This window comes from Symphalangus syndactylus, chromosome 5, assembly GCF_028878055.3.
Source record: "Symphalangus syndactylus isolate Jambi chromosome 5, NHGRI_mSymSyn1-v2.1_pri, whole genome shotgun sequence".
NCBI lineage: Eukaryota > Metazoa > Chordata > Mammalia > Primates > Hylobatidae > Symphalangus > Symphalangus syndactylus.
The window spans coordinates 8,220,107-8,364,285 of NC_072427.2; the positions used below are offsets into that span (position 1 = coordinate 8,220,107).

Consider the following 144,179-nt stretch of genomic DNA (forward strand, 5'->3'; position numbering starts at 1 on the left):
CTGCAGCCTAGGTGGAAGGTCTGCCCCAGGAAGGAGGAAGGCCAACAGCCCATAGGCAGGAATCACCTGAAGCTGTGAAACAGAACAGACTTCTGGGCAGAAGCAGGAAAATTCCCTGAAAAAAAATGTTTACCTGAACTGCACCTTCCTTATTCTTTTTGAAAGAACCAGAGTTGTGGCTCAAAGCAGGGAAAAACATCATTCTGGAGACATTTTAAAAGTTTTCTGGGGGGTAGACTCCACTGAGAGAGGTGACAGAGGTGAGAGAGTGTGCCTTGGGAGGGGACAGTGGAGCGGGGCTCAGGGAGGTGAGCAGGCTTCCAGGACTGCTGGATTCTCCAGGACACTCCTCCCTGTGCAGAGTGGCCCGGGGCAAAGTGGATGCAAGGGAATCCGTCAAGGAGGGCGGGAGTGTGCAGAGATTCGGGTACTAGGGAAGGGCCATCAGCAAAGGGGTGGGAACCGGGGAATAAGCAGGACTCAGGGCCACCTTGGAGCCAGCAAAGTGAAAGAAGAGGAAGGAGAGGGATCTGGACAAGGGGCAGGATCTCATACCCACCAGAGCCTGGTGACTTCAGAACGAGAGGGCTCCTTGGTGGGAGCAATGCCATCAGGACTGTATCCAGTGCATGGAGATAGGACACCATGCAAGTGAAAGTGAGCAGGGCCCGGCCCAAGTGGAGAAGCTGGTGGTGGTGGAGCCTCAGCACTCTCTGGCCTTTTCTTTCTCCCTCCCTCCGCTTCAGTTGGAATCCCCTGCGATGCCATTCGGACCATAGGGTGACTCTATGCCCTGTGGTAGACCACAGTGTTCTCTCTCGGATTTAGTGAGGACTGTGGGATGGGGTGGAGGTGGGTGCAGGGGTTGGGGGTGCTCTGAAGGCTTGCCAGCAGACAGGGGGCACCTGAGTGAGGGACAGGGGGATTCAGGCTGGGGCAATAAATGCTGTCCTGGAGAGGTACTCAGCCGGGGTAGCAAATATGAACATCCACAGGAGCCGCCCACAGATTCGGTGGGCACAGGAGGAGAAGGGAAGCCAAATGGGCACACTCTGTTTGAGGGACGTGCCTCCCCACAGCCCCGGATGGAGCCCTGTGGGTGGGAATCTAGGCTGCTGTCACCAGACGGGCTGATTTTCTAGGAGATTCTGCAGTGGCGTGTTGGTGCGACACCTTTCATTTAAAAAATGCTGTTGATTAACTTAAAAACAGAACAATACTGTCTCAGCCAAACATAGCACATGCTTTGGGTCATGGGCTTCTGACTCCTCCTGCAGTGGTGAAGCTGACAGCGCCAGGTCCACACTGGCATGGGGTGGGGCACGTTGTCCCTTCTACAACAGAGCCCCTAACTAGGTTGGAAGCCAGTGTAGTCATGTGGGTGTAGCAAAACAGATGGAATGCAGGCTCTCAGTTAATCGGCACGCGCTCCTTTCGGGATAGAACAGTCCTATTTTGTAAATGAGAGAAAAGGGGAGCTCAGAGAGGTACATAGTTGGCAGGGAGTGGCAGGTTTTACTCAAGCTCTTTCTGATATTCAAGACTGATTTCTCATTACTTATAGCTTCTGTGTAACAGAGAATGGCTCAGATAGAATGAATGTTACTGTATTAGGGTTCTCCAGGAAACACCAATAGAATATATCTATATGTATACCTATAGATATAGAAATGTAGGAAGAGATTTACTGTGAGGGATTGATGGATTACATGATTTTGGAGGCTGGGAAGTCCCACGATCTGCTGTCTGCAAGCTGGAGGCCCAGGAAAGCTGGTGGTGTGGTTCCAGTCCAAACTCAGACGCCTGAGGACTAGGGGACCGATGGGGTAAGCCCGAGTCCGAGTCTGAAAGTCTGAGAGCCAACGTCCAAAGTCATGAAAAGACGGAAGGCCCGGCTCAAGGAGAGAGAGGAAATGTGCCTTTTGTCTGCTTTTCTCTTCTATTTGAGTCCTCAAAGGACTGGCTGATGCCCTTCCACCCTGGGAAGGTGATCGTCTTCACTCAGTCTACTGATTCAAATGCCAATCTCTTCCAGAAACACCCACACAGGCACACCCTGAAATAAGGTTTTATCGACTATCTGGGCATCCCTCAGCCCAGTCAAGTTGACACATAAAATTAACCATCACTGCTACCATATCCACTGCTAGTAGGAATCTGGTGAAGCAAACTCTCCAGAAGGAATGGCTGCCACCCCCAGGGCCAAACTCCTGCCTTTTCCATTCTAGTTGGGAACATTCTGACAGACCAAAAAACAGTATCAGGGGCTAGGACGGAGAGTTATAAGATGGCACAGACAGTAATTTGTCATGTGCGTTTCATTAATTCACTCATTAATTCAACACACACCCAGTGAGGGCCTGCTCAGCGCTGGGCTCTCTGTTCTAGGCACTTGGGATCCAGGAGTGAACTTATTAGACAAATGGCTCTGCCCTTGTGGTGCCTACATTCTAGCTGGAGGAGGCAAACAATACACAATGCATGTAATAAGCAAATCATATGGTAGGTTAGGAGGTGACAAGTGTTATTCCAGAAATACAGAAAAGGAGGCAGATAGGTGTGTGTGGGGGGTGGGTGGGAAAACTGCAATTGTGATTGGTTTGATGAGGGTGTGCCTCATTGAAAGGATAGCATCGGAACAAGGCTGTGGCAGGAGCATGACTCCTGTGAGAAAAGCAAGGAGGCCAGAGCAGCCAAGTGCAACAAGGGAGCAGTGTTGAAGTTGGAGATCCCAGAGCTCCACTCACCCAGGGCTGGGTGCCGTTACGCCACTCATTGCCCCATCTCTCCAAGTCTCTAATTCCTCAAGTGTAAATGCGGTGGATTACCTTTCCCCCGCTTCACAAGTGTTGGAGGATCCACTATGAAAACTTTGAAGATTGATTTTTATTTTTACGTGTGGGGCTGCCCTAGGGAAAACAGTCTCAGTCACATTCTCATTCCTCCTAGACAGGATGGCCACCATGAAGCCTCCCCAGCCACTCTGTCTGCAGGGATGTCCTACTCTTTGCTTCTATGGCACCCATGTGCATCAGTTTCCCCTGCAGGGATGGCTGCCAGGAGGCCAGCTTCCCCAGCCCCTGCTGGCTTCACGGGCATTTGACCTCTGCAGTCACACAGGGACTCATGCTCAGAAGAGCCCTGTGCATGGTTGAATCCTCTGCCATTGCCATCTTTAAATACTCCATGATTTTGTCTTTACAGTTGTGCTGAAGTCCAATGGGACAATACAGCACGCACCTGAACAGAGGAGATATGCGTGGTATGTGTGTTTGCTGCCATTCCTTGCCTCATGAGCACAGGATTCTGGAGCTCCCATGATGGTGGGAGTTCAGAAAGACTCAAAGCGAGGACAAGATTACTCAAAGTGAGTACAAGTGTTACATCTTTGATTAAGTATGGGCCTGATGGGCCATGCTTTCCATTCAAACTAGAATTTGACTCAAAATGGAAAGAAGGAAATGACGTTCTAAGGACATCATCGGCCAAGGAAGCCTAGCATAGTCTTTCTCATTCCTGTTGTTTCTCTGAGTTAGTCAACCACTTATGCCAGTAGTTATGACACAGGAGGAAAGGGAACTAGCTTTTCTTTTCGTTCTTTTCTTTTTTTTTCTTTTTGAGATAGGGTCTTGGTCTGTCACCAAGGCTGGTGTGCAGTGGCACGATCTCGGCTCACTGCAACCTCTGCTCCCTGGGCTCAAGCAATCCTGCCACCTCAGTTGCCCAAGTAGCTGGGACTACAGGTGTGTGCCAGCACACCCAGAAAATTTTTTTTGTATTATTTGTAAAGATGGGATTTCACCATATTGCCCATGCTGGTCTCCAACTCCTGGGCTCAAGTGATCCATCTGCCTTGGCTTCCCAAAGTGCTAGGATTACATGCGTGAGCCACTGCACCTGGCCTTCAGTCCTTTCTTAATCCTCAGTAAGTCAAAGGCAGAGGGTGCTGGTAGAATGTATGCATATCCAGAAATGAAATAAAAACAGCAAAGCTAGTTTTTGTGCAGCATTTCCAGTAAGGGATTGATTGAAATGTCAGGGTGATTGTGTCGTTGTGTGCCTCTGAATGCAATCATCTGTACTGGTTAAACCCCACCCTCCCCCAAACCTATTTATGTGTAAGTTATGAAATACAAATTCTATAATTTCTGTGATTCTGCATGTGAACTATATGCTTTGAGCTAAATGCTTCCATTAGTGTTGTAAGATGGCATTGCACAGGAGTGGTAAGATTCATGCTATCAATTTACTTTTAATTTTTCCAATCCTAGCAGGTATTAAATAGCAAATAACACTGCAGGTCAAAAGAGAGACAGCAGGAGAAAGGAAAAGTCCTTATAGTTTAGTAGCTTTCCTGGCACCTTCTTTCCTGCTTTTTGGAAAAGGGGCCCAGCATTTTCACATTGCACTGGGCCCTGTGCATTCTGTAACCAGCTCTGGCCAGCTCAGCTAGTGCCCAGCAAACACTGTCTCCTGCTCACTCCACTCCAAGTCCCAACTAGGGCCAACAGTGCCAAGAATGAGCTGTCATTGTGAACTCAGCCCTGGTCCCAAAGAGTTTCTGCTGTGATTCCCATCACTTTTATTTTCAAGGAATTAAGACAAAAACTTCAGGCTCTGTTTGGGGTCAATGTTGTGCCCATTCTGCTTAAGAAGGAATAATAAGTTATTTAATTGTCTATAGGCCAGAGAGCATCAAAAGGCACATACATTTCAAAAAATAAAATTTCACATAACCCCAATATATAACAAAAAGAGAAAAAAAAAACATAGATATTCTCTGAACTGTGTAAACCCTTTGGAAATTTCCATGACAGAAGGTTTAGAACATTCTCTAATGGCGATTTGAATACAACAAAAAGGTCACATCTGTATCTTATTAACTTATGGAGATTTCCCAGGGACTTTTCCCCAAAGGCGTGTTACAGCCCGTGCTTTCAATAGTAAGGATAGATAAAAGATGTTAACTTTGGATGCTATCCTTAAAAAAAAAAAAAAAAAACCTTCCCTTTTAACACTAGAGGTCACTCTGTAACCGCAAATGCGAACTAAGCACCCCGGGGCTCCAGAAGGTCAGCACAGCTAATCTGTATAAATTGCTGAACCATGAGCCAAATTTGTACCTAATTACGGGTTGCTTTGATGCAGCCCCGCTCCTATTAAAAGTTTCTCTCTTTCCTGCAGAATTGTGGATGTTGTGACTTCTATGTTTCTACTGAGCCCTAATATTTCTCAGCTAAGCAGGGGCATTGCAGGCAATGTAACCAAGAACACACATTTCTCTACATTCCAGATTTTTGATGTTCATTATCCAGATGGAAAAGAGCATCTGCCACTTGGGTATCAAATGGTGATAACTTGGTCTTTATTTCTTTATGAGACTGAGGTAGAGACAGATTTAACACAACCCTGCATGTGGGCGTGCAAAGACCACAGGCACAGCACGTTGTGCAGAAACAATTGACAAATATTTTCAGAGTTTCTCTTTCCTGTTTTTGGAGATACATAAAACTGACTCTGCATCCAGTGTATGGAAATAGGGTTATTTGCATCTATTGGGGATTGGAACCCACAAATGCCTTATCAATTGAGAATTAAAATCCTTGTGCAGCCTCCCTAGAATACTTCAATTTCCTTTGGCTAGTTACCCTTTCGGAGTAATGAATGTTATTTCTGATTTGGATTCCTGAGAGTTTGGATATCTGTCTATGCAGTAATTGCACATATAATTGCATGCAAAAATGTGTGTTTTATTTCTTTACTGGTTCCTAATCTTTGGTATTTTTGTCTGTGATAGATGGGAGTTATGAGGGGTCTTCATGGTCTCTTCGTTTAGGGAGAGTGGAATTCCTGAGCTGGGCAGGCACAAAAGACCTGAATATCAAACAATGAAAAATAACGGGAATAGTAGGAGGTTGTCACTCTCTGCAATATCTTCCTGAGGCATGGATGGGAATTTTGCAGCAGAGGCAGGTGATACACAGGAAATGCAAAGCTCTCTTCTTTGGAGGGCGGGCTCAGCCCACGTGGTAGAAGTGCCTTGACACTGGCAGCGTCAGTTTGGGTGGAGGGCAGTCTCCTTGCCGTTCTGCTTAGCCCCCAGCACTTGCAGCAGATGGAGAGCTGGTGTGGATAAAGTGGAGCTGCTGTGCTGCTCCTAGGTCCAATCCCTCACATGCCGGTGTGGCCACATTTAGGAAGATTTTAGCCCTAGACCAGCCAGACCCCTCCTTCTCTGGATTACAGCACAATCGCACAATCACTCTGACCTCCTCTGTGTTGGATTTTCTGGTGTATTTTGCGTAGATTTAGAGCACTCAAGGTGGTTGAGATCATTACTCTCTGTAAGGAGATAACAAAAATACGCTATGGTCACTTATCTCCCACCTAGCCCGTCCAACCATCGATTTCCCATCTCGGTTCACAAGGTGCTGAATGGAGCCGATCAATTTAACAGCACCGATGGGAATCAAATATTCTCATAATCCATATTATCAGTGGCCTTCCTTCCTGATGTCCTCATCTGACCTGGTCACCGTGGCTTCTTGATTGGAGAAATTAAAGCAGGGATTGGGAGGTCTTTATAATGGGAGTATGTCAGCTTTAGTGTGGCCACTCTGGGAGACTGAGGGTTCATCATGCCCACACCCCTGCTGCTAATGCTTTTAGTAATGTGCACGCTTGGATTTAAATTAGGAGCCCCAATTAGTCTTTTGTGTTCTAGCAGCCTGCAAAAACACCATTTAGGGAGGAACTGTTCAGAAAGCAGGTTTTTACTTAATAAACAGTGATCAATCGAATTGATTAACCATGAACACATTCCCACAGAGTCTGTGGGTGGCGCTTGTTGTGGATAATTGCGGTTCATGAGTACAAGACTATTAAGTGGCTGCTCATAGACGATTTCCCAGCTCTTTCACCTAAGAGAACCGGGGGCACGCTCTGGGGGTGCCAGCAACTGTTGACAGCGCTTTTTGGGTTGGGGCTGTGCCTGAGCCAGCCTCTGCCCCCAGCAGGCCTTTGGAGCATCTCTATCAATTGTGGCCATTTACTAGACACTGGCAGACACTTTTGTAAACCTCGCATCTGTTTTTTTTACTAATTCACGCGGTAATTAGGTGTTCTCACGCTGGCTTTGTGGCTTCACATAAACGGTAAGTGGAACTGCCTGTGCATTAGAATTAGTGCTGTGTTCTGTGCGAGGCTTATTACCACCGAGGCTCTCTCTCTGCTCGCTAGAACGGCAGCTAGAAAACTGGGAGGAGAGATTCCTGGCAGCATTAGCAAACTAGCAGCCCCTGAAGGGCGATGAGAAAGATGTAAGTGAAGGCGGGTTCCACGGGGGAGCCCCCGGTTGCCCCGCACGGTTGCGGCGCGCGCGCCTGGAGTTGCGCTTGATGAACGCAGCCCGGGGGCGTAGCGAGCACGGCCGGGCGGGCTGCCCGGGGCTCCGGGCCCAGCTCCCAGCCCAGGGGACGGACTGTTCTTTGTGGGACAGAGGGGAGAAGACGCCTGCCATTTGGAACCCCTGCTGATGCTCCAGTTCATTTTGGGCGGGTTTCTGGGCCTCTCTTGGCGTAGTTTACTTAATTACCAAAAGTACAGAATAGCGACGCAATGTGTTCTATTATGTAGGTTAGAACGCCCTTTATGCCCTCGGTGCTGGCCCTGGGTAAACGGGAAGCCGCCAGAGGGCTGGGTGACTTTGCAGGTGCCTCGACCAAGGACTCCTCGGGGCCGAATGATCTCTTGCGCCCTCTAGCGGTGTGGATACCAACTCTCCGTGGACACCAACCTAGTGGTCCCGGATCTTCACTCTGAGTCAATGGCCCTGCCCCAACCCTAGAGGTTTTCCTTGCGCTGAGGAAGGGACCTGGGCCTTGGTGTTTTTTACAAGCGCCCCAGGAGATTCTAATGTGCATCCAAGCTGGAGAACTTCTGCTAGAAACCAAGGCAAGACAGAGCCACACGTGATAGGTGGTAAACCATATGTGCTTCAAAATATGTTTCTTACTTATGTGTTTATTATTATTATTATTTTAAACATAACATTTACCCATGGGTAGTTTTGTTTGTTTGTTTGTTTTTTGTTTTTGAGATGGAGTCTCGCTCTGTTGCCTAGGCTGGAGTCCAGTGGCTCAATCTCAGCTCACTGCAACCTCTGCCTCCCGGGTTCAAGCAATTCACCTGTCTCAGCTTCCCAAATAGCTGAGACTACAGGCACATGCCACCACGCCTGGCTAATTTTTGCATTTTTAGTAGAGACAGGGTTTCACGATATTGGTCAGGCTGGTCTCGAACTCCTGACGTCAGGTGATCCACCCACCTCAGCCTCCCAAAGTGCTGGGTTTACAGGTGTCAGCCACCTGCCTAGCACTTACCTATGGGTAGTTCTAATTTGGAAATTTCCAGTCCTCTGGGAAGACTCTGCAGATTGCCTGGGCTAACAGCAATTCCAAGCCCTCCTCTCTCTTTCCACCTTCTGCTAGAGACTGAAGAAACGAAATCAGTACACGATGTCTTAGTCTCTCTTAATGCAGGGGTGGCCATGTGACACAGTGCTAGTCAATATGATGTAAGTATAAGGAAAAGTCCACTCGGGTGTTTCTGGAAAAGCTTTTTTCATCCTTTATTTTCCTGTTAAAAATAGATGTAGAAGATCACCACCCACTTTTCTCTTCCTCTTGCTTTGGATGTAGATGTGATGCCTGGAACTCATGCAGCTATCTTGCAACGACGAGGATGAGGCTGAGAGAATAGGAGAGATCCTTGCTCAAACAGGGTAAGCCAACCCCAGAAGCAACTTGCCTCCAGACTTTTTATTATGAGGAAAAATAAATCCCTAAACGTTTAAGCCACTGGTAGGTTATATGTTATTTGCAGTCAAATAATTCATAACAAATAAACTTTCAGATGAAACATCATGATGAAATGCTGCCTAGAAGAGAGATCAAAAGAAAAATAAAGCTTTTTGAAGTGCACACAATGGGCCAGGCCCTGGGCTTTCACATGCATTATTTCATGCGTACCAAAGACATTGGTGCCATTATTACTATTTCCATTTGTTGAGAAAACTGAGGTTGAATAATTTTCCTTTTATCAAACAACCTGTTTAGTATGAAGGACCAATTATGAAATGCAAGAGTCAAATTTCCAGAGAGTTTTATCTGTCTCCAGAGCCCATGCCTTTTCTTAGAATTTTTTCCCCCTACTGCCTCTTGCTTTCCAAGAAGAGATGCTGCAGTCAAGCCTTGCTGGGGAGGCTAGGGAGGGCAGCCAGGCTGCCTCAGCTGGAAGCAGGGACACAGGGGTGGCTGCAGTGCCATCAAGCAGAATATGGCATGTCTAACTCTCAGAATCTTGAACTGCCTCCCCATCCCCACAGCACACAGAACAATGATGGTGGCCCTGGGAGGAATTAGCTGACCAGGATCTGGAGCCAGCCTCTTACATCAGGAGAGATGGACAGAGCGGTGCAGCATGGTGGAACCACATGCTGGAGTAGAGAACCTGGGAAGGGAGGGGAACAAAGCTCCTGGCAACTTCTTGAGGTAATGTTTACTTTATTTTGTTTTTTGAGACAGAGTTTCGCTCTTGCTACCAGGACTGGAGTGCAGTGGCACAATCTTGGCTTATTGCAACCTCCACCTCCCAGGTCAATAGATTCTCCTGCCTCAGCCTCCTGAGTAGCTGGGATTACACGTGTCTGCCACCACGCCAGGCTATTTTTTTTGTATTTTTAGAAGAGACAGGGTTTTACTATGTTGGCCAGGCTAGTCTCGAACTCCTGACCTCAGGTGATCCACCTGCCTCGGCTTCCTGAGGTGCTGGGATTGCAGGCGTGAACCACAGCATCTGGCTGGGATTGTTGACTTTGGGTGATATGAAGACTGAAAATCTGGCAACGTGGGCTCAAAATGACAAGTGACGCCCCATCCAGGTCTGCAACAAAGGCAGAGAACTGTGTATTTAATGGAGGGGATGGAGACTTGATACCAGAAACCCACTGGAGATTGCACATTTGAATACCTGTGTTGTGAAAATACATGTGTTATAAAAGGGTCAACGCTCTTCATAGTTTGTGGGGTCAACCATTCTCCATCAGTCTCTTATCTTCACACGGGATTGTGTTAAAGACCCTCCCCCTCCTCCAGCCACTGTTATATATGGCCAGGTGGACATGGGCCCTGGATGACCCTGACATAGAAGATTGAGGTGCCGAGAGAGGGCCCACATTAGACCTCAGCCCCACAGTTAGCCATCCCTCCAACTGTGCCAACAGGTGTGGCAGCATCCCCTCTCTGAGGTAGAGCTGCTGGCTTCTCCTCTAAGCTCCCATATCACTGATTTGCACCTTCCCCAACTGGATAGATCATTAGGAGAATTGGTTTACAAGGCTCTTGCTGAGCTGCTGGCTGTGGGAGAGGAAGTAAACAGACGCAAGATAGAGCTGTAACATATGATGTTATATCCAATGCTTAATGAGGCCCGTAAAAACAGGAATGCAGGAGCAGCCGCAGATAAATGAACGTGCTTCATGCAGAATTGAGAGTTGACTGTATTTTATTTGATTTAGTTCTAGAAATAGCAGCTGTTGTGTCAATTATGGCAAAGTAGTTCTAACTAATCTCTTCATTGAATTCATCTCATTGACCAAAATGGATTAAAAATTATTTTGTTTCCATGATTATAAGTCAATTTTCTATAGAAAATATACAGAAGAATAAACTGGAGAATTGAAATGACCCGTAATCCCACCACTAATAATAACTCATAACAATGGATTACGTTTGCAAGTGCTAACTGCTTCCCAGCCACTATCTAGAACCACTCTTCTGTTAGCACGCTAATTAAACCCTCTAGGAAGTAGGAAGAGCTGGCAGCTGCATGCTTAATATGGGGAAACTGAGGCACTGGGAAGTGGGAAGTTAAATAACTTCTCCAGTGTCAACACACTTGGAGGTGGTGGAGTCAGGGTTCGACCTTGGCAGTTTAGTTCTAAAACCTGCATTTTTTTTTTTTTTTGAGATGGAGTGTTGTTCTGTTGCCCAGGCTGGAATGCAGTGGCATGATCTCTGCTGACTGCAAACTCCACCTCCTGGGCTCAAATGATTCTCATGCCGCAGCCTCCTGAGTAGCTGGGACTACAGTTGCCTGCCACCACGCCCGGCAAATTTTTGTATTTTTGTAGAGCTGGGGTTTTACCATGTTGGCTAAGCTGGTCTGAAACTCCTGACCTCGGTTGATCCTCCTGCCTTGGCCTCCCACACTGCTAGGATTACAGGCGTGAGCCACTGTGCCTAGCCTAAAACCTGTATATTTATCCAGGAAACTCTATTTCCTTTGGGGGAAACCACTATTAATGTGTTTTATTTCTCTGAAAATGCATGCAAATATCACATATTTTTATATGTATTTACACAAATTGGAGATCATATTCTATATGCTGATTTGCAATCTGCTTTGTCATGTAACTTTATATAATGTTATTACAAATAAGTGTTTGATGACTGCATGGTGTTCTTTCATACAGAGGTACACTGGGATATTTTTAAAATCCATCTCCTAACCTCAGGCATCTATGCTGTTTCCATGTGTTGCTGGTTCATTTTATAAATAATGCTGAGATGAAGGCCAGTTTTATGTACCTACCTCTCAGTGAATCCCTGATTATTTTGTCTAAGTAAATTCCCATAAGTAACATTACTGGGCAAAAAATATGGTCAGTTTTAATGACCTCAATACTTATATAGATTCTTACACAGATTTAGTTTGGCAAGGAGCTTTGACCAAGATGATGAAATGAGTGGACTGGTTTCAAATTTGTAGTTGTGATTACAGCTCTACCCTGAGCTGTATGACAGAGATGCATTTACTGGGCTGGAAAACAAGTCACTTGGTGGCTCTAAGGAACCCCAGGAAGCACCGGGGTGGCTTGTCCTCCTTCACTCCCTCATGGCGTCCTGTTAGATACCCTCACTTGTCTGTCTTCCCTGCTGGACTGTGAGCGGGAGGAGGATCACGCAATGACCACGTGTCTACCAAGTGTCTTCCCTGAGCCAGGTCCCTGGAGGGAGGGCCCCTCTGCTCACCTGCATCCCAGAACTGGTGTGGAACCGGCTGCTCTGGAAGCCTTGGCAGGGCTGCTGAAGCAAATCTCTCCCTTTGGTCTGCCTTCCTCATACTCAACCTTTAAAATTCGCCCCAGCTACCTTCTCCAGGGATGGAAGTGGACATTATGCCAGGCAATAGTGACAGTATATTCAATCCTTGGGAACATCTTAAAAGGTAGGCCCTGTATTATTACCCCATTCTACAGATGAGGAAGCTGAGGCACCAAGAAGTTAGTAACTCGTCCGGGACCACACTTCCAGTAAGTGGTTGACTTAGAATTTGAACCTGCATCTGCTTCACTCCCAAGATCTTATTTTTTCCACTGAACCTTGAGGCTTTTAGGAGACAGGTTTAGCAGTTCAGGCTAGGGTTAGGTGTAGGTTTTGGTACTTGGGTCCTGATTCCTACTGAGTCTGTGTGGCCCAACATTTAGACAGCAGGAACTGGAGCTTCCGCTTGTGCCTTTGCATTCAGGTGATGGACTCAGAGGGCCCCCTGGAAAGGAGGAAACCCTCTGGTTGCAGCAACTTCCAGGTTGAAACAAGTGTTTAGAATTATTCCCACTGGGCAGCCCCTCACCCTATTGCATCTGGTGGCAAGAATCTCACTTTGCTTCTTTTAATTAAGGAAGAGACTTTTGTTGATATTGCTATTTTTAGCAAAATGTCTTCCACTGCATTGTCAATTATTTGAAATAAGAAATTCAAGGGCTCCCTTGTTTGATCATGTATTAGTCGGTTTTCATGCTGCTGATAAAGACCTACTCAAGACTGGATAATTTACAAAGAAAAAGAGGTTTAATGGACTCACAGTTCCATGTGGCTGGGGAGGCCTCACAATCATGGTGGAAGGTAAAAGCACGTCTTACATGGCAGCAGGCAAGAGAGAATGAGAGCCAAGCAAAAGGGGAAGCCCCTTAAAGAATCATCAGATCTGGCGAGACTTATTCACTACCATGAGACCAATATGGGAGAAACCACCACATGATTCAATCGTCTCCCACCTGTTCCCTCCCACAATTCGTGGAACTTATGGGAGCTACAATTCAAGATGAGATTTGGGTGGGGACACAGCCAAACCATATCAGATCAGTTGTTCGTTTGGCTGCTTTTGAGCCCTTTCTGCATATCAGGCCTTGCCCTGTGCACTGAGAATCCAGAGGGAACTGGGAGACCCTCAAAGGTCTCCCAGTTTGGTGGGGAGACAGACCGGGACATGACTCGCTGGTATGTGAGGCAGAACAGCCTGTGGCTCCAGGAGGGAAATGCTTTGGGCAGGACTCAGAGGGACAGTTGATCTCTGCCAGATGCAGATGACTGAGAAAGCTCCTGGGCGAATCTTCTTTGAAAAACAAAAAGTAAGCTAGAAGTCGTAAGCAGAAATGTATTACTATAGATCAAGCTAAAGGAATGACCAAATCAGGCAAAAAAATTTTTAAAAAGCAACGAATGGCGAGAAATTTTCATCACAACTGAGCAACCTTAAAAAGTGGGCTCATTTTAGTTTCTTTTTGGCCACAAGTTAAAAACAGGGTGGGAAAAGGGTAAATGGGAAGCAATAACAAAAAGAATTGAGCTTTCTTTCTCTCTGCCAGCAACATTTGCAAAGCTTGACATAATTTGTACCGATATTTTCCTGTGAAGTACATCGGGATAACATTTCTTAAAATAATTGTGCTCTTAACAGTCCCACGCAGACTAGAAGCTGGGAAGCTGTACAGGCATCAGAGAATGAGATTCTGAGCCTCTGAATTCCGATGGCCCCAAAGGACCCATAGGTTCCCACTCAGGTCCAGAGGAGCAGTGGCTTTGGCAGAGGCTGGGGGTGGAGGAGAAGAGTTGGGAGGTTGCCGACACGTGGCTCTGTGAGCTTAACAGTGTTCTTGGAGGCTGTGTTTGGTGTGGGGAGGAGTAGAAAGCCCCTGACCACCACCAGCCTAGATGTCCCTGGACCTGCCACCACTTACGTTTGATATCAGGAGCCCCACAGTCCCAGGGCATAGCCACAATGCCTTGGTCTTGCACAGAAAAGCAGGAGAAGTTAAATGTTGCAGATGTTTCAGATGTTTTGTTCTCCTTCTTCTGCCTTCTTCTTTTTTTTTTTTTTTTTTGGAGCTGGAGTCTCGCTCTGTCGCCCAGGCTGGAGTGCAGTGGCACGATCTCCACTCACTGCAAGCTCCACCTCCTGGGTTCACGCCATTCTCCTGTCTCAGCCTCCCGAGTAGCTGGGACTACAGTCTCCCGCCACCACGCCCGGCTAATTTTTTTGTATTTTTTAGTAGAGACGGGGTTTCACCGTGTTAGCCAGGATGCTCTCGATCTCCTGACCTCGTGATCCACCTGCCTCAGCCTCCCAAAATGCTGGGATTACAGGCGTGAGCCACTGCCCCCGACCTCTTCTGCCTTCTGTATTGCAGAGTGCATTTTTGGCCATTAGACTCTGTTGTGAAAGAGGATGCTACCCTGCAGTTGAGTGGAAGGACATTAAGTGACAATTGTTCTGAGTGCAATGGCTACTGTTCGCATGGAGCCACACTATTTCATAAGAAAAACAATAAGATTGCTCTCAGTTTAGAGATGTTAAGGTAGGCCTTTTCCCTGTTGGGATCCTGGACCAAGGAGAGCTGATATGTGGGCCTGTCTCCTTTGGAAGGTCCTGCAGCCGTGTACCTGCACAATGGACTGTCTGTGAGAGCCGTTTGGCTCTAGGGTCATTCATTTTCAAATTAAGCATTTACACCATAAGTTGTAATTGTATTTGTTTCAAAAGGAGAAGGTAGAGTCTTTCAGATAAAAAAAGATTTTTTAAAGTGCCAGCCATTTCACACTACCTGCTCCATGGGATTGGACGCAATAACTCAGGCTTTAAAAATTCCATGCCTATGTTGTATGCTTGAATATTACAGATCTCTGTCTGAAGTCACCTCCCTCCTGGGACAACCTTCTCCATCAGTGAGAAACCCTGATTATTAAATCAAGATCAAACTGGGCATGGTGGTACCCCTACTTCAAGGAAAGTTTATGAGACTTTTTGATTATAAGAAATAATGCTCCTTGTAGACATTTTAGTAATAAAGTTATAGTACATTTGTTCTATAGCTCAAAAGCAGCCCAACCGTTAATTCCCCTTCTTTAAAACAAAACTGGCTGGGCGAGGTGGCTCACGCCTGTAATCCCAGCACTTGGGAGGCCACGGTGGGCAGATCACAATGTCAGGAGATCGAGACTATCCTGGCTAACCCGGTGAAACCCCATCTTTACTAAAAATACAAAAAATTAGCCGGGCATGGTGGTGGGCACCTGTAGTCCCAGCTACTCGGGAGGCTGAGGCAGGAGAATGGTGTGAACCCAGGAGGCGGAGCTTGCAGTGAGCTGAGATCACGCCACTGCACTCCAGCCTGGGCAACAGAGCAAGACTCTGTCTCAAACAAACAAACCAAAAAAAAAAAAAACCACAAAACAGCAAAAGAAAACAAAACAAAACAGCATTGCTATGACTAATGACGTTCTTTATAGTAAATGAACTAGGACAGGTCAATGTTCATGGACTCTAGTGTTTTTTAAGTTATTTTTTCTAAGACATTTGACATCTTGGTGCCACTAACATGTTTCAGGGTGGGGACGGGAGCAATGAAGACTTTTATTGCTATGCAGGGCCTTCCTGGCTGTGTCTCAGATGACATTACTGGTTGTGAGTAGGGGGGTCTTCTGTCATTAGCAAAATGCATCCATCTCTAGGGGTGCACATCTCTGCCACTGTCCTGACTTACAGCAGGGAGAAGTCAGGTGTGGTCCTATAGAAATGACCATCTCTCACCATCTAAAGTCTCCCTACCCCTTCTTTAGTGGTCTTCATATCACTTCCCTCTTCTTGAAATTTTCTATCCATTGGGTATTGTTTGTGGCCTCCACTAGAGAATACGCTCTATGTAGGCAGGTATTTACTCACTGTTGTGCCCCCCAGCGCCTAGCACAGAGGCCTGGTACTTAGTAGATGCTCAGTTAAAAGTTGACCAAATGGTCATGTGCTGGGAATGTTGATTGCTATAAGATGCAGTGATCCGGTCTTCAACGTGAAAGAACCAGGCTGCCATTGACAGCTGTGGCTAAGAATGCATCCTCTCTTTTCCTGAAGGTCAGCCTCCTGATGGGCCTGGACTCTGTCACATGGGGCTTCAGCACCATTCAGAACATGTCCTTCAGGAAAAGCAAGCAACTTTCCTTACTAGGTGACATTCCAGTTATAGAACCCTAGGCCACTGATTCTCTACTGGGTGCAATTTTATCTCCAAGGGCAATTGACAATGTCTGGTGACATTTTTGGGATTGTCGTCACTGGGGGCGGGGGTGCTGGTGACTTCTTGTGCGTAGAGGCCAGGGATGCTGCTAAACATCCTAAAATCTGCAGAACAGCCCCCCACAACAAGGAATGATCAGGCTCAAAATGTCAACAGTGCTGGGGCTGGAAAACCCTGCTCTAGGCATTCTCTCTTTTCAGGAAGAAAAACAAGGACAACATAGGAAGGGAAGCGAAAAGAATTGACTTTTGCTGATCACTCAGGCTTCTGACTCTGTGTTGGATACTTCATAGATTAGAGCATGTAGTATTCAGTCTTCACAATGAAACTTTGATGTGGGTATTATCATTCCCATTGTACAGGTGACAAACTGAGGCTCAGAGAGGTTAAGCGACTTGCCCGAAGTCATCTGGGTAGGACCTTTAAACACAAATCTGCCTTGTTTCAAATCCCACACTCTTTCTACTAGACTTCTTGAGTCCTGCAAGTAATGAGATGTTGGTAACTTCCTCAGGAAGTATATTGGATGAGAAAGAGTGTCTTCAGGAAGGACGTAATGGATCTTTTGCATTTTAACACTTTCTTAATTTGGAATCTAAAAATTCCACCAGGCTGAGGTTGAAGTGTTCCTTTGTATCACCCACAAAGAAAAGATCTGCAGTATGTAAAGGAAACCATAGGTCGGGCACAGAGAACCCTTTAAGAGGAGTGAGGTTTCTAAGGCAATGATTGTTTGTTTAAACATTGCAGGATTCCAGATGGTAACCACATCACCACGTCACCGTTCCTTATTCATGAGATGTGGAAAATAATAATGTCCCTAGCACTCTGCATTCAGGAAGAGATAACTTCCTAGTCTTTGTCATCCATTAACACCTTCCACAAACATTTACAGAGCACTTGCATTGTGGCTGCTGCTGTCTCGGGGGACACCAGATAAGACACACTGGCCTGACAAAAGGTTTATCGTCTATTTAAGGATAGACCTAAAATGGAAAGTTTCCATACCCTGTTTGAAGGGTTACAAGTCAGATGTAGATAAAGCGATAGGAGACTGTGGAGGGGACAGTAAGATTCCTGCTTGAACGGAGTGTCCCTGGGGAGTAAAGCTTGATCTGGGTTTTGAAGGATGAATAGAAGTCTCTTGAGTGGGCATGGGAAACAACAGCAGGCCAGACAGAGAAAGCCACAGGGGCAGAGGCCTTATGGCTAGAGACCATGTAATTTTCAGAAGACAGTGATAGATAAACATGTGAGCCCCTACTGTGTGCTAAGCATTGGAAATAGTGAGGAATAACAGAGACAAATAACTAAGATAATATCAGAGCAAAATCAGTGCCATACAGAACAGGACAGGGTCATGTGACAGGAAAGTGAGGATTGGAAGAGGGTGACATTTGAATGAAGACCTAAGTGGCTAGGATGAGCCAGTTCTATGACCTGAGCATTCCAGGCCTGGGTGATTCTCCTCTCCCACCCCAGACTGCAGTCCCAGCACTGCAGGCAGTGAAGCCCACCTTCATGGCTGAGGCACCCGGGCCAAGGTACCCAGGGCACAGGGAGGGTTATAGAGGAGGGCTATGCCTCCTGCTTCTTCATTTTCTGTGCTGGTCATCTGGGGGAATGGGGGGTCTCCCCTGGCATTGAGCAGCCCCTTGGTAACTCCTTGGAGTGCCTCCCTGAAGGTGGGACCTGCTGAGCACTCCCGGACTCAGGCTGCCTTTCTCACTAAGCCAACTGTAGGAGTCCATTTTTTTTTGGCTGCTGTTAAAGACATACCCGAGACTGAGTAATTTATAAAGAAAAAGAGGTTTAGTGGATGCACAGTTCCATGTGGCTGGGGAGGCCTCACAATCATGGTGGAAGGTGAAAGGCACGTCTTACATGGTGGCAGACGAGAGAGAGAGCTTGTTCAGGGGAACTCCCCTTTATAAACCCATCATATCTTATGAGACTTACTCACTATCCCAAGAGCAGCATGGGAAAGACTTGCCTTTGTGATTCAGTTACCTCCCACTGGGTCCTTCCCACAAAATGTGAGAATTGTGGGAGCTACAATTCAATATGAGATTTGGGTGGAGACACAGACAAACTATACCAGCAACAGTCAGAAGGTTCCACTAGTGGGGAATGTGATGCATCTCCAGGGTCACAGAAATTGCATCATCATTGAGAAAACACAGATCCACTCTGCACTGAACCTCTGCTTCCTGGGTTCTAGTGATTCTCCTGCCTCAGCCTCCCAAGTAGCTGGGATTACCAGGCATGTGCCACCACGCTTGGATAATTTTTTTTGTATTTTTAGTAGAGACGGGGTTTCACCATATTGGTCAGTCTGGTCTCGAACTCCTGACTCAACAGTTGAATTCTAATGGAGCTCTCCTGTCCTCTGCCCAGTGGCATGGGGAGAGTGGGAACTGGCTAGCCATATCCCTGGCTCCCATGCTTGTGTCTGGGATAGAAGGGACACATACTTATTGCCGGCCAGCGTGGGGTTAAAGGCCACTTCCCTGTGTGCACGTTCTTAGTTATTTGGCCCCCAAAAGGTCCTTAGAAAGATACTAGTCAAATAAGAGAGTTAAGGTGATGGGAAGGAAGTGTGGGCTGATTTGCATTAGACAGGATGTGATAGATCTGAAGACTGAAGGGCCAAGGAGAAAAGGGGAAGGTGATTTTCCTGGTCCTTATACCTTCCTTGATAGACCAAAGCTGATGTTGGTGGTTGGAAAGTGCTTTTTAAAGTCCGACTTGCCTTCTGTGTGTTTCTAAATTCTGAGAGTTTCAGGTAAGGACTCTGGATTCCCAGGGGAGCAAAGGAATAAACACCACACAATTGCAGCTTTCCAGAGAAGCCTTAAGACAACAAAGCACTCATTAATGAAAAAATATTCGGTGGCAGACACCTTTATTTTTGTTTAGTCTTTTGACAGGGGTGGAATGAAAAGAGTTATGTGATAGGGAGAAAAAGCCCTACCTTCATTTGACTTGCTGTAGTCTATGGGTATAATTACCTATAAGTGTAATTATAGAGAAGACAAATGGCATTTTTAGCTGTGGTCTTAAAGAGGCGAGTTAATTTCCGACTTTGACCAGAACTATGTTAATTAGCCGTGTTGCAGTCTCTCTCTGTCTCTCTCTCTCTCTCTCTCTCTCTGAATGGAAGTTCCTCACCCAGAACTGAACGTGGCCTGCTTCCTCTGTACCTTTGAGTAATGAAAGGACGCAGCATGCCAACTACATCAGGGCTGCTGTATTCATAAGGCTACTTTCCTGTCCATTTATCATCAATTAAAGGTGCGCTAGTTTGTAAAGTAACCCCACCTTCGGCCCGGCTGCCCAGAACGGCTCCTCATTTATTTTCTGCGTGGTTTCAGTTGGAGTTAGACCCACCTTGCAGCTCAGAGGTGACAGGCGGCATGAAAAAGTACACTAATTGAGACATCTCGAGGGAGAAATATAAGAAAACTGGAACGGTAATTAGAATGAGAGGATTTCAAGCTGGGTAAGGAAAATCGAATGGAGGTGCATATTAGGGGCTATTACAAATGGGGAGGAAAGTACTTGGTGGGGGGAGAGAGAAATGGATCTTAGAGTAGAGTGTACCCTTTTAACACTTCAGCGAGAGAGGAGACAGCAAGAAAATATCCAGGGTCAGGTGTGTGGACTTTTAGGAAGGGTGGCCTCGCATGCAGGCTTTAAGGCAAAGCTAATAGGGAGTCTGGCCAGCAAATTGCCAGGCTTTCAATGCAGGCTGATGTTTCAGGGAGAGAAATAGCCTGGATTTCTGGTAGGGAACGCGATTCTAAAATTCAAATGTGATTTTTAGCACTCCCAACCTTTTATGCAAAAGTGGCGAGAGAAGCCGCAGAGAGATTTCAGGGGATTTGAAAACGGGAGTGTTCTTTAGCTTCTGCCTTCAGTCCTCTGACTTCTAAGCCCTGGAAGCTGTGCCTGAACAGGGTCCTGAGGATAATGCCATGAGTCCAAACCCTCATAGGCCGAAAGGTAACAGAGACAGGGCCATTTTCCTGCAACACAATGCCATATACATGGATGCATTTTTTCATTAGTAATTTGAATTTCAATTGTTCATTTTCTCTCAAAGGTATCAGTTCCCAGAAACCAGATACAAATGGGCCATTTTAAGAAATGTTCCTTTAAGTGTGAGAATGATTTTGAGTGGCCAGTTGCTTTTTTAGCTTAGTAGATTATAAGCGCCCACTCATTGCCTACCAGGTGCATAAGCTCAGAGAATGTTGCAGAGAAACTGGGTCCCATATTCTCCTCCAGCCAAGGAGGCCGAGAGCAAGTGTGGAGATGCGTAGGCCCTCCTAGAGGGAAGAGAAAGAAAAGGTCTTACAGTCCAGCCAGCACTGGGACCCTTGTCAAATGGCTGGAAAAAGTCAGGTTGAACATTTTCAGTGACAGGGGACCTGAGCAGGTGTCATGCTACCACCTTCTCTCTGCAGATCAGACATGTCCCTTGTCACAGAAGAGCTCTGCAGATACTTGCATCCACAGTCATACTTTCCCTGTCTTGTTTCCAGCCTAAATGTGCTCAGTTCCATTAACTGGGTTCCTGGGAATTGGGGGCATGGTTTTAGTTCTTTCCTACCTTAGCCATCATCTTGACGTAGCACTCAACATGAGCCCTGCTATGTGATCTGACTGGCACACAAAGGAAATGTCTGTCACTTCTTTTGTCATAGAATATATGCCTCTATATTTTTTTTCTTCTTTTTTTATTATACTTTGTTTTAGGGTACATGTGCACAATGTGCAGGTTAGTTACATATGTTTACATGTACCATGTTGGTGTGCTGCACCCATTAACTCGTCATTTAACATAGGTATATCTCCTAATGCTCTCCCTCCCCCCTCCTCCCTCCCCCCCCACCCCAAAACAGGCCTTGGTGTGTGATGTTCTCCTTCCTGTGTCCAGGTGTTCTCATTGTTCAATTCTCACCTACGAATTAGAACATGCGGTGTTTGGTTTTTTGTCTTTGCGATAGTTTGCTGAGGATGATGGTTTCCAGTTTCATCCATGTCCCTACAAAGGACATGAACTCATCCTTTTTTATGGCTGCATAGTATTCCATGGTGTATATGTGCCACATTTTCTTAATCCAGTCTGTCATTGTTGAACATTTGGCTTGGTTCCAAGTCTTTGCTATTGTGAATAGTGCTGCAATAAACATACGTGTGCATGTGTCTTTATAGCAGCATGATTTATAATCCTTTGGGTATATACCCAGTGATGGGATGGCTGGGTCAAATGGTATTTCTAGTTCTAGATCCCTGAGGAATCGCCACACTGACTTCCACAATGGTTGAACTAGTTTACAGTCCCACCGACAGTTTAAAAGTGTTCTTATTTCTCCATATCCTCTCCAGCAGCTGTTGTTTCCTGACTTTTTAATGATCGCCATTCTAACTGGTGTGAGATGGTATCTCATTGTGGTTTTGATTTGTATTTCTCTGATGGCCAGTGATGATGAGTGTTTTTTCATGTGTCTTTTGGCTGCATAAATGTCTTCTTTTGAGAAGTGTCTGTTCATATCCTTTGCCCACTTTTTGATGGGGTTGTTTGTTTTTTTTCCTGTAAATTTGTTTGAGTTCATTGTAGATTCTGGATATTAGCCCTTTGTCAGATGAGTGGATTGCAAAAATTTTCTCCCATTCTGTAGGTTGCCTATTCACTCTGATGGTAGTTTCTTTTGCTGTGCAGAAGCTCTTTAGTTTAATTAGCTCTATTAATGCATCTCAAGACCATTTTGACTTCTTTGGCAGCTACATCACACTAACCATCGGTGTTGATTTCTATTCACTATTAATTGGGTCCTATGATGTACTGGGCACTAGGGATAGCACGGTGGGCAAGATAGATGTGGCCCTTACCTGCACAGAGTTCATGGTGTGACGAGGAAGATCCACTTGGATGGAGGAATCACTGTGTTAGGAAAGGTGAGGCCAGGCAGTGATGGGATTCTATTAATACATAGGCTATGGGCTCATATCTAGTTCTGTTGTGGGGAGAAGCCCCTGAGGAAGAAGCATTGAAGTCGAGCCCTACAGGCTGCACAGGTGCTCACCAGGTAGAGCAGGAGTGGGAAGGGGGTGTGGCAATTGCACCTAGAGAGGAACAGCACATCCAAAACCCGAGGGTGAGGAAGGGTGTGGTGTGCCAGTGAATGACTGAATGTCCTGGATAGGAGGGACTGGATGAGAGAGCAAGGGCAGAGGAGGTTAGGAGGAGGCCACATGCTGCAGCCGGCCTGGTCTTGAGAGGGCCTGTGAGTTGAGGCCAGGGTTCTGCCTTTCACTGTTGCCAAGCCCTTTTAAGTAGGAAATGGCATGATGAAGTTTTCAGTTCACTTCAGAACCCGAGTCTTTTGCATGCATCCTCTTTGTAAGAAATCACATTCCTCCTCCAATTCCCTTCCTGGGATTGAGCCCTGACTTTTACATGCAAGTGAGGAGCTGTATGTTCATCCACATTTTAGACTTCATTGTGTGCGATTATGACAATCTGTATGGACACTCACATTTGGATTCTGATTCTATCCCCTGATATATTTATCTCTCTCCCAGCTCCGCTCGGTTTTGCTAAGTCTCTTCAGGCTCATTCCAGGTTGATGGGGATTTACAGCTGGATAGAACCCGATGGCTCTTCCCTACAAACTGTCCTCCTGGCTGCCGTAGAGCCATTCATGGGCTCACATGGTTCCTGTTTCCACCTCTCTTGCCTCCACCTAATCATAGCGACCTCAGCCTGCCTATCTTCTTCTTGCCACCATCTGGGAGGCTGCAGAGGCAGCCATATCAATTGGCCGTGGGGCCATTCCAGAGCTTGGCTCGGCAGTGTGCTGTGCTGCTCCTGGAGGTGGTGCCTTGTCTCCACTCTAGAACTGCCTACGTCTCATCTGAGTCAGGCTGACAAAAACAGAGTGCCATAGACTGGGTGGCTTACAAACAACAAACATTTATTTCTCCCAGTTCTGGAGGCTGGAAGTCTGAGATCAGGGTGCTACGGGCATGGTCAGGTTCTGGGGAGGGCTCCCTGTCTTCCAGGATGCAGATTGCTGTCTTCTTATTGTATTCTCACACGATGGCAAAATGAGAGAGCTCTCTGGTGTCCCATTTGTAAGGGCACTAACCCATCATGATGGCTCTACTGTTGTGATCTAATCCCCACTCAATGGCCCCACCTTCTAGTACCATCGCCTTGGGAGTTAGGATTTCAGCATATGAATTTGGGGGTGGGCGCAAACATTCAGCCCATTGCAGGTCCCCTGCACAGTCGTTTTTTGAGGCACTTAAGAGAAAGATGATTTCCCATGATTTCCTATCTGACTCTTGGCTGAGGGTGAAATAGGCCCAGATGATGCCACGGTTGCTACCGTCAGGAACGTGGAGGAAACTTTTAGTGTGGATGCCTGGGAAACTTACGAAACCTACCAAGAGGACCCGGCCTGAGTTTGGAAACCCTTCTAAAGGGCGTTTTGCTTTGTAAAACGCTGACTCAGTTGACAGATGGCCCAAATGCTTATTTTGGTCAACACCTGAAAGCAATTTGGGGCTTTCTAATTATTACTCCAGAAAATAGACTAAATCCCACTCAACAAATGTGGAGCTGGCCAGTGTGGGGCCCCCACGTGCTAATGCACTGGAGGCTGCTTCTGTTATCAACCGTGAGGCCCTCTTGAGCTCCAGTACCCGCTGGGGCTCCAGGTCTGTCCTGGTTCCATTCAGAACTCCAGCTTTCATCAGCCTATCTGATGTGTCCACTGAACCTCTTTCAGTCTCCTGTGTTGTCACCTCTAGTGCAAGTCTGGGCTTGCTTCTGGGGCTCCACCATGGCGGTAGGAGGGCTTTTGGACAGATTGAACCTGGCTCCCTCCCAGGCAGGACACAGCTCCCTTGGTAAGTACAGCAGAAGTATCTGTTCCTGTTAAGACAAAAGCTCCACTCACCTCCCTTTACTGCCTCATCACACTTTGTCCTGGTTGCATCAGGACTGTGGCTCTTCCATCCTTTCGTGCCTGGTTTAAGCCAGCTACGAATTTCTGGATTGCAACCGCCAATTAGCATGCTTTATTGTTAACAACCATAGTAATGGCACAACTAATTTCATGGATTACACAGAAATAATTATCAAGGCAGCCTATTTGAGTGAAAATGGGTAATTGTATAAAGCCATGAAGACATGGCCTTATGAAGGTTGAAAATTCAAAGCAAGCACCACTTGGATGGTGTGGTGTTGAATCAGCTAATTATAGTGGTTTTATATCCGTGTTTGATCGTTTAAAAAAAGTTTCTCTCTCCACGCACACATACACACACACGCGCACGTGCGTATGCGCGAGCGCACACAAAACCCTATCAAACAAGTTTCTCTTTGAATTTACAATTACTCTTGGGGGCAGGGAGGTTTCTGAATCACAAATGAAAATTTGAACATCAAAGAGATTTTCTCCCCTTCTTCTAAGAGAAGAAGAGCTTTTTCTTTCCAACTATATAAGAAGGGAAAAAATACATAGATTGGAAATTAAAATTTCACCAGGGCAGTAAGAGAGTAGAAAACACCAAATTCCCATGTGTGGGAAAGTTTGAATGTTGCTCTGATGAGATAAAATGCAACCTTAAGAAAGAGACACAGAGAGAGAGAGAGAGAGAGAGAGAGAGCACTCCTGGTTTTAAAGTCCAAGTCCAGAACTACGGCACCATTTCTTTCTGAGCAGACCACACTCAGGGGCTAATGTATCATCAACTGTCTGATAAAGAGAAAGGGTAATGGATGTCCCAAAACTAATGAACTCTGAGCTTGCCTGAAAGTTTATCCTGTAGAGAAGGATTGATAAACAGTGACTTTTAAGAATGACAACAGTCTTTGATAAACAAAAATATATTTAGTTTATGTAAAAGCATTTGGCTTTGAATGGATCATCAATTTTGAAAAGGACAGTATCACAAATGGGGGAAATGTGTCCACTTTATTAATCAGTGAAAATAATAATTGTGTTCTCAATGTGTATCTTTGAAATGTGTCATTTTGGCAATCCTTTTTCACAGACTGTGCTGTGCTTTTTTGTTTTGTTTCTTAGTTTTTTTGTGATTCAATGAATGCCAATAGCTGACATAGAATAATCTGTAGCTTATAAAGTTCTCTCACACATTGTTTTGTTTGGATCTTACAACAATTTTATAAGATAGTGAGATGTTAGCTCCCACGTTGTTAAAGAAGAATCTAGCTAACTAAGAAAACTCTGCAACTGACATCATGGTTAAGACTGGGGCAAAGCAAGGTGTTCGTTCTCATCCCTCCTATTTAAGACAAGGAGGAGTCATTAATAACTATGTATGGAGTTTCTGCAGAATGCCAGGAACTGTGCTGCCTGCTTTCTATTGTGGTGTTTTGTTTAATCCTCCCTGTAATGCCCCGTGTAGAGACTCTTTCCCCTGTTTTACAGTTTAGGAAACAACAGCTCAGAGATGTTGTGACTTTGTCCAGAGTTGCACTGTGACTTTGGATGATGGCTGGAGCATCCAAAAGAGAAATGCTGTTCACTGACTTGCACAAAGTGATCTGTGCTTATGTTAGAAATTCAGATACCAACACAACACTAATCACAATAGCAAATACATGGAACCAACCTGGGTGTCCATCAGTGGTGGATTGGATAAAGAAAAGATGGTACATATACACGATGGAATACTCTGCAGCCATAAAAAAGAATGGTATCATGTCCTTTGCAGCAACATGGATGCAACTGGAGGCCATTATCCTAAGTGAATTAACATGGACACAGAGAACGAAACATTGCATGTTCTCACTTGTAAGTGGGGGCTAACCATTGGGTACACAGGGACATAAAGATGGGAACAATAGACACTGGAGTCTTCAAAAGGGGGAAGAAAGGGAGGTAGGGATTGAAAAACCACCTATTGGGGACTATGTTCACAATTTGGGCAATGAGTTTAATAGAAGCCCAAACCTCAGCATCACGCAATATATCCATGTAACAAACCTACCTGTGTATCCCTTGAATCTAAAATAAAACGAATAAATACATTAAAAAAAAGAAAACAAATTCAGATATGGAGAGAACCATAACCGCCTGTATCTGAAGGTGGTGGGCCAGATTGTGACTCCAAGCACGCTGGGTCTCCTTGTTCCTTTCCACTTATCAGCAGTAGACCAGACTGTTGGTTGGTCTTTTAAGTTTTCATAAAGTTTGAGTCCTGCATCCTAAAAAGCTATTCGTTTTATAGAAACAAATAATAAAAATACAAGAAAAATAAAAAAAGAAAGAAAGAAGAAATAAAAGAAAAGAGAATTTCTTCCCTTTCCAGTGAAAAACAAATTCCAATTGGAAAGTTAAAAAAAATCAGATGCAGGCCAGGCGCAGTGGCTCACACCTGTGATCCCAGCACTTTGGGAGGCCGAGGCGGGCAGATCACGATGTCAGGAGATCAAGACCATCCTGGCTAACACGGTGAAACCCTGTCTCAACTAAAAAACAAAAAATTAGCCGGGCATGGTGGCTGTAGTCCCAGATACTCAGGAGGCTGAGGCAGGAGAACGGCGTGAACTCGGGAGGCGGAGCTTGCAGTGAGCCGAGATCACGCCACTGCACTGCAGCCTGGGCGACAGAGCGAGACTCCGTCTCAAAAAAAAAAAAAAAAATCAGATGCAGCATTGCTATTTTAATGCCCTTTAATGCCCTTTAAATCTCCAAGGTCACTTTAATAGATTGTCTGCTCTTTCTCATGAAAATATGTTGCCCATTAAGTTAAATAGACTAGGATAGTTTAGTCAAGTGAGGTTTCACATTTAATGATTGATTTTCATTTTCTGAGGTTGTAAATTAGATTTACAACACTGGCATAAAGTTGAGAGCAGAAGACTCCATCCAAAGTTGGACTAAAACAAAGTTACTGCAATATATTTGCAGGGCTGGGTGCATTCCTGTGTGTGCCACTGTTTTTTCATGAGTCAGGAAATCCCACGGGGATACCCCCCCCCCAGCCAGCCTACCTTCACTCTCCATCCACCTGGGTTGCTCTTTCTCCACCCACCCCAAGATGGCTGGAGTAGCGGGGGAAGAAGAGAGAAGATAGGGTATGTGGGGAAAGTTTTTACCTGCTGCCAGCACCATTTCCATACGTACCTCCCTGCGGCCACAAGGGGCTCAGGTGTGGAGAAAAGAAGAGTATCTTACCCAGAGTGTTCAGGTAGAAATGTCCCTGCATAAATAAGCTCAATGGTTAAAGATTTTCAACTAGGTCAGGCCAAGGGAGCAGAAATGTATTATTCACATATTATATGTGAGTAATATTCACGTATGTAATTCCAGCCGACTGGAAAGGTTTGTACTTGGAGAAAGTGAGTCTGTTTGATGTACATGAAATTTTGCAACTCCCAACACCTTCTAGGAATTAATATTTCTGAGGTTTTTTTTTGGTAAATTAACTGGCTACTTATTCTTTCATTTTATTATCTGCCCTTGTTAGCAAAAAAATGCATTAGCATCTGTCAAATGCTTAACATTTTTAGAGACAAGCATTACGTCTAAAAAATTATTAATGTTTTGGAGACGGCAAAAAGAAGCAACAAAGCTGTTCACAGTCTCATACATGTACGTGTGTATTTCCCTCTTTCCTTTCAATTTCTGGTTATATTATTATTATTATTGTATAATAAACTATAACAGTCTAGCATGATAACAATTATAAAATAGTCATGAAAAATGCAGACATCATTCTATGGGAAAGAGTCTGTCCTTCTACAACGACGAACATCTGGTTATTATTATTATGACAATCCCTAGAGATGATTGAACTGTTCCTTGTCCCTCTGATCCAGCCCATTAGCGATTGCTCACTTCAAAATGAAAGTGTTCAGAAACATTTCAGTCTGTGAAATTAAGTGATCGAAAGGTTTAGGGGATTGCTCTTTTCACTTTTTCTTTGGATGTGTAAGAATATGTTAAGGGGTGTACTTGGATATTTCATCAAACTTCAAAAATGAGTATTTTGATTTTAATAAGAAAACCAAAAGTTGCTATTTATCTATGAAATGTATTCCGTTCACCTTCCCAGACCGGCTCACTTTATCTCATCTAGTCTTGCTCTGATAAACGTCCTGAAGAAAAGGTCTTCTCTTCTCTGGTGGAGGTGCAGTGAGGGTCATCTCACTCACACGTGCTAAGCCAGAGATGAGTCAGGGAACTGTGAGGGAAACAAAGTGTGTCGTTTTACACATGGCGCTGACCACAGAGCAGTATTTTTCAACTGAATATATGATATTAATATTCTTCCTAACAACAGCACTTATTCCATCCAGTCAATGCCAATTCTGCTTTTTTAAATGAATTCACGCTACTATAATTGCTAATGATAACAGCATAACAAATGCCGTTTACTGGGTATTTTCTTCTGAGCATTTAATATGTGCTAAAGACTTTACACACATCATGGCATCTTATCCTCACAAAGATTCTCCAAACTATGTACAGTTCACAAATCAGGAAAAGAGGTAAAAGGTAAAAATAACTTGCTCAATTTAACACAGTTAGTGGCAGACCCAAATTCAAGCCTCTCTGTCCCTAATGCTTTACGCTTAACCGTACTTTAGTACCCATGGCAAAGCGTCTCTCCCTTTTCTATAATGAAAAAGGTTAGTCAATTCATCTTTTTAAAATTTATTTTTATATTTGATTTTTTAAAAATATCAAGGGTTGGGTACTTACTTTCCTAACACAGCTGCTGAAATGGAAGGACGTGGCTGAAGCCCAGGGTCCCTTTACGCTTTTCTTTTTCTTTTTCTTTATTTATTTATTATTTATTTATTTATTTTTTATTATTATACTTTAGGTTTTAGGGTACATGTGCACAATGGGCAGGTTTGTTACATATGTATCCATGTGCCGTGTTGGTGTGCTGCACCCATTAACTCGTCATTTAGCATTAGGTATATCTCCTAATGCTGTCCCTCCCCGCTCCCCCACCCCACAACAGTCCCCGGAGTGTGATGTTCCCCTTCCTGTGTCCATGAGTTCTCATTGTTCAATTCCCACCTATGAGTGAGAACATGTGGTGTTTGGTTTTTTGTCCTTGAGATAGTTTACTGAGAATGATGTTTTCCAGTTTCATCCATGTCCCTACAAAGGACATGAACTCATCATTTTGTATGGCTGCATAGTATTCCATGGTGTATATGTGCCACATTTTCTTAATCCAGTCTATCGTTGTTGGACATTTGGGTTGGTTCCAACTCTTTGCTATTGTGAATAGTGCCGCAGGGATGAGGAGATGTCAACCTTCACTCAGTTTTACGTCTCTAAGGCCCAAGGGCGGGGCCTCCTCGCTCAGAGTCCTGGGTGCTGTCCCAGAGTGCTCCTGCCTCCCTCCTGCTCTTCTGTCTCTCCACAAGAGTTTCTAGTAGACACCATTCCGGAAGGCCTGGCGGGTGTGTGTTGCCTGCACATTCCTCCTGTTTGCTCATCACCCATTGCAGTACCACATGGAATCTCTCCCAGCCAACTGGTATACACCTAATTTCTGTAAACTTTTTATTGAGAAAAACTTCAAACATACAGAACAGTACAATAAATCTCTATGTATCCATCATTCAGCTTTCAACAATGATTACTCATAGTCAATTTTCCTTTGCCTGCACTTGTTAATTCTCTTCACCCCTCCCAGTGATTATTTTGAAGCCAATCTCAGACAGTATATCATTTCAGGTAAATTTTGGCATATATCTCTAAAGTATAAGGACTCTCGGTAAAATATATTTATAATACCATTATCACACTTAACAGCTTAACAAAAGTTCTTTAACGTCATCAAATAGCTAGTGTTCTCATTTCCTTGATTGTCTCATAATTTTATTTTAGTATTTTTGGTTTAAATCAGGTTCCAGATAAGCACCATGTATTTCAATTTGTTATGTTTTAAGTCCTTTTCCATTTGTAGGCTTTCTCTACTAAAACAAAATCTCTTTTTGTTTTTCTTTGCTTTTTTTTTTTTTTGGAGAAACTGAGTTATTTGTTTTATGGAACTACTTCTCATATGTATAGTCAAGGACTAGTTTTATTTTTTTTAATTTAATCAATCACAGACCAATACTGGGGTAATACTTAAGAATTAATCACTTGAAAAATTAAATAAAAAGTTGTAGGCAATACCACTCCTGATTTCTTAATGTTAAATTCAACAGACATAAAATTATATTTCAAATAAATGTAACATAGGCAAAAAAGAAAATAATTACATAAATTGTATGCATCGCTCATTAAAAGTGTGTATATAGATGTTAATATAGAAAATTCAAATTACACTCACAACTTTTGTCCTTACACATTTGTAACCAAACAAAATTAATGAATAAAATAGCAACTTCTTATGTTAAACACATATACATACTTTGGGTATATAGAAACATGATATATATTATTATTAAATGTTTTTATGTAGCAAAGAACTTGCTTCTTGTTTGTAAATGTGGCTAATCTAGGTTGAATTGATGAAAATATTACCAGTATAGAAAAATGTGCATGTGAACTCCTTCCTACTTTGTTTGAATGATGCATAGAGAAAGCAGAAGTATGTTGATGGGAATGGAAGAGGAGATTCTAAAGCAATTTCAGCAAACCTGGGACACTTATTCTGAGCTTTTATCCAAAATGTAACAAGTCAAGCTGTATTTTCAAAATTCATCTTCAATCCATTATCAGTAGCCAGTTCCAACACTTTATCCTTAAAGTTATAGCTTGATTTACATGATCTTTTATCCAATCTGAAAATCTCTGCCTTTTAATTGAGATATTTAAGCATTTACGTTTAATATAGTTATTGATATGGTTGGCTTTAAATCTACTATATCATACCAAATCTATCTTTCCTGCCTTCACTGGGGATAATTGAGCACATTCTATGATTTCTTTTTGTCTACACTATTGGTGGAGACAGTATTATCAAACATCTTTTAAATTCTTGTAAAACTGGTTTTCAATTTTACAAAATTGAAAATTAAAAGCCTAGGTTTTCCTAGACTTTATAATACACACCTTTAAATTATTATAAGCCAGCTCAAATTATATTACACTACTTTTTGTATAACGTAAGAACTTTTCAACAGTATATTTTCAGTTTCTCCCTTCCATACTTTGAGCTATTTTTGCCATGCAATTTCTTTTATGTATAGGCCTCACAATAAATTGTTACTATTTTTGCTTTAGCCAGTTAATTGGCTTTTATAGAAATTAAAAATAGGGAAAAATAGCTTTTTTTTTTTTTTTGAGACAGAGAAGTGGATGGCTTGGCGATGGCTCCAGGATGGTCCTGCTGCTCTGTGGGCCAGGGCCACCAGGAAGAGCTTGAGCTCCTCGTCCTGACACTCGGGGTCCTGAGCAGACCATAGCATGGGGCGGTCCCCCTTCTGATTCCCCTACCCCCATCCCCACCCTCCCTGCCACCCACCTCCAGTCACTGCTCTGCCCGGTCCAGCTTGGGGAGGGACAAGAGCAGAAATATCTTTCTTAAATGTACACAATATAAAGCTGATGATTAATTTACAGGAGATATGCACTGCACAAAATGTTAAAGAAAGTTCTTCAAGCAAAAGAAATATGATATCACATAAAAACTTGTATTTACATACAGAAATAAATAGCACTGGAAATGATAAAACTTAAGTTACTTATAAAAGCTATTTTTCTGACTGAGTGCGGTGGCTCACGCCTGTAATCCCAGCACTTTGGAAGGCCAAGGCGGGTGGATCACCTGAGGTCAGGAGTTCAAGACCAGCCTGGCCAACATGGTGAAACCCCGACTCTACTAAAAATACAAAAAAAATTAGCTGGGTGTGGTGGCACGCACCTGTAATCCCAGCTACTCGGGAGGCTAGGGTAGGAGAATTGCTTGAACCTGGGAGGTGGGGCTTGCAGTGAGCTGAGATCATGTCATTGCACTCCAGCAATGTCGAGGATGACTGCGGCCAGGGTGGACTTGGGGATGTCGTGGAAGAGTGAGGTCAGGCAGTCCAGCGATAGCAGCACCAGCACTCCTTCAGGGACGTGGGCACATGGGGTGACCTCGTGGGTCATAGGGCCCCCCTAGCAAGCAGCGTAGCCTCCTGCTCAGAGGAGCCCCATCTGGGACAGTGGTGGGGTAGGGTAATGAGAGCCAAGGCCCCCAGCACCTGCTCGGTCTCCTGTGGCCATCCCAGCTTCTGTGCAACCCCCCGGGGGACATGGCCTGTGAGCCAAAGCAGACTTGGCGTCCTGCTAAGTAGGAACATCTCTGTGGGCCCCCCCTCCCTTTTTCCCACTCTTGGCAGTGGGCACAAGGGGAAGACCAGGGGGCTTACCCATCACCAGCCCCCCTCCTGGGGTACACACCCCCAACTGAGCATCCACAGCTGTCCTGGAAGGCAACACAGAGACGGTTAGTCACCAGGGATTAGGAAAGGTGAGACATCAGTCCATGCTGCTATGGCTGATCTTCTGAGGGGAGGTCAGCTCCCAGCATGCCTTAGGAAGCAGGGGGAAGGGGACAAGGGGACTGAGGCCTGGGGGTTGAGGCAAAGAGATTTAGGGTGCAGTCAGTGAGCTGCGCTCAGGCCACCCTGATTATAAGAAAAGTCAGGAAGCACAAGTCCTTTCAGATTCTAGCCAGCTTTGTTTCCTTCCCCCATCCAGGTGGGGGCCCCATAACCAGCAGGGTGGTGGTCAGCAGCTGGGGGACCAGGCACTGCCAGGTGACATCCCCTTCTCTCTCTTAAGCCACAGATCACCCCCATCCTGTTGTCCTGACTTAGGAAGGGACACGGGGTAGTGGGATTGGGGGTCTGGGCTAAACCTCATACTGGACTTCTTCAGGGAAGAGCCACAGTCCTTCCTGTCCCCACGTCCTTTTAGGAATTAACTCTGGTACCAAGAGCTAGGAAGGCTTCCATGTGCTGGGAACTTTCTAGCATTTTTTTTTTTTTTTCAGACAGGGTCTTGCTCTGTTGCCCAGGCTGGAGTGCAGTGGTGCAATCACAACTCACTGCAGCCTCAAACTCCTGGGCTCAAGTGATCCTCCTGCCTCTGCCTCCTAGGTAAATGGGATAACAGGTGTATACCACCATGCTCAGTGGAACTTTTTTTTTTTTTAGATGGAGTCTTGCTCTGTCACCCAGATCTCTGTGCAATCTTGGCTCACTGCAACCTCTGCCTCCTGGGTTCAAACAATTCTCCTGCCTCAGCCTCCCGAGTAGCTGGGATTATAGGCTCGTGCCACCATGTCCGGCTGATTTTTGTGTGTGTTTTTAGTAGAGACAGGGTTTCACCATGTTGGTCAGGTTGGTCTTGAACTCCTGACCTCAAGTGATCCTCCTGCCTCGGCCTCCCAAAGTGCTGGGATTACAGGTGTGAGCCACTATGCCCGGTGAACTTTCGAGTATTAAACTGCAGTACTGTCTATGAGTGCAAAGAAACCAGAGGACACCCTGGAGGACAGCAGTGTGACATCAGTCCCTGCTGCTGTGGCTGATCTTCTGAGGGAAGGTCAGCCCTCAGACAATTCACATGGACAGTTCACAGCTGAGGACGGGATGTGGGGTCAGGTCAGGCAGACTTCTAGTCAGGACAAAAACGGAAAGGACACATCTTCCTCACGAATAACAGAGGGGAGCATCTCACTTTCCAGGAGCAGGTGATGGCTGAGAAGGAAGTGCCTGTGAGACAAACCCAGCGTGCTCGGGAGGTCAGTGGCCACTCACGGTTCTCCACCCAGTTCTTTTCAAACCCACCGCTCCCTCTCACAAGATGACAGCCAAGGTGAGGCCAGAGGTCATGACTGGTAAGCTGTCTTCCCAGGTGACGCTGGCTGCCTACACCCATAGCACTGTTGGGGCCCAAGAACTGATATTACTGCTCAAGTTGACCATAAGATCCTGCCAGCATCCATCTCACCCAGCCCGTCACAAAAAGCAGAGTTTCACCTGTTATCTAAGACGGGCAGTGGGGTCTTAAGACCCATGGGTGCAGGGCCTGCTCTCAAGACGGCTTGGGATGGGGCCAACCCAGTACCAGGCCATCCTGGGTCATGCAGCCCAGCTCACAGCCTTGAGAAAGAGGGGCTGGGGCGAGGAAATGCAGATGTGGGAGGGCTCAGCAGAGGCCTGCGGTGACCGCACGCTGCACGTGATCACCCTCACTCTGCAACAGCTTGGATCTGGGACTCAACTCTGTGAGCTGCTGCTGACTGGGACGACCCCTCCAAGCTTGGCCTTCATGGGCTCATGTCAGCCCCTTGCTGTGCAGCTGCTGAAGACTGCCTGGCCTATCTGAGATCACGGAATTCTGTAGCTGCCTTAGTAAAATTGATCTTCGCTCTGTCTGGGTTGTATCCCTGGAACTCACCGTGCCATCAGAACAGTTCTGTGCTATTTTTGAAGTAATGGGAATGGGATGCTCTGGGAAATCACACTTGGAAGATTTACTGGTGAAGGCTGGGGGAGGCCGTGGATTTTCTCGGCCTGAGGGTGAGTGAGTCCTAGGAAGCCCAAGCTCCACTACTCAACTGGGAAATGTCCAGTTCTCCACTGCTCAGAGAGGAGCCCTGGCAACGTACCTTTGTGACCCGACCTGGGTCACATGCCTTGCTGTCTAGAAGCCAAGTGACTCTCGTGAAATTGTCCAGGTGGACACCGCTTGGGAAGAAACCCACAGTGCTGCCAGGGTTAGCCTGTACCCATCTCACAAGGGGCAAGAAGGAAAGGCAGGCAGGCCTGGGACCTATGATATGCCAAAAACAGTCACGATAACTGAATTTAAGATTCATGCTGTGGTCTCAAAATACATCACTAGAGAAGTCAGCTCACAGAGACATAACAAGAGGAAACTGAACTGTGAAAACTGGCATGGACCCCCATCCACAGTCAGGCAACTTGGGGCCCCTGAGTCTTCACGAATCCACCTGTCCCTGCCTGGATGGGGCGCAGGGTAGGGCATAAGCACAATCAGTAAACTCCCCCTGAGATTGCCCGGGCCACAGCCTTTAGCTCTCTGGCCCTGGGAGCTCCTTCCCCGAGGTGGGACCTTCCATGTATTCCTTGGTATAGACCAAGGCTACAGACCTCAGGGTCAGGAAGACAGCAGATGCTCAATAAGTGGTAGGCAGAACAGACAACAGATGTCAGCTCCCTATTCCTAGGAACTAAACTGAGCTGTGTGAAGATCTGGGAATGAGTCCTTGCTAATATTTCAAAAGATCCCAGCTGGGGCCACCTCTGCCCCTCCCAGTTCATCACGACCATCAGGGTCCTCCTTCCATGCAGGAGACACGGAGGGGCAGGCCCAGTCCCCAGGAAGCCCATGGCCAGGGTCTCACCAATGGCCAGCAGCTCCTGTTTGGTGTCAACGCAGTGATTATTCTGAGAAGCTAACGGGAACAAACAGTAAAGACATCATCACTGATGTTCGACATCACTCAGAAAACATTGAAAAACAGGTTATGAGTTTCTATGTAAGGAATTGTCTAGGTTTTGTAAACATAAGTATATAAATACACATCTAAAATATTCACATAAAAAGTAAGATATTTCCATTTATTATTGACCTCTGGGATGATATTTTCAGTACTTTAAAAATATCACTCATGATTTCTGTTGAGAATTCTGCCACAATTCATATCTCTGATTTCTCTCTTACTCTGTACTTAATGTTTATTTTTTTCCTCTAGCCTCTGACCGCCTTTAAAATTTTGTATTAATTTTTGCTTTTTGGCAGTTTGATCATGATGTATCTAGGGGTGTGTATTTGTGTGTGTGAGAGAGGGAGTTTTATTTTTATCCTGCTTGTGGTTCTCTGAGATTCTTAGATCTGTAGTTGATCTCTTACGTTATTATTCAAAAACACTTAGCTATTATCACTTTGAATATTTCTTCTAGTACGTTTCCTCTATCTTCTCTTTTTGGAACTCTAATTCCATGAATGTTAGATATCTTAATATTGTCCCACAGCTCTTAGGAGTAATGAGTTTTTTAGTCTTTTTTTTTTCTCTTTATGTTTCAGTTTGGATAATTTTTATTGATCTATTTTCAAGACTACATCCTCAGTTGTGTCCAGCCTATTGACAAGCCCACTGAAGGAATTCTTTATCTCTGCTATCATGTGATTTTATTTCTGGCATTGTCTTTTGACTTTCCTATAGTTTAAAAATCTCCATCTATTTATGTATGTTGTCTTCCTTTTCTAACAAATCTATTAAAATATTAGTCATAGTTACTTTAAACTCCTTGTTCAGTAGTTCTAACATCTGGCCTATTGATTGCTTTGCCTTTTGAAAATTATTAGATTTTCCTTACTTATTTGTCTTGAAATTTTTGATTGAATGCTGGACATTTTGCATAGAACATTAGACTCGAGGCAAAAGTATTTATGCCTGGAAATGGTTATACTTTTTCTGCCAGGCTGTTAGTGTGAGGGGTTGAGCTAATCTAATTAGAAGTTGATCCGGGTTTGGGTTTTGTTGTTATTGTTGGTACCGTCAGTGCATCTAAGGGTTCAAATTTTTGTAGCAGTAGGCTGCTTTTACCTTGTATTTAGAGTTGGGGCTCAAATGTTGAAGAGTTTTTGTTAGTTTTCCTTCTACATTTTCTATCAGCTATCTCTGCATGCCAGAAGCATGGTGGGAGGGTAGAAGGAGGTCTGTCAAACTCTGTTTTGTATTCAATTATGTGCTAGAGCTGTCTCATATAGGCTCATGAGAGCCAGTTATAAGCCTCTCTTTCCAACTTCATATTCGGTGAGGCCATGTGGTACCTTCAAACAGGCCATAGTAGGAATATTTACACCATGGAAATTGGCCAACATTGCAAATCTGGGCTTTTTCTCCTGGCGAACTTCTAGTTAAATATTTAGCAGCATACCACCTCTTGTATTTGCAATTGGTTTTGAAATGGAAATGATAATCCTCTTACAGTGCTAAAAACAAAATAAAACAGAAAACCTCACAAACCTATGCTTCGTATTAGTGTAAGATCCCTTGCCCAAGACTGCTTATTGCCCCTCTCAGAGGTAGAGAGTTTTGATTCTGTCTCTTTCACTGCAGCAAGAGATCTTTGCCTGTGCCCTGGAAAAGTGTTTTTGGCCCCTTCCTCAAAGGAAGTCACCTTTTTCTTTCACTTCCCTCTGAGAAACTATAGATCTTTGTTCGTGCCCTTGTGGATGAAAAGACATACTGTCCTTCCTGTGGCTTAAGGTTTTTGATTCATATGAGGAAAGGGTATGGGAATGAAAGCAAAGTTTTGTGTATGACTTTTTGCTTCATAGATCACCTCCTGATGCTTGCATGCCTGTGTCACCACAGGGGCCTTTTCTCAAACTACTGCCCAATCCCCAGTCTTTCTCATGAGAGGCTAGTGGAGGCCTTTGGAGAAGAGCTTGTGAGCAACTGCAGACTTCCCTTATGTCTGGAGTCCCCAGTTACTCCACACCGACATGCTAGCTCACACTTGGGCTTTAAGAATTCATTAAAATTTATCTGATTTTTTCTTACAGGCTTTTATGGTGACCACCTCATCCTCCCAGGCTCTGCCAAATGTGAACAGTCCATATGTCTAATATCTCCTTGGAAGGACTCTCATTCATGGAAAATGGTTCACTTAGTTGCCTAGTGACCAAAGCTTTATGATGGGTTCATGAAAATCTATACTTTTAATAGATTATTCAGTTTTTTCTGTTAATGTGGGAGTGACATTCTTTGCTGATTTCTATATCCTAAGCAGAAGCACATAAAAACTTCCCCATTTTGTTTTTGCCTTAAGTTTCTTGACTATATTTTACGTACAATAAACTGCACATATTGAAAGAATATAATTTGATAAGTTTGTCATATGTTCACACTTGTGAGATTATCCCCACAATCAACATAATGGCCATAGCTACCACACACAAAAGTTTCCTCATAGCACTCATAAGTTATCATTCCTTATTGCCACCCTCATCCCTATACCCTGGCAATAATTGTTATGTTTTATGACTTTAAATTATCTTTTGATGAAAAAATAGATTCCAGATTTTATATAATTTTGGGATACAGTTGACAAATTGCACTTAAACTAGTACACATTGTAACATGGTCCTATTACTTTAAATTAATAAATATTTCACAGCACATCTGACTCATCTCAGGAGTTAGATATGAGTTGGGGTGGCCTAAACAGGCTCATACTCTGTTCAGTGAGATAAGTGCACTGACCAAAGGCTTGAATATCAGGTTACAATGTTACATGGCTATCCATGTTTGCAAATGTTTGTAATTTGTGTGCTTATTAATCTCAATTTCTACACTTACCTCATTGTGGGCCAGTAATAAGCAGTTTGTGGACTGCATTGGTCAATGGATCACACTATGAGTAGCATTGCCATATAATTTCCTAATGTAGATTTGTGGATTACATTCTTATAGTGTCAGTTGGTATGTTCTGTTTTTATTTTTAGATTAAAAACTTTTTTTTATTTTTTTGAGACGGCATCTTGCTCTGTCGCCCAGGCTGGAGTGCAGTGGCGTGATCTTGGCTCACTGCAACCTCTGCCTCCTAGGTTCAAGCTATTCTCTTGCCTCAGCAGCCTGAGTGGCTGGGATTACAGGCATGCACCACTATATCCAGCTAATTTTTGTATTTTTAGTAGAGATGGGGTTTCACCATGTTGGTCAGGCTGGTCTCGAACTCCTGACCTCGTGATCTGCCTGCTTTGGCCTCCCAAAGTGCTGGGATTACAGGTGTGAGCCACTGCATAAAAACTTTTTTTTAAGAGAAGGGGTCTTCCTACATTGCCCGGGCTGGTCTCGAACTCCCAGCCTCAAGTGATTCTCCTTCCTCAGGCTTCTGAGTAGCTATGATTATCGGTATAAGCCACCATGCTGGGATAACATATTCTAATGAATCCAATTTTTTGTAAATTGATGGTTCTAGAAGCTTGGTCTGATTTGTAATTTTTTTCAAAGTTATTTAGTCAGTGGTATTGTATATTTCCATTAGGGGGCATATTATGTCTGATTGCCTCTCGTTGTGATTTTAACAGCCTGTTGATAATCGTCGTCTAGACCCATTAGTTCATCAGGAGTTGCAAAATGATGTTATTCTAATTTTATCATTAAATTTTTTTAGCAGCTCAAATGCTTCTGTAAAAAGATACTTCCATTCAACAACTATTGGATTGTCTTGAGGTAGAGCTTAGAAGGAAAGGCTGGATAAATGCTTGACTCTTCTCTTTTATTTCACATTTTTGAAAACAAGGAGTTAGTGACCCAGCATCCTCTGAAGATGACCAATGAGTTTTTTAAAGAAATCATGAAACTATCAACTCATAGAAATATATTTGATAGGTTTAAATCCATTGCAGTCATTCTTATGATAAAATTGTACCTTCTCTGGCCAGTGGGAGATCCTTCAAGCTAGCTTCTGTGTCTTTTCAATCCTATTGGTGTTTGAGTACTTTTTAATTTTCTCATACAAAATGTTACAGGTTTATCTTGTCCATTTCCTGCTCCAGACTTGGAATTAGAAACCCTGATTTGTCTTTTTAATGGGAAATGGTATTTAGAGACCATAATCTGGGTGCTGGAGATCTAAATAATTTTAATGACTGCATGATACTCAAATTTATATCAAATTTAGTCATCACTTTCCAACTGATGGACAATGACTATTTTCACATTTTCATCACAAGTCTTCACACATAACCCCTAGCTACTGAGTGTCTGCTTTCAGGCCTGGTGTTAGCCATTCAGCAGAAGGGAGAGGTTGGCAAAATAACAGGTTATGCTTGTTTCAGCACAGAGATACTCACAAGCCTTCAGATAATGTTAATTGTTTAATTTGTAGGGGTAGATATGTGGTGGGAACTCAAGTCAGGATAATTTTCATTCAATCTCCAAAACATAAATCTGAAAAGGGAGGACAAGAATAGATTCTTCACTATGAATTAATCATTGGAGGACTTTCCAGCTGTAAGATGAAGTGTCATCTGCAGAAGACCTTAGTCTTCTGCAGCCAAATCCTAAGGCCTTTCCAGACTCCATGAATTTTCCTGATCTTAGGAAGCAAGCTGGAATCTGTTACTGACTTAAGTGAACATTGCTGCTGAGCAGACATTATTTATCAATCATGGAGTCTATGAAATCTCTATGTACAAGAAGAAAACTGAAAAAAATTTCTTTGATAATGTTTTTCTGATCACAGTGAAGTGCACAAACAGGTCATAATACCAAACTATAAAAAGGAGGTGGTATAATTAAAATTCCACAGAAGGCTATTTTATGTTGTTTTTTGGGAATAGGAGAGGGAATACAGTTGTAGGCAAAGTAGTGGTTTGATAATGAATATTCACAGGTGGCGCTAGAAAATCATACAGCTGCCTATTCCTGTCTATAAATTTAGCATATTTGCATAAAGAAAGATGCTTTTGTGGCTAAAATGTAGCAATAATTTAGAAAAATGATGTTTACTTACTGGAATGAAAGCATTTTTCCTTTTCTCTGCAAAACATGTTGCAAAAACCACTGTTAATTGTAATTCAGGAAGGAAGCGTTAAAAAAAAATAAGAATAAAAATGAATAAAGAAATTTAAAGAATAAAAAATATATCTCCAGACCAGAGAAATTTGATATATTTTGTTTACTGAATGCTTCACCTGTCTGAATATGTCGCTCATATTGATATCTTCTTTCTTTAATCAGGTAGGAATTTCCCAGGAGCAGTTCTTGGTTCTCATCTTTTTCTACTGCACAGTTTCTCTATTGGTGATTTTATGCAGTCTCTGGTTTAAATACTTTCTACATGCAGTGACTTTTAAATTCATATTTTCAAACTTGGCCTTACTAGTGTGGAGTACAGACTCCCTTGCTAGAATAGCCAACAGTCTACTCAAATTCTCCATTTGAGAGTTTATGGATATTTCAGTCTTAATCTGTTTCAAATTAAGCTCTTGATCTTGTCCTTTAAATTTGCTCCCCTTCTAGTATTCCCCATAGCAAGAACTAGTACCACCATTAATCCATTTGTTAGGGGAGGAGTCTTGGAGGCATAATTGACTATTACTTTTTCTTCACATCACACAGGACCTGCTATTTCTCCAGCCTCCATGACCATGGTAGTGGTATGTGACTAAGGAATATTTGCACTGTGTCCCCAAAGACGAGTACAAATTTTCTAAGTAGATAAGTGGTGCAAACCTAGTCTAGAGAGATTGAATGGCAAATACAAAAACTCTAAAGACACTTGATGTCTATAAATGTGTACGTACATACCCCTGGTAGATGTGGTTGTCTAGGAAGTTTACATATATGGAGAGTTTTAAGAATCCATTTCGAAATCTTCAACTTCCAGCTTTCCTAAAATGATTCTGCCTGTGAAGGAGTCAATATCCTTAATAGCCCTTTACTTTCCAAGGCATATGTCTCAGCCCTTCCAAATCTCACTCGCATGCGTTACTTGGATGCAATTCTCCTGCTCAGCCTCCCGAGTAGTGTATAAACCCCCATAGTGTTAAATAAAAGGATAAATTAAAATAATCAGGTTATTGTAACCCACAGTGCTCTCAAGTTTCTCCTGTTTTATACACAGTTCTGTTGAGGGTATTAGAAAGAGGGTATTTTTGCCTTTGTTGGGATGTTTTAAATTCAGAAGGGCAGACTTTGGATAAAATAGTGAAGGTCTTCTAAATGTAACAGAAATGTTATGTGAATTACCAACATTTTCAAGATGCACTGGACAAAACCAATGGGTATAAAATTTTCATGATTACATTTAAATTTAATGACCTTTTTTCAATAAGGTAATTAAAGCTTTTATTTAGTCATGTAATGAAATAGGTGTTCCAAATCCAGTCAATTCTTTCCCAATGAGCCATGTATGAGATGTCTACATGCAGAAATTAAGACTTGGCTAGAAAATGAGGGGCTGGAATTGGAATCAAGACCCATTGCATCACAAAGGCCCTATTCCTTTTTTTTTTTTTTTTTTTTTTGAGATGAAGTCTTACTCTGTTGCCCAGGCTGAAGTGCAGTGGCAGGATCTCATATCTCAGTTCACTGCAACCTCTGCCTCCCAGATTCAAGCGATTCTCCTGCCTCAGCCTCCCGAGTAGCTGGAATTACAGGCACCCGCCACCACACCCAGCTATTTTTTGTGTTTTTAGTAGAGATGGGGTTTCACCATGTTGCCAAAGGCTGGTCTCGAACCCCTGACCTCAAGTGATCCACCTGCCTCAGCCTCTCAAAGTGCTGGGATTACAGGCATGAGCCACCACTCCCGGCCTAAAGGCCCCATTCTTGACTATGTGAATGTGACTTCTGACAGGTTTGTGAGTTATTTTATCATCTGTGGAATGTGCCTCTGACCAACAGCCATCCAGGGTACTAAGCTGAGAAAGTGCTTGGCTCATATTAATTGATTCTGCCTCTGCTCAGGGAGGCTGGTGAATCCATTGTCTCTAGTCTGTAATTTTGGGAGTTGACAAGATTTTGTCTAGAAGTAAATAGCTCTCAGATAGTAATGATGATTTCATTGCTTGAAAATGATAGTTTGTCCAAACTTTTCCCAATGGACTCTCCTGCTTGGTCAATCTTTCCTCATTTCAAGGAACATTTGAAGCATGACTGTTAAATGCTAAGTCATTTGGAAATGGAAGTCTACACTCCTGATTTCTTTTTCGTTCTATTTTGACAGCTGAACTCGAGTATTTCGGGCCCTAAGAAGGAAGGACGAAGATCCCTGGAGAACTCTCCTGTAGTGTCCTTGTTTTGAGTAGCAATGGAGGTAAGTGCTTGTTTTGTTATGAGCTGGTTTCGTGGTGCTGTACTTACTCCTCCTCAAATTCAGAAGGGAAATGGAAGGCAAACAGGCAAGCCTTGGGGTGAAGAATAAGTTCCAATTGATGCACCCCACTCCACTCCCAGTTAGTGGCACAGAAGCCTGGTGGTGGCTGCTAGCCTTTCCTTTTACCTACCTTTTGTCTTGTCCTGCTGAGGATGAAGCTTATTCTGCTTGCTGCATAAAGTTTCCTCTAAGGAAAGTGTTCTGACTCCAGCTGTGAAAGTGATTGATGTCCTTCTAGACTCCAGGGGCTTTTACAAACATCCACTGTCATTTTGAAGCAGAAAAAAGTGCAAGTGTGTGTCGGGGATTGTGTGAAGAAACCATTATTCTTTATTTTATCGAAATGGGGGAGGGAAAGGCAAAAAATGTAAGCATGAGTACTGGGCTTCTGTGATAAATAGGCTGCTTAGGTTTTAACAGTGAAGGCACTCTTTCTCAGGAGTGAATTTTTGGCCATTCATTCATTCATCTGGCAGATATTGAGACCCTATTATGCGCCGTACCTCATGTTGGCTTTGGGATAAGCAAAGATGAATAAAAGTGAGTGTCTATCCATGTGGTTCATAATCTTGTGGCAAATACATATGTTTAAATAAATTATATTATAATGCCATTTGAGATGTAACAAAGAGGAGGTGAGAATACTGCAGGAATAAATGATTCCTCCCTCGGCTGTCAAAAGAAGAAAGCCTGGGCTTTATAAAGGCAGTGACGTTTGAGTCTTCAAAGAGGCATTTAGCATCAGGACAAAGAGCCCAGTCTGGACTCTTGCTCTGCCATCTCCTAGCTCTAGGGCCTGGAGCCATGCCCACACCTATAAAGGAGCATAATAGTGCCGTATGGTCATTGTGAGCTTTAAATGTCCACAAACAAAGTGCTGAATGCAGAGCTGTGCACAATGAATTATCTACCAGAGTGTGATCTAGCATCATGGTCCTGGCTATTGTTTACTGTTGTCGTTAAAAGACAAGTAGGAATTTTTCAATCAGAGAGAAGGCGGAGTACAGATGAGAAACAGCATCTAATAAGCTGAATTGAAAAACTGTAGATAAGGGCTAGGGGGGAATAACTCCCTCTGTGAATAAAAGGGGCTCAAGTCTCTTTGATTTTGGTTTGTATTTTGTGGGGTAGTGGTGTAGGGAGGTGTTGAAAACCTTTGAGGACACTTTAAAGAATAAAGAAGTGACTTGGTTCAAGTCATTTTAGTACCCATTCTCAGGAGGGGTGTGCTGAAGTGCACATTAATTGTGGGTGTTCAGAATGGATTTGATTTCACAAATGCACTTTGTTTCTCTGATGAAAAACAGGAGGGCTGGATGACAGTTGAGTCAAAAGGTTTCAGGCATGTGTCAGGCTGGCACTGGGGTGGCAGCAAGGCTGGTGTGCTAATTGTGATCTTAATGAAAATGACTTGGAATCTCTTTTGCTTCTTTTTCCTTTAAATCAAGATTCGATTGGACCAGTGGTTCTCAGCCTTGGTTGTACATTAGAATCTCCTGGAAGACTTAAAAAATGCCAGTGCTTGCACCAGAGCCCCCGAGACTCTGCTTCACTCGGCCTGAGATGGGGTCCTTGGCCCTAGTGCTTTTCAAAAGTCCCCCAGGTCCTCTTAATGAACAGCCAGGATTTATGGTTACTGTCTTGGGGAAGCTAAAGCTCACCTGTGTTGTGGTTTAGAAGGCCGTTGGCCATCCTTAGTGACACTGTGCCTTCTTTGTAGAGGTAAGGTTGTCTTTGTGATAATGTATTAAGTCCCTTTCTTTCTGGAGAGCACCTTTGGTAGTGATAAAGGATGCTTTTAGTAGATACGTGATCTAGTGAAGATAATTCTGGTTTCTCTGGGCTGATTCTCTGCTTTCATCCAATCTACTCCTTTGCACTCAAATTTGGCTATCAATAAGAAGAATTTCTATGCCTTTGAGTCTTTCCTTTTTGGAGGTGACGTAGGACCCTCTCTTTTGCTCTTGGTCTTCCTCTCTTCTCTCTGCCTGCTTTGCCTGGATTTTGAACATTTTGAGCCTTGAGGATGAATAGCCTTGGGCTGTCCAGGATTCACTTTCCTCTGTTCTCACATTCTGGGCTCTCTGAGCGGGATCCCTGGACTTTACAGCACTGTCCACAGAAATCCATTCTATCTATGGGCTCAGCCCACAGCCCACTCCCAGGTGTGGTCATTGCTGTCCAAAGGGCATTGTTTCTTTAGAAAATGCCTAAGGCAAGTCAGTCATTGAATTTGCTGTAACAAGTTCCTTTGAGAAGTATTAAATAATGTCTGCTGCCCAATAAAAAGTTAGATTGATATGAATTACTTTTTTTTTTTTGCCAAAAATAAGATTATTGGAATCACAGAGGGGAGGCTAGACCTTTTGATCCTCTGCTGAGTACCCCTTGGCAATTCTGACTTTTGGAGTGAATTCTGGGCAGGTTTACTCAGATTGTTTGAGTACAATGCCAAGGGCCTGAAGGTTACAAGTGATGTTCCTGCGTTCTGCCTGCCAGTCCTCAGAAACTGGCACTCTACCAGATGGAAATGTTCGAATGGCTCAATGCATAGTGATCATAGGGAATATAAGATAAAAAAATAATAGGAGAGAGGATCCCAGTATTAGAGGACTGTGGAAGTCTTCAAGTCTATCCATCTATCACCTGGAAAGTGTATACTTCATATATAAAGGATCTTACATATTTATTTTTGATGTTCCAGTAAAATTTCTTAGTTCTTTGACTATCTATTGTGGGAAAAAACCCATAAAAAGGTATGCTCTGATAACCACAATAGTTACAGATTATCGTCCTCTGCCTGGTAGAGCATTTAAGTATTAAAAAATCTAAGCATGACTGAAATAGAAATTTTTAAAAGTTACATAAAAAGTCCATGCACAGGGTTGGTAATTAGATATGTAATAGAGGTTACTATTGAAGTGGTGACATGATTAATTTCAGTAAGTAAAAGGTGGTGGTGAGCCCAGCCTTCCTCCAGCAAATGTTGGCTGCAAATGAAAGTTCACACATTGGGTTCCTCAGTAGAAAAGGTGTGGTACCTGTGGCCCCTTCCACCAGTAGCTGTTTAATAATGCAAGCCCATTAATCATGGAGGAAGATGGCACGGTGTTTCCTGCTCCTCACAGCAAAACCACACATGGTGTTGCTTCAAAAAGTGGGCATAATGATGAGTTCATGTCTTTTGTAGGGACATGGATGAAGCTGGAAACCGTCATTCTCAGCAAACTATCGAAAGGACAAAAAACCAAACACCGCATGTTCTCACTCACAGGTGGGAATTGAACAATGAGAACACTTGGACACGGGAAGGGGAACATCACACACCAGGGCCTGTTGTGGGGTAGGGGGAGGGGTGGAGGGATAGCATTAGGAGATATACCTAATGTAAATGATGAGTTAATGGGTGCAGCACACCAACATGGCACATGGATACATATGTAACAAACCTGCACGTTGTGCACATGTACCCTAGAACTTCAAGTATAATAACATATATATGAAATATAATAACATATATATGAAATATAATAACATATATATGAAATATAATAACATATATATATGAAAAAAAGTGGGCATAAATGTGGTTCCGTTGCAAAAGAATTGGGAACATGAAACATTTTGTTTCCTTTTTCTCTCTTTTGGAAACATGTATTCTTTGGAAGGGTTAGGATGGTTGAAAAGTGGTTAAATAAACAGCACCGTCTGGCCATTGTCAGGTAGACTGTCTTGGAGTATTAGCTGTTTATTTCACTGACATATTCTGAAGGGTCTATAGGGGGCTCTTTCAGAAGTCAGGACCTCAATGTAATATACAAGCATTGATTCTGATATTTCCCTTGATAACAGTGCTCGACCATATTGGGGTCGTAAGTCAGTAAGGTTCATTGGCTCCTGTAATGCTCACTGTCACCAGTAATAAGTACAAAGGACTTGCTCTAAAAGCTGGCTTATAAAACTTTAAGGAAACTTGGATTGCTTAAGTGAACTTGCAAGGCTCTAGGGGGGCCAAGCAGGCCTTAGTTGTCTACTTATATTAATTTCACAGAGTTTAAAGGGTCAAGAAAGGCGGTCGGTGATGCTTATTAATTTATGAAAGACAGCGTCTTGTCTGTCTCGCTATCTCGCTTTGACCATTCTGCCCTTCCTTTTGGAAAATTTAATATAAATTAAACCTTACCAGACAAGAGTGCCCTAAAAGATTAAGTCTAAAGTTCACAGCTGGACTAAAAGGGTCCAAAGATGCTGCGTTTTTTCGCTGGCACGATTTCATTTGAAGTGATGTTTGAACAATAGAGCCACAGAGTGGACATAAAACATGAGAAGCAAAAGCAATTAGAGGCATACTGCAGTTAGTCAAGGATTAGGATATTTAAAAAATATGAGATATACTTGCTTCTAGGGATTTCTTTTCTTCTTCATCCAAGTAATAGTGGCTTGTAACAAGAACATTTTCCTGGCTTTAAGTGGGGGCATGGTTCTTGTTAAGATGGAAATGTTTGTGTGTCACAGCAATGTCTCAAAACATATCTGACTGCTGGGGCCAAACCTTGCTGAGGAGTGAGAAAAGGGACATGGAATATTGCCATAGAAATAAAGCCAGTCTTCCTAATGGGACTGCTCCTTTTTGGCTAATTTTCTTTTGGATAAAGAGGGAAGGCCACAATCACGTAAAGGCAGACATTTAAAAATGCAGTACCTATTTTAGTCCTCACAAAAAAACGTTGAATTATTTCCTCAATTTACAGATGCAGGTCTTGAGACTCAGACTAATACATTTTCTGAGGTTTGTACATCTAGTAATTGCCCGAGCAGTACTAGAAAATAAAGGAGTCCCCCCACCCCTAACCCAAACCGAGGATCAGATTGAAGGCCACCACTGCCATGCTAGTGGCTCTTCTTCTAGGAGGCCTTTTTGAGCAATGCATCCAACGGAGGGAATAGCCAAGACCCTGACTGAGGGATGAGAACTAGATCAGCTTGGTTGCAGTGCAGTGGGCTTGGAGGTGTGAAGGGAATGAAAAGTAGAGTGGAAAGGTAGCAGGCAGACATGCAGGGCTAAGTAGGCTAGTATTTGATTTTTATTCTAGGAGCAGTGTGAGATATTTGGAGGGTTGAAGCAGGAGATACTCAGATTTGTTAGAAAGGTTACATGAAAGACCACCACTTCCTGTTTAGATGAAGTAGTTGGTGGCAGATTAAGCTTCTATAGAGAACAACTAAAAAAGCCGGATAAAATATAGAAATCATCAGTGAGAAGGTAGTAGAGAGCTGCTGAGGCACAGAAGAGAGTAGAGAGGACTGTGAAAAGGTGAGCTGACCTCTGCAGCCTCTTTTAAACTAGGTTCTTCTAGGTACTGCAAGAAGCTAAAAATTCAGAATTTTCACTAGTGCTAGGCAACTACTAGACAGTAAAGAAACAAGTAGAACTTCTGGAAGAGACTTGATAGTCCTCTAAGATGCGGGTAATGTTTCCCCTAGGGAAACTGAATTCTGCGACTATATGGAGTGGAGTGGCCAAAAACCTTAACAGAAGTCCTCTGAAAAATACACAACACAGTTCACCAGTCTTCATAGTGTCAAAAGATAAAGATTCGAGTTCAGCATTCACTATGGGGAAGAGATCCACTGAACACACCAGACTCAGTTGAAAATCTTGGAGGCTTGTACCTTAAATGAAGGCAAACAGAAAGTAGATTGAGCCTTACCTTGACTGCAACACAGAATCAATATAGCATAGTGTGTGATTAGATTTGGGTGAGCAGCTATTACTCTCTTTGCCTAAAGGAGGGAGAGGTATATGGTCCTTGGAGGAAAATAATGTCACCTGGAGTCTTCAAGCTATAGAAACAGTATCCATTATATTAATAATTTTTAGACATGCCAAAACAGATGCTCACATGATTGAAAATCAAGAGAAAAACAATCAAAGGGGATAGGCCCACAGGGGATCCAGATATAGAAGTTTGTTAACAAAACTTTTAAATAGCTTGATATATATGTTTAAGGACATGGAGAAAAAAGCCAAAAACAGAGAGGATGAGTAGAGATCCCAATTTATAAAGCACATGAATAATTCTAGAACTAAATAATACAATATCGGTAACAGAAATTTGGACATAAGAGTAAGCAGAATTAGTGAGCTAGCAGAAAAGTCAAATGAATATCTCTGTGCTTAAGCACAGAGAGCAAATAATAAGTAATACAGAAAGGAGCATTAAGAAATATGAGGCTCACTCAATAGATCTAACATATAAATGGAATTCCAGAAGGAAATAAGAGTGAATGAAGCAGAAGCAATATTTAAAGGGATAATTCCTGAATATTTTCCATAACTGATGAATGATATTAATTTATAGGTTTATGGAAGCTCTGAGGTGTCAAGAAGTGTAAATATGATATCACCATATTTTATTAGAAGTAAATATTGAGTACAACTGCAAATAACCACAGACAAAAATATAATGCACATTATCACCATCCTGGCTAACACGGTGAAACTCTGCCTCTACTAAAAATACAAAAAAATTAGCCAGGTGTGGTGGGGGGCATAGTCCCAGCTACTCAGGAGGCTGAAGCAGGAGAATAGCGTGACCCCAGGAGGCAAAGCTTGCAGTGAGCCGAGATGGCACCACTGCACTCAAGCCTGGGCCACAGGGAGAGACTCTGTCTCAAAAAAAAAAAAAAAAAAAAAAAAAAATGCACATTATCTTCAAAGGAACAATAGTTTTGATACCTGAATTCTCAATGGAAACAATGGAAGCCAGAAGACAGTAGAAGAATATCTTCCAAGTACTAAGAAGAGCTCTTTCGCCTCCAGAAAAGAGAATGGATTTTGGAGTTAGAGTTGGCTACAGAGGATACAGGAAGAAAAATTAGTAGGTTTATAGAGTATTATAGTTTCTTCTAAGAGGTGATTGTGGTTTACACTAGAGTGATGATGATGGAGATGAAAAGAAGTGGATTGATTAAATAAATATTTTGGAAGTCAAAACCCTCAAGAAATAAAGCAAACCAACCAATCACTTCCCATCCCCCCGAAACACTCTGTCTCATCTTCATGATTATTTTCTTTTTTTCTTGAAGGTTTTCTTAGCCACCTCATGGACCATCTGGTTGGCCGAGATGAAAACACATATGTTCCATAAGATAGTCTCTTCGATAACCAAATTCTCTCTCATTCTTGTCTTCACTTCTGAGGCTTAGATAGTGATTGAGTGCATTTCTGTTTCTCTGTGGAGAATTCCATGTGACACCCTGATAGAAATGTTGGTAGGGGGCATTAGCTCCCATCCCCAGTCCCATCTTATCCAACCATGTATAGTTAGAGTATGGGTTTATAGACAAATGGATATTCACTAGGCCAGGGGCTGTATTAGGTAGATGTGGTATCTTTTTTGGAGTCCTTCAGTTCAGAGAAGTCTGGACAGAGGAAAACTAATTTCAGGTCTGACTTAACTGAATCTTGAACACTATCTCTGTCCATTACTCTTTGTGCAAGCTTGGGGCTCAGTTTCTTTTATTTGGAAAGTGGAAGGCTGGACATGGTGGCTCACACCTGTAATCCCAGCACTTTGAGAGGCCGAGGAGGGCAGATCACCCGAGGTCAGGAGTTTGAGACCAGCTTGGCTAACATGGTGAAACCCCATCTTTACCAAAAATACAAAAATTAGCCAGGTGTGGTGGCATGTACCTGTAATCCCAGCTACTTGAGAGGCTGAGGCCAGAGAATCACTGGAACCTGGGAGGCAGAGGTTGCAGTGAGCCGAGATCACACCACTGCACTCCAGCCTGGGTGATAGAGTGAGACTCCATCTCAAAAAAACCAAAACATTGAGAGGCTGAGGCAGGCAGATCACGAGGTCAGGAGATTGAGACCATCCTGGCTAACACAGTGAAACCCCGTCTCTACTAAGAATACAAAAAATTAGCCAGGGGTGGTGGTGGGCTCCTGTAGTCCCAGCTACTTGGGAGGCTGAGGCAGGAGAATGGTGTGAACCCAGGAGGCAGAGCTTGCAGTGAGCAGAGATCATGCCACTGCACTCCAGCCTGGGCAACAGAGCGAGACTCTGTCAAAAACAAAACAAAACAAAGCAAAACAAAGCAACTCCCCCCCCCCCAGAAAAAAAGAACAACTGCCAAACAAACAAAAAAGAAAGTGGGAATGGAGTCTGGCAGAGCCTTTCTGTCTAGCAACTGCCATCTCTGTTCCAGGTACTGTCTCCATTGGTCTGGCTCCTCTATTCCTAGAGGCCCCAGCTGGCTCTGTGGCAGCCTCTGTGCCTCTGTGACCTGTAGGTACTGGGAAATTTGTAGGGCAGATGCCAGGACATGGAAACAGATGGGAAGATCAGAACACTGAAGATCAGTTCAAAAATTCTGGAAGTAATCTGAGAAAGCTTAATCGAAAATGTGGCTGTTGGAAGACCCTGCCTACCCACTTTTGCAGATGGATGCCTGCCAGTGCTTCTGCCAGCATGCATACAACAGGGACCCACAGTCACCCTGCTGGAGCACTTTTGCTGCTGGCAACCCCTGTCCGAGTGTTGCTGCCAGCAAACTGGGAATGCCTAGGCCCCCAGCGTAGTAGGTGGTTAACCTTGAGGGGCCAGAGAACATATCTGTGAGCCTAGTCCCAGTCCCCCAGGGTTAGAACATGCAGTCCAGTAGTGCTGAGCTTAGCCTTGGCCCCCTGGAAGCATGCAGAAGCCAAGCCATTCAAGTTAACCCAACTTATAACATAGTAGAGGTGTCAAGGACATCAAAGAATATGAAAGCAAAAAACCCTATACAAAGATGGCAACTTCAAACATTAAAGGAACATCAGCCAACACAGATGAGAAAGAACCAGTACAAGAAGTCTGGCAATTTTAAAAGCCAGAATGTCTTCTTATCTCCAAACAATAGCACTAGATTCCCAGCAATGGTTCTTAATCAGACTTAAATGACTGAAATGACAGGTATGGAATTCAGAATCTGAATGGCAAAGAACTCATTAAGATACAGGAAAAGGTTGAAACCCAATCCAAGGAACACAGCAAAATGGTCCAAGAGCTGAAAGACAATGTAGCCCTTTTGAGAAAGAACCAAACCAAACTTCTGGAAATGAAAAATTCACTTCAGGAATTTCAGAATGCAATGGGAAGCATTAATAACAGCAGAGACAAAGCTGAGAAAAGAATATCAGAGCTCAAAGACTGTTCCTTCACATCAATGCAGGCAGACAAAAATAAAGGAAAAAGAATAAAAAAATGAACAAAACCTCTGAGAAATATGGGATTATGTAAAGAGATCAAACCTATGGCACATTGGTATTCCTGAAAGAGATGGAGAGAGAGCAAACAACCTGGAAAACATATTTGAGGATATTGTGGATGAATATTTCCCCAGCCTTGCTAGAGAGATTGACATACAAATTCAGGAAATTTGAAGAACCCCTGTAAGATGCTATACAAGACAACCATTGCCAAGACACATAGTCATCAGATTCTCCAAAGTCTGAAATTCTCTTTTTTGGTTATGTCTCTGCCAGGCTTTGGTATCAGGACAATGCTGGCCTCATAAAATGTGTTAGGGAGGATTCCCTGTTTTTCTATCGATTGGAATAGTTTCAGAAGGAATGGTACCAGTTCCTCCTTGTACCTCTGGTAGAATTCGGCTGTGAATCCATCAGGTCCTGGACTCTTTTTGGTTGGTAAGCTATTGATTATTGCCACAATTTCAGAGCGTGTTATTGGTCTATTCAGAGATTCAACTTCTTCCTGGTTTAGTCTTGGGAGGGTGTATTTGTCGAGGAATTTATCCATTTCTTCTAGATTTTCTAGTTTATTTGCATAGAGGTGTTTGTAGTACTCTCTGATGGTAGATTGTATTTCTGTGGGATCGGTGGTGATATCCCCTTTTTCATTTTTTATTGCGTCTATTTGATTCTTCTCTCTTTTCTTCTTTATTAGTCTTGCTAGCAGTCTATCAATTTTGTTGATCTTTTCAAAAAACCAGCTCCTGGATTCATTAGTTTTTTGAAAGGTTTTATGTGTCTCTATTTCCTTCAGTTCTGCTCTGTTTTTAGTTATTTCTAGCCTTCTGCTAGCTTTTGAATGTGTTTGCTCTTGCTTTTCTAGTTCTTTTAATTGTGATGTTAGGGTGTCAGTTTTGGATCTTTCCTGCTTTCTCTTATGGGCATTTAGTGCTATAAATTTCCCTCTACCCAAAGTGAATGTGAAAGAAAAATTCTTAAAGGCAGCTAGAGAGAAGGGGTAGGTCACATACAAAGGGAACCCCATCAGGCTAACATTGAAACTTTCAGCAGAAACTTTACAAGCCAGAAGAGAGTGGGGAGCCCATCTTCAACATTTTTTAAAAAAAGAAATTTCAACTAAGAATTTTATATCCAGCCAAACTAAGCTTCATAAACAAAGGAGAAATAAAATCTTTTTTTCAGATAAGCAAATGCTAAGGGAGTTCATTACCACCAGACGTGCTTACAAGAGGTCCTTAAGGAAATGCTAAATATGCAAACAAAAGACCATTATGTGCCTCTCCAAAAACACACGTATGTACATATCCCACTGAAACTCTAAAACAACCCCATAATCAAGTGTATATAATAACGAGCTATTAATAACAACATGATGACAGAGTCAAATCCTCACATGTCCATATTAACCTTGAATGTAAAGGGGCTGAATGCCCCACTTAAAAGACACAAAATGGGCCGGGCGCGGTGGCTCAAGCCTGTAATCCCAGCACTTTGGGAGGCCGAGGCGGGCGGATCACGAGGTCAGGAGATCGAGACCATCCTGGCTAACATGGTGAAACCCCGTCTCTACTAAAAATACAAAAAATTAGCCGGGCGTGTTGGCGGGCGCCTGTAGTCCCAGCTACTCGGGAGGTGAGGCAGGAGAATGGCGTGAACCCAGGAGCCGGAGCTTGCAGTGAGCCGAGATCGCGCCACTGCACTCCAGCCTGGGCAACAGAGCGAGACTCCGTCTCAAAAAAAAAAAAAAAAAAAAAAAAAAAAAAAAAAAAAAGACACAAAATGGAAAGTTGGATAAAGAAGCAAAAACCCAATTGCTGCTGTCTTCAAGAGACCCATCTCACATGCAAGGACACTCATAGGTTCAAAGTAAAGGGATGGAAAAAGATATAACAAGCAAACAGAAAACAAAAAAGGGCAGCAGTTGCTATTGTTATTTCAGACAAAACTGACTTTAAACCAGCAATGATCAAAAAGGACAAAGAAGGGTATTACATGAGATGTGTATATTTATGTATGTATATTTTTTAATTTATGTATGTGTATATTTATGTATGTGTATATTATGTATTACATGTGATGTGATATTTATGTATGTATATGTATATATACATACATAGATATGTATGTATCTGTACAGATACACTTGACCGAATGGACCAGAAAGACATCTACAGAATATTCTACCCAATGACAACAGAATGTACTCTTCTCATCTGTACACAGCATATACTCCAAGATCGATCATTCATAATCTCAGTCATAAAAAAATTCTTAAAAAATTAAAAATATCTGAAATCATACCAACCACACCTCTCAGACCATAGGGTAATAAAAGTAGAAATCAATGCCAAGAATATCACTTAAAACCATATAATTGCATAGAAATTAAACAACTTGCTCATGAATGACTTTTGGTAAAGAATGAAATTAAGGCAGAAATAAAAAAATTATTGAAACTAATGAAAATAAAGATACAACACACCAGAATCTCTGGGACATAGTTAATAAGGTGTTAAGAAGAAAGTTTATAGTGCTAAATGCCTATCTCAAAAAGTCAGAAAGATGTCAAATTAACAACCTAACATCACACCTAGAGGAACTGGAAAAACAAGAGCAAACCAACTGCAAAGCTAGCAGCAGAAGAAAAATGACCAAACTCAGAGCTGAACTGAAAGAAATTGAGATGCAAAAATTCATACAAAAGATTGATGGACCAAAAATTGGTTATTGGAAAGAATAAATAACATTGCTAGACCACTAGCTAGATTAATAAAGAAAACAAGAGAAAAGATCCCAATAAACAGAATCAGAAATGACAAAGGTGACATTACCACTGACCCCACAGAAATACAAAGAAACTCTGAGAGCATTACAAACACATCTATGCACACAAACTAGAAAACCTAGAAGAAATGGATAAATTCCTGGAAACATGCAATCTATCAAGATTGAATCAGGAAGAAATTGAAATCCTGAACAGACCAATGACAAGTTCTCAAACTGAATTAGTAATTAAGAACCTACCAACCAGAAAAAACTCTAAACAAGACAGATTCACAGCTGAATCCTACCAGACATATAAAGAAGAGCTGGTACTAATCCTACTAAAATCATCTCAAAAAATTGAGGAGGATGAACTCCTCCCTAACTCATTCTATGAGGCCAGCATTATTCTGATACCAAAACCTGGCAGAGATACAACAACAAAGGAAAACATCAGGCTGGTATCCCTGATGAACATAGATGAAAAAAACCTCAACAAAATATTAGAAATCAAGTGTAGCAGCACATCAAAAAGTGAATCCACTGCAATCAAGTAGGCTTTATTCCTGGGATGCAAGGTTGGTTCAATGTACACAAATATATACATGTGATTCATTACATAAACAGAACTTAAACCACATGATCATCTCAATTTATGCAGAAAAATCTTTTGATAAAATTAAACATCGCTTCATGCTGAAAACCCTCTACAAACTATGCATCAAAGGGATATACCTCAAAATAAGATCCATCTATGACAGACTTACAGCCAACATCATAATGAATGGGCAAAAGCTGGAAGTATTCCCCCTGAGAACTGGGACACAACAAGGATACCTACTGTCACCACTCCTATTCGACATAGTACTGGAAGTCTTAGCCAGAACAATCAGGCAAGAGAAATAAATAAAAGGCTTCCAGATAGGAAGTGAGGAATTCAAATTATCTCTCTTTGCAGATGATATGGTTCTATACCTAGAAAACCCTGTAGTTCCTACCCAAAGGCTCCTAGAACTGATAAACAACTTCAGTGAAGTTTTAGGATACAAAATCAACATACCAAAATCAGTAGCATTTCTATGCATCAATACTGTCCAAGTTGAGAGCTAAATCAAGAATGCAGTCCCACTCACAATAGCCATAAAAAGAATGAAATACTTAGGAATATAGCTAGCCAGGGAGGTGAAAGATCCCTAGAATGAGAATTACAAAACACTACTAAAACAAATCAGAGATGACACAAATGGAAAAGCATTCCGTGCTCATGGATTGAAAGAATCAGTATTGTTAAAATGGCCATACTACCCAAAGCAATTTACAGATTCAATGCTATTTCTGTCAAACTATCAGCATCATTTTTTTTTTCACGGAATTAGAAAAAGAAACTATTTGAAAATGAAGATGAGACCAAAAATAAAAGCCCAAATAGCCAAAGCAATCCTAAGCAAAAAGGAGAAAGTCAGAGACATCACACTACCTCACTTCAAACGATAATACACTACAGTAAACAAAACAGAATGGTACTGGTACAAAAACAGACACATAGATCAATGGAACAGGCCAGAGCACCCAGAAATAAAACTGCATAGCTATAACCATCTGATCTTTGACAAAGTTGACAGTAACAAGCAATGGGGAAAGGACTCCCTATTCAATAAATGGTGCTAGGATAACTGGCCAGCCATATGCAGAAGATTGAAACTGGACCCCTTCCTTGCACTTTATATAAAACTCAACCTAAGATGTGTTAAATATTTAAATGTAAGACCTAAAACTATGAAAACTCTAGAAGGAAACATAGGAAATATCATTTTGGACACAGGTCTTGATAAAGATTTCATGTTGACATCTCCAAATGCAATTGCAATAAAACAAATATAGACAAGTGGGACCTAATTAAACTAAAGAGCTTCTGAAAGCAAAAGAAAGTACAACAGAGCAAATAGACAACCCACAGAATGGGAGAAAATATTTGCAAACTATGCATACAACAAGGGTCTAATATTCAGAATCTATAAGAAACTTAAACAAATCAACAAGCAAAAAGCAAACAGCCCCGTTAAAAAATAGGCAAAGAGACCCGGGCGCGGTGGCTCACACCTGTAATCCCAGCACTTTGGGAGGCCGAGGCAGGCAGATCACGAGGTCAGGAGATCGACACCATCCTGGCTAGCACAGTGAAACCCTGTATCTACTAAAAATACAAAAAATTAGCCAGGCGTGGTAGTGGGCGGCCAGTAGTCCCAGCTGCTGGGGAGGCTGAGGCAGGAGAATGGCTTGAATCCAGGAGGCAGAGCTTGCAGTGAGCCAAGATCATGCCACTGCATTCCAGCCTGGGCGACAGAGCGAGACTCTGTCTCAAAAAAAAAAAAGAAGGCAAAAAATATGAACAGACACTTCTCAAAAGAAGACATACACACAGTCAACAAGCATATGAAGAAAAGGTGCTCACTATCACTAATCATCAGAGAAATTCAAATCAAAGCCACAGTGAGGTACCATCTCACACCAGTAAGAATGACTATTATTAAGAAGTCAGACAATAAAAGATGTTAGTGGCATTGCAGAGAAAAGGCAATGCTTGTGCACTGCTGTTGGGAATGTAAATTAGTTCAGCCACTGTGGAAAGCAGGTTGGAGATTTCTCAAAGAACTTAAAAGACAACCACCATTTGACCCAGCAATCCCATTACTGCTTATATATACCCAAAGAAATATGCCATTCTACCAAAAAGACACATGTACTCTTATGTTCATTGCAGCACTATTACAATAGCAAAGACAAAGAATCAACCTAAATGCCTATCAATGGTGGACTGAATAACTAAACTGTGGTACATATACACCATGGAATGACATGCAGCCATAAAAAGAAGAAAACCATGTCCTTTGCAATGACAGGGATGCAACTGGAGGCCATTATGCTAAGTGAATTAACACAGGAACAGAAAACCAAGTGGGTATGCTCACTCATACTGGGCTAAACTTTAAGTACACATGGATACAAAGAGAGGAACAAGAGACACTGAGGCTTACTTGAGGGTGGAGAGTGGAAGAAGGATAGGGTATAAAAACTACCTATCAGGTACTATTCTACTATCTGGGTGATTAAATCATTTGTACACCAAACCCCGGTGATACATGATTTACCTATGTAATGAACCTGCACGTGTACCCTCTGAGCCTAAAATAAAAGTTTAAAAAGGGACCTTTGTGATTATATAACATATTAACAAGTCTCAGGGATTAGGATGTAGGCAACTTTGGGTGCTAATTTTTAAGCTTAATACAGTTTGATTTTTTTTTATTGGGGTAAAATATACATAGACATAAAATTTACCATTTTAACCATTTTTAAGTGTACAGTTCTGTGACATTAAGTACCTTCACATTACTGTGCAACCATCAGCACCACCCATCTCTGGAACTTTTTGTTCTTCCCCAACTGAAACTCAGTACATGTTTAACACTAACTCCTTATTCCACCCTCTGACCCCACCCGCCCCCGACCCAGATGCCATCCACCATTCTACTTTCTGTTTCTATGAATTTGACTACTCCAGGTACATCATATAGGTGCAATCTGTAGTATTTGCCCTTTTATGACTGACTTATTTTATTTAAAATAATGTCCTCAAGGTTCATTTATGTGGTAAGCTTGTGTCAGAATTCATTCTTCCATTGTAGTAGATAGCACATTTTTGTTTAGTAATTCATCTGTTGGTGGACATTTGTGTTGTTTTTATGTTTGACTATTGTCAATAATGGTGCTATAAACATGAATATACAAATATCTGTTGGAATTCTTATTTTTCTTACTTTTTTTTCAATGCCCTCACTTTTACAGTATCTTTACTTTTGGGTATATGTCTGGAAGTGGAATTGCTGGATCATAAAATAATTTTACCTATTTTTTAAAGAATTGCCATACTGTTTTTGACAGTGGCTCTACTATTTTACATTACTACCAGTGATGTAACATGACTCTGCTTTCTCTCCATCCTTTCTGCTATGGTTTCAATGTTTGTCCCTTCCGAAACTCATATTGAAACTTAATATCCAATGTAGCAGTATTGAGAGATGGGGACTTCAAGAGGTGATTGGGTCATGAGGGCTCTGCCCTCAGGAATTAATTAATTCACCCATGGACTAATGGATTAATGGATTAATAGGTTATCAGGAAGTGGAACTGGTGGCTTTAAAAGAAGAGGGAGAAAGACCTGAGCTAGTACACTCTGTCTCCTCATCATGTGACGCCCCGTGGCACCTTGAAACTCTCCAGAGTCCCACTAGCAAGAACGTCCTCATAAGATGCAACTGCTTGACCTTGAAATTCCCAGTTCCAGAACTGCAAGAAATATATATCTATATATACATATATATATTTTTAAAAAGTAAATTACCTAATTTCATGTATGCATTTATAGCAACGGAAAATGGACTAAGATACTCTCCAGAAACTTATTTTCTGTTTTTTGATAACCATTCTAATGGGTGTGATATGTTATCCCATTGTGGTTTTGATTTGCATTTCCCTATTGATTACTGATATTGAATATCTTGTCCTATGTTTATTGACCATGTGTATATTTTCTTAGGAGACAAATTTCCTTTTCTCATTTTAACATCAGGCTGTTGAGGGGTTTTTCATGTAATATCATGTTACCATCTAATCACATCATATTAATGCCACATTACAGCAGTAGGAGGAAAGAAACTCAAACCTCTCCTTTTAAGTGAAACTCCCCGGAAGAATCACACAACACTTCCACTTACTATTCAGTTGCCAGATGTTGGTCACATGACCACACCTCTCTGCAGGAGAGGCTGGGAAATATAGTCTTTTACTGAGTTAACCCTGTGAAGCTGTGTGGGTAAAGAGGAGAGAGAAAATGCATCATTGGAAGTCAACTTGAAGTTTCTTTCACACTTTTGCATACCTTCAACATAAAACTCTGTATACATGAACTCTTTTGAATTTTTAATTCTATGTCCATACTGTTGGATAATGATGCATACAAAAATAATAAACAAATGTTGGACACTCATCATTGCTACAGAACAGTATATACATCCTCAGGAGACTTGCTGGAATGAGCACAAATGGCTCCAGTGAGTTCTGAGCTTTTTAACTCAACCCCAGTCCAATCCCCTTTGGGGTGCCCAAACCTTTCACTGGTAAGTGGTTGGGTAATCTTTTATTTCTACATGCTAGCTTGCCTTTGAGGACACATTGCTTTGTTAGGCATTTGTATATGATCTCATGGCACATGACCCACTAAAAGGGAGCAGGCTTGGGCAAAACATCAGATAGAAATTCATGCAGCTTATCTGGCCTACCCATCTGGTCACCAGAATCCTGACTGCAGTGTCTCCTTGGAATTCACCAGGCCCATAGATCTAACTATAGAAAAATCTGAAAGGAATATTTAGCATGGATCTGAAAGAGTCAACAAAAGGGTAAAAAAGTGAAAACAAATGCAAAGCTTACTATGAGTTAAATCTAACAAAGACATATGAATTCACATGCATATATTATGGGTAATCCTTCTTTATGAAGACATTACCGAAATTCTTAGTCATGTGTGGCTAAGGAAACTCTCTTTGTCCCATCCAGTTCGGGTCCTCTTCTTTATTACTCAGGTATTTCTCTTCTTTGTGTCTAGTTTGTTCATGTCCTTTGCCTTTGCTTTAGAATTTGCTTCTTTGATTAAGATTTCTCAGAATTGCTATAAGCTATGACTCATACTCGCTTTCCCCCAAAGTGATCATCAATTATATTTTTTAGCTCCAAGGGTGTACAGGTCCATGCAATGCTGAAATTTAGTAAGGCTTTCCCTCCTTCAAAATCAGGCTGCCATATATTAGCTTCTGGGAGCATTGCCTGTTTGTTGCAGGTTCCATGCCTTCTCTTCTCACCACTGAGCCTAGTGTTGGTAATCAAAGATTCAGTTATTAAGTAGTTATCATGCATATAAAACATGTTTCTACCATGGGAAATCCATAATCTGGTTGATAGTAATGATTCTGGAATAATCTTGTAATTTGGTCTTCCAAAGCAGATCTAAGAACATCTTGAAGCACATTTTTCTCAAGTTTGGGAGCCAAATGTTTTACTTTTTAAAAGAAGTTTTCTACGTAGATGGACTTGGAGAAAAAAAAAGTTAAATCGAGGAATACTTACATCAGACATTTGCTGACTATTGGACACCATGCATGATCAACATATGTTTGTTCATCTACTTCAACTTCCCTCAACATTCTCTGTTCTCTGTAACTGTAAAGTGAATTTGTTATTCTTTATCTAAACAGTTCTGAGAGTATTGGGAATGATAATAATTAAGGAACAGTCCAGATAGCCAAAAAACAAAAACAAAAACAAAAAGCTTGGGACAGAAATCCCATATTCAAGACTCAAATCTTGAAATGTGTTTGTGAAATGTGGGTAATGATAATAGACTTATCCCATTAATCTCCCAGAATTACAAGAAGAAAGAACTTAGTTAATGTTAGAGTGCTTTGTAGACTATAAATACCATAGAAATGTCAGCTGTTATCACAACCTTCATGCCAATGTTTTCCTAGTTCTTCTCGGCTCAAAGTAATGAAAAGTTTTTAACATTTAATTTTTTTTTTACGGTTTCGTTTTTTGTCCTCAAACAGCTTTGCTTTATTTTAGTTACAAGTGATAGGAATCCAACTCAAAATAACTTAAGCAAAAAAGAGAGCTTGTTGTCTCATCTTACTGGGAAGTCAGGTCTGTCTTCAGGTATAGCGAGATCCAGGGGCTCAAATAATGTTGTCAAGACTCTCTTTCACTGTCAGTCTGCTTCCCTCTTTTTGTGGGCCAGATCCTTTCCTTTGGGCTTAAGTTTCCTCCACAGGAAGAAGGGATGTTGACATTGAAACTTAACAGAAAGAGAGCTTCTTTCCCCCAGTGTCCACACATCAGTTCCAGGGAGATTGACTTGGGACAGCCCTGTTTGGATGGCTGCTGGGAGTGACATCTATCACATGTGAGATGGGCTTCCTTGATTGGGTGATCTGCTTACTATGCTGACTCCTGAGCTACAGGATGCAGTAAGGACAGGATCCTGTAGTTGTCCATTCAGCTGAGGCCCAGGGGTGAGAGGAGGGGAACTCTAAATGTAGGCTTGTTGGGCGGAAGTGAGCTCCACTTGTCTTTTGCAAAAGATGAGATCAGGACTTTCAGAGAAGATGAAAACTAAATTGTGAGTAAACATATGAAAACATACTCCACTTCATTAATAGGGAAATTAAAAAGCATATGAGGTATTATAGTATACCAACTAGGTGGGAAAAATTTAAAAGTCAGCTAATACAGATTTGGAGAGGATAGAACAATGATCTCTCTGATATACTGGTTAAAGTATGATCTGTTATAACTTCTTTGGAAAATAATTTGCTATTATCATGAAGGTTGAACATTCATATATGCCATGATCTAGCAATTCTACTCCTAAATATATCCTAGAAACTTTGTGCATGGTGTGCACATGGTGTGCAGGAGCTGTATGCAAGGATGATCATAACCAACTTATCCCTAGTAGCAGTAAAATTATAAGCAACTTAAATGTCCATAGCAGGAAGATAAATAAATACATTTTATAGTAATCATATACTGCAGTATTATACCCAGTGAAAACAAACAGCAGCAGCGTGAACTAATATAAATGAAGCTTAGAAATATAGTGTTAAGTGAGAAATCAAGTTTCAAAAGACGAACTACAGTATGGTACAATGTGTAGAAAGCTTGAAACAAGAAAAATGCAATAACATTGTTTTGTTGAATAACAAAAGCAGGAGGAGCAAAAACATGAAATTAAAAATACTATGTATTTTTAATTAAAATATGAAATTAAAAATACATAGTATTTTTACATAGTATAAAATATGAAATTAAAAATACTACCTCAGGGGTAGTTCAAGTTGCTGGGTAATGGTGCTGGTGTTTTCAGGTATTTTAAAACTGTGCTTCACAGCATACACACGTGACATATATGTGTATATATGTTACACCTATTATTTTATATTCTGAAATATTAAGTAATAGAAGCATGTAAAAACAAAACATATGTTCACTATGAGTTTTTCCAAACTGGTTAAATCAAAAATACTAAATTCAGTAGACATTAATCTCATTAATCTGCATGTACCTAAGGAAATTTAAGAGTAAAAATGTGATTTATAGGCAATTATTGTTATGTATTAGGATACATGAAAAAATTAGCTTGATCAAGTACCTAATGGAACATTTGATAAGTTACCAAACTGTAAAAGACACGAAGAAAACAGCAAAGGAAGGACATACCTTTATGCTACGCCTGACCAAATGGAAATTTGGATTACATATACAAAATGGGGGGAGGGTGGTTTAAGAAATTTATTTTGAATATTTACCATAATGTCTCCTTTCTACCTCATAGATATTACATTAGAGCATGGAATAGTTACCCCAGTGGGGCTTCAAAAGAGTCATCTTTTTTTTTGTTTTTGCAACCATAGCTGTTTGATTGGAGAATAAAAGTCAGCATTAGGTATTGACAACATGATTTTTAACTCATATGGAAGTTTTTCACTCGTATGGGAATAGTTTGAATTTGTATTCCTCTTAGAATTTTAGAACTGGATTTTTGCATAGCCTGACATTTCCCTGAAAGGAATTATAGTTAGGTAAGGAGCAAGGAGAATTACCTATAACAAATAAAGGTGATAGAAGGATGGAAAAAGAAGGCAGAGGGAAAGGGAGGGAGAGGGGAAGAAAGAGAGAAGGGATATGGGAGAGAGCAGGCCTTGGTGATGCAAATGCTGAGGTCTAAATTATGGCTCTGCAATTACTAGCTGTGTGACTTGGACAAGTTCCTCAACTACTCTGATGTTCCCGAGGCCCATCTATATGTAGGAACTCCAGCCTCCACCTCCCCATGTTCTTGTGCTCACAAACTGCAGGCAGATGGAATCTGAACTGGGAAGGACCAATGATGAGATGCAGAGAAGAGCCACATTCTGAATGTTATGTAATGTTATGAATGTTTTTTAGATAGCATGTCAAACATGCTGTTGTTCATAAAAGAGCATGACTACCATGAACATGCCTAAATGTGAACAAACAATTTGAAAGTAGCATTTGGAGAGAGTGGACGTTACCCTCTAAAAGAGGTAAGGGAGGATGGCTAATGTACCCTAATATAAATAAAAATAACTATTTTTTTCCTGATGCCTGCCCTTTAGTTGAGCTAAGGACTGTCTCTCTCTGTTTAATGCAAGTGGTATGTATGGTTTGCAGATGGAAGGTTAATTTCACAACGTATTTGTGCTGTGCATTCTACCATGTTTGATTATTCTTTCCCAACAGTGATGCCAAGCTAAAAAGGAAGGTGAGAGGGTGTTGAGTCCATTGTTAGGGGTGGATTAAGTGTGCAAGTGTTTTGTTTTCAGACAATGGACAATTGAGGGGCACCACCTCCAGGCACTTCTTTCTGTTTTGGGAAGCAGTGGTGATGGAAAAAAGGACATAGGTACTGGTGCCAGGCACACCTGTCGTTAGGTCCTGGTTCTGCTATTTATGGCTGTGTGACCTCAGACAAGTTTCTTACCTCTCTGAAAAGTGAAATAACAGTACACATTCTTTTCACTGCCTCCTGATGTTTGCGTTTTAATCTTGCCTTTTAATATTTCCCTATAGACTTGACCATTGCATTTGGCTTTCTTCATTTGAGATGGGGTCCAATTTTGGCAAACTGCACATTGCATCACCCACTCCATGCCCGCTCTCTGTTACCTTCAACCCCAGTGAAGTTCAGACCAAAGAGCCTGAGCTTTCTTCACAGCAATTACAATAATCACTATTGATAAGTGTCTGTCATCTGGGGCATGTCATGATGATCGCTTCCTCTTGATTGCACAATGGCTCAGCAATTCTATGCAATGGCAAAGATTCTTGCACCCCCCGCCCCAGCTCCAGGGATTTCCACCCTAGCACCCTGCTTATCTTGCTCTAGGGAAGTGACACCACTCACATGTTTTTCCTGAATGGGGCTCCAGTACTTAGTCATTTCATCCTCTACAGCCCCGGGCTGGAAAGCATAAGACAAAGTTCTAAGGTTTTCTGTCAGTCTTTCATTTAAGCTGGAGTTGGGGCATCAGTGACAATCACTCAGATTCTTTTTCTTTATGTTCTGCTCTGGCTTCTTTGTTTTTTTGACTCTTTCAAGGACAAAGCTCTTCCTACCCAGAAAATAGCCAACTCCAAGAGTCTTGGTAGTCCAAAGGCCACTGCTCTCCAAAGGACCCCAAATGGCTCCCTTTGCCCTTCACTCCTCTCAGCAGTATCTTCCAGCACCAAGTCTGTGTTGTCTTCCTCAAAGAAGAGAGAGGGAGGGGTCTGGTGCATCCTTGACGCCTCCTGCCTATGTGGTTCTTTGCTGTTGGCCTCTCCCTGGGAGCTGAGCCTAGAGAGGGGAGGCTGGGACCAGGGGCACAAGTGCCAGCCACAGGTGCCAGAGGATGCTGTGATTTTCACAGCCTCATTTGCAGAGCAGCCTATTCAGCGGGACTCACTTTATTTATTCAATAATAATGCTTGGCAAAGGGAAGGACCCATGCTTGTTAAGCCCTAATGCATGCCAGGGATTTTTTGTGTTATCTTCCTTAGTTCTCACAAAAGCCCTCATGGGAACTGCTCTGTCCTTATTTCAAGTGGTCTCCTCCAGATCACACATTGAGGCTCTGTGTTCACCTTCAAAGACATCTGGCTGCAAGGCACAGGGTCTGCCCATTAGCCAACGCTATCCTCTGTTTGACAAAATATTCACATAGGTTATCCTACTTGGATGTTGCTCTGCACCAGAACCTCAGGAGGGCATCATGGAAGGCATTTCACAGATGAGGAAGTTGTGGTTCCTTGGCTGTGAATGGGAAAACTGAACCAGGAATGTGGGTTGAAAGACTACAAGTCCAGCCACCAGAGTGTCACATGGAGTGGAAGAGGAAGACACTTCCTTGTGTTATCCTTCAAGCAGAATAGAACCCCAAGAAAAGTGATAGGGAGGTGGATTTTTGGGTAACAATGAACTCCTAGTAGGAATCGTTTTATGGTGTCTGCCACCACCTGACCCTGAGAGACAGGATGAGGAAGATAAGTGGAGAGGCTGGGCACCACTGATAATGGGGGAAGTTGGCCAAGTCGAACTTTGAGGGCCCACCCAACTCTAAGTGCCTACGACTATATGGTTCCAGAATCTTCTTGCTTCTTTTCACTGTTGTAGATCATCTTACACTAAAGCCAAGATGCAGAATCCATGTCTGAGGGTTCCAAGTGCCTCACCGTTGCAAGCTTGGAGGATGAGACCATAAATTATTCGAATACTGCTCTCTGGGGTGAATCACCCAAGAATTCCAAGAGATTTGTCTATTGATTTTCTGCATTTGACAATAGGCTTTCTGCTCTGCACAATGTGATTTTGACTAAAATCCTAATATGGAATCTTCTATTGTATTTTATTTAAAAGACTTATCAATTTTCTAACTTGAAAAATACTTTTCCTGGAATGCACAACCCCAGAACTCCTAATGGCCTAAAGAGAAATAGATGTCACCATTAGCTGCTAATATGTTCTTTAATCCACCTCCTTCTCAGCTCATAAGCCTACGACTCAATGCTCTGAGACCAGGCATGTTAATGGTACAAAATATTTACATTTATGCCCCAAATCTAAACAGCCACAAAACTTTATTTCTCGTTTTGTGGTTTCAATATTTAATTAGTGATGAAACATCAGAAAGCTGTAGAGAAAAAACACCCCATTATTTTTTAAGTTATAGTATATTTACAACCCATTTCCACCTGCTCCCTTTGTCTCCACCTGTCTCCACTGTGCACAGATTCGTCTCAGCCATCCCCTCAGGAATACAGCTGTGTCATCACATCCCGTGGCATCCTAATATGTCATACTAAGCTTTAAACCAATTAGGAATGACTACTGACTGTGCTGACTCATGGGAAGAGAAGGGGATAATGTGTCCTTCAGGTAATGAACTTCTTTGGGGACTTGACACATATTTCATTTTTTAGCACCGTTGGTATTCCCTTGTCACATTTCTGTGGATGTGGCTTCATTTTGCTTCATTGCACTAGGAGGATTATGCAGGGATTAGTATTTGTGAAGTAACTGAGTTTGTATCTATACTAATGAGATTTGGACAGAGGCACAGTGAAATTATTGGGCCAGCCTCTGAGACCTCAGGGACAGGCTGGAGAGTTCAGCGGTAGATCTGGCCCAAGTGACACGTGTCCTTGGAAGGGCATGCTGGGAGCTTTGCGTGCCTTACTTTCCTTCTATTCCAGTGGTTCTCAAGCCCTGACATGTATCAGAATGACCTGGTGGGCTTGTTAGAACACCCAGCTGGGCCAGGCGCGGTAGCTCAAGCCTGTAATCCAGCACTTTGGGAGGCCAAGGCGGGTGGATCACGAGGTCAGGAGATCGAGACCATCCTGGTTAACATGGTGAAACCCCGTCTCTACTAAAACATACAAAAAAAATTAGCTGGGCGCGGTGGCGGGCGCCTGTGGTCCCAGCTACTCAGGAGGCTGAGGCAGGAGAATGGCAGGAACCCGGGAGGCGGAGCTTGCAGTGAACCGAGATAGCGCCACTGCACTCCATCCTGGGAGACAGAGTGAGACTCTGTCTCAAAAAAAAAAAGAACACACAGCTGGGCTCTCACCTCCAGAGTTACTGCTTCAGTAGGACTGAGATGGGTCCTGTCTGATTCCAGGTGAAGCTAATGCTGGTGCTCTGGGGACCGTACTTTGAGAACTACTGCTTTCAAGCTAGGATACCCATTTAACCCTTCTGCCAGATGAGTGAGTATTCCTTGAATGAAAGTACAAGCCAAGTTCAAATATAACTTTGTGTGATTAAATAACTGGTTACAATCCCAGAGCTTTCAGGGCCAGATGGATGTCGTAAATCATCCAAGGGAATGATGTGGGCCAGAAGGCACAGGCAGTCAGGCATGTCAGGACAGCGGGGAATAGGAGAGCTCAGGCCGCATCCAAAGGGCAGCCTCACCTGGGCTCCAGGAGCCTGTTGGTGTGCAGGAACTGGAACTTCTCGGTATACAGGATGAGGCCCAAATCCAGATTTTTAAAATGTGAAATTTCCCTATTTCAAAATGAAGTCTCTAAGCAAACGGGGCAAACCACTGCAGGGGTGAGAGCTACAGTTGGCCCTCAGCTTGCCAGTTTGCAATCTTCAGTTTAAACTAACCTACTCACCATTTTTTTTCCCCCAGAGGTTACACAGTCTTATTGCCCATGCATGGACTTCCTTTAGCATTTCTTCCAACTTTGCCGTTTGTCCATCCCCATCCAATGGGGGTCTTGGGTCTTGAGACCCTGTTTGGGTCTATGTGGTGAAAGTTAAGGCAGGGGCTGGCCTGCTGGGGACATGCTGGGTCAACACCCTAGTGGGCAACTAGAAGTGGGCCATGTTGCAACTACATGGGGTGGATCTGACTGTTTTGGACTAGAGACAAGGATTCTGGCCCAAGCTGGTGGATGGGCCTGGAGCAACGTCTGTGCTTATGTTGCGGCAGCAGTGGTTTCTATGAAGCAAGTGCTTCAATCCAAGGCAGAAGAGGAGCAAGGCCTGGGAAACCTGATTGGATCCCCTTCGAGGAGGACACTCATCCTAGGAGCTTTCACATGTGGCATCTCATTTCATCCACAGGGCAACATGATGAGCTTATTATTGCCATTCTGCTGAAGAGGAAACTGAAGGTCTGAGAGTTTTTGCTGTTAGTAAGTGGTTGAGCTGTGACCTGAACAAAGGTCATCTGATAGGAAGGCAAGGAACCCACTACCCAGGACTCTGGGTAAGGCATCCCTGCCTCCTTGCCCGGGAATGTAGCATGAAAAATGGTGAGAAAACTATAGCTTTCACTTACTTTTTGTGACCCCAGATTTTATAATGGGAATTTGGCCTCACAATTGCTCATATTCCTGTATAGCCAGAGCTTGATTTTTTGATTAGCATAAAAAGCGACCCCAGGAGAAGTTCATTCCCAGCTCAAGGAACGTGTGTTGAAATAGGATGTTAACGAAAACCTCATAGCCCACGCCTGAGTCATTAACATCCCAGGGTTTGAATGGGGCAGGTCCTAATTCTTCAACTGAGATTTCTTTGCTCCACTAAGTTCAATCCATGCTGGGACCATTAAAACGTCCTTTCAGTGCTTCGTCTGAAATTACCCACTTTACAAATTTTCCCGTTACATAGACCTAGCGCCCTTTGGAAAATGAATTGCTTTTGGTGGTGGTGGTGGATGTCTGTGATTTTAATATTATTATACAATGTGTCTCGATTAATCAATGTTTGAGAGCCATCTAGCTCTAAGCTAGATTACAAGTAAATAAAAATGGACTTTGTGCCTAACTCCTGCCTCCATAAAAAATCCTCTGAAATAGAGATGACAGGAACAAAAGAATGGTGGTGCCTGGGCCCAAGAAGGTTTAAGTGGGGTACTTAATATTCATCTGGTATTCATTGCAATAACATCAATCTTACCAAATTCTCCTGGTGTTAATGTAGATGTTCTGCATTTAATATATACTTCCAGTGGAATTGCATTGTAATTGAGCACTAAATGATGTCCACTTATGGTAAAGTGGTTCCAGAGTTTTTTTGTAATAAATGGGTATTAGTAGAATAGAAGATCCCAGATTCATCGCCGAGTCTATATTAGACTCTTTAGGCTCTAATTGTCATTGACGGTCTTTACTGTATTATTTCCAGACAGTTCATAATTTTCCCAGCTGAACAAATGATGATTTGTGTGTGGAGTAAGACACTGACTGGATTATGTGGTGCCATTGATTTTTTTTATTGCTCTTGTTTCGCAAGATATCTTTTAAAATCACTTGAATCATCTCTACTGGTGTCATTTTAATGGCTGTAGAATTATTTGTATAGTAACAGTGATAGCAAACTTTGCTGAGTGCTTACTCTATACTAAACACCCTATTAAGGTGAATGCATTCATGATCTCATTGGAACCTCATGAAACACAGCAGGTTTGGTTACCATTTGTATTGTGGTTGGGTAAGTTGGATATCAGGGGTTTAGGAATTTGTATGAGGTCATATAGCTAGAAAGAGGTGGAGGTGGGGTTTGAATTCATATGAACATGGCTTCAGGCTTCAAAGTCTGCTTTTAGCCATAGCACCAGATGACTTGTGTGTGGTTAGTAGACATGGAATTTCCTACAAGTAGATGAAGCAAACTCTAAATTCCCAGACTGATGAGAATTTCCTGCATTTCTTTATCACAAGCAGGAGAGACTTGTTAAGATAACCTAAGAAGTTAAGAGAGAGCTTTATTTTTCCTCCTGAAGCCCAGGGATGATGGCAAGCTGATGTTTAAGGAGAATATCTGTTTGAAAATGAGACACATAATGATTCTGTGCAGTAAAACAAGCAAATTGCACAGAGTGCATTTGTTTGCAAGGGAGCACACTAGACATGCAATTGTGACTAGTTAACCCTGTGGTTAGAGCATGTGGCTGTCAGAGCTGAGGTTGAGAGCTCTGTATGGCTCACACTCCTCATGCTGCCCCTGCTGAAATTCTGGGAGGCTATGCAGGAAGGCCTGTCCCAGTGCTGACATTAACCAGCTGGTGGCCCCACCGATGCTTCTTGCCTTCTCTTATTTGCAAAATGAAGGGATTGAGTTGAATTCAAGACTTTCAGACCTATATAGATTGGTATTGTAAGTCTTTCTTCCAAATAAAGAGAATGGAGAATTCTAATATGTGGAACAGCTGAAAGCAGAAAATTTCTGGTTGAATTACACACTGCCCCCCTTTCCATCCAAGGCTAGAAATCTTGAGCCTCCTTGTCCTGGCCCAGATCCCCTGATACCCTGTTAGATGTGTGACAGCAAGTCTAGAAAACCTCTGATTTAGCTGCCTCCTCAGGTTCCTGGTAACTCACCTTCCATACTCACTATATTCCGATATAGATTGTTTTTAATTTTGTGAGCACTGGAAATTGAGTCATTGATCAGATTTCCCTTGCCATGGGTCTCTGAGACTGATGGTTTACGTAGAGCAAAGGTATAAGACGCTAAGGCATGGGTTTTGGGTTGACCACATCTTATGTTCCCACCAATTAATTTTTCTTTCTCCCTTATTTCTAATGAATGCAACTGTGTGTTTTACGTAATTCTGCAAGCCACTTTAAGGTTTTTTTTTTTTGTTTGTTTGTTTTTTTTGCAAAGTAGATTAGGAAACCAATCAACTAATAAAATGTCCCCCAAATCTCTTCTGATTCCACACACAAAATGTGTGGTTAATTCCAACAAATTTTGAAGCTTGGATCTCAAATGTCACGTTCTCAGGGAAGCTGCTCTAGTGGCTCTTATCCTTATACACATCAGCACTCCTGTAGCCATACTCACTGAACTTCTACTCCCCCTTTATTGCTCTTGGTATAGCTTATGATTGTGAACTTGTATGATTATTTGATTCAACTCTCAGCTGAATTTTTAGGAGAGGGAGCTAAAAAATTTGGGTGGGGTCCAACTGGGTTGGGGCCATGCAAAGGTATTTGGACTTCGCCCTTTTAAGTGACAGAGTTCCATAGACATACAGTAGGTCCCCAGCTAACCCTGAATGGATGCAGCAAACAAATGAATCCTTAGAGACTTAGCAGGAGGCTGCCACTGCTACTTAAGTCTCCACGATGGGAAAAAGCAGCTCATTATTGTTAATGCCAACACCTCGGATAATATACTTTTTATCTCTGCTCATAATGGTAATGTAGATAAATTCCATAAATCAAATCTCAGCAGTAAAAAGGTTAATAAGTTTACGCTGTATAATTGAAAGCCATATTGGTGATTAAAAGGATTTTATACATCAGTTTTCTGGGTCACCAACTAATTATTTTCAATGGCCGGTAATAAAACACAGCACCATGCCTGGCTAGACATGCAAACTGTCAGATGTTAAATCGTGTAGAAAGTACTTGAGCAGGTTACCTTAAGTTGGTTGGTCTTTCCCTCGGGATGTGAAGTCATTGAAATCTCTGCTGTTTGTTTTGTGCCAAGCTTATATGATGCTTGGGCTCCCCTTCTACTGTAAGTATGGAAGCTAGGCAATCCCCCCAAATGGAAAAGACATGTCAAGCTCTAGGGACCCCATGATAGCTGTAATCATTCGTGTTCAATGCACTTGGCAATAGTAACACCGAGCAGTTGCCTTTACACCTAGATCGTGGCTGCAGTATGGCACATGCTTGGCCATCCTTACTCAGAATAGAGGATTTGCAAAAGAAGGGAAAAGTGTATGACCTGGAGCAGATTAATATTTGTTGACCCCCTAAAATATTCCAAGAATAGTCTTTGTGATTTATATGTACTAGAGGCCACTAAGGTATGTACTGTCAACTCGAGGTTAGCTATGGGAAAACTGAAGCTTAGAAAGTAAGGGAATTACTCGAGGTCTTGGCTATAAGCAGGACAGCCAGCATTCAAGCTTGAATCTGTCTGACTCCACACTCAAGCGATTCCACTATATATATTTATATTTATGTAAAATGTGTGACTTGACTTATATATACACATACATTTTACTTCTGGTTTATGGAGTACCATCTGAAGAAACAGCAGCAACAAAGACAAAATGTTTATGAGTTAGTTCTGAGCTTAATTTGGGATATTAGAAGTTTGTGTAGCTAGGAGTGGTGAAAATAAGGTTGCTGCACTGAATGAAACCATGTTATATTCTAAGCATGCAACGTCTGCCGGAATAGTGCTGGAAGTGCTTAGAAGGTCAGTCTTCCAGTCTTGGAGGCTGCATAAAGGTAGATGGAAATGAGGCAGGGAGTAGGCATTTGGGAGGGACATTTGTTTCAACTCTCGCCATTATTTCTTATGGGTGGGCCTGATGTGTCACTTAGCCAACATGCTGTCACCTCTAGCGTTTGTTCAAGAGAAATATGTTTATAGATTTTCTATCAGGAAAGAAACGCAGTCATTGTATACTTAAGTACAACATAGTGGGCTTAAACCCAGAAAAATCACTAGATACAGTGATACATCCTTTCTTTAACATTTCAATGTGTCTGACCTTACCCCATTTCGAAGGAGAAAAATTAAGGTTGGAAACCTCTGTAGTTGTAGTCTTTGTTTTTGTTTCTCTAGTTCTTTTACAAATTCTGGAATTATCTTGTAAACTAGGCACTGTGTTCAATTGTGCGTGTGTAGGAGGGAGGGTTTGGGAGGATTTGTAGAATCATTCTACCGGGGTTCTCCAAAGTCTGCGAATAACAGATGAATCAGAAATTTTGAACTCCTCAGTTACCTTGTTCAAAGGCAAATTATTTGCAGATGAAATATAGAATGAAAATTGGAAGGTGAATGCTATTGTCTTGGCTGCAGAGTTTAATGCTTCAAAAGAATAGCCAAGGGCATCCGGGACTGCGATGACTGGTTTCAAAAATGTATTTGACAGATATGTTAATCAAACCACCAAATAAAGGAGACTGTCTGAAGATGGCACTAAGATTGGGCACTCTCAAAACTCTCCATGGGCTTGGTAATTAAACACAGGTGCTTTCTTTTCTTGGCATCTCGTGCTAGGAAGGACTGACCTATCAGTGACTTAGTGTTCCCATCTGCCATCAGGTGGTATGTGAAATGTAAGAGGAGCCTCAGTTCCTTCCTAGAGAAAGAAGATGTGATTAACCCAATAACCCAGGAGGAAGACTCAGAAACGTGCACAGAGAAAAGGCGAATGAATCTCCTTGGGGTCAGTGTGGAGTAGTTCATGTTGCAGGGAAAAGTTGGACTTCTCACATTACAGAGATTCTTCTTCATGTCTATTTGTGACAAGAGCATTCTAAAGATGAAAACTCCCTTAGCTGCTCAGCCATATTTTAGAAAGAAATATTGGGGTTAGGGTGGGGGGTGGGGGTGAGGAGAGGTGCGGGTGGAGAAGCATGGAGGAGCAGACTTGAAAGGGCAGAGGGAAAAGGGGAGAGAACGACAAATATACTTCCATTAACAGGAAAACAAATGCACTTCAGATGGCTTGAGGCACAAGTGACATTTGTCTTTAGTGGGCAGCATAATTTGAATAAAATCAAGTCAGCATCATCCATCATCTTTCCGCCTGACATGCACATGCCTTGACAATGTGCATCAGGGCATCTGTGACTCATGTGGGGACTGTGAGTGAGAGTTAAGTCAGGAAACAGGGCTTGTCTGAGCTCTGGGAGCAAAGAGCTGTAACACAGTGACAGCATGGCCAATGGTGCAGTCAAGGCAATGCTTCAATGCACCACCAATGGTCTCTGTGGTGGACTACTGCTTCCAGGGACAATCCATCTCTATCAAAGGCATGCCTGTTGCTGATAAATTGTTTTCACCCTAACAGGGAGCTGGTACAAAGGAAGGCAGAAGGAGAGCAGGGACTTGACTTTTCCTTCCAAAGGCTGTAAAAGTGGTGTACATATGCCCTGGCCCATTCTTTCCCTCCAGGGCCTAGCGCTTTTACTACCTCTGTCGTCTCCCTTATCAAAAGCATTATGCCCTGTTTCTCACTCTCAGCTCATCGGATGACCACGACCACTCTGGCATGAGAATGCCTACCAATGGGTTCACCTGTGGTCACCAGGTAAGAGGCTAAGACTTCAACAGAGCCTATTGGGAAACAGTACCCTGACCAAGGGATGGAGCAATTTCAGCTACCATTGTAGGCAAGGCAGGAATGACAGGGAGGTGAGTGAGGCACAGAAGTTAAGAGGGAGTAGAAATGAACACCTCAATGATTGAGGTAAATAATACTTTATTATGGTATTTTAAGAAATAAAAATTAGGCCGGGCATGGTGGCTCATGCCTGTAATCCCAGCACTTTGGGAGGCTGAGGTGGGTGGATCACGAGGTCAAGAAATCAAGACCATCCTGGCCAACATGGTGAAATGAAACCTCATCTCTACTAAAAGTACAAAAATTAGCTGGGAGTAGTGCATGCTCCTGTAGTCCCAGCTACTTGGGAGGCTAAGGCAGGAGAATTGCTTGCATCAGGAGAATTGCTTGAAACCGGGAGGTGAAGGTTTCAGTGAGCCAGATCGCACCACTGCACTCCAGCCTGGTGACAGAGCAAGACTCTGTCTCAATAAATAAATAAATGAATAAATAAATATTAATGCAAAAAATCCATGATGAACAAAATGTCAAAATTTTAAATACAGAATCCATGGGCCATGATTAGGGTAAAGAGAGTGGGGCTCACACTCTCAGGGTCCTACAAGGGCCGAGTTACACCTGGTCTTTATTTAAAATTGTCATAGTTTGTTCATTTGGTGTTGGGGCTGGTGAGATAATGATTGGCCAGTGCCTGCCTCTCCAGCTGTAGCCCCAACCCTGTGCAGCACACAGTAAGCTTCTCTTGCAGAATTCATATGGTATCTTTACAATAAATTCTATTTGAGTTTAGTGGGGTTCTGTTGCTGAGTTGAGTGGGGTTCTGTTGCTGGTGACCAATAATCCTCAATAAAACAGAAATAAATATTTATTTATTTATCTTCCAACTTCACAGAGCCCTTTCAGAGAATCACAAAATCTTTTCTTCTAGATTCAGCCTTCTGTGTCAAATTATAAGGCTAAAATTTATAGCAATAATATAGGGTTTTCTTTTTAAATATATTACTTCCAATTCCATCAATATAATACAGTAGTTTCAGTTTTACGTGTTCTTTTATAAGCTCTGATCATAGTTTTACATAGTCACAATGAGCATAATTTTGTATTCTGCTTTTTTGTGGTGAACTTTGCACACCAAAGATTTTCCGTGTTGTTACACGTTGATGGCTGTGGGCTGTTTTGTTGAGTTTTTTGTCTCATATTTTACTTACAAATTTTATTATTTTTAGGTGGCTTATAAATTATCTCCAATTTTTGCATATAATAATGTGAAAATGAATATGTTTATTTCCATGAATCTTGTTTCTTCAGTTATTTCTTTAAATTATGGTCCCAGAAGTCTGATTTCTGAGTCAAGCCCATTGTTATCTTTCTTAGTGTATAATTTGTATTGCCATATAATTTTTTAACAGTGTTTAGATTTTACAGGGGAAAACTAAGAAATTTGAGACAAAAGAATTCTTACACATAGGACACCTTATTTCAAATTTAAACGGCAGTAGGGGAAGTATTCATCTTTAAAACTTGATTTATTTATGAGATTGTTCATTTTCAAAATTGAGCCACAGATAGATTATTTTCTTTTCACTTGCAATAGAGCCCTGTGGTTATACCAACTACTTTTTCTCTGCAGTTTATTTTGCAAACCAGAGGAACAATTATATTTTATGAATTTTTTTAACCAAGAAAATATTTTTGGCACTTCTGATGATAACCCAATAGTCGTGTAAGTTGTAAATTTAAATTGGAACCCAGTATATACATAGCAAGTATTTGACACTAAAACATTATTTTAAAAAATTAATATCATACCTCTAATAAAGAACTACAATCTTCTGTTCCAATCGTGGATATGTCTAACAATGCACAGCACCTTCTAGACCACTCAGGAATTAAACAGATGCAAATGAAAATTCAAAGCCATATTTCACATTTCTGTGATGCATTTTCACTGAGACATTTAAGGCCATCTTTAAACAAATAGTAATGGCAAAAGGAAGACCTGAGACCCCAAAAGGCTTATTTTTCCCAAATTGGGTCAATGACCGAACTAGTGATTAAACAGACATTTCTTTTTTTTTTTTTTTTTTTTTTTGAGGTGGAGTCTTGCTCTGTCCCCCAGGCTGGAGTGCAGTGGCGCGATCTCGGCTCACTGCAAGCTCTGCCTCCCGGGTTCACACCATTCTCCTGCCTCAGCCTCCCGAGTAGCTGGGACTACAGGCGCCCACCACCGCACCTGGCTAATTTTTTGTATTTTTAGTAGAGACGGGGTTTCACCGTGCTAGCCAGGATGATCTCGATCTCCTGACCTCGTGATCCACCCGCCTCGGCCTCTCAAAGTGCTGGGATTACAGGCGTGAGCCACCGCGCTTGGCCTTAAACAGACATTTCTTTTACATGGGTCATTGTCTCTGAATAAAAGGATTCCATCAACATTTCCCCACAAACCAACATTTTGAAACATGAAACTCAGTCTCAATCTAGATAAATAAAATTGAGGTAAAAAGCCAAAATGTGACCATTGGGAGGTAAACATCTTAAAAGCAAATTTTATTCTGGTTACATTCATTAGCAGAAATACTTTCATCTGACACAGCATTAGGTCAACAACTTCAAACCTCAAACTACCTTTTTTTTTTTTTTTTTTTTTTTTGAGATGGAGTCTACTTCTGTGACCCAGGCTGGAGTGCAGTGGTGCAATCTCAGCTCACTGCAACCTCCACCTCCCGGGCTCAAGCGACTCTTGTGCCTCAGCCTGCTGAGTAGCTGGGACTACAGGCGCCCAGCTGATTTTTTGTATTTTAATGGAGATGGGGTTTCCTCATGTTGCCCAGGGTGGTCTCAAACTCCTGAGCTCAGGTGATGTGTCCGCTTCAGCCTCCCAAAGTGCTGGGATTACAGGTGTGAGCCACTGTGTCCAGCCCCAAACTACCTTTTAAAAGAAGGATTTTCTGGGGGTAGACGTGGAAACAGGAAACAAGAAACAAATGAAAGGAAGGCATTTGGTGCATCACAGAGGTGAAGTCTCAACTAGCTGGAAGACCAGGGGAAATCTAACTCCTGAAAAAAGGTAACTCTGGAGATGAACAGTGCCTTGGGAAGAATCTATAAAATAACCCCTTCATCTTACAGAGAAAGAATCCAAGGCTCCATGGCTGGTCCAAAATTAAATGGATGGATCGTCTTGGCACCAGGACTGTAATTCAGCTTTTTTGAATGCACTGTGCCATTACTTTATCTCACTGCCACATCGCTGACAATGTGGTCTTCCTGGTGGCAGCCTCTGTCCCTGTCCGTCTTTGTCCTGTGTTACTCATGACTTGTTTCTGGGAACCAGCTGAAGGAGTCCCCATTCCAGGCAGCACCAAGCATATGAGCTACTAATACTGACCAACATGGTAGGACTGCTCTCAAATTATCTTCCTGTGCCCTATCAAGGTTGGACCCCTACCTTCATTCATCCACTCAGTCTCTGTTCCTCTAAGCTCATATTCTCCGGAAAATATTTAGTGGGTTCCATACAGTCACTAAATATTTTTTTAGTGGCTGTATGGAGCCCACTACATATTTTTTTTCTTTTGATTTGTGTGCTGGTCCCTTTCAAAGGAGTTGAAGAGTAGTTCCAAAGAAGGGGCAGTTGTCTAGACAGGTAGTCTAGATAGCGGGCATCACTGAGCATCACTTTTGTGCCCTGTATTTTGAAACATACAGCATCCTGGCAGGAAACAGGATTGGGTTAGATGTTTCCATGAAGAGACTGCCAAGAAAGAACTACTTGCAGAGGAATGAGAGTGTTAAGGGACCAGACAAGGAATGTTGAGGCATCCTGAGATCAGCAACAACGGGGAGCTGTTGCCATTTGGGGCTTAGACAGAAAATGGCATAACATACTTTCATCTCTAAAGGAGGGACAGAGAAAAAAGAAAGACCAGAGGCCCCAAAAGCCTTCATTTTCCTAAATTGAGTCAATGACTGAATTAGTAATTAAACAAATATTCCTTATATATGGGTCATTGTCTCTCTATAAAAGAATTCCGTTAACATTTCCCTCCAAACCAACATTTTGAAACACAAAACTCATTCTCAACCTAGATAAATAAAATGGAAGTAAAAAGCCAAAGTGTGACCATTGGGAGGTCAACATCTTAAAAGCAAATCTTAGCTATCATAGAGCCTTTTGGGAGCTGGAACACTGATTGGGGGTGGGGGAGTTGACAGCGCTGTATCAAGGGAGGATGCTGACAGTGCAAGGGATGCTGTGCTGAATGAAGCAAGGAGGGCAAGAGAAAAAAGAACTACTCCCGCCTTTCTTTCTTACCATTCTCCATTTCCCGCCAGCCTCCCATTGAAGGAAAGCCAACCAAGGAGCTGGCTGTGGTTTGTGAGGCTCAGCCTTTCTGTGCAATAGAGCAGAACAGGGCATGGATTGGGGAGTAAAAGGAAAAATGTCATCAAAGAGATTCCTGCATGTCTTCTTGTCTAATATCCCAAACAGTCCCATTTTATTGCTGAGAAAACCGAGGTAACTTCACAAGCTGCTTTGAATCCTTTCCAAAATAAGGCAGCTTATCAGTCAGTCAACTTGCTCATGGTCACGGTGCTAGTGTGTAACTGAGATCTGAACATGTCTGTTTGGTCCCGCAGGGAACGACAGTCCTGTTCACGATGTGGTGCGAAAGTTGTTCAGGCGCTGTGGTGAGACATTCTCAGTCGTCACATCATTTAATCCTCACAGCAGCTCTGGAGAATGAGTAGCATCATCCTCTTAATTTTTCTTATGAGGAATGGAGTCTTAAAGAAGCTAAATATCTCGTTCCAGTTAATACCATATTGGGGCCAGAATTCAAATCCAAGAGCGTGAGCCACCATGCCCTGCCTGGTTTTCAAATTCAGAAATCTTATTATTTATCCCAGCAGTAATCAGCCCAGTAGTAACTTAGGTTTAATTTTTTTCAGGTTTAGAATTTTTCTCATTTCTTTTTTTTTTTTTTTTTTCTGAGACGTGTCACCATTTTGTGCCTTTTCCCAATGAATGCTTCACTGGTCCCTGAAGCTGTCTGTCCCTGAAGTGTCTCATGTGGGTGTCTTGTCCCTGATCTGTGATCCAGTTTCCCTGGAAGGTGCCAAGTGTGGGGTGCCTGGTCCATCTTTAGGAGTCTCCTGGTGGGTATTAACAGTCATGAGAGGTCTTCTTCTGTGGGATAATAATGACTACACTTGGCATGTTCCCCAGTCTATAGAATGAGCCTACCAGGTGGCTGCTGTTCCTCCTTTACAGATGGCATAATTCAGGTTGTGGCAGACATGTGGATCATGCAAGCTGGCGGGAATTGGCAGCCACATTGGACTGACCATAACACCTTCCCTCTTCTCTTTAATTCATTTCTCACTTTCTAATCCACCTCAAATCAGTTAAACCCTTGAAAAGAAGCCTAGCAAGTTGAACCTTGAATCATCATGGATCCAGAATGTTACCTCTTTGGCCATCCCTGTCTCCTCATGTGTGCAGGTAGATTCAAAGCCTCCCACCTCTTTCTGCATTCTGTCAGAACTGTTTGAGTGGCAAAAGTGAATGAAACAGTGAATGCACAAATGAATGAATGAGTAAGTAAGCATCTACATGCTCATTCTGACTTTGAAATCCATCATTTAAATTTTTTTTTATCATGTCATTAAAGCCCTGGAGTCAGTGGTGGCCCTTATTTTACTAAAAATAAGGTTTTTGGAAGATGAAAGCTGCATGATTTCAATTTCCTTGTGTTTTGGAAGTTGCTTCCAAGAGCTTTTCAGATGGTGGGGCTGAAAAAGCCTGCAGCAAGTATTTAATAATTTTTTTTCTCTTTTTTTTTTTTTTTTTTTTTGAGACAGAGTTTCACTCGTGTTGCCCAGGCTGGAGTGCAATGGCGCGATCTCAGCCCACTGCAACCTCCACCTCCTGGTTTCAACTGACTCTCCTGCCTAAACCTCCTGAGTAGCTGGGATTACAGGCACCTGCCACCATGCCCGGCTAATTTTTTTTTGTATTTTTAGTAGAGATGGGGTTTCACCATTTTGGCCAGGCTGACCTCGAACTCCTGACCTCAGGTGATCCACTCACCTCGGCCTCCCAAAGTGCTGGGATTACAGGTGTGAGTCACTGCGCCTGGCCTAATAGACATTTTTATTTGGTGTGCTGGACAGAATCTTTTGAGGGTTCACAATCTGAAAAGTAGACATTAAATTCTATAAATTAATGGAGCCATTCAACTCATCCATGACCAAGGAGCCAATGAATGGCACTTGAGCCAATGAATGACAGTTTTTTCCTGACAAAAGACTGGTCCACATTTGGCAGGGAGGCTGTCCCCTTAAATAAGCCTTCAGATTTAGGAGGGTATCCATGGAGCTGTGAGGGACGGACGGGAGACCTGCTCAGCCAACCACACCTGCTGAGCCAGTCCTGGTGGATGGGAGGAAGACTAACGGGCACCTTTGTTTGCCAGGCAGGTATTATTACCAGAGTAGTACTTCTTGAACTTAATGTGCGTATGAATCATCTGGAGATCTTGTAAAAATGCAGATATTGATGAACTAAGTCGAGGATGGGGTTTGAAATGCTTCAGTTGTAACAAGTTTCCAGGTGCAGCTGATATTGCTGGTCCAAGGACAACATCTTGAGTAGCAAGGTCCTAGTGTTTATCTTATTGTTGTAGTGATATCCTGATTAGGTCGGTGATTTATCAGTAGCTTTATCTGGGGGGTAGTGCTGATCTTACACAAGAGCATTTGATGTCATGGAAGTCATTGTCATTGTCACTGGAGTCATCTTGGAGTCATCATTGTTATTGCTACTCTTTGTTGAGAATCTCAACCAGAGCAACATATTGGCAAGCATCAGAAACTCAATCAAAGAGGCTCTGATGAAAAACAAAATTGATAAGATATAGACAAAACCCTTAGGACTTAATTACAGCCCCATAGGGACTGGACCTAGAAAAAGCAATTCTTCTCTCTTTGCTCCCTGCTGCACATGTTCTCATTCAACTGCTCGCACACAGCCCCTCAAGGCTGCCAACTAGTGGTGGCCTTAGCAACCTGTCTACATCGCCTAGAAGCTCATTCACTCACAGCTAATGGACTGAAGTCTCAGTTCCAAATTCCCAGGTGCCCATCAGCCTAGATTCAGTCAGAGTCCGGCCTGGGTTCAATGCCAGAGAGGGGTGTAGGCAGGATGATATAACCCAGAGGCTGCCAGGACTGAGGGCCCCAAAGGCGGCCTGAGTGGGAAGTCTCAGAGATTTCCTAGCGTGCATAGCCAGTAAGTGGGTGAACCGGGATGCACACCCACATCTTTTTCATGTCCCAGTCCAGGAACTTTCTATTCGGTTACACGTCTCTTCATGATTTGATGGGATCCAAGAAGAGACTCCTGCAACCTATCTCCTCTCCACCCCTCCAAGCCTTAAGAAGTCTCCCTTGTATGAGTACTTGTGTCCTCAGGAGAACTGCAACTGGGACGGAGATGGTGGCCCCTTCTCTCAGGCTCCTCACAGCGAATTTGCTGTATGTCCACCCTGCAGTTTCAGTTGCACAGCCAGTCCTGAAGGTTAATCATTTTCAGGAGCCCAGTCCTAGGCTGGTCCACCCATAACGTCACAGCTTCCACAAGGGCACCAAGCACCAGCTCTTGATGGCCTTCAGGTCACACCAGGATGCCTCCCTCTGCTGTCTCTCAGGGACTGTGATCTGCTTGGTTCTGCACCATCCCCTGGCCTGGGCCTCCAGGCTGAGGGCAAATCTTGGGCCCATCAGTGCCTCCTGGCCTGCTGCTTTGTCTAGTATCTTCACTGTATTTCTGTGGGATTGGAAATCCAGGGGCAAAGTTGCCTGTCAGCCATGCCATAACAGACCTGGCATGTCTGGGGCTTCTGGATTCCCTCTGGTGCCCTTCCCGAGTCCCCAGTGTATGTTCCACTCTGGAGGGTCAGTCAGGATGCCTGCCCTCCCGATTGGCTTCCTGCTGTCTGGCTAGGACATCTAGTTCTGGATATAGTTACATTTGCCTTTCAGCGACAAAATAGGGAAGCTGGGTGGGAGATAAAAAAATGAAATAGTTCCAAAGCCACCCTTCCCTGCACGGACAATGTGGCCTGAGGTCTTCCTGACCCAGGAGCATGCTGTCAGTCTCATGGCTCTTTCATGATCCATACCTGAAAACCAAATGCTCCACAACCAAGTGGATGGTAATTTATTTGTTGACGGGAGCAGAATAGTGATGCTGTCACCTGTCGGAAGAGCAGCGAGCCTTCCCTGGGGTGGGGTGTGAAGGACACAGGGAGGAGACGGGTAGGCTGCTGATGGGAGATTGATATCCAGCCTGGGTATGAGAGCCACAGGGTCTGTGACTCTGACAGGAGATAGTCAACTCCAGCCTGGGACAGGCATCATGTCATGGGCAGGCCAGGTGTAGAGTCAACCTAGCAGGGCTCATGGTCAAAATTGGACACGTGGCCATGGGGAGACAGACTTTCTTGTGGTGTTTGTAGCAGGTGGAACATAGTCTTCCAAGAGATGTCTCCCTCTCTCAGCCTGGCGCAGGGCATAGACAACAGGAACTTCTCCTAAGAGGGCTAGTCAGGGGACATGGTCTTCCAGCCTTGGTTTCCCTACTCATGACATTTCTTTCTTTCTTTTTTTCTTTATTCTTTTCTTTCTCTTTTTTTTTTTTTTCTTTTTTTTGAGATGGAGTCTCGCTGTGATGCCCAGGCTGGAGTGCAGTGGTGCAATCTCAGCTGACTGCAACCTCCGACTCCTGGGTTCAAGCGATTCTCCTGCCCCAGCCTCCTGAGTAGCTGGGATTATAGGTGCCTACCACCACGCCTGGCTAAGTTTTGCATTTTTAGTAGAAACGGGGTTTCACCATATTGGCCAGGCTGGCCTCGAACTCCTGACCTCAAGTGATCCGACTGCCTTGGCCTCCCAAAGTGTTGGGATTATAGGCATGAGCCACTGCGCCTTGCTGCCATTTCTTTTCTATTGGTTTACCCAGCTCTTTTCTTTCGTAGAAGTCATCATAGGTTTAATCTGATATTTAATCGTTGATGTGTTTACTTTTTACAAGCCCACTGAGGGCAGGATTGGACCTGTGGGTACTCCCAGGACCGACTGTGTGCCCTGCATGCAATAAACACTCAGTTAATAGTCATTGAGTAAACACTCAGTTAATAGTCATCGAATAAACACTCAGTTAATAGTCATTGAGTGTGTGGAAACCTGGGCTGAAGGGCAGCACCTCTTGTATCGTGGATTGGGGCAGCTGATTGAGGAATGCGGCACTTGGCCAGCAGGTAGGTTTTGCCCCTGGTTGGGGGAAAGTCAAGAGAGTGATGCTTGTATGTAGACAAAAATATAGGAAGTAAAAAGATCATGGGGAACGTGTTGTGGAAATGTGTTGCCACTTCTGACCTGAACCTGGTAGCCTGCTGGTCAAGAGGCTAGACTCTGACCCTGGGTAGACTTGGTCTAGGTCCTGCCGTGTTGCTTTCCCTCTCCCAGTGTGAATGTCCCGGCTGTAACGGGAGGTAATCAGACCTGCTTGACAGAGACGTTGTGGGGATTCACCAAAATAATGCCAAGCACGGCACCTGGCACACACAGAGCTATTTGTATTATTTTATCACTAAACTAAAAAACTGCAAACCTGTAAAATTATTATCATTATTACAAGGCAGCACATTATAGTATAATGAAAAGGCCATGATGTTTGGAATCTGAAAACCTTGGCTCTGGATCCCAGCTACATACTGACAGCTATAACGACCTGGGTATCTTGTAACTTCTCCGGATCCCATTTAAAAAGTCAGTTCTTGCTACATGGTGATCGAAAGGATTATATGAGATAACGCATGATAATCTGTTGATTGGAAGTGAAAAGCACTATTCCAGGGTAAGTTTTTCCTCTTCTATAATGGCTGAGGAGGTGGAACTAGTGTAGGCAAAAATTTCAGAGGAAAGATAATTGAAGAATCAAAAGATTGCAACCCTTCAGCAACACTATGACATTTTAAAAAACTGGAGATTTTGAAAATGAAACGAAGTAAAATTATGGTTAACAATCGTCCTAGTTTGCTCAGCGACCATCTTCATAAGTATAAATTCTGGTGCCTCCAGCGAAACGTGGTACCCTTTGTTAATTGCAACTTCAGTGGTCTCCCTCCTCTCCTGCACCCCATAAAACAGCGTGTATGCCTGTGGCTGTCTCTACATCCTTTGAAAAAGACTGTAAAAAACACCCACAAAAGGAAAATCGAGCACCTTCCACTTTTTTCCCCTTTCTACTTTTAAAGTTTCATTGGACATTAAAAGTTTTTATGGCTATCAAGGAAAAGCATTTTGCCACTTGAAGTTAAGGTGTGATTCAAATTACAGGATGGCAGAGTCAATTCCCAAAGTGGTATTTAACGAGTTTCACAGATATCTTTTTTTACAGGACATTTCTACCGGTGCAGAGAGGCGGAAAAAGCCACAGACTTAGAAAGTCTCTGTAACTGCCCTGTGGCCCCTCTCTGCTTAAGATGCAGCCTGCCCAGCACTTTGGGAGGCCGAGGCGGGCGGATCACGAGGTCAGGAGATCGAGACCACGGTGAAACCCCGTCTCTACTAAAAATACAAAAAAATTAGCTGGGCCTGGTGGCGGGCGCCTGTAGTCCCAGCTACTCGGGAGGCTGAGGCAGGAGAATGGCATGAACCTGGGAGGTGGAGGTTGCAGTGAGCCAAGATTGTGCCACTGCACTCCAGCCTGGGCGACAGAGCCAGACTCCGTCTCAAAAAAAAAAAAAAAAAAAGATGCAGCCTATGCCATTCTTTCCTTTGATTCCTTTTCCCTCATTCTTCACTGGACACCTCAGAACACTTTTCTATGAATGGGCTCCAAGACATAGGGACAGGTGATGATTGGTGGGTGCCCAGAATATGAGTTTTGTTGTTTGTTTGTTTTAGTTTTTGAGACGGAGTCTTACTCTGTCGCCCAGGCTGGAATGCATTGACAGATCTCGGCTCACTGCAACCTCTGCCTCCCAGGTTCAAGGGATTCTCCTGCTTCAGCCTCCCGAGTAGCTAGTACTACAGGCAAGCAGCACCATGCCCGGCTAATTTTTGTATTTTTAGTACAGGCAGGGTTTCACCATATTGGCTACGCTGGTCTCGAACTCCTGACCTCAAGTGATCTGCCCACCTCGCCGGAATATGATGTTTGTGTTCAACTGTCTGTGTGGCCACAGGTGAGATCACGTACATAATTTTAATCTAAGCATTATTTTAGCAGTTTGCAAAGCTGAGTGAAGAGGAAGTGCATGCACATTGAAACATAGACCACTGTCATTGTCATCAATGCTTGCAAAGCATTTAGTTATGAATGCTCCAGATAGCTTCTGTTTTCCAAAGGATGAGAACACACAATAAACAAACAAAATTGCCTTATTATTTAGCAGAATCGGTAAGCAATGTTATTGATGCACAGATTAAATAAGTTAAAAAAAAAATCCCACAGTTGTAAGGACTATGAACTAATTAATACCTGCAAGTCGTGAGTGACAACTTGTGAAGTGACTCTTCCTTTCTTCTTGGATGCAATGTCTTCTTGCCCAGGGCATAACTCTTATTAATCTGGTCAATAATTCAAAAAGATTTTTTAATGTGAGGGCTGATTAATCTTGTTTGATTTTTTTCATTTGTGAAATTAGCTGCACATTCATGTAATTGATACTTCTCACTTCACGAGTAGATCCAACTTGATTGTAGAACAAATTAAGACTGTGTTCCCCTGCCAGTTAGAAAATGAAGCAGCCCTTACCCATCTTCTGCTGAATCTATTACGGTCTATAAGTGACGTTTTAGAAAACAAGTGGTGACGGACAAACTCAACGGAAAACTTTTTGTGTTCTTTTTTCACTGAGCCTAAAACGATCTCCACACCGGCCAACTGGCCTGTTTGGTTCAAACAGTGTTAAAATACCTTAAGGAATTGATAATAAAATCCTCCCAAAGTCTATTTACACATATTTCCTAGTGAACTAAAGGACATGGGAGACAGATTATTTTTTAAACTCACAAGAGAAACCTCCTTTCCCTTTCCAGTCGAGCAAATCTGAGTTGACTTCTCCCATAAATTCAAGAACAAGAAGTTATAAATTGAGCATATGAAGGACATCGCCTTGTTTTAAGTGATGTTTCCTTCCTTGACTTAATGGATTTGGTTATGGCAGAGAGTCAGAGAAAAGCTGTCTTAACTAAATCTTTGACTGATTATGCATCTTTTCCCTATTCATACAAGATAGATTCATCATTCCAATTTGTCAAGCTGGCGAAGTTCCAATTAATTACACCCGGCAAACCTCGGCTTGTGTTATGCCCGTGTCAGGCCTAATCTAGTGCCTCATTTGCTGGTGGCCCGATGAAGAGGTATCAGAGGTGGTGTTTCTTATGGTACTTACAGTGATGGATGCCCCCGCGGCACGGCCGGTGGCAGAGGCAGAGCCCTGGACATGTCTTTTTCTCCGAGTCTGAGGACTCGAAGCTCCTGTACTAATTTAAGGGCTCATCTGTGTAGTGGATGTTGTTGCAAAGTCTATCCTTCATAGCTGGGCTGAAGGCTTTCCCTGTCACATGGGCTGTTTAAATATCTATGCGGGTCCTACATTTCTGTCAGCTTTGTCCTTGCAAAATGGAAAAAAACAAAGGCAACTTGTCCTGAGCTGAGTTTTTGAGCTCTTTAGAGGCTGATGTGTGTTATAGGGGAAAATCATAGGTAGTAGTGAGGTGTACCCAAGGCATTTATGAACATGTCTGTATATGCTTGTAGGTATATGTTTTTATGTTGTTTATAGGGAGTGCCACTATCTTTTGACTGTGGTGACTTTGCTTTCATGCTTTCAGTTGATTAGGCAATGATCTGCTAACGAACATTACTTATGAGGCAATGTGAGGTCCACCGAATTTTGATATCATTCTCTGGTGCATGCATGAACTAAAGTTTGACTGAGTGACTTAAGTCACATGCTATGCCAAGTGGTATGTTGGCATAACGTCTCTGTAGACCTGTTGTTATTATCCCCACCACGGGGAAGCTTAACTTGGAGAAGTTAAGTGACTTGCTCAAAGTTGCACAACTAATGAGCTGTGGAAATGGGATTTATCTCATTATATGTTTTGAGCTCTTTCCAGGAAGCTATGGCCATTAAAAGTAATGGCAAAAACCGCAATTCCTTTTGCACCAACCTAATATTTCTCTCAGGTACCTGTTTCTTCTTCTTCCTCTGTCCACACTCCATCCTGACCTACAACCTTTACCGTTTCCTCCTCTCACCCATATGGTAACCTGCAAACTACAGTGGGAATAAGAGCCTGCAATACCTTGCTATGTGGACCAGGTTTGCAGGGTGGCACAGCTCTTTGATGCTGGAAGTTGCTGGCTGTGCCTGCATCTCCCTGTACCATGCAGCATGGGGGGGTGTACGGGGGCTGAAGCTGGGCCTGTTCCCAGATTGCCTTGACTGCTTCCTTCTTTCTCTCTCTCTCTCTCTGGGAGTCTCTTTCCTGTATCATCTGTCACCTCTCTATCCTCAGCGTTGTGTGTGTTTTTTTTTGTTGTTGTTGTTTTTTTAGACAGAGTCTTGCTCTGTTGCTCAGGCTGGAGTGCAGTGGCGTGGTCTCAACTCGCTGCAACCTCTGCCTCCCAGTTCCAGTGATTCTCCTGCCTCAGCCTCCTGAGTAGCTGGGATTACAGATGTGTGCCACCACACCCGGGTGGTTTTTGAATTTTTAGTACAGGCAGGGTTTCATCATGTGGGCCAGGCCAGTCTCGAACTCCCAACCTCAGGTGATCAGCCCACCTAGGCCTCCCGAAGTGCTGGGATTATATATATGAGCCACCGTGCCGGGCCCCATCTTCAGCTTTGATGAAACACCACCACCACCTGAAGGTATGGAGACTGGATACCAAAGTGGCCACTGGAGGGTCAGATGCTGAACCTCAGCAATGTTGCACAGTTGGAAAACCTTGACCGATGGGAGACAGGAGACAGGAGCGTGGAGGAAACCAAGCCAGTACTGACCCCCTCCCTTCCTGCATTCATGGACTGCCCTGAGCTGTGGCTTCTTGTTTCCCGGGCAGAGAGATCCCACATGCTAAGTGAGCACATCTGCTGAGCACCAGCCTGTGTCTCTGTGGCTCTCAAGAAATCAGTGGGCAGCCAGTAATACACTGCCTTGCATTGCCCTACATTTGAGCCTACTTCTTTTTTAATCCAACCCACTTTCAAAACAAAATGTTGGCATCTTCATCCTTGCCTCTGGGCTCCAGACGGGATACAGGGGCACTAAGGAGAAAAGCTGACTTTTCACCCTTGCAGCCTCTGCAGAAGAGACCCTGAAAGGGGTTGCCATGTCAGGGGAAGAATTAAATCACACCAAAGACCAACTTTTAATTCGATTAAGGCTTCAAGTGCATTAATATTCAACACTTACATTCCTTCCTGGTTCTTAAATATAATGTGTTTTACAGTTATCAAAAACATATGCTGCTTTTCAGCAGAATTTTATATACAACTTTTTCAACAGAAGGTGCCAGCATCCCAATATGTTTTGCTTAGTTTTGGCCTTAACTATTGTGATGAAAGAATTCAAGTGCAAGAATGTCATCTTTTTAAATGTAGATGGAGATGTTGCTGAAGGGTGCCTCTTGAACAAAGAAAAATTAAAGGAATTATTTATTCTTTCTTCCATTGAACTAGTTTTTATGATATTTCTATTATGGGGAAAATTCTGTATTAAGCTTGGTGAGAACTACATGGATAACTCAATCCCAGACCTTGTTTTCAAGGTATGTTCAGTCTGATACCTTCTCGATAAAGCTGGTTGTAGCATTCTTCTTATTAAAGGAGCCAGGGATAGTTTTTTGATGCTATACCTGTGGGATAATATTGATTACTAAAATATTAAAATACTTTCGTATCTGTTGTAAATACACATTGTCCTAAGCCACTCACACCTGGCCTATCTTGTCCCTCCCTTATGGTCCAGCCACAAAAGCAATAATGCTCAGCAAAGCAAGGGATTCTGAAACTTTCCTCTAGCACTATAGCCAGTGTCCAATCTGACTGCTCAGAACCCATCCCTCCACTGTTGATGAAGTTTGGAAGGTCTTTCCTGAATGGAGTGATGCTGTGCTGCTTATATTCAGATAATCTATATCTATGCACTTGAATCAGTACAGGGAGTAAAGAAGATTCATCCTCACCAAGTTAGGTGAGCACCACTCAATCCATTGAGGGCCTCAATAGAACAGTAAGGCAAAGGGTGAATTCACCCTTTCTGCTTGAGCTGGGAGAGCCATCTTCTCCTCCAGTGTACATAGCTGATCCTGGTTCTTGGACTTAGAACATTAATTTCCTGGTGGCCTTTGAGTTTGGACGGGCGTTACCACGTTGGCTTTCCTGGGACTCCAGCTTGCAGACAGCTGGTTATGGGACTTTTCAGCCTCCTTAACTGCATGAGCCAATCCTCATAATGAATCTCTCTCTCTCTCTCTCTTTCTCTCTCGTATTGGTTCTGTTTCTCTGGAAAATCATGACTAATATATCCTTGCTGTTACACTCTCCAACTAGGGTTGTGGATGTGTTTCTGACTTTCTTTAGTACTATCAGTTTTTGCTTGATATGTTTTGAGACTCTATTATTAGGTGCATACTCATTTAGAATTATTATATCTTCCCAATGAATGGACTCATGTATCATTATGAAAGTTTCCTCTTGGTATCACTGCTTATCTTGAAGTTTATTTTATCTGATACTAGTATCATCATACCTGCGTTCTTCTACCAAGTTTGCACGAGATGTTTTTTACATCTTCTTACTTTCCAACTATCTGCATCTTACACTTAAAGTTCTTCTCTTGAAAATACCATAGGTGGCTCTTGATTTATTTTTTTTAAATCCAGTTAGGCAATCTCTGCTTTTTAATAGGAACTCTTAGTCTATATGTATTTAATGTAATTTTTTTATATGACTGGGTTTAGTCTGGCATTTTACTCTTTGCTTTTTACTTGTACTTCTGTTTTTCTTTTCTTTTCTTTTCTTTTCTTTTCTTTTTTTTTTTTTTTTGTATTTTTAGTAGAGACCAACCGAGTTTCTCCATGTTGGTCAGGCTGGTCTCAAACTCCCAACCTCAGGTGATCTGCCCGCCTCGGCCTCCCAAAGTGCTAGGATTACAGGCGTGAGTCACCGTGCCCGGTCCTACATCTGTTTTTCATTCCTTATTCCTTCTTTTTCTCCTTCTTCAGGTTATCAATGATTTCTTAGTATTTTAATTCCCCTATTGGATTGTAGCTATGCCTGTGATTATTATTTTTTAGTTGTTGCTCTAGGGATTATAATATGGATCATCATTAGCTTATCACAATCTATTTAGTGTTATTATTGTATCACATTATCTAAAATATAAGAGCCTTGAAATAGTATGATGTTTTTATTTTTTATTTTATTTTTATTTATTTATTTATTTTTTGAGACAGAGTCTCACTCTGTTGCCCAGGCTGGAGTGCAGTGGCACGATCTCGGTTCACTGTAAGCTCTGCCTCCTTGGGTTCAAGTGTTTCTCCTGCCTCAGCCTCCCAAGTACCTGGGATTACAGGCATGTGCGCCATGCCCAGCTACTTTTTGTATTTTTAGTAGAGACAATGTTTCACCATGGTAGCCAGAATGGTCTCCATCTCCTGATTTTGTGATCTGCCCACATTGGCCTCCCAAACTATGACGTTATGTATCTTTCTCCCTCACCATATGTGCTACTGTTATCATATCTTTCTACATCTACATACATTATGTTTATATTCTGTGCTAACATAGAAATAAATATATAATGTATTCAAATATAAGCATGTATTTTAAATACATATTGATATGTTTAAAAATACATAAGATAAATTATATTTGAATTAATATTTCATATATTAAACATATACACATATATATTGGCTTTAAATGGTCAGTTGCCTTTTAAAGAAATTAATAAGATACAACTGCGGTCTTTGGTGCTTTTCTGCATTTACCATTTCCAGTGCTCTTCATTCTTCTTTGTGGATCTGTGTTTTCACCTAGTGTCATTCCGTCCTGGCCTGAAGAACTTCTCTGGCATTTCTTATAAAGAAACCTGCATATATGTGGATTTCACTCAGTGTGACTATAGTTTTCACTTGCTTTTCCCTCTGTCTAGTGCCTTCTAATAGAAATAAATTGTGGATTAAAGATACTAGTGATGACTGCACTTGTGCAGCTGATGATGAGTCATTTGTAGGAGCTCAGCCTTTCTGCCAGAGCAATGGGCATGACGTCATTAGATGAGGAGCCTGTGGGCTGGCTTCTGCCTGAAGACATATTTTCTGACTTACACCACAGGGTCTAGTGTATTTTAAGCTTATTTTTGGATTTGGAATATTCACATGAAATTATAGATTTCTGGTTTCTCTTGAAAATTTAGAAACTCTGTAAATTTGAGGTTAGATGGGAGGTTCAGAATGCCCTATGTTTGTGCCTCTTTAAGGCCAATTTGAATGTTCTCTGAAGAGACTATGAATATGGAGAACTCTGTTATAGGGAAAAAAAACCAAAAAGCCTCTTGAATTTTTAGATGGAGACTCCAAGACAGAATAAATGGCATAAAGGAATGGCTCAAGAACATAATCTTTTCAGAGAGGGCAGGGCTCCAGATTGTCCTGGAAAAGACACAGATGAAATGCAAATGAATCATGTAGTAAGGCCGGTCAAACATGCTGGGAAATGCTTTTGTCTTTTTGCCTTCTTGGAATCACTCTGTTTTGGGATTGTTACTTTGAAGTTCAGTGACTCCAGGATGGCTTTAGACTCAAACGCTTCACCTCTGCAGGCTGGATTCCATGGCCCTGTCCAGATACCAGCCCTGTTGTGCTGGGGGAAAGCGTAGGAACAAAAAGAATACATGGAGAGGGAAAATGTATCCCCAAGAAGGAATATGCTGGTGGTCAATGGTGAAGGGTGGGATTCACAACCTAGTGTGAGAAGGGGGTGAACTTGTGCTGTGCACTTTGCAGGAGGAATCTAAGAAGAAACTTCAGATCCAGCTGGGGTGGCACAGATAGCAATCTACCAATGTGGACAGACGTCCAAACACTCTTTGGCTCATTTTATTCACTTTGGAGCTTCATAGTGGAAAAAAAAAGTAAAGTTTCTCTGATGCTAGAAAATTACAGAAGAGGAATGGGATCTCTGCCCCAAATCCATCCTTTTAGATTAATGCTCACTAATGGATATTAAAACAAGGTAGATTAATGAAAGCCTGATAGACCATGCGGCTGAAAAAACACACTTTCTTCTGACAGCCAGGCAGTCAAGAGATGTCCAGGGATTAAAGAGCAATTCAGATTAAATTACCCTCTCCATTAGGATGTCCTTTCTTTGATAATTTGTGAGCCAGAGAAGGGGGATGAAGAGTTGCCAGGATCACCAGAGGTCATTCGTTTAAAGTGAACTTTGTGACCATAGAAATAAGGGCCACATTCGGCTTTTATGTGCTGGCAGGCTAATTGAACACAGGTCAGTAGGAGACAGGAGTAAGGGACGTTGGAGTTGGGATAAGCAGCTGTTTGAAATCATGAGGAGCATGATGGAGAGAAATGAAGGAGCCTGCCAGGTGTCAGCTGGCCGGCGTACTAGTGAAGGGTATTTTCATCATTAAATTCTGTTACTTGCCCTCTGTGGTGGTTTTGCACCATGTGCATTTAGCTAAGCTGGAACTACATTTCCCAGAATTCCCTTCAGTATCTGGTCTCATGTTAGGGTTGGCCATGGGAGAAATTTGTGCAAGATTTAGAAGGTGAAAGTAAAGCAGCAGCCAAGTTTATGTTCCTACAGTTTCAATAGGTGGGATACCAAGCAATGTGGCCATCCGGGCAGGTTGTCATTGATGTGCTGGCTTACCTTCCTGGCATGACGGCACCTGCACCCACAGCAACTCAGGCTTCCATAGGTTTTCTGCTGTGTGCAACTCTGGCAGAGGACATCAGCTTTTTTGTGTCATCATGTATTTTAGGTTACAGGGGTGAAAGACAAATGTAAGGTCCAGGTTGTGTTTGTGGGTTCTAGTTTATGCTTGTGGGGTCCAGTTCATTATCGCTCTCCCTGACCTCACATCCAGCTTGCCTTGCTGACTGCTCATTCAGATGATCTAATAGTAGTGATCGCTTGCACAACACCCAGTGCAGAGGCAGCGGCCTTGCATGGGCTTTCCCCCAGTTTCCAGGTCTAATGTGGGAAACACATCTCTTATCCCAAATCATTCATAGTGGTTCTGTTTCTTGGGTAAAATCCCGACTGATGACCCTGCAGGTGATGTATGGTGGATGGACTCCTGGAGACATTTCTGCAAAGTTGCTGTTGGGGGTCTGTGTCTTCTTAAGTGCTGGCTTTAGTTTCAGGCTCTAGGAAAATCTAAGTTTATCTATGGTGAGCTATGTTTATCCCCTGTACATTGATGAAGGCTGCTGAAATGGAAAGATTCCAGTAAATCTGCCCTACAGAAATGGAACACAACCTGCCTGTTATGTCTCTTCTGTTACTGCATTCGGCATACATCCTTCAGAGTAAACACAATCACAGCCTCTTTAATCCCATAACATTGAAATTTGGTGGGTTTCATTTTTGTTTTTTTCTCCTCTGCCATTAAGAGTTAATGGAGTAACGCCTTTGCTTATCCAGGAAAACAGAGGTTACTTTTACAATTTTATTAAAAATTAGCTGTAATTCCTAGATTGGAAACTCAATAAGCACAAAGCTTGAAGTATTATTTGATTTTATTTTTGAAAATTGACAAAATTGTATATATTTATTGTGGACAACATGATGTTTTGAAGTATCTGTACATTGTGGAATGGCTCAATTGGGCTAATCAACAAATCTATTACCTCACATACTTATTTTTGTGAGACAACATTTAAAATCTACTCTTTACCATTCTTGAAATACAATATATTCTTATTATATTATCATATAGTCACCATATTGTACAGTAGATCTCTTGAATTTATTCCTCCTAACTGAAATTTCGTATCTTTTGATGTCCTCAAGGTTTATCCGTGTTGCTACAAACAACAGGATTTCTTTCTTTTTTAAAGGCTGAATATTGCTCGTTTGTGTATATATGACACATTTTCATTATTCATTTATACACTGATGGACATTTAGAGTGATTCCAGATCTTGGCTTTTATAAATAATACTGCTGTGAATATGGGGTAGTTTTTTTTGACATACAGATTTCATTTACTTTGAATATATCCTCAGTAGTAGGAATGCTAGGTCCCATGGTGATTCTGTTTTTAATTTTTTGAGGAACTTCCATACTGTTTTCCATAATGGCTGTACATTCCCAATAGTGTGCAAGGTTTCTCTTTTCTCCAATCTTCACCAACACTTTCATATTTTGATCATAGCCATTCTGAGAGATATGAGATGATATCACATGATGATTTTTGTTTGCATGTCTCTGATGATTAGTGACATTGAACATTTTTTCATATTTATATATTGGCCTTTTGTATGTCATCTATTGAGAAATGTCTGTTCAGGCCCTTTGGCCACTTAAAAAAATGGGTTTGTATTAGGCTGTTTTTGCTTTGCTATAAATAAATACCTCAGGCCGAGTAATTTATAAAGAAAAGAGATTTAATTGGCTCATGGTTCTGCAGGCTGCACAGGATGTATGGCACTGTTATCTGCTTGGCTTCTGGTGGAGCCTCAGGGAGCTTCTACTCATGGTGGAAGACAGAGGCAGAGCCTGCAGTCTCATGGCAAGCAAGGAGGCAAGATTGAGAGGCGGAGGTCCCAGACTCTTTTAAACAACCAGATCTCGTGTGTGCTCGGAGTGAGAATTCCCTTATTATTGCAAGGGGGGCACTGAGCCATTCATGAGGGATCTGCCCCCAGGACCCCAACACCTCTCACCAGGTTCCACCACCAACACTGGAGGTCACATTTCAACATGAGATTTGGAGGGAACACACATCCAAATTATATCAAGATTGTTTGTTGTCTCGCACTTGAATTATTTGAGTTCATTATATAGTTTAGGTATTAACTGCTTGTCAGATGTATGGTTTGCAAATATTTTCTCACATCTGTAGGTTGTCTCTTCACTCTGTTGATTGTTTGCTGTGCAGAAGATTTTTATTTTGATATAATCCCTTTTGTCAATTTTTGCTTGTGTTATCTGTGTTTTGGGGTCATATCCAAAAAATTATTTTCCAGATCAATGTCATAGAGCTTCCTTCTATGTTGTTTTCTAGTTGTTTTACGTTTTTGAGTCCCACATTAGTTCATTTTGAATTGATTTTTTATGTGGTATAAGGATCTAATTTCATTCTTGAGCATGTGGATATCCAGTTTCCCCAACACCATTTATTGAAGAGACTGTTCTTTTTCAATTGTGTGTTCTGAGCACCTTGGCCAAAAATCAATTGACTGTAAATGTGTGGAGTTATTTCTAGGCTCTCTATTCTTTTGCATTGGTCCATGTGTCTGTTTTAATGCCAGTACTATGTTGTTTTTATTACCATAGCTTTGTATTATACTTTTAGGTCAGGTAGTGTGATGCCTCCAGCTTTCTTCTCTTTGCTCAGAATATCTTTGGCTCTTCAGGGTCTTTCATGGTTTCATATTAATTTTAGTTTTTTTTTCTATCTCTGTGAAAAACGTCACTGGAATTTTGATAGTGATTGCATTGAATCTGTACATTGCTTTGGGCAGGATGGACATTTTAACAATTTCTTTTTTGTGATCCATAAAAGCAGGATGTCTTTCCATTTATTTGTGCCTTCTTGAAATTATCTTTTAATAAGTGATTTTGAATTGTGGGACTGAGACCCATATGCCATTGCATGAGAGAGCTTATGGGTCAAAGGAAAGGAACTAGTATTTATGAGTACTTGTTAAGTACCCTGTGCATTATGTACATTATCTGCATTATCCTATTTAATCCTCAAATGATGCAGTGAAATGGGCATCATTATTCCCACCTCACAGATGAGAACATGGAACCTTGGGGAGAGGTTAAATGCCTTGTCTAGGTTCAGGTGTTATATAAGTAGTTGAGACTGGAATCCAAGTCTTTCTAGTTCAAAAGCTTTTGATTTCATAATAATGGCTTGTAGGGAATTTCAGTTTGCTTGTTTCTTCCAGAAATATTTACTGAGCACGTAAGGTAAACACATTGTTCTTTAAATAATCGGAAGTGTGTAGTGTGTTTTCAACTCAAGTAGAGCTAGTGAGATGATGAAATTTCCAGTGGAAATTTTCATGGGAAATGAACTCACAGCTGTTCCCCGCTTCCTCTTTTATCAGGGTCTTCCTGCTAACTCCTGGCTCCTGGAAGAAAATGTTGCTCCATCTCATAAGTGATTTTGTGGTTCCCTTGTATAGTTTGCCACCATCTTTTATTAGCAAGAGCCAGAGACAGCTGTCACTACCATGCAATTACTTTTCCAGAATTGTGTGTCATCTAATCCCCTGGCCACTAAGTCTGGAAGAAACTTGACTTATATGCTCATTTTACACTTTCAAATATCTGCATGACATGAACAGTTCTGATCAAATATGGATAAAAAATGAAGGTATGCTAACGTAGCTTCATCGCTCTTATCTAATTCGGCTTGATAAGCACCTCTCCTTTTTAATTTACATAATGAAGAGTTAAGTTAAATGAGAAGTCCACAACACTGAGACTACTTATTCTACAATAAGCTAGTTTGGTAATAGGCTTCTCAAATATGGTGTTATTAGCATATTCTTTTCAGTTCACATTCAACTCAATTTGTCTCACTCTTACTGTCATTCTGTCACCACCAAAAGTACTTAACAAGTGTCTGTGAGTGATTATGAGGCATATCTATGTGACATGAGACATTGAAAGTGAGACAGTGTGGGCCACTGGAAAGAGAAATGGTCAAGAGTCAGGGAATCCAACTTCCCAACTCTGCTGGGTCTGTGCTCTGGAGCACCCACAAACTGGAGACAAGGATGCTTTCCTCTTTCTTATTGCTCAAGATTAACAAACACAAACTTTGCACTTGATGAGTATGAAGTCGTTTTGGACAGCTAAAAAAGAAAACTAAAACTTTACTTTGATCTGATCCCTGCTCTTTCATGGCCTCTCTTAGAACAGTGGTTTTAAAACTGTGTGTATAGGGTGTTTTCAGATGGCAGCATGATGGTGGGGGGTTCAGCTCTACTCTCACCAGAAGAGCTCTATATTTATCCATTTTTCACAATGATATTTCTATATTGGAGTGATAATAATGAGTAAGTTTGATTGGGGATAAAAAACAAAAATGAGCTTCTGGTACTAAGCCTTGAAGGTCACTGACGTTGGATAAGATTCTTGATGGCATTATGATGATTAGAACAGACACAATGTGGACAGGACGATATCTGTGTCAGGTACAAAAGTTAGTGAAGCTGGAGTAGAAAGCAATCATATTGACATATTTTAGGGTATAGGTTAGGAAAAGTAGTTATAGGGATTCCAAATTCAGATTTTGAGTATTTGGCAGGGGACTGCAAATGAATATGCAGCTCTTACCTGGCTTTAGGATATGGGCCTAGGAGTGGCTCAGCTAACTGGGAATCAAAATGCAAGTGATATATGCCCTAGAAAGGACTCATAGGTGAGAAGATGTGAGACACAGTCTAGTGCAAGAGTTGCACCCATACATGGTTATTAATGGGCCACCTCCCTGACAAGGTATTTATCTGAGCATTCACATATATGTATTAAGTGTCTTCCTTGTATAGGTACTGAGGTCAGTATAATGATATGTCAGGTCTCTGAAATTACCCTAATATTTTATGCTCAGTTGTTTGGGAGAGCAGAGCGAAGGAAGTGTGTAGTTGGTAAAGGGACTAATACCTGATATTTCGTCTCCTACTGCTGCTTTTGCTCATCTTTGCCCAGTGGTCAGATAGATGGTGAGGATTTTGGTGAGGTTCCTTGTTTGAGAGGATTCACCAAGTCCATGGTCTAAATATCCAAAGGGCTCCATCCTTCACTTTGAATGATTCCAGAAGCCAAGGAAAACTGTCAGCAGAATCTAAGTATTCCGATGCAATTATCTCTTTTCAGAAGAGGGAAATGGGACCTTTGGTTTTGCCAACAAAGAGTATCAGAGCTGGCCAGTTTACTTGTGGACATTTTTGGCTGCAATCTTAAAGACAGCAGTCTTGGAGAGATTTTTATGAGGATGTAGGGCATCTATAGACATAAAAAGCAGAAGAAATGCTTGTTAGTTATGGGGAAGGTGAAAGGCTTAGAAAACTGATTAGCGTAGCAGTGTGGTCAGATGGAAATGAAAGCTCAGAAGCATAATCGTTAATTGGGTGCTTACCTACTAATTTGAGCTTGGATGTCAGCAGTACTGCACTTCATTTCAAACCCAGGGTCAGACTTTAATGCTACATCATAAATTACGTAAAGGCACAACACTAACAATTAGATAATTACGGAGACCCATGCTGTTGCAATTTAACTGGGCAAGTTCAAGGCAAACATGACAGGAATACTGCTTAACCCTCAGACTGCTGGCAGGATTTTTTCCAAAGAGACAAATGAATACATAAGATGACGTCGTTGGCTGGTTTTCAAAGCCTGTGGGTTAAATGATTTCTTTCCAGTAGCTGGATTCATCAGATGACCTCTGCAAGCTGAGAAGAAGTATTAGAGAAGTGTTCATTATATTTAAGAAAAATCCGGTCTTTAAATCCACACCAACTAAAGCACCTGGGGGTGGGCTAGATTCCAGTTAAACTTTAAGATAAATTTTAAAGGTAAAGCTAATTTTTACAATTATGAGACTCTCTGGTTATGGGATGTGTAGTTGTTCAATCCCTGTTTTCCACCATTAACATATGAATCAAAATAGAAGATTCGAGGTGAATATTTCATTCGCATTGCATTCTTCTTGGCAAACTAGTGGTTGACTCAATTGATAACTCATGATCATCGTGAGTTGTCAAGACTGTGCTGGTGTTTTGCAATATACTTCATTCATTCATTCATTCATTGACTCATTTGCCAACATATCTTGAATGCCTCTGCGTGCTGGGTGTCATGGATACAGATGTCATTAGCTAGGTGTTTAAACAACATTCTGATTCCTGGGTAGAGAGAGAAGACATGTGGGGCCTCAGCTCATGTACATGTAATGTGAAGGCAATTTTTGGAAGAGTTTTGTCCTCACCGTCAGAATGTGAGCCTGAGAAAGTCTAGAGCCGTACCTCATTTGCCTTCTTTCCCCACACCCTCAGCACAGGGAGAGGTACATTTGAAGAAATAGACAAGTCTAAGAGACTAACTGAAGAAAGGAATAGTTTTGGACTGGAGAAAAAACAAAAAAGAAAAATGATGGGTAGTTTAACCAAAGGTCATATTTTGGGAACTCAGATTGTCTGACAATGAAGTCATATTGTAAAGTCCCATAAGTAATATTTGAAAACTAAATTCTAGCATGTAAATAGTTGCTTATTTGTCAGTTTCATTTGTCTCCTCTTATTCTTATAATGACACACTATAACGTTTGAGATTACAAAGATAATAAAATAAGGGACCATAGCATTTAAGATTGTTGGATTCATGAAGAACTCAATATTGAATCTCTTTTTTTATGTGTAAGAGGATGGATTTGCCCCTGGGACCTTGGGGTATTGAGATCTAGATTAGGAGCAATGTGGCTCAGGGGTGCAACACAAAGATGGGAAAATAAGAGGGCTGAGACTGTAAAGCTCCCTAGCCTCACCTACCTGGCAGCAAGGACACGCCATGGGAAACTTCTGTGTGTGTGTGTGTGTGTGTGTGTGTGTGTGTGTGTGTATGCACCAAGAGTGTTGCATAATTCCAGAGCTGTACAAAGATAGAGCAAATTAGAACCAAGCTTACTCCTGGGGAAGAGAGCTGTCTTCTTCTACCCTGATTTCACCTCTTGCTCGTGAATAATGGTGCTGATCAGATTTGGTGGTAATGTGGGAGGCTAATCAGCCATGGGATGCTAACAACTGTCCCAAAGTTATCTTGAAGACAGAACTTGACTAGGTGGAGCTGGTTCAGACAAGAAAGAAACACCGAGCAAGAGGCTATAGAAGGAGGAGGAAGAGGAGCAGCTGAAGGTCTGTCTGTCAAGTAGAAGAGAGAGGGATTTGGCTTGTCCTGAAACACTAAAAGGTGCTAGAACTAATGTGTGGAGTTAACACACCAGGGAGACACATGAGGGCTCAGTGTTAAGAAATACTTTCTAAATGTGTTTACCAAATATGGAACTGATTATTTCAAAGCAGGTGAGTCCCTTGTCACTAGGAGGGTTGGTTGTCATAGGCTCTGTGGGTATGTGCATGTATGTTTGTGTGTGCATATGTGCACAGGTGTGCACACATGCATGTTTGTGCTCATGATAGTGCTTGCATGCATACACATGCACACACATGTGCATGTGTCCTGTGTGTATGTGAACATGTACAGGACAGTTATATAAAGGAGGCATGGGCATCCGAGGAGAAGTTACAGTAGATGACCTTAAAGCCCTTTCCAAGTGTATGAGACAACAATTTAATGAATAAGTCAAAATGTAAATAACTATTTAAGATACGAGGTTTTGTTTAAATGAATTGCCCAAATCTAAATACTCCAGAGATCAACTCCTGTGTAATATGGTATTGTGTATTCATTACTTCTGTGAACATGCCTCAAGTACTTTCACAAGATACAGCCACAGACAAGGTCCCCTGACATAGGGAGCACACATGAGGCTCAATGTTAAGGTACAGTCAAGGCGAGGGACAGTACAAAGGCCTGTACTATGGGAGGGTCTGGGCCACACTCCATATAGGAGATTAGGCTAGGCTGAAATCTGAAGGTTAATGAGTGAACTCCTTGGCAAGTGTGGGTGGAGAATTTCAAGCAAAGACCTAGGAAGTTCAAGGAAGTGAAAGGATCTTGGAGTGGACATTTAGAGAGTGGAGCCTGTGGAGAAGGCTGGTGAGAGCAATACCAGATTAGGATGAGAACGCAGGGTGGGCAGAGATGGTGAAGGCCTTGGGGAGCATGCCAAAGATTGGGGGCCTTGTTGTAAGAGCAATCACATTTGAAGGGTTTCGAGTAGCAGTTACATGTTAAGATTTGCGTTTTATTAAGCTTGCCTTGGCACCTTGGCAGGGAGGTGTCTTAGGTCAAGGTTTCTTAACCTTGGTGCTGCTGACATTTTTGAGTAACAGTTCTTTGTTGTGGGGGCTGTTCTGTGCATTGTAGGATTTTTGGCAGCATCCAGGCCTCTAATCACTAGTTGACAGAAGCACCTCCTCATCACCCAGTTGTGACATCCAAAAATGTCCTCAGACATTGCCGCGTGTCCCCTGGCAGGGTAAAGAGTATGTGAAATTGTCCCTGATTTAGAGTCTTTGTTTTAGGGAATGAGATAAAATGATAATCTGAACTGGATGGAGGATCATGGCAGAAGTATGAGTCAGAGGGTAACCAGTAGAACGGATAGATTTGGAGTATAGATAGAGTATGAAGAAGGAGGGCGAAATCAAGGATAAAGCCGAGGTTTGGAATTTAGCAAAGTGAGCTGTGGGGCACAAGAGTGGTTTCCCGATAACATGACACATTCCGTTTTGGAAATGTTGAGTGTGAAGTGCCTGGGGGGCACCCAGGTGCTGATATCCACTGGGAATGAGTCTAGGGTTCAGGTGAGTCTCCCACAGATTCGGAGTCAGTGGTTGGCATTTGACGGCTGCTGTCTTACAGCTAGTGGTGGAAATCGTGCGCCTTCTGGCCCCACTAGTAGCGTTATGGAATTGTGTGCCTTGGATGCCCAAATGCTTGTGGCACTATGCAGAGTAATACGTGGCAGATTCTAAATGCTCAAAGTTCCTTGGCCATTCACCAGGGCCATCCCACTGGAAAAAAGACGCACATGGTCTCCCGACTAAGCAGAAACAGCCCCTGCAAGGTTGACCTTTCCTGCTCTAGGCAGCTGAAGTGTTTCTTAAGTGACGGCTGAATAGTCGAAGCTATTACTTTAACTGTAATTTGTAATGGCTCTCTAACGCTTTAGAGAGAGCTGGGGTTCTTTGGGATGAAAGGTGACTTTTAAAAGTCAGTAATTATACTTCCAGTGAAAATGTGTCTCTGGCACAGTGCATAACTATAGTACGCGGGGCACACAGGAATTCACTCCTGGGCAGGGCTTATATTAATCATAGTTTCAATACCCAGAGAATATGTTCTCAGTAGTTAACCATCCTCTTCCCCCCTCCTTAAAATGTGGACCTTGTAATCAAAAGAAAGACACACCCTCGACTATAGCAGGGCTGCTATGCTAAATAAAAAATTATAGTTATTATACACGGACTTCATACCAAGCAGGGTCAAGTTATAACACATCTGGTAACCTCCATTAAAGAACTGAGTTATGTTCAGCTTGTGTTTTAATTAGCCTGTGATAAACAAAGAATCAAAGGCCATTCTGCTCTGGTGGTTTTTATATTTACGACTGCCTTCACCTACACTCACATACAGGTTTATGAAGTGTAAAAAAGTGAAGAGTTCTAGTCGCACTGTCTAGACCATTTACTGTAATAACTCAGTTAGGAGGCTGTATTTCTGAACCAGCCAGATGTTCACAACAGCCTGCAGAGCTGGTGGGCTGCTTGGCTTACGGAAATGTTGGGACAAACACAGTCTGACCTCCCAGGAAAAGATTTGGTCTCAACACTTCCGGAGCACTCTGGTTTCTTTGTAGTTTGTAAAAATGTATCTGAACAATGGGCTTTAGAAAAAAGAACGCATTGTCTTCACAATCGAGACCTACATAAACCCTTGTCTTCCTCAACGGTTAGAAAGGTTACAGGATCCAATAAGAAAACATGTTTATAGGGGAGGAAGTTGAGCCAAGAAAGGCATCTGCCCCTGGCCCACCTCACCAAGCTCCCAGCCGAGAGAAATACTGAGTTGGTTTATGTGAAAGATGCTAAGAAATTTTGTTAGAAAATCTTCTGAACTTTCATGATTTTCTAGGTATGTTCCAGCTCTACGATTCTCATATCTAAGATTAATTTAGATTATTACACTTTTAAGGTGATATGACTACCTCTCTTGCTGGGCCTGTGGAATTGGCCTGGAATAAGCTTTCTGGAGTGATCCCTACTCCTCTCTGTCTCTTTGGAAAAGCTCACCACCACTTTCCTCGCTGCTCTGAGAGGGGATTCTGTGCCAGATCCTAGCACGGGGAGTTCACTCACAGATTTAGCTCCACTTCTGTTTTCTTCCTTTCAACCACTTTTTTTTTTCTTTTGCCTTTTTAAATAATAAAAAAAAAATCTGTATTTTGAAGTATAACATACAGGAAGAAAAATGGAGAAAATATCAAAGAGGGCACACTTTGTGGGCATATTCACAACAAGGGTTAAAACCTCACAGCACCAGTTTCATCCATGTCCCTACAAAGGACATGAACTCATCATTTTTTATGGCTGCGTAGTATTCCATGGTGTATATGTGCCACATTTTCTTAATCCAGTCTATTGTTGTTGGACATTTGGGTTGGTTCCAAGTCTTTGCTATTGTGAAATTGAACAATGAGAACTCATGGACACAGGAAGGGTAACATCACACTCTGGGGACTGTTGTGGGGTAGGGGGAGGGGGGAGGGACAGCAGTAGGAGATATACCTAATGCTAAATGATGAGTTAATGGGTGCAGCAAAACAACATGGCACATGGATACATATGTAACAAACCTGCACATTGTGCACATGTACCCTAAAACCTAAAGTATAATAATAATAAAAAAAAACTAAAATAAAAAGTGAAAAAAAAAGAAAAAAAAATCACAGCACCCCAGAAATGTTCTCATTTCCCCTTCCAGATATTTTCCTCCTGCGTTCCCCCAAAGTGACCACCCTGGTCTCCAAGATGGATTAGTGTTGCCTCTCTTTGAAGTTTGTATACATAGAATTAAAACATAATGTACTCTTTTGTGTCTGACTTCTTTCACCCTGCATTGGTAAGATTCATCGACGTTGCTGCATTTAGCTGTAGTTGTTTAAAAAATTGCTGTGTGATGTTCCTTTGTATATATACCCCACTTTATTTATTCATTTTACTGTTGATGGAAATTTGATGGTAGTCAGTTTGAGCTGATTATGAATAAAGACATGGACACTTTTGCACATGTCACTTGGTGCACGGGCAAACGTTTCTCTTGCACCTGTCCAGCCTGCTTGTGATTTGCCCTCTGACATCATTCAGCTTCTTAGGACTTGTTTCTCTTTCTTTGACAGATGTTAATGGAGTCTGCTTTGATATTTCTCCTATTTATTGTGTCCACTGCACTGTCTGTGGAATATTTTTAAATGAACTTGCTATCATCGGCAGCCTGACAGTTTTTTTCCTCCTTGTTTTCTCTGTGGAAGCATACGTTCATAGTAGGCTCCCTGACATCGGGGAGCCACATCGACTTCTTCCTTCAGACCAGCAGCTCTCACAGTGTGGTCCTTGCATCTGTGGCATTGCCTGAGAACTTGTGTGAAATGTCCATTTTCGGGCTTCCTCCCAGACCTACAGAATCAGAGATGGGATTTGGAGTACAGAACTCTGTGTTTTAGCAAATTCTCCGGGGAATTCTGATGTCCACTCAAGTCTGAGAACCAGTGCCTTAGCATCGTCTCCACCTCCATCACCTCTCAGCATGCACACAGCAAGAGGCACTTGGTAGGGAATTTATTTATTTATCATCCACTCATTCCACCAGCACTTGTTGGGCACTTTCTACGTCCTAAGCTTCACTCTGCTAAAGGGATATGGATATGAAGATGCATTAGAGATGGTCGTTGCTCTCAGGGGGCTCAAGGTCAGCAAATGGATATAATACAGGGTGACAGATGCCTCTCCTGGGGAGGTCAGGGAATGGTCCATTCAGGAGGTGAGCCTTGCACTCAAATAAGTGTTGAACTAAATCACTGAATGGCAGGCCCCCTAGCAAGAACTAATTAATGCTGGCATGTTGCTAGTAGCCTCTTGGATATAAAAGTGCACAGAGTTGTCATCACTTCCGAAACCCAGGTGCCTGGAACATAGTAGACAGCCATTAAATACGCGTTGAATTTCTGAATGCATGGCTAGTTTTTCTGTGGCTTTTTTTTTTTTTTTTGCCCTGCATTTCATTCATTCAACATGCATTTATTGAGGACCTGCTATATGATAAGAACTCTGCTATACACCAAGTTAAAGGGGGGAATGAAAATAGACACAATTTCTATTTGTCCAAAGACCAGTAGATGAAGCTACTAATGTGAAGTGTGTGAACCGTGGCTGTCTAGGGTAGTGGTCACTTAGCTGTCTTAACTAGCTCCCAGCAAGTTGTTTGAATGTTCTGATTGGTCAAGGAAGCCCAAATGGCTGTGGGGCTGGGGCTAGAACAGGCCTGTGTGTTTGATCTTCTTGATCTGGGAGAGGACGATGTGAAGAGGTGGATCTACTGAGTTCTTCAGGGTGTTTTATACAATTTAAAAGATTCTTTTGATGGTGGGACACATCACACTGACACTCAGAGAGTTGAAAAGTAGAACTCTTTGCCACTTACAGCTCTGAATAAGAGAAGGCTTCCAGGCAGAATTACACAGGTTGTCCTAGGGACAGGATAAGAGAGCTGGAGCTATAGGGTCTGTGTCTGTTGGCAAGGGGAGGGTGGGTTAGCCGGGTCTCAGGGGCTTATCTAAACAATTTTGTGGGCTCTAGGGTACAGTGGCTGTTGCTATTGTCTGGTACCTGACCCTGGGGTACATAGGAAAGGTGCATAATGACCCTGGAGTATGGGAGCCCCTTAAGGGGAACGGTCATGATGTGGACTTAATCAGCTACTCCAGGAAAGAAGTTGACCAGCCCCCAGCCAGGGCCTGACAACTGGATCATGACAACATTTTAAGAAAAATTATATTACATAGGGAAAGTTCATGGAATGACAAATTCTGTTTTGCTGCAATGAAGCATTTATACAGTCTTTGTGTGGCTGTCCTTTTTTCCCTATCCTCAACTTCTCCAGCTATGCAGTGGGCAGTTTTTTGGTTTTCAGGTGGGAATAGAAGTAGGAATTCTGCATCAGCACAAGTGAACCTACGCTATAATAAAAATTATATACAGTATTTCTGTATATAATTTTTATTATAGCATAGGTTGTATATATAGTTGTCCATATACAAAAGAGCCAAGAATTTGAGTTCATAATACTGGCCAGAGCCAGAAAAGAATTATTTTCTTGAATCTGAATAACCACCAAAGGGCATATATTTGTAAACAAACTAAAAACAATAAAAAAGGTTACCACTGTTTTAAAAATGTTATAAATAATCCAAAAAAATGAAGTACCAGAAAAACAAAAAGGAGTAAAGGTATAGTACAAAAACTCACATGTAGACTGCCCTAGTCACCTTCACCTTCACATAACAAATAATCTCTTATAGAAGCCAGCAGACTATCCTTGACAAGCTGACTTTAAAGAAGTAATACATACATAAAGATATAGCAGTAAGATTAGAAATAGAATGCTAAAAAGTGAAAAATCCTGAAACCACGCAAAGCATAGTAAAGAGATTGGGATAGTTTCAGTGCTTTGTTCATAAATAAAATCCAAAGAAATAGCAAAAAAAAAAAAAAAATTATATACAGTATTTCTAGCCTGGTGAGGGAATGATATGTTAAAGGTAACCCCCATAGACCTCATTTAGAGGGTCCTGCTGAAGTTACCTATGAGGGTAAATATCCCCAAAAATAAGGGGTGACCAGACACCCCTTGCTCACGTTTTTTGAAATCAACTCAACGAGTAAGGGTACCTATGTTAAAAAAATGGAGCCTCTATGCAAGGCTGGCAGGCCCTTTTCGGGGAATAGATATTAGATATTAAGGGTGAGCAATGACTTAAATGGTCTAAAACGTCCCAATTAATGTTATTGTGGCCTGCCAAGTGGTTCATTGTTTGTGGGATGAACCAGAGTAAAATCTAGTGAGGCATAAGAATGGAGTAACGCCAGAAATGAACTTCTGCTGTTCTGGAGCCCATTTTACTGGAAGTTGTATGCATGGATTAAAGGAAGTGGGTGGTCGCATTTGGAATCCCTGGCTGTGAACTTTGTCAACTCCACGCAACTGTTTTGCTTGAACTCTTCCTAGGCAACAGTAATTTCTGACTCTGTGGCCCTTGTAGCTGACTGTGCACTGGAACACACACAAATGAAGCAGGACTGTCGGAATAGACACTTGGAAAGAGCAATTAGGTCCACCCAATCCTCTAGACAACGTCTTTTCCCAGTGAGGGTTATGCCCTGCAGGAACTGCCCAGAGATGCAGATCTGAAGCTCATTAAGAGAGACTGAACTGCATCTATATTTAAAGCATCTGCTGTCCCAGGATACAAAAGTAAAGTGGTGGATGTTATTCTTGCTGGATTTGCTGTCTGAAAGCTCAAACATTTCCATCCCTTTCATATAATCTTGATCCTGTAATTCATTGTCTATTTTTTAAAAATTCAACCTGCCTCTACATTAAAAACAAAGCAAAAACAAAACCATCACCACCGTGCTTATTTTAGCAAGTTTATTTTTTAAGAAGATAAAAATCAATATTCTCCCTTGCACAGCTGATGTCCTGGGGGATGAGCTACAGGAATCATAGTTAAATTGCTGCTAGTCTGTCTGTGTGAGAGAAAAGGTCAATATTTTTCTAGAAAGAAAGCACTCTGCTTTTCTCTTGGGAGTTAAGAGAATGCAGCGGTGGTAAATTACTGGATTTTGTGCCCAGGTGATTGCGAGGGATAATTCCACTCCTTGAATGGAAACACCCCTCCTCTGCTATGGTTCTTTCTTCTCACCTCTCTCACTCTCGACTTAGAAAGGATTTCGTGGCCAGGCGCGACAGCTCATGCCTGTAATCCCAGCACTTTGGGAGGCCAAGGCGGGCAGATCACCTGAGGTCAGGAATTTGAGACCAGCCTGGCCAACATGGTAAAACCCTATCTCCACTAAAAATACAAAAATTAGCCAGGTGTGGTGGCGGGTGCCTATAATCTCAGCTACTCGAGAGGACGAGGCCGGAGAATTGCTTGAACCCGGGAGGCAGAGGTTGCAGTGAGCCAAGATCATGCCACTGCACTCCAGCCTGGACGACAGAGTGAGATCTGTCAAAAAAAAAAAAAAAAAAAAAAAAAAAAAACAAGAAAAGGAAAGAAAGGGTTTCATTTGGTCTGTGTCACTAGCTTAACCTTACAGAACTGCTCAGCAAGGACTGACTGCCTTACCCACTAAACTCAATAGTGTAGGAAGTCAGATGTAGGGGTTGTTGCTAAAGAATTCAGATCTAAAATGCCACTGTATCAGTCAGAATAAGCCAGGATCTGCTGAGGTAACAAAAACCTCCAGTCTCAGTTATTTAAAACCACCAAAGTTTCATGCCTGCTCATGCTGCATGTTCACTGCTGCTCATCAGGGGCCTCAGATCATCATTGGGATTATTCAGAGACCCAAGCAAAGGAGACCTGAACTTGACACCTGCCTCATGACCACCAAAGCAGTGGAGATAAAGCAAGATGAGTTGTGCCTCACTCTTTAAGCTTAGCTCTTAAGTGACACACGTCACTTCTGCTTACATTTCATTGGACAAAACAAGGTGTGTGACATATCTACTTTCTGCATGCCCAGAAGGAGGGCAGAACCAGAATGTTTGTGAACAGTCTTAATGACCACTGTGATGGTTCATCTGATGAACTGAGAAGTTTGAAAAGACCTGAGAGGCTATTTCCTCTGGACTTCATCCTAATGAAAATATCTTTTCTTTTTCTGGGGGGGACAGAGTTCTGCTCTTGTTACCCAGACTGAAGTGCAATGATGCGATCGATCTTGGCTCACTGCAACCTCCGCCTCCTAGGTTCAAACGGTTCGCCTGCCTCAACCTCCCGAGTAGTTGGGATTACAGGCGTGCACCACCACGCCCAGCTAATTTTGTATTTTTAGTAGAGATGTGGTTTCACCATGTTGGTCAGGCTGGTCTCAAACTCCTGACCTCAGGCCTCAGCCTCCCAAAGTGCACGGATTACAGGCAAGAGCCACCGCACCCGGCCAGGAGATATCTTTTCTACAATACACTGACCACCGCACCCGGCCAGGAGATATCTTTTCTACAATACACTGACCACTGTCCATGCTCAACCTCTGCTAGAACATTCCTGGTGAGGGGGACCTTGACTACTTCTCAAGGTGGCCATGGTGTTTTTAGACAGTGTTTTAAAGTCCCTTAGAGCCTGCATGTCTGGAGCTTGGCCTCATCCTCTGTCCTCTGGCTATTTGACCCCGGCTATGGCGCTCACCTTGCTGAGTCTGTTTCCGTATCTGTAAAATGGAACTTTGTTCAAAGTTAAATTGAGCATCATGCGAAATGCAATGAAGTCTATTGAGCCTCTACATGGTTGGCACATAATTGAAAACAAAGGTTTGTGCCTCTGCTTTTTCTCCCACATAGGCTTCTGTAAAGTTGAATGTGAAAATGTATATAAATTAGCACATATGTATGTATTCAATTTTTGCTCTACTTGTTGTAGATGGCAAAAATGTTTAGTGACTATGTGCACAATTAAAAAATCATGCCAATATTTGGACCAAAGTGGCTATGGAAAGTCTTGGAAGTCCAGTGTCATAGATGAATATTTATAAATTGTTAAATCATATCAGAATTTATTATTTAAAAATAGATGGATTTTTATTCTTATCTTTTCTCTACTTCCAATTTGTTTTCTGGAATGCCTCCTCCTCCCTATCCTTTGCTTACTTTGAATTATTCTTCATATTTCAGTTTCTCTCCAGTTTTCACTGGCAAAAATGGTCTGTATTTACCCCAGATTGTATCATTTGTCACATACAATGGCCTACAACTTTAAGTACCTTGGAATGATTTTTGAGTGCCACTGTATTCATCCCCACCTTTCCAAATGAATGAACTGGCAGCATATACAAAGTAGCTATCACAGTATCCAGCACTTAGTTAAGTCCTCAACACACGGTGGCTCCTCTCTCCTCCCCTTGGGTAATCTTGGAGGAAAACTGGACCTCTAGTTTTCACTGTTTAAGCTCAATATGCTAAATGAAATTCAGAAACATGTTGCTTGTCATTGCCCTTCATAAAATATTAATGTCATTTTGGACAAATGGCTCAGAGGACATCTGGTTATTCTCTGTGAGTGATGATGGTCTAGTAAAGCAATGGCTATTTGCAGAATGACTCCAGGCATTCAAGAACAGTGGATAAGCAGGAACAACAGTGGGGTCAAGACAATACCAGAGATGAAGGCGGCAAATATCTCTGAACTTTTTTGTGTATATAAGTTGATTTAAATAGTACTTCCCTTCAGAAAAATGCTTTGTTGAACCAATGTGAGGTTTTACAACTCTACTAGTTAACTGGATAATGAACCTGGAGAGCTACTCAGAATTACCACTTTGGAAAAAACAGAAGATACCAACTCAGTTCAATGAATTATCTTACTCTATATTGTTAGCACAGCACGATACCTTATGCATTGGTGAGTCCAAACCTCTCATTTCCTGGATCAGGGGGACTGAAGATCAGAGAGGTCACAAAAATTTAAATCTGGAAATAGTGAGATAGGCATCAAATCAAATTCTTTCAATTTTTAATGTTCCTTCTGAAGTGGGATGAAGACCCTGCAGTCAGTTTTCCTAGGAGACTGGAGAGTGACTTCCAGTGGGGTGGACTCTGGGCTGGTCAGCCTTCCTTCTTTCTGGTTGTGGAGTCAGAAATGGAGAGACTCCAAATATCTTCCCCTCAGGAGATGGTGGCACAAGAGAGACAGCACCCTCCTAAGATTACCTCCGGCCCTGCTAGGTCACCTTTGCAATTTCATTAGCTCCAGCCTGCCTTATTCCATTCACATTAACAGAAATTTTAGATATGGGATTTGGATCAAAAGGCAGAAGCAAGAAAAATTCATGTTGAGTGTTTTTTGAAACCAACTCTGTAACAATTGAATGTATTTGATGTAGAAGTTGTCACCATCTAGACTGATGTCCTCATCGTCAAAGGGCAACAGCAAATGTCTCTAGGTTCCTGTGCTGTCCATTTGTTTCCTGCTCCCTTTTTAAAATGGCCTTATGGAAGGACACCTTCTCCTTCCTGTAGGAATGGGCCACAACCTTCAGGTAAGAACCTTCCCTGACTTCCTCAGCCACCAAGTGGAAGCAGTGTCTTACTCTCAGAACCCACATGGCATTTTATCCATGGCATTTATCCAGCAAGGTGTCCCTTTGGGAACCTGTCACTTTTTATTCTGCACGATAGGTGACTGCGTCCACGCTACATTTCCTATTGTAGAGGGTGAACCCCTCGATGATGTGTCTTTGATTGATTTACCCTCGAATCTCCCACAGTACAGTATGTCTATGCAGCAGCGGCTTTAAAAAGTATAACTGGAAAGCATTGCATCATATAGCATTGTAGGGCTGCCTGAAATAAATTGATGGGCAGTACTGAAAACCACACAGATCTCAGTACCCAGTCTTTGCTTCACGGTGACGAGGATGATGCATGCACTAGTGACTTTAGCTTTGAATCCCTGCCTAGGACATTAGGCCCTTCTGTAATGATTCTGGTCAGTCTGGCTGCTGCTCAGTGGAACTATATCTGGTGCACAAGAGGCACGTATTAAGTGCTCAGCAAACTTGGGCTGAGTGACTAACTTGATGGATAAAATGTACAAGAAACCAGTATCTCAGAGTGAGCCCGAATGAGGCACAGCAGACTGGTTTAGGTTTTATCAGGCCACATTAAAAGTTGCCAAGTCTATGAATTTAAACCAGTAGTATGCTGGTAAGTGTTTAATAATCAGCGTTCTGGAAAAAAGGGCCTGATTTGTAGCATTTGCTGATTCCTCCTTGGTTGATTTCATGCTACCGATGTGATGTCACTGCCCTTAGAGTCCGGAGGGGATACATGTGATATGGGCTGTCCTCCAGCACACCTCTGACTAATCTTTGTCTTTTCGGGGCTCATAAGGTGGTGCTGCTGCTGCAATGATGGTGAGCACAGTTGGGTGCAGTCTAGGAATTCAGATGATCTACATCCAAATTCCGTAGCTACATCAAGCCATCCTTCCAGCAGGTTGGATCAGTGTTTCTAAGTTCTTTATCCTCCCAGCCATGGAGCATTATTTTGGTAATATTTAATTCTGCTTCTGTTATCCAGATACAGCAGATACGGTGCCTCAGACCTCAGAATTAACAGCTAAACATTTAGTAAGGAAAGCTTCCTAAACTCTGCACCAGGGGTTGAAATGCAAACAAAAAAAATAAATTAAATCAGAGTTTTAAAAAATATCACGTAGGAAGCCAACAGTAGCCTTGCTGAATTTGAATAGGTGTATTTAAAAAAAAATCAACCAAATTCCATCAGTTTGGATACATGCTGGCAACTATACGGATATCATTAAGACTGTGGAAATCCCCACCTAGAATTGCTGCTTGTCCTCATTCACTTTCATGCGCACTGTCAGGATGGGCAAAAATATTTGGGAGTGTTCAATGTACTAGGCGTTAATTTCAGAGCATGCAATTTGGAGTAAGACACTCTTGAATTCAATACCTGGCACTCTGACCACTTGCCTGACTAACCTCAATGTGCTTATCTATAAAGTGGGTATAATCATAGTAATCATATAAGAAGCTCCCTGAGCAATTATGAAGCTTAAATGAGAGCATGTGTTCAAATCACTCAGTACACAGAAAGTCCTAATTGCTGAATTGGCAATGCCTCCTAACCCTAGATGCCTCATGATATTTTCCTGGTTAGCTGTGCTTAGGTACATTGTCATTAACCTAAATATTCATGTTTGTGAAACAAATTATATCATCCGAATTGATGCTTACAGTAATCCTGTGACATAGAGAATGGTCTGATTTATTTCCATCCAGTAAATCAAGGTGCTCCCTGGTATTGGAGTATGACACTGGGATTCTTTACTTAGTCCTCTTTCTGCTGCCCTCTGTTCATGTCCAGGACTTACCTGTGCTGCTCCAGAAGCTGGGATTGCCACAGAACAGGGACTGCATAAGTTGAACTCTTCTGGGAACCAAAGCAGAAGCTCATCAAGAGAGTTACCACATTTTTCAGATGTGGATTGCCATCAGAGAGTGTCTGGGAGGTAAAACAAGTGCAAGTTGCCTCACAAGGTCAGTTGATAGTTATTGCAGAGAATCAGATAATGTTGCTTTTCCTTTGAATTGTACTTTTCTTCCAACTGTCCCACATGGTTCACAACCTATAGTTGTGGGGTGATCTTATTTATAATTCCAATACATGGTATGGTCACTGTGTTATTTTATCCTATATGGGAAAGTCTGTATTGTTATCTGCTGATCCACAGGAAAAGCAAATTAACTGAAGTCCTAATAAAAGGCAACTTGGCTGGGTGCGGTGGCTCATCCCTATAATCCCAGCACTTTGGGAGGCCAAGGTGGGAGGATTGCTTGGGTCCAGGAGTTTGAGACCAGCCTGGGCAACCTAGGGAGATTCTGTCTCTACAAAAAATTAAAACAAAAAAATAAGCCGGGCATGGTGTCATGTACCTGTGGTCCCAGCTACTTGAGAGGTGGGAGGATTGCTTGAGCCCAGGAGGTCGAGGCTGCAGTGAGCTATGATGATGCGACTGAGCTCCAGCCTGTGCGACAGAGTAAGACCCTGTTTCAAAAAAAAAAAAAAAAAGAAAAAAAGGCAATTGAAGCTATACAGAGTGGCTCCCTTCCAAAGAATATATTATGAAAAGAGGGAAAAAACGAGAGTGGGGAAACCTGAAAACTCTACCTCAAGGCCAACGTCCACAGCGATAAGCCATGTTGATAGTGCGCACCCTGGATATGATGTGATGAGAATGGGATTTTACCTCTGTGCTCTTCTTCCACAAAACAAATAACCTCTATCTAATCGTGAGGAAAATAGCAGAAACTTTCCAACTGAGGGACATTCTACAACAGCCCTGACCAGTACTCTTCAAAACTGTCAAAGTCATAAGAAATAAGGAATGTCTTGAGACACTGTCATAGCCCAGGGGACCTGAAGGAGACATAACAGCTAAATGAAATGTGGTGTCCTGGATGGGATCCTGGACCAGAAAATAGACACTGGGTAAAAATGAAGGAAATTGGAATGAAGAATTGACCTTAATTGATCATTATGTATCCATATTGGTTAATTAATGATGACAACTGTGCCCTACCAGCAGAAGACTTTAACAATAGGGGTAACTGTGGATAGGATGCATGGGAACTCTTCGTACTATCTAAAGTTTTTCTTTAAATTCAAAGCTATTCTATAATTAAAAATATATTTTTAAAAAGGCAACTCAGCCTAGAGGCTTGCTTTATTAATTTATTTTCAAGACTCAAAAGCTATAATTATGAATATAAAACTATTGGGAAATAAAGAATTTAATATATAGCCCTTGATTATATTCTATTGACAGTCCAGGGGAAGAGATGGCAGCAAGGGGGATGCGTAAAATGAGAGGAAAGTCAAAGGTCTTATAGAGACGACAGGAGTATGAGACTGAGACCAATTCAGGGGCACAGAGGGAAAGAGATACGCCAATCACAGATGCAAAATCTAAACAGGCATTGGACATGGGCTTAGACACCGATTCCAACATGTAAAAGAGTAACATAAAAAGCTATAGAAAATGCAGTGTGGAGGCAGCACTATTTCCATTTTGTGTCTACTCTGTTCTTGCTGCTCAAGCCCAGGTTCCCACTGAGATTACTTTTTTCTAATTTTTTTTTTTAGACAGAGTCTCCCTCTGTCGCCCAGGCTGGAAGGCAGTGGTGTGATCTCCGCTCACTGCAACCTCTACCTCCCAGGCTCAAGCAATTTTCCTGCCTTAGTCTCCTGAGTAGCTGGGATTACAGGCACGTACCAGCACACCTGGATAATTTTTGTATTTTTAGTAGAGATGTGGTTTCACCATGTTGGCCAGGCTGGTCTCAAACTCCTGGCCTCAAGTGGTCCACCTGCTTTGGCTTCACAAAGTACTGGGATTACAGGCTTGAGCCACCGCACCCAGCCCCTCCATGACATTTCATAGCTGTAGTCAAAATCCTTACTGGCCATGAAGCTGAGGGTTGTTTGTTCAAGTGGCCAGAAGTTTTCTAATTCTGCATTGCATAAGCCCTTTACAAATAATGCTTTATAGAATAATTTAAACATTCATTTGAATAAACACAACTTACAACAACTTTATAACAAAAACAACAATAAAACTGGAATCTCAACTGTTGTCTAACAAAATTAAGGGGAAATAAGAAATGAGCACTCTCGTGCTACAAGAACAGACTACTGAAAACCTCAGCTTATGCACATGGTATTTTAAAGTTGGAAGGGACCTCAGCTGTAATATTTAGCTTGCAGTCTTGGTAGTGTCAGGAACATATGTTAAACTGGAATGCCGGGTGCCTGAGTTTTTCAATGCCTCTGGGCTCCTTCTCCTTTCATTTAGGAACAAGGTAGCACACTTTTCATGATCTGCCAGGGCCTCAGTACGACTAGAACTAGTAACAGACAAAAATGTCAACAGGCTTACATTTGAATTTGTCTTTTTAGGCAGTGGTTTTATAGATTAATCATTGAAAGTAACTCTTGCTTATCTATATGACATGTGCTCTCAAAATATTTTGTATTAGAACACTTTCTTTCATGGATCCTGTTTAGTTCCTTTTTTTCTGAGAAAAGAAACATATGCCTTTTCTATGACATTTCTATGAATTTTCAGCTGCTAAATCATACTGTTGAATGGAATAACTTTTCTAAATGTTTTTCTAAGCATGCTATAACTTCCCTTCTCTTTGGATCAATTCCTGGCTTGTTACATAGCATTGATGCTAAGGACTTATTTTACTTTTATTCTAAGTTAGTTTCTCTATGTTTTGGATTCTATGTTTTCTTTCATTCTCTCTGGGAATGTTTTATTTTCTTTGAGTATACTATATTTTCAAGTAATTTTAAAAGCTTTTGTGTTTTCTGCATGCCTAAAAATTTTATTTCACTCATTCCTAACTGATAGTTTGACTAGATATAGAATTCTGGTTTAAAATAATGTTCTTTCATAACTGTGAAGACATGACTTCATTATTTTATAGCAGTTAATTTTCTGATAAGTCTGATGCCAATCTGATTCTAGTGTCTTTATAAATATATGTTTCCATCTCTCTTATATATTGAAAACAGTTTCTTTATTCTGGGATTCTGAGATTTCTTTACACTTTTTCATTTATCCTGCTTAGCATTTGATGGACTCTTCCAATCAGAAAGTTCAAGTTTCTTTGATAATTTTGTAAGTTTTGATAAATTTTTTCTCTCTAATTTTAAAAGAGGTGGCTATGAATCTTCATAGGTGGATCTTCTATTTTGTTTCTTTTCCTTTTCTTTATCTTTTGGACCCATTTTATGAAGATTTCTTTGAGTTTATATTCTAATCCTATGTTTATTTTGTTATATTCAGTCGTGATATTTTTAATTTTCAAGAACTCACTTAATCCCTGAATGTTTCTGCTTTTGTTTCATAGATTCAAGAAGTTTGGTTCTTTTTCCCTGGGGATACTAACAGCTCTCTTCTGTTTCCTGATATCTTCCCCTTGGGGTTAAATGCTGGACATTTGTTCATCTTCGGTCCTCTCTTTCATGCTAATTGCTTTGTTTATAGACCCTCTGATTCTTAGCCATCCGTTCAAAGTTATAAATAAGAAAACGTGCTGGTGAGCACAGTCCACGGGCTTGGCTTTCCTGTGATACTGAACATTTCTGTTTCTTTTCTTTTTTATCATTCATAAAAAATCTTGATTGTCCTATCATGTTCAAAAGTTTAAATGCAGACAACTTTTGGATAAATACATTCTAACTATTCCAGCTAATTCTTAAGCACTTATGATGACAAAGTTTTGTTTGGTGTGATAGTAGAAAAACAGACTAATTTTCCTAAAAATCCAAGGGTTTCACATTAATCTAGTTTTGAAAACTGTAGCCTGTATGTTTCTAACCTGGCTATAATAAAATAAGTTTATATAAAATGTTTAGTGATGTGAAAAGTTGTTAACTTCCCAGTTTTCAAAGGTCATTTTAGTACTTTTACCTGAATTTCTTTATTATTATTATTATACTTTAAGTTTTAGGGTACATGTGCACAATGTGCAGGTTTGTTACATATGTATCCATGTGCCATGTTGGTGTGCTGCACCCATTAACTCGTCATTTAGCATTAGGTATATCTCCTAATGCTGTCCCTCCCCCCTCCCCCCACCCCACAACAGTCCCCGGAGTGTGATGTTCCCCTTCCTGTGTCCATGTGTTCTATTTGAACATTTCTATTTCTGTACACAAGTGTCTTTGTCTGTTCAGGCTGCCATAAAAAAATGCCCTAGACGGGGTAATTTATAAACAACAGGATATATTGCTCACAGTTCTAGAAGCTGGGAAAACCAAGATCAAAGTCAGCTGATTTGGTGTCTGGTGAAGGCTTGTTCATCATCGATGGCACCTTCTTGCTGTGTCTTCAGATAGTGGAAGGAGTGAACAGGCTTCCTCAGCCTCTTTCGTAAGACAGGGCTCTCATGGCCTAATCACCTCCCAAAGGCATTACCTCTTAATACTATTGCATTGGAGATTAGGTTTCATTATATGAATGTTCGGAGGATACAAACATTCGGGTCATAGCAACAGGTCAATATGATAAAAAAGACCAGCTTCTCTTGGGGTATGTGGGGTTGAAGGAGGAGACACCTTCTTCCAAACACCCTCCATGCTGCAAAATGGGGAGCTTTGCAGCAGAGACGCATCACCCATCCCAGGAACATTCATTCTCTCCTGGCCACTCACTCACTTGCTATTAGGGTACAGTCCCCTGGTATTAGCCTGGAAGTCATGAACCCTGATTCCAGTGGCCCAGAAATTGAGCAGGAAAGTCTCAGTGTTTGAGGGGGGCACCGACCCACCAGCCTCTGCCCATGTGCCCCTTTTCTCTCCTGTTCCTTGAGTTTCCATTCCAGGAAAAGTGGCTCTAACCTCTCCTCTAGTCTTTCCATGTGCCAATTAGGACAATAGCATTTTCCACTGTAAATTTTGTTTTATCAATATCTCATTTAATTAATTTAATTTCTGTTCTCCAGATTTTTAAAAAACTTATTTATGTTATTCTGACCTCCCTATTGTTCACCCTTATTTTCTTTTTCTTTTCTTCTTCTTCTTCTTCTTTTTTTTTTTAGACCGAGTTTTGCTCTTGTCACCCAGGCTGGAGTGCAATGGCACGATCTCAGCTCACTGTAACCTCTGCCTCCTGGGTTCAAGGATTCTCCTGCCTCAGCCTCCCAAGTTGCTGGGATTACAAGCATGCACCACCGCACCTAGCTAATTTTTTACATTTTTAGTAGAGATGGGGTTTCACCATGTGGGCCAGGCTGGTATCGAACTTCTCAGCCTACCAAAGTGCTAGGATTATAGGCATGAGCCACCACACCTGGCCCACTCTTATTTTCTTAGGTCTTGGATACATTTCCTTTCCTACATCTACACTGTATTTTCAATGGAAGATTTCGAGGAAGAGAATGTAAATGGGTGTGTTCAATCCATCATCTGGAACCAGAAACCCTTTTAATTCATTCTTAGTAGTACAGTTATCATTAAAGCATATGACTCTCCTTGGCCTATGACTGAGAAAATGAAACATGGGTGCACTGGATACTTCAGGTAAGAGAAAATTCTCACTGTACAGTGGTTAAAAGAGTATGTTTAATCCAGGTCCACCACTCCCTAAGCTAAGTGTTTCCTAAAAGTTTCTGCCTCTCTTTCCTTATTCATACAATCATGAATAGTAACAGTACCTCCCTCAAGGGTTGGTGTGAGGGTTGTAAGAAGGCCTAGCGCCTGGCATAAAGCAAACTCTCAACAGATGCTCACTCTGTAAGTGTCTTCTGCAGGCAGATTCTGCGGCAGTTGTATTGCAAATGTGCAGCGTTTGCTGATAGAAAGGTTGTTTATATCCCTTTTGATATTCTTCCAAGAAATAATCATACACAGCCAATATGAAAAATAGTATAATAGGCTGGACACAGTGGCTCACACCTGTAATCCCAGCACTTTGGGAGGCAGAGGTGGAAGGAATGTGTGAAGCAGGAGTTTGGTACCAGCCTGAGCAACACCGTGAAACCTCATCTCTATAAAAAATTTTTAAAAAATTATCTAGGTGCAGTGGCACCATCCTGTAGTCCCAGCTAGTTAGGAGGCTGAGGTGGCAGGATCCCTTGAGCCCAGGAATAAAAGGGTGCAGTGAGTGATGATTGTGCCACTGCACTCCAGCCTGGGCAACAGAGTGAGACCCCATCTCTAAAAAAAGGTATAATAAGTGACTGAGATAGAGGTGAAGCAAGAGCAAGGCTGGAAGGAACCTTAGAGCCTATCATATGCAACCACCTCATTTCACCCATGGAGCAAGGGCTGGTAGGTGGTGAGCAATGGCGCCCTAGTCCATATCTAGGTCTCCTGATGCTCATGGGCTTTCCCAGGGCACCTCCTGTTTGGCAGGCATTTTTCAGGTGCCCTCTCAACAGAAAGGTACTTCTACTATCTCTGCTTTATGGAGAGAAAGCTTAGGCTCAGAGCTGAGTGTAGTGGAGAATTCCCCTATGTGGGGCTGGGTTCCGAAGTTAGCATACAAAGCAAGAACTCCATGTAGTCCAGTCAGCCGAAATTCCTTCATGGAGTTGCTGCTTTGGAGACCAACATATAGGCTGCCTGTAACACAACACATTTGCTCTCTCAACTTGGAATAAGCCATTATTTCTTCAACTGAGCTCCAGATAAAGCAAATGACTACTTTCAATTAGAAGGGCACGAAGTACGAAAAATCCTGAGATCTGTGCAGAGGACGACAGAATCCCATGTTCCATCTCCTTCTTCCTCTGGGACAATCGCTTCCTAAGTGTACTGATGGGCAGCATTTCCTTCCATTTTTAATTCTTTCTTTTCCTTTCACAGAGGCCTTGAGTTGAACTTGTGAAGTTCAGCTAGCCTAGGATGCAACCACGATGTTATTTGAAGGAACCACAGGCCGGGCGCAGTGGCTCATGCCTGTAATTCTAGCACTTTGGGAGGCTGAGGAGGGTGGATCACTCGAGGTCAGGAGTTCGAGACCAGCCTGGCCAAGATGATAAAACCCTGTCTCTACTAAAATACAAAAAATTAGTTGGGCGTGGTGGCATGCGCCTGTAATCCCAGCTACTTTCGAGGCTGAGGCAGGAGAATCACTTGATCCTGGGAGGCGGAGGTTGCAGTGAGCTGAGATTGCACCACTGTACTTCAGCCTGGGTGACAGAGCGAGACTCCATCTCAAAAACAAACAAACAAATAAAAACAAAAGAAAGAACCACATGGCTGATGTGGGGGGAGTTGCGTTGCACCCTAAGCCAAGGACAATCCTTTTTCATGGATTCTTTCCTACTGTCCCAACGCAGTCCTTAGTTCATCACGCCAGGCTGATTTAGCTCAGCTTGACATGCAACACACGAGACTTCTGTTTTCCGGCATAAATCTCCAGACATTTTATGAACCAATAATGTCCAAAGAGAACATGGGCTCTTTTGTGGCTTGGTAATTACCACTGACCTCTTTCCTGGACCCTTCTCCATAAAGAGGCCACCTCCTTGGGGCAGCTCTGCCCTCCCCTTTTCTCCAAGGCCGTAGGTGGAACAAGTAAGTTCCTAATTAGCCAGCCTGCACAGGGAAGCTTGGTGTCAGATTTTCAGGTCAGCCTTTGATGCAGGGGTAACCACGGGAAGTGATGCATCAACTTTGATTAAAGAGCTATGATGCAGCACTTTGGGAGGCCGAGGCGGGCGGATCACAAGGTCAGGAGATCGAGACCACGGTGAAACCCCGTCTCTACTAAAAAATACAAAAAATTAGCCGGGCGTGGTGGCGGGCACCTGTAGTCCCAGCTACTCGGAGAGGCTGAGGCAGGAGAATGGCGTGAACCCAGGACGCGGAGCTTGCAGTGAGCCGAGATTGCGCCACTGCACTCCAGCCTGGGCGAAAGAGCAAGACTCCGTCTCAAAAAAAAAAAAAAAAAAAAAAAAAGCTATGATGAACCAAGATAAAAATTGACATTTAATTTCTCTCAGACTCAACTAATCTTGCAGACCAAAATTAAAGGTGAATTGTCTTCTTTTTTGGTTTGTGGGGTGAGGAATAGACTCACAGAAGTGATAAACTTGACAAAAATTTGATATAATTTTGTTCTCAAATCGTTGCTATTTAATTAAACAAGGCCTCCCGTCGTGCATTTGTGGAGATGCAAGGTCCCCCACTTTTTTTCAACCAAATCTGTAATATTCTTCCAGCACTCAGAAACACTCAAAGTCCATTCACCCCAGCTGCCAGCTGGGGAACTCCATCCAAGAAGGATCCTGACCACTTCGTAAGCATCTCATTTACTGCCATACTCACCTCCCTCCTAAGCCAGTGGAAAGATGATCCGTGAAGCTTAAAAAGAAAAGAAAAAAAAAAACCGTTCAATAGCAACACATTTAGAATAACAATGTGCTCTGAAAACCACAACATGCGTGATTTTTTTTCTAATTAAACTGACACCCCACTTTGAAAAAAACAAAAGAAAGAAAACAGCTTCAAGTGACAATTGTCTTTTCTTTGATTGTCAAAAGTGATATAAAAAAAGGAAAAAAGTAACTTACCAGTTAGTAAACTAGACCACTGTTAATTATTCTTGGAATATACACCACATTGACCTGAAAGTTTCCAAGGTGGAGTGACTTACGACAGCAGTGAATCCTCTCGTTCTATTGCGAGTGGTCCTCCGACAGAGCTCGCTCCCAAGAGGACGGATGAGGAGGCTTTCCCGGAGAAGTAGCAGAAGTAGCAGGCTTTTATCAGTAGATGGGGGTAGAGCAACACAGATGGAGCCTGGATGTGCAGCTAGTCCTGAAAGTTTGTCCCTGAAGGTATGTGCACAAGCTTCATTGGGCACTATAGCAGGGAAGAATGGAAAGACAGAGGTTGAGATCAGATAACATAATCTTTCAAGTCCACGTCACACTGGAGTACATGAGATCACAGACAAATTCAAAACATGATTTCCTGCGAAGCTGTACATTTCATTTTGCACGCCCTTATGTCGGTAGGAAATGATACAATTATTATTTTTAGTTTTATTTCTCACTATTCTGTTATGAATCCTCTCTTTTTCCATTCTTTCTCGTCTTATTCTTTGCTTCTTTTCTATATTCTACAATTCCTTTTGTAGCCATCACATCTCTTTTTTGAATGGGGTGAAGTATAACTGAATACATTTTTTAAAGCTGTAAATGTTCTTGTAGAGTGTAGGGTTATGATGCCTTTTCTCTAAAGTACGGAAGGAAAGGAAGTCGTAGGCTTTCTTGTACAACTTGTCTATTTCGTTTAGAAGGAAATTAGATGCGGTGAATGGGCATGGAGGCTAAAATATATTCTAGTACTCGCTTGGTAGACAAAATATATCCTAGCATGGATATTGCATAATAGAAGCAATAGCAAAATCTATAATAAAGTCAAATGTTGAGCTTGATCATGTGCCTCATCTCCTGGCATATTTGTGAACATTCGAGAGTTAAATGATTGACTGATTGATCATTTATTTCCAAATCCCCATTCCTCACTTCCATTGCCTCCTCCCACTCTTCCCTTATAGCAACCATGCTAAGACATTATATATACATATAATAAATATAATATACAATATCCTATGTATCTGTTTATTAGCATGTGTTGCTGAAAAATGTATATGTATTGTTGGTGGGTATGCTTTCTAATTTGCATAAACAGTATTCGGCTGTTGATCTCATTCTGTTTCTTTTTCTTTCACACTCAGTAGAGTGCCTTAAAGATCTATTCATGTCTCTGTGTGTGCCTCCTGTCTCTTGCTTCCGGTGGCAGCAGAGTATTTTATCCCACACATGATGCTTTCCGACTCCCCCAAGAGTAGCCACCTAGACTGTCTCTGGTTCTCCAGATCCCAAACAGTGCTGTGGGAATATTCTTACCCAGATCTCCTTGAGCATTTGTGTGAGGTTCCTGGTGATCTGAACCTGACCGCAAGATTGCTGCATTATAGGACATAGGTGTGGCGAATCTGACGGCTCTCCATGATGACCACACCACTTTATATTCCCACCGGCAGAGCCTGATCCTCTCTCCACATCCCTGACTTGGTGTTGTCTAAAGAACAAGGACGTTCTCTCCATTTGTCAGATCTTCTTTCAGATTTCTTGTTAGAGTTTAAAAATATTATTTCTATATAAAAATAGTAATTTTGTGTATTCCTTAAGTCAATTCCCAGATATTTTATAGTTTTTGTAGCTATCATGACTTTCTTAAAGTTATATCTTCTAGTTGGGTATTGCTTGTGTGGAAAAATGCTATTAATTTTTTTGTATGATTTTGTATTTCGCTTTCCTCCTGAACAATACTAGTGATCCTAATAGCCTATCTGTTGATTCTGTTGTATTTTATTCATAAGGAATATGTTGCCTACAGATAATGACCGTTTGCCTTTTTGTCCTAACACCTCTTCTTGTTTATGTATCATTTTTTAAAACATATGCCAGGACCTCTAGTACCATAAGCAATAGTAGTAATAATAATTCTTGTCTTATTTTTAATTTTAAAAAGTCCAGTTTTTCCATTAATTATAATGTTTGCTATAGACTTTGGTACATACTTTTTGTCAATTCAAGGAAGTTTCTTTCCTTTCTATTTATAGTGTACTAAAATGCTTGTTCTGTATCTATTGAGATGATCACATGACTTTTCTCCTTCAGTCTATTAATGCGGTACATTACATGGATAGATTTCGCAGATGTTGATCTATCCTTGCATTCCTGGGAGGGGTGTTGTTTTGATGACAGCAAAGCTGAATGACTCTTAGAAGAGGCCCTCAGGGTTAAATTTCTCTGACATACTGTGCTAGCGTATTCTGGAAATTACATACACATATATCTTATACATATTTACTTATTCAATTAATTTTTTTCATGTACTCTGTATTATACCCTGGGCCAGATATGGGGATATGTTTTCCATTTCACCAATATTCAGAGAAAAATTTGGCCTTAAAGTAGTCAGTGGTTTCCGATGGCCATTAAACAAGACCATGGAGAAGCAACAAGGCCACTGTTGACTTTTGTCTTTGTCATAAAAGGCTTATTGTCACTTCTGTCTGTCATTTGGGGGCTGCGTGGGACACAGGTATTAGGAGCTGAATAAACCACTGTGCATCTGACTTGGGCTTCCATGCAGTTTCACAACTGATAGTATGTGGATTTGCTTGATTCATTAAGATTTTAAAAATACAGTCTTTACTTGTTTATTGCTCAGTTGCTTTCATCATCTTGACACAGTCATAAACCAATTAGAATGATAAACAAGCACTTGGTAAAACAAGTGTTTTGAAATCCCAACTGACAATGACTGAAACAAGGAAAATATAACTCATTCCCCCATGATTTTGTTCTGAGAAAAGCTCTAAACTTAATACGAACTACATACTTGAAGGAAGCAGGGTTGCTTCCTGAAGGAGATTCCAACTTGGAATATGAGCATCGAGTTGTAGATACAGATTGTGCAGTAACTAAGTGCACACACACAGAAGTATCAGATTGCATATTGTCAGAGTGGTCTTCATCCTGAAAATAGGTTTGGGAGGAAATAATAACTTAGGATACCTGAGATGAAGTAATTGGATTTTCTGATTTCTCCTCTCACCTAATTGGATGTGCAAATGATCTGTCTGCACAATGAGCTCATGCCCATGGCTGTTCTCGCCTGCATTTATATGCGGCGAGTGTGTGCATGTGTATGAATTTACACCAAATCATACAGGCTTTATTCTCCTGCAGTGAGATCTCAGCACCCCCAGAACAAAAAGAAAAATGGCTTCTTAATCATGATGGTCTTTGTAACATTCCCTTGCAGTTTTCTGGTAGTTTTATTTGACCTGTCATAAAAGCAGAGGACAGAGATGAGGCAGTGTGTATTAAAGTGGGGATGTCACAGGAGCTTTTGCTGTGAACTGGTGTACGTGCTGCACTCAGCAGGGGCCACTTCCTTATGTATAACTGTAATATTTTTCCTGTGTGTGTTTCCCACATCCAGCATTTCAGGCATTGATTTCATTTCAGCCACTTTCCCATTGTGAGGCTGCTAAGTATAGGCTAGATTCTGATCTTACGGGAAAATCTCTCTATGGTCCAGAATCCTTTCAGGGATTAGCCTCTCAACAAACGTCATTCCAGATTTCCATGTAAACTGAACTAAACTAAAGAATAAGTTTGCCTTATTGATCTGTGCTTATTCTTTCCTTTTCTACTTTATAATGGCAGCAGCTTTGGGAAGGTCTAACCAAGCCTGAACGGCAAAGGTGAGGGGAGTCAGAGAGGCTTCTTGGAAATGCAAGCTTCTATCTGAGTATTAGAGGTGGAACCAGGGTTGGTCTAGGGAAGAAGGAGAAAGGGCGCTCCAGGCAGAGAAAATAGCAAAGTCAAAGGCTTAAAGGTGTGACAGCAGGTGGCACCTGGGAGACATGAAGGCAGCAGCACAATCGACAGATGGGAGGCGGGGGAATGTAGGGGAAATGGGGCAGGCATATCATGACCTCAGCGTAAGCTTTTATCCTCATTGCCTTGGGAAGCCATGGCAGTGCCTTAAGCCCTGTGCCTGTCTTCATATGCCCTTTTGCTCTCATAGCTTTTTGTCCTGTGGATCTTCTGATTGGCTTCTCTCTTTATAGCAAGTTAACATAAGGTCAATTCCTCCTTAAAAAAGAAGCATCTGGGCCAGGCACGGTGGCTCATGTCTGTAATCCCAGCACTTTGGGAGGCTGAGGCGGGCAGATCACTTCATGTCAGGAGTTCGGGACCAGCCTGGCCAACATGGCGAAATCCTGTCTCTACTAAAAATACAAAAATTAACTGGGCTTGTTGGAGGGTACCTGTAATCCCAGCTACTCAGGAGGCTGAGGCAGGAGAATTGTTTAAACCCAGGAGGCGGAGGTTGCAGTGAGCTGAGATCATGCCACTGTACTCCAGCCTGGGTGACAGAGCAAGACTCTGTCTCAAAAAAAAAAAAAAAAAAAGGATAAAAAAAGGATGCAACAGTAGCCTTAAATGCATTATTAAAGTAATAAATACCACTGTGATCCTCAAGTTAACAACTTACTAAAGGTACAGGATTCTAAAACCCTCAGGCTGTTGGTTTTCAATGCATTCTTGACACCAGCAGTTATGGTGACAGTGTCACACCATGAGAGGGTCACTAAAGAGTTAACCCTAAAGAGAAAGGCGGCAGATTTTACCTTCGAACTTCATGCTAATTTAATTTTTCTACCTAAGTACTCAGAGTATACTCATGATAATGGGACCCACTTCTGGTTTGTTTGAGTTTTTATGGCTTATAGAGTGTGGTAATAGGATGGCAAGAGCATTGAATTACAAACAGCATTGGGTTCTTGGGAAAAAGACAATAGGGAAAGAGAAACCAGTATTTATTGAACAGCTACTATGAGCCAGGTGCTGTAGGGGCACTTCCTACACACTATCTCATTTAATAGTCACTGCGGTCTTGTGAGGAATTGGGTTATCTTCCCTCATTTCTGGCTTAGGAAACTGAGAGGTAAGGGACTTGCTTAACTTTAAACGATGAAGAGCCACACAATCTGTTTCCAAAGTGTGCACTTGTTCTCTCACACTAAGCTGAATGACACTGGTGTGCTTTTTGTTTCCTTTTTCTAATTTGTTCCAGACCAATTTTGAAAATGATACACATCTTATAAAATACACACACACACACACACACACGCAAACACACACAGACACACACATACATTGCACTCTGGACACTTGTAGAGAGTCCCCCACCCCCCCATCCCCCCAGTCTTCAGTTGTGATTTGTCAGAATATATGCGTGAAGAGAGTACCTGGGGCTTTGGGAAGAGAAACCCAAAAGGCTCACTGGAGGTGAGAATCCTGTCCTATTCATCTTTGTCTCCCTAGAGCCTAGCTGGGTGCCAGTCACCTAGTGGCTGAGAATGTTTGTTGAAAGTTTGAGAGGAAGCAGGAGAGAGGGAAGGAGAAAGGGTAAAAACAGAGAGGGAGGAAGCAACAGAAAGGGAGAAAAGGAGAAAATTAGGAAAGTGGGAGACCCAGGAAAGTTAGAAGAGAGGAAGATAATTAAAAAACAAACAAACAAACAAACAAACTACAGCCTGTAAGAAGACCATTGCAGCTGAGCATTTGGTGAGACACTTCTTGCTGCCTGGTGGAGCTGAAATCAGATGTCTGACATCATCCATAAGTCAAGACCAGAACATCTGGACAAGATGGCGTGATGCAGGCTTCACTGATTCTCTCACCTTAAAAAAGAAAGAGAAAATATATGAAATAATGGTTTTCAAGATATTGGGCATCAGGCAATGAAGGGCAGTGGTCTCTGAGAGAAAGGATGAATCTGGGTGAATTGTCCCTAGCTCGTGGCCTGGGGAGAGCTTCTGGGCTGTAGTGCAGGGAGAGGAAATCCAAGGAGTGCCCAGAGACCTCCCTGAGATGAGGAGAGAGAAATAGCATACGTAATAAAATTACTAGACCAGGATATTTAAAGTTATTTTAGTGTATTCCGTATATTCAACAGGCTAGAAGAAACACTGAACATACTAAGTAAAGACACAGAATACATAAAAAGGCCCACGGTGTCCGAGGTGAAAAATGCACTGGTTGGGATAACCATAAGCAGAAATGATTTGTGAGCTTGAAGGCTTAGCAATAATAACTGTCTAAAATGAAATAGAGGGGAAAAAAAAAACCCTGGAAAAAAACTCAGTTAACTTTGGGGCAACTTCACGTGGTATAATAATCAAGTAATTGAAGGGGAGGAAGGAGAGATGACAGCAAAGATACTGGAATAAACAACAGCCCCAAAATTTCCGAATTTCATGAAAATTGTAAACCCACAACTCAAGAATCTAAGCAAACTATAAACAAAAGAGACATAAAGAAAATTACACCAAGGTGCATCATAATCAAATTGTTCAAAACCAGTGATAAAGAAAAATTCTAAAAGCAGCCAGATATTTAAAAAAACACATTAGGTACAGAAAAACAAAGATAGAAATAACAGATTTCTCATCAGAAAGAATGCACATCAGAGGACAGTGGAAAATATTTTTAAAGTACTGATAGGCAATCCTGTCAAGATAGCAAAATATCTTTCAAAAACAAAGATAAAATTTTAAAAATTTAGACATAGAGACACTAAAATAATTCATCACTAGAAGAACTTCATTACAAGAAATATTACAGATTATCATTCAGTCAAGAAAAATGATCCCTGATGGAAATATGGATCCACACAAAGGAATGAAGAAGCTCCAGAAGTGGCAACTATGGGGACAAATTTAAAGAGGTTTTTATCATTGAAATATCTTTAAAAGATATTTGACCATTAAAAAATAACCAATCTATTGTGGAATTCATTAACATGTGTAGAAATAAACGTATGGCAAAATAGTACAAATGGAGAAATGGAAGAATATGATTTTAAAGGAAATGGAAGAATACGATCTTAAAGTTCTTACAGTACTAGTGACGCAAAAAGATGGAAAAAGATATACCATGCTAACATTCACTTGACGAAAAAAAGTAGAGTGGCTATATTAATGTTAGAAGAGGTAGGTTTCAGAGCAAAAATATATTATTACAGATAAAAGATTGCTTCATAATAATAAAATGGTTAATTTATGAAAAGGCCACTTTCTTAAACATCTGTGTGCGTAATAGCAGAGTTTCAAAATAGAGTCATGCATTGTCTAATGATGGGAATATGTTCTGAGAAATGCACTGTTAGGTGATTTTATTTCATCATTGTGTGAATATCCTAGAGTACAATTACACAAACTAGATGGTATAGATTACTACACATTCAGGCTATATGGTATAGCCTATTGTCCGTAGGCTACAAAGCTGTACGGCCTGTTACCGTCCTGAATACTGTAGGCAATTAGAACACAATAGTATTTGTGTATCTAGAGATATCTCAGTATGGAACAGGTACAGAAAACATACGGTATGGTATAAAAGATAAAAAGTGGTTCACCTGTCTAGGGCACTTACCATGAATGGAGCTTGCAGGACTGGCTTTGGCTCTGGGGAGTCAGTGAGTGAGTGGTGAGTGAATGTGAAGGCCTAGGACATTATCACGCACTACTGTAGACTTTGGAAACCTGTACACTTGGGCTACACTAAATTTACTACAAATAGTTTTCTTTCTTTAACAACACATTAATCTTAGCTTACTGTCACTTATTTATAACCTTTTAATTTTTTAAATACTTTTTGACTCTATTGTAAAAACACTTCAAACACACTGTACAGCTGTACCAAAATATTCTTTCTTAATATCGATATTCTATAAGCTTTTTTCTATTATTATTATTATTGTTATTTTTTTACCTTAAAACTTTTCTGTTGGCCAGGTGTGGTGGCTCACGCCTGTAATCCCAGCACTTTGGGAGGCCGAGGAGGGTGGATCGCCTGAGGTCAGGAGTTTGAGACCAGCCTGGCCAATGTGGTGAAACCCAATCTCTACTAAAAATACAAAAATTAGCGGGGCCTGGTGGTGAATGCCTGTAATCCCAGCTACAGGCAGGGACAGGAGAATCGCTTGAACCTAGGTGGCGGAGGTTGCAATGAGCCGAGATTGTGCCATTGCACTCCAGCTTGGGCGACAAGAGCAAAACTCCACCTCAAAAAACAAAACAAAACAAAACAAAAAAACCCCAAAAAACAAAAACCCACCTTTTTTGTTAAAAACTAAGACACAAGCACACACATACACATTAGTCTATGCCTACCCAGGGTCAGGATTATCCATATCACTATCTTCCATCTCTACATTTTGTCCCACTGGAAGTCGTCAAGGGCAGTAACAGGTATGGAGTTATCAACTCCTATAGCAACAATGCTTTCTTCTGGAAAACCTCCTGAGGAAGCTGTCTGAGATTGTTTTAGAGTTAGGTTTTTTTTTTTGTTTGTTTTGTTTTTTTTTTTTTTTTTTAGTAGCAGGAGTACACTGTAAAATAGAAGGTATTGTATAGTAAATACATAAACTAGTAACATAGCCATTTATTATCATTAGCAAGAATACTTGTATGTGTTAGACTTCTATATGACTGGCAATGTGGTAGGTTTGTTTACACCAGTGTCACCACAAACAGGTGAGTGATGTGTTGCACTCTGACAATGGCTGTGGCGTCACTTGGTGATAGGAATTTTTTAGCTCCGTTGTAGTCTTACGTGGACTGTTGTTGATCAAAATGTTACATGGCACATGACTGTACATGAAGACAAAGCCACCAGAAGCCTGCTTCCTAGGGCCATGGGCAGAATTGTACTGAACTGGATGCTGGTGTGGCACACCGTGGCCTCTGGGGGCACCATGAGAACTTGTTGGACCTCACTGCTAGATTTCCTATAAGGATGCTCATTATCCAACACACAGTTGACTCTTTGGGAGAGAACCTGAAGAGTATGTTCTCCCTGGCCTCAATATCAAGAAATCCATGTGCTTTTTATACAAGCAGCCAACACTTATTAAACATGTACTATTTACGTATCTAAAAGAACCACCTTTAGTGCCCTACAGCCATTATCTTATTGAATCCCTTCAAGTCCTGAGAAGCGATGCTATAGTTTTTACCACTTGACGGGTAGGGTTTTCTCCCTTCCTTTTTGACACTTTGATTCTTGTAACTTTTGAGGCTCATCCATTTCAAGTGTATAAGATTTCATTGTCTATATTCTGTAAACTACACTCTTGGCTTCAATTTTTCTGATATTCCCTTTACTTCATTATTGTTATTCTGTTATTCTGTTATTCCCATTATTTCACTGTTGTTATTCATTTTAAATTATTTTTATCTAGCTATAGTTTATGCATCATTGTAAGCTTCCCTGAAGTCTTTTTAAGCATTGAAGTGGAATATGAGTCACTGTTTTATTAATTCATTAAAAGAAGACACCCACTTCATCACTGAGAGAAGTCTCAAAGCCTGTTTAAAAAGCACACCAAAAACAATACTGCTAGAGAAGGAGTGATTCTGAGATGCAGCAGGGCAGGGTGGGAGTATGGAAGGAATGCTCTGTGTTCATTCAGGAGACAGTTGGGTGCCAAGGTAAGGAAGGTGAAGAAACTTGTAGCCTTTGGATAAACTATGAACCCCATTTGCAAAGAGTATTAAGAGTGTTGTTTGAACAATCAGTCAATCAATGTGGAAGTACTGGGTACTTTTGGTATAATTTACCTTTCAGATAATGTAAGCCCATTAAGCAATATGAACTATAACCAATACATGATGCAGTTCTGGCCTCAGCTCCCCACCCTCTTCTCCAGGGACTAGGGAAACACATAACCAGGACATGTGTCCCTTTACATTCTGTCTGAATCCTCTTGTTCCATCATTAGGTGTCACTGTCTTTATCAGGCCATAGGTTACCAATTGCAGGGATTGCTCAGCCTATTGGTCAGCAAATGCTCATGGTTTGGCCTTTAACCAGTGCATCCTCATCAATATTACTTTGGTTATCTATGCCCGGCATTGCAGAGCATTCAGGAAGTCACTTCTACCACCCATACACGCTGAAAAAGACGGCAAGTGCCTGTTACATTTCTTGCCTCTGCTGGGCATTGGGTTCTCTCTGCCTGAGCGCTGCACTTTTAGCCCAGCCACTTGCTGTCCCATGGCTGTCTCTGACACCCACCTTGGCAATGGGGAGTCTTTGTTGCCCCTGGAGTTTTGTCAGGAAGAGTAGCTTCAAGATTATGCTGAAAAGGGAAAGGCATTGATTGCATCGAATTTTTTTATTTATTAATTCAGCATGTAATTATTGAGCCTCTTGTAGGTACCAGCCGTTGTGCTGGGCATACAGGGATGAACTCAGCAGCAAGTTCACTCCTCCAATAGAGAGGCTGGGGTGAAGGGGGCTTCAGGAGCTCTAGACTACTTCATGTGCACATCTCATGGCAACTTCTCCTCTAGATGCAGCCTCCCAAGGAGTTTTCTATTTACTTTCCTCGTTGTCCTGTAAATTACAACTTACTTTGCAAAACACAGAAACTTCATACCAGTGAGAAGTCTTTATTACATTAAGAAGATCAGAAGTGGTGATCTACCAGTACACTGAGTTACATTGACTATAAATTAAATTTGCTGCAATTTTTTTTTGTTTGGCTGACACAGCAGTTAATTCTTTGTGTGTGTGTTTGAATGACTTTAGATAGGCCACATGCTCTGTGATTTCTCACAAGCCCCCACCACTCCCTATTATGGCACATTTAACTATATTTATTTGCTTTCCCTAATTTCATTTATGACTTCTGGCCAATACATTCCAGGAAATGGGACTGAGAAAAATAAGACTTTTGAAAACTGTAAAATTATAAATGTAAAAGTCAATGATGTAATAAATGTCTATTGGGCATCTGCCATGTAACAGGGTACATGTTGTAAGACAATGGGGTTTAGGGAAAAATAAAATCATGTGGTAAGTGAAATGAACTACAAAAGTGGCATAGAGGAGGGGGCTGTTAGTTCTTCGCTGGATATCTAGCAATGTTTCGCAGAGGATGCTAATGACTTTGGGACTTAGTTTGTACCTATGACATGCTATAATGTATATTCTGCAGCTTATCACATGGTTTTAAGTAGAAAAGTGACATAAAGAAGGTAACAATATAACAATCATAGCAATGGAAAGCAGAATTAGAGAAGATCAAGACTAATAACAATGATCTTTTGGGAAGCTCTCCTTGAACAATATAGAATGAAAATGAAGATAGAAGTGTGGGGTGTGTTGGGGGGACACAGACATGAGTCAAAGCCTCCAGGTTCTACCAAACAGGGCAAGTGCTCAGGACTGTGAAGAAAGCATTCTAGGGAGCTGCCATCTTCAAAGACTTGGGACATAACACTGGGTGGGGCTCAGGATCTTGGGAACTGCACAGAGCAACTTGGAACCATTTTGCTATTTCTCCCCAGTGCCCAAACTCTAGTAGCACTGGCTCTTTTTTGCAGGTTCAAACTTCCAGAGTCCTTTTTCATTCCTCCACATCATCATCTCTTATATTCACCGTATTCCAACCAATTCAAAGTCTGTTGACTCTACTTTCAAACTGTATCTGGAAACTGGCTTCTCTTCCCTTCCTCTACCAATATTGCCATTGTCAAAATCCATTGTCCATTGTCTGAGACAAGTTCCCTTAGGGCTGACTCCCTGCTCCTCAGACTCTCTGGTCTATGCACACAGAATATTCCATGTGCAAAGCACCTGCTCACTCAGGGCTTGCATCTTATGGCCAGCGATGCGCTAATGACGTGGGGAGATGCACGTCTAAGAGGAAAAGTGTTATTTAAATTAAGCTGGTTAAGCTCCTAGTCTAAAAGCACTAAGACTTGAGAGGAATTTAGCTGTAGTTGAGAGAGAGCAAGGAAAGCTAACTAGTATGGTTAAAGAATAGCATAGGAGCATGTGAATGTACAAATTATATATAACTGTGTTGTCCAATTCGGAAGCACGGGACTATTTAAATTAAATAGAACTACAAATTCAGTCCCTCAGCCACTCTAGTCACATTTCAAGTCCTCAGTGTTGCTAGTGGCTACCATGTTGGATAGCACAGACATGCAATATTTCCATCATAGAAGAAATATCTCTCGGACATTTCTAGCCTCAGGGGAGAAGGTCGAAACTGTGTTCCATTTGGCAAGGGCTTGATCTATGGTGTGGAAAATGCCCATGGGCAGGAGTGCCTAGGCAGTAGTTTTCCAGGTTACCAGAATTAAGACAGATGGCCGTATGGGCTGACTGATGTGGTCGGTGGAAGATGAATACCAGAATCAAATCTTCACTGGATGAGGGCATGCCACAACTTTAGTCATCCAGGCTGGGTATGTTGAAATGGGAACCAGAAGCCAGGGCAGCTGACTGGCCACCTGAGGAACCTGAGGTTCACTCAAACGCCAAGAGAACAGATACCAGTTTTGGGAGTAGGAGACTCCCCTTGGGAAACGAGGAAGAGAGCCTTGCTGGTTCATCTTTATGTGCAGCTGGGTAAAACTGGAGCAGGCAGGCACCAGCATGGTACTCCTTAAACTATTAAGGTACTTCCCTTGTAATCTCTTGAGAGCCTCCCGTTATTTGGGAGGGTAGATGTTTGCCATGACTGAGACACTGTTTTCTTACAGCTCCAACACTGGAATTCTGCTGGGACACAGGGGAAGTTCCCTTGCACTTTACTGACGCCCTGTTTAGTTCCTTTTCTGGATCTTCCTCAGGTGTTCATTGCCCTGGCCACATTGAGGCTGTGAGGCGGGCATCTTCACTTCACAGATGAAGCTCCAAAGGATGTTTAACCAGCCTGAGGCCACAGAGCATGCATATGGTTGGAACTGGGACTCACATTCAGTCTGTGATTCCAGTCTTTATTCCATTAGATGGTGGTTGCTGTCTATGGTCAGTTTAAGGATTTCAGGGTCGATCAAGGAAGAGATACGACTGTGAGAGGCAGTAAACACACAACAAGTGTTCTTGGGTGGTGCGTGGACAGGGTTATGTGAGGGGGGACGTTTCTTCCAGCAGGAGACCTTCCAGAGACAGTGGTGTGACGCCTTCACCCAGGGGAGAGGGGAACCAAAGAGGGACCACCTGTCTACATCACGTTGCACAGCAACAAGGTGGGGGCTCTGAGAGCCTGGAAGGGCAGCAGCCATCTGGGGTCTTTAGCAGCTGCAGGGCTTGTCTCCTCTATGGTCTGCAGATGTTGGGTGGAGTTTTGTGAGGTATGCAAAGTAGGTAGGTTCTAAATGGCTAAATATATGCTTATTTTGATTTTTAAAAAATATTTTGCATTTTTAAGATTTAAATATAAATTTAAAGATATTTGGATTTTATTTTTAATATTTAAAGCAATTGGTTGTGTAAGAACCTGAAGTTGGTATTGGCAAGCTTTGAGCTGAAGGCCCTAATTTGCCTGTGAAGAAGTAAAGAACATAGGAGCAATTTTAGGAAAATGTCCAGACACCATCCCTGGCCCATTTACATAGCACCCCCCAGGGTAGTAAGATCACCGTGTGTGGTTCCACTTTTATACCATATCTGTCATTTTTGAAAACAGGAAATTTCATTTTTATGAGTAATTCTCCTGGGGTATGGACTTCCATCTACGTCTTGAGGAACTTTCTAACACAATAAAGATTAGGGATTAGGATTACACTACTCTGTTGGCATACCTCACTTTCTGATTTGAATTAGGGACGATCTCCTTATAGTTCCTATTTCTGCTTCTGAACTTGTTGAGGACAGATACTGTATCTTCATCATTTCTGATTTCCCATGGCGCCAACATCAATGCTATTTGAAGTGGAAAGATTGAAGCTGCAGACTGACTGCTGGTACCTGAAACCTCCTTTCCACACCTGTATAGGTGGGTGGGAAAGATGCCCCTGGGGATCTGTTGTTCCTCTCAACACTGGTTGAGGGCGGGATATTGTATTCAGCCAAAGGATTCAGTGTGGTAACTGATGTGGTCTAATAATTTGTCCACATGTTTTGATCGTCTTCAGCACCTTTGTCACATCCGGTTTCACTGTTTACCCCGACTCACGTGAGTGGTGTCACTTAGACCTGATTCTAATAAAAGAGTCTAAGCCTGGATGGGTGTTCAACATCTTCCACATGCCAAGACCCTCATAAAACATGTAGGTCCAAGTTACCTCATTTTAACTCTGGGAGATACATTATTTTACCCATTTTTTAAAAAGGAGAAACTGAAGTCAGAGGGCTAATGAGTAGCAGAAAAAGGACACGAATTCAGGGTTCTTACACTTTAAATGTTCTAATTTTGGATTATGTAGAGGAAATGACGTCTGCTTTTATTTGTCCCAGTAGAGCTGTGTTATTATAATCTCTGTGCTTCAGGTAAGCATTCAGGGTGTCCCAGTTGATGGCAGTGGCAGCCTGTCTGGAGCCGCCGCTTTGAAGATGTGGCTTGCAGTGCGGGGAGGCGTGGCCAGGGCTGCAGTTCCATGCGGTCAGCAGGAGCTGGGAACAGGCAGGAACCCTGGCCCCTTCTGAGTTGGTGGGGTGGGAGCCCAGCCCTCACAGGCACAACTGCAACAGGGAGCCAAGGCTGCGGACCCAGGCATCCCTGTGCTCGAGCTGGGGAAGCCTCCCTGTCTCTGCAGGCTCGGAAGTGCCTGCTCCCGCTGCCTGGCTTCTCCCTGCTCCTGGCGCCCACTCCTATTTCAGAGCAAAGTTGAGGCTGAGCCTGGGCACTATCGCCACCCGGCCAGGTTTGCATGCACTTGGCAGTGCTGACACACCAGCCCCATGCCACTTTGGCTCCATTTGGACTTTGGGTGCAATTGAGCACAGGAGGGAGGCTGCAGGGGCTGAGGGTGGCTTGCTGGGGCCTGCAGGGGCTTCTCCACGGGAACAGCCTGGGCACCATGGATGACATGATTGATGGTGCCAGGAGGCAGACAGGCTTCTCGGAGGAAAGGGGCAGGTCCCCGTGAAGCATCACCTTCACGCCAGGGATGGCCTGAAGTATGGGGGCCCAGCTGTCAGTTCTGGGTGAAGTCTGCCACCCAGAGTGAGAACTTACGGTGCTTTTTCTGGCCTGCCCATGGCTGCCCATGGGCCAATCAGCATGCACTTCTTCCCTTCTGAAGCCCATAAAAACACTGGACTCAGCCAGACTCACAGACACATCAGGACTAGCAGCTGTGGAAAGGAGCTCCCCACTCCAGCTCTCCTCCACTCATTTGGACAACTTGCCTGCAGAAAGGAGCTACCCACTCCAGGTCTCTTGAGAGCTGTTCTGTTGCTCAGTGAAGCTCCTCTATGCCTTGCTCACCCTCCAGTTATCCATATTCCTCATTCTTCCTGGACTCTGGACCAGATCTTGGGACCTGCTGAATGGCAGGACTAAAAGAACTGTAGCACAAATAGGGCTGAAACACACCCCCTGCTCACCAGGTTGCAGGCAGTGAGGAGAAGAGCTGCAGCTTTTTGGGGAGCCCAGACCAAGGGGTTCCCCGAGCCAGGGCTGACACCCTCTTTGGGGCTCTGTGGTTCCTGGCATCTCCAAGCTTCTGGGAACCACTACATTCCCTGATGCCTGCAGTGGAAGCCACTTGTGGTACGCTTGGTCCAGTCACACCCTTGCAAGGAGCTGGTGTCTGTGTTGGTGCCTGGAGGTGCCTGCCCTGCTGTAGCTGGCATGCCTGGCTGTATGCAGTGGCTGGACCTCATGCTTGCTCACACGCCCCTTGCCACTTCATGCCTTGCTCACCCTTAGCAGGTATGGGATCCAGGCTGGTAGCACAAGCCAAGTGCAGCCTGCGGGGACAAGTGGGCAGAATGAATGCAGTGGGCCCAAGCAAACTCAGGCAAGGGTTCCACCAGTCACATAGGTTTCTGCCTGGAAAAGCAACACCCTAAGGATCCTGTGACACAGTAACTTGCCCAAGGTCAAGCCCTGGAATGTACGATGTCCAGGATTAGAACTTCTGTCTTTCCAAACTCAATTCCTATTCTTGCCCCACTCCAGTGCTCTAAGTCTGAGCAAGCCTTTTAATAAAAGACGGCCTTTTGAAGAAAAAGTTCAAAGAAATCAGGGGCCTTGTGGAAGCCAGGATTGTTCAATGATGACTTTCAATTTTACCTGCTCCTCTCATGGCCCAAGCCTTTGGTGAGTGAAAGATGTCAGTTCTGCTTGATCAGTGGCCCTAAGTGCAATGCATTGGTTCACAAATGTAGTTCCTGGGGGTCTGAGGCAGAAGCTGATGAGATCCGTGTATAGCCCAGTTGTTGCCCTGGGAAATCTTGTTGTTTCCACCTCCAAAGAACAGAGAGACCTGGAGAAAGTGCTTTACCTGACTGCCACCTTTTTTTTTTTTTTTCAAACCTGTAAATTCAGGGGTCTAGGCTAGAGGGTTTTTAAGGTTCTCTTTTGCTTGGAGACTATTCGTAGCATTATAGTCGTGTGCCAAATAGTGATGTTTCCATCAATGACAGACTGCATTTACAATGGTGGTCGCACAAGATTTAATACTGTATGCTATGCTTAGATACACAAATACCACGTGTTACAATTGCCCACAGTATTTAGTGCAGAAACATGCTATACAGGTTTGTAGCCTAGGAGCAACAGGCCATATCATACATCCCAGGTGTATAGTAGGCTCTACCACCTAGCTTTGTGTAAGTGCACTCTATAATGTTTGCACAACAGTGAAATCACTGAAGGCCACGTTTTCCATAATGTATCCCCGTCGTTAAGTGATGCGTGGTTGCATTTAGTAATCCCTCCAACCAGAACAGTACAGCCCATCTCTGCGTATCAAACTGACATTTTTCTTTACTTCTTTTTGTGATCTTAATTGTGTGATCTTAATATTGGCTAGTTCTTTAAGAGCAGCGGTTAAAATCCCTATTTTCATGAGCCCCAGTGATGAGAGATTTATATTTGAAACCAATCTCTCTTTTCATTAACCAAAAAGTGTCAGTTATCCCCATATAAAAATACCGATGAGTCGGATTAACTGTCCACAAGTGCTTCCCAAACTCGTTCCTATACAACCATGAAGCAGAGAGTGGAGCTGCTGTAGCATTTACAAAGCAGGAGCTGACACTAGGCATATTTGAACACCATGAGATATGGTATCACTGGGGACAGAGAGTGAGTTTAGTTAATAATGAATGGCATATCCCATAAAATACCATTACACAGTGTTCAGGGCGCAAGAATGATGACATAATTATTAGGAGACTGGGAGATTAAGATATAATTTAAAAAAACATGACAGGGGAGGGTGTAATTGGGGAGACAAAATACACAGGAAGTTTGTAATTTACATGTCAAAATACCTTTTTCATGTTTTGATTGGATTAGACGCTGCCTTTCCACTCCATTTATCCTGGCTTCAATTAGAGGCAGCCAAAATGACATCTCACGTTCATATTCTTGACACACGCTGCTCATGGGCACTTTCTAATGCTAACCGACAGGAAGGGGAAAGGGAAACTCGGTTTTGCCTCTGTCCTGCACTTTTTACTTAACCCCTAATTTGTTTCTAAATGAGCCTGTCACTGTGGTTCACAAGGCTTTGTGCACAGGATGCGGCAGCCTGCTCTTGGAGGCTCCCCGTCATAACTTGACGTGCTCCAGCCCTCCCCTGAGGGCTTGCTGGGAGACTCTAAAACTGGGCAGGAGAGCAGCAGTATACTTTTGAAACAGGATGGGGTGAAGACACATGTGAGGAGCCATGCCACATCATCAGCATCAAGTATTCCTGGTGTCAGTGACCATCGAGCATGTCTCCCCAAACCTGAGGATGTGGGGCGGCGGATGCTCCCTGCGATGGTTAATTTCAGATGTCAACTTGGCTGGTCTTGCAATGCCAGATAGCTGGTAAAACACGGTCCCTGGATGTGTCTGTGAAGGTATTTCCAGGAGAGAGTAGTTTGGAATCAGTAGATTGAGTAAAGAAGATCTCTCTCACCAATGTTTGTAGGTATCATGTAATCATTTGAGGGCCTGAATAGAAAAAAAAGTGGAGGAAGATCAAATTTGCACTCCCTGCTTGAGCTGGGACATCCATTTTCTCCAGCCTGTGGACATCAGAGCCCCTCGTTCCTGGGCCTTTAGACCCTTCCCTGGTTATCAGGCCTTTGAATTCAGGCTGAATTAGACCACTGGTTCTTCTGGGTCTCCAGCCTGCCGACAGCGTATCGTAGAACTTCTTGGTTTCCATAACTGCATGAGCCAATTCATAATAAATCTCCTTCTATGCATGTATCTGTATCTCCTACTGGCTCAGTTTCTCTGGAGAACCCTGACTAATTCACTCCCCTTATTTCCCTTTGTTCCTTTCCTCCTGGCATTTACCCCGAGGCATCCTGCATATAGTCAGTGGGGCCAAATCCTAAGGTTTTTATTTGCTTTGAATTCCTGGTACCTCCTTCTCTCAGAGAGTTGACAGCCCAAGGCCCATCTGAAAACCATCAGTGAAGTATTTACCTCGATCTTCTTTTACTTCTGCAAGTCACATATCTACCTACCTGAAGGCATGAAGTACCAAGCTGGCAATTATAATTACCTGCAAGGTGAAAGATATGATTATATTCTCACATATTTGACATAAGACCTTATGCTTCCCTTGTATCATCTTGACACTTTTCTTTACTTAGATGCAGTGATGCTCCATCTAGATACATTTCGATATATATTGGCAACAAGCATCCATTTAAGACCTTATATATTAGGAGTGACTGATGAACATACGCCCTTCTACCACTTATCATATGTTGGGCCGCTGTTTTAAGGAGCAAGACTTGGCTTAAACCTGAGACCAAACAAGTGTTACCTGGTAAAAGTGATGGGTTCTTCACTCCAGCTGCTCTCGCAGTTCCTTTTACAGCTCCTGTTTCCTGATCTTTGATCATCGGTTTTAAATAGGACATTATTCATTTGGGTCACTGAGTGGTCAATTGGAGAAAGCTATTAAGATGATCAGAATAAATGGACCTTATAATGGGGTTGTTCAATGTTCTGGGAAGGCTGCAGAGTGAAAAGATTTTGAACAGCCTGATTTTGAATCCTCTTCCGCCATTTACTAATTGTGCTACCTTCAACTAGACACATCCGCCCTGAGCCTTAGTTTCCTCATCTGCACGTTAGGGATAATAGTAGTCTAACTTAACATTGTTTAAATGATAAAATGAAATGAAGCATCTTAAATGCTTGTCAGGGAACTTGACATAACAGAGTATTTGGTAAAGGTTAACAGTTACTTTTTCTTTGTTTTTCAGCCACATGTTCTGACAGTTTCTGTTCATCTGTTTGCTCACGCTGTACTTGGCACTGCCTCCATCCCTAGTCCCAGAGGACAGCCTTTAGCAGATGGCTTTTCTTTCTTTAATGAGAACTTTCCTCACATGTCCATGGTTTCAACCTTTTTATGGCCTCTAATCTGCCAGGAGGGCAACTCAGTACCCACGTCACTGTGATAATATAAATAGATGCCTAGGAAAAAATTCCATCATTTGAAGAAAGTGTGGCAGTATTGCATTAAACCAGGCTTTGGAAACATCTAAAATTTCTGACTGAGGAGGAGCAGGGATTCGCAAAACTTGGGGTACTCAGATACCACCCAGGTGTCCCCAGAGAGTTCACACACCTCCTCTGGCCAGTGGAGACAGACTAAATTTAACCCTAGAACTTAGTCCCAGCAAACCTTCTAACCTCACACCGTGAGTCTGTCCTGAGCCCCTCTACCTCCAGGTTCCCTGCCTTAGACTGTAATGGAAAAAGGCCCAATACATCAGCTTGATGAGGTTTCTGAGATTGTGTAATAATCTTCATGGTCTCTTGGGTGCAAAGATGAGAGCCGGTCTGCACCACCACACAGGGCAAAACCAGAAGGAGGATTGCTTCTTCTGGGATCTGTATGTTGTATGAAAAAATAAAGAACAAGGACTCCCTTTGTAGAATTTTTGCCAAAATGGAGCCACTAACCCTTTCATACTGTCTTGTGATCATAATAGCTACTATTAGTAAAGTGCAGTATAAAGCCCTTGAACACACTTACCCCATTTGAGTCTCAAAACTGTGAGAAAGACCACATAGAGATTGGTTAACCCATTTCAGACCTGGGGAAATTGAGACTCAGTAGGGATGATTACCTTTCTTTCGTGAAGCCATATAGCTAAGAGTTGGAAGAAACCACCTAGGGTTCCTGATGTCAAATTCAGTAGCCTTTCCATGAAATCCCATGCCTTGCCACCTAAGTCATCCGTCCTTCCCCAATGTCCTACCTAGGCACCAGAGATTTCTTTAACATGGTTACTCTCTGTCTTCAAATTTGGCTTAAAGTAGAAAGCCCGCTGAAGCCTGACCATGTGCTTTGAGTGGGCTTGATTCACTTTGAAAGCTGAACAAAGACTTAAAACTACATTGGTTATCAAATTGTGTGTGTTCATTGTTTCTTTCTCTTTAACCAAAATAGTTAATCTAATTATAACCTAGTGTTGATTCTAATAGTGTTCAAAATCCTCAACTGAGTGTGGGGGTGTGTGTGTGTTAATTTTCTGAAAAAATTGGAATACAGTGAGCACTGAGAGCCATTTTATTCTATCAGAAATTGTAATGACAAAAAGAGCCATTTTATCTTATCAGAAGTTGTAATGACAAAAAATACTCAGTTGAGAAAATATTGCACCAGGATTGAGAGGCAGTCCTCTCATTTCTTAGATATTTTCTCAGAATAAATTACTTAAATCTACTTACCTCAATATTATAGATAGTGTTGGGGACAGAGCTGTTGGATTCTTGTAAAAGCATCATCATCCTGATTTTGGAAACTACTTCAGGTTTAGGCATAAAATCAACGTGCAGCTACTACTCCTGCTTTCACCCAGGTGAGGACACTGAGACTCGGGGTTTGCATCACTTGTTCACATGATTTCGAAGTGCTGGAGTCAATTGGAACTCAGATACTAAAACCCCAGGGTCAGAGCCCATGTCCCCTATTCCTCAGCCTTCAGTGCAAAACTTTCCACAAGGGCTTCACATTAAGTGACTTTGTGTTAACCTGGGCGGATGTGATGAAAGGGGCTGGCAAAGGCACAGAGAAGGGAAGTCAGGGTTCTCCAGAGTAACGTAACCAATGGGAGATGGGAGATTTCTTTCTCTCTCTCTCTCTCTCTCCCTGTCTCCCCAAACTCCCCATCTATCTATCTATAAAGATAGAAAGATTTATGCTAAGGAATCGGTTCATGTAGGTTTGGAAGCTGGGAGCTCAGAGAAGAGTTGATTTTGCAGTCTTGGCTCCAAAGTCTGCAGGCTG

At 42.3% G+C, this 144,179-nt stretch overlaps 1 long non-coding RNA gene across 1 annotated transcript; it reads left to right on the forward strand.

Annotated features, from left to right (window-relative positions):
* The first annotated feature begins 8,694 nt into the window (after positions 1–8,694).
* LOC129482023 (uncharacterized) lies at positions 8,695–114,332 on the forward strand. Its single transcript, XR_008657574.2, has 3 exons — positions 8,695–8,782; positions 43,140–43,229; positions 114,197–114,332. It is a non-coding gene; the product is annotated as an uncharacterized lncRNA (long non-coding RNA).
* The last annotated feature ends 29,847 nt before the right edge of the window (positions 114,333–144,179 follow it).